This window comes from Falco cherrug, chromosome 6 (assembly GCF_023634085.1).
Source record: "Falco cherrug isolate bFalChe1 chromosome 6, bFalChe1.pri, whole genome shotgun sequence".
Classification (NCBI taxonomy): domain Eukaryota; kingdom Metazoa; phylum Chordata; class Aves; order Falconiformes; family Falconidae; genus Falco; species Falco cherrug.
This window is the reverse complement of record NC_073702.1, coordinates 58,227,789-58,345,748: the sequence shown is the minus strand read 5'-3', so window position 1 is coordinate 58,345,748 and position 117,960 is coordinate 58,227,789. Positions and strand designations below refer to the sequence as shown.

Genomic DNA, 117,960 nt, shown 5'->3' with positions numbered 1-117,960 from the left:
ACGACTAGAGCGCTGGCCAAAATGCTGTGGATTCATTAAGAAAGCAATTTCTCACTCCATGTTTGCGCTATATAAAAACTAGATGCACCAGTGATTAGAACTTTCTGTAGTATATTTATTTGATGACTAAGAAGTCGTAAGAACTGGAGGTAGGCAATACTCATATAATCGATGCTTGAATTTCAGTATTCGGTGTTTTGTATAATGAGGAATTTTAAACATGTAAGTGCCTTATTGCTTGTAACAAAGGAAAGTTGTTTGTTCCCCTCCATAGAGCAATATGGGAATTTCTGTTCCATGGACTCTACAGACAGGCATGTTAAGCCAAAGTAACCAACACTAGTTTGCTCATAAAGCTGAAAAATGTTATGTTAGTGAAGAAGTTATCTTTTTACAAATCCGGCATGCCTATTTTAACTCTGATCTCATTTCTGAGTTTTTTAACTTGCTGTTCACACACGCACACACACACCCCCCATCTCCCTTCACACTTCTGCAGAAATGCATCTTACGTTGTTGTCAGCATGAGTTTGGTTTTCCAGCAAAACCAGCCAGGAGTTTTCGACCATTTAAAGAAATGCAACTTCCTGAAGAAGACAATTCATCTGAAGTTAAGTTAGACAACCTGTGGTATTTGTACCTTCAAAGTCCAGGGCTCAAATGGGCCCTGTTTGTAGCAATTCATGAAGATGGAAGCACTGAGTGTGGTACACAGAGGTGCATGGTGGCTAGGTCGGGACTTAAAGCGTTTTGACAGCATTTAGTGGTATCCAACTTGAACTAACATATCCTGTTAATGTAAGTTGGTAATTCCTCTGAGGTGGGTATCTTGATGGACTAAACCATCAAACAAGCTTGGTGGAGCAGCTCTGGGACCTCTGTTCAGCCCTTCAGTGTGTGGTGGGAGGTATGATATTTAAAAGTATTATTCATTTTACCATCTTCGGATAGCTTCAAAATGGATACTCTAGGCTTTATGTCTTCTTCTGGGATTACTTCCTTTCACAGAAGATAGTGGAATTTTACCTTTCATGATCTAGGTTTTCTAAAGGACTTGGTTTTTCTTACTAACATTGCTCCCACTTTTGTCCATCTGTTGGAAGTCAGATGCCAAGAATAAGCTACTTTTCTAAATTTGTCTTGAATTATATGAACTTATGGTAAAAATTATCTTTTAAAAAATACTGAAGTTATAAAAAGGTATTTATCAGAAGGAAATAGAGTTGTTGGGGGGAGGGGGCAATAAGAAGAAAAAATAATGCTTAGAAGGTCTGTTGTAGATTCATGATGATAAAATGGTTTTACTATGTTCCATTTCCTCCACTAAGAAGTTGGGAAGGAAGGAAGAAGAGGGAGAAATGAAGATGAGAAGAGTATCTCTTTGAACCTCCTCTTCTCTTGAAATTTCAGAGTTTTATCAGAACTGTAGGACAGGCACTTTTTTCCCCCCAGAGTTTTTAATTGGTAATAGAGCTGTCACTTGCAGTGTTATTTCTTCATGAAGCATCACACCCAAGTGTTTAATCAGAATTGAGCTTGCTTATCTGAAGGTTTTGATTATAGAGAATTTGATTTAGAGCCATACTGCAATAAAATTAGTAGGTGAATTACCACGCTTACAGATATCCTAACTTTTCTTTCAGTATTATCTCCAATTTTTAGGCATTAATTAATTCTATAATCTGCTGAATAGGAGGCACCAGGTATCAAAATACTTCTTCGGTCTTACGAGTTACTGTTTATTTTTAAAAGTTATTTCCTTAAACGAAATTATTCACTTTTACAATCAGCAGGCACGCAACCAAAACGCTGATAAGGTTTTTCCATTATCTTGCATTTAGCTGATAACTATATTTTTTGTTGCATAGTATTGCAACAATGGTCTTCATGCTGTAATAACTTGACAATACTAGTCTGTAGTCTTGGGCAATGTTTTACAAATAATCCATCTTCAAGTTGGTATTTGAAATGTATACCAGTTATCACTGTTGAGTGTGCTACCTTTGTGGCTGCTTTAGTTTGTGTCAATGTTTTGTAAGGATTATTTCTTGCTACCCTCTTCAGAGTGCCTTTTAATTTAGGAGGTCTAGAAATGATTTACGGAAGTCTTCTGTTTAATCTACCATAGTAATGTCTGATTTTTAAACTTGTTCTGATGAATGTATAACTAAAATCCTGTTCTTATAAAAGCTTAGTAGACACAGGTTGTATATATGCACATGTACATGCATGGATACAAGGGAAGGTGTTCTGCCAATGTTGGTCCTGCTGGACAGGACCTTTTGAAAGTTAAGTGAATTTTTTAACAGTTTTATTTTCAAAATGTTACCTCACTAGTATTCAGTAGTAGATATGTCTCTGTACTGCTTCACTTTGCTAAATACAATCACGATCATGGTAGGCAATTTAATGTAAAAGACTCTGTGATGAATCAGGTGTCTGTATTGAGACTGAAGTTCGTAAGTCAAAATTTACAGTACTTCATTCCCTTTAAAGTCATTCCTTTCACTTATACTGATATCCCAAGTCCCTGTTAGCAACAAAATGAAAAAGTGCTTCCCCGTGATGAAATGGAAGAATGTAAAGTAGCATTTGAATGCACTCCACCTGTCTTAGAATCAATATTCAGAAATTGGGGGGTGGGGGTGACGGATTTAATGAATTGTGGGAAGATGTATATTGTAGAGTTCATTCACTTGCACACAAGGGATTTTGCAATGTCATCTAGTAACGTCTACCTAATAAAGTTTTGAAAAAGAAAACTTGTCTAACTCTTTTAATTATATGTTTGAATGATAGTTGACCAGCTCCAATGAGTCTTGCTTAAATCTGTATTTTTTATGATTCTTATATAATCCTAAAAAAATCCCACCAGATTATTTCAACTTCAGAATCTTTGTGTTCACAAACACTGTATTACAGTCACTTCAGTCTTTGAACTGCTTTAACGCTGAAAATGAAACCAGAGGTATAAAGGCAGTGTACTATTACTATGATGAATATTTGAATGTAAAATACTTCCTACTATGTGGTGTCATTTCTAGGCTACTGCTTACTTTTAAAAGCATCTTAATATGCAACACAATTTTACCTTCTCATGAAATGTTAAAATTTTAGCTTAAAATAACCCAATATAAAATGTATTGGAATCCAGTTTTTCCATTCCCTTGTTAGGACTACATCTTAAAGCTGCATAAGGTAGTTCTTGGAGAAGGCAGTCTGCAGCTGTAAACTTGAAATATGTAATCCATTAATTGAACTGGGTGCCCTTTCTCTGGAGAGGAGCTCTTTTCAGTTTCCACACTTCATGAACTGACAGTATTGGTGGAATGTTTTGTCTGATGTGTTGGGGGGGTTTAACACTGCCTAATTATGAAATTGTGTTTGCATGTTCATGCACTGGCAGAGAAGGTAGCACACTTGCCTCTAGTTTTTCTGTAGGAAATAAAGCCGAAAAACAATTCACTGCAGCAAAAATCTTGAGGCCTATGCTAGGTGCCTCTGGCCAAGGACAGGCCTTTCTGCCCTCTCCCCAGCACCCTCCAAAACAGTCAAGATGTGCAACCAAATGTCAAGGGCATCATACCAGAGGTTGCTTATCTGCAGGAATTCTAGCATACAGTCTGCAGCAATGGAAGGATGGTCAGGTCAAAGAAATCGATATGCCTAGAGCTGAAACTGAAGTTAAGGGCTAACTTCTCACTACAATCTCAAACTATTTGACAGAAAAGTTGACTTTGTTTATAAACATGGTATTTCCCTAAGTAAATAGGACTAATGTGCTCCACAGTGATTACACTTATGCAACTGTAATTTTTAGATGCTTCCCTTCAGATGACTGATGCAGTTTTGTGGGTACCTGAAGTAGTGATTAGAGGAAATATAGGTGTTTTCCCTAAATCATTAACAAACTTGTGCCTGCTTATAAGAAATTACATTTAACCATTAATAATTAAATTAACATTCAACAAAATTTGAATTAACATTTTAATTTCTCATGCATTTGCTTCGTAGTTTGGCTTCAGCAGGCAAATGAGGTACCAGTGTATTGGAATGTGGGATACCTGAAATACCAGCTAATGAGAACAGAACTAGAATTAGCAGCCATGTGGCTAAAATTGTCATACTGTGGAAAAGTCACATGGCTTTTATGAAGGAGTCATGCCTTGCCGATCACAAAGTTTATTTAGCAGGTCAGCAAGATCTAAAAAAGTTTGATGGAATTCCTTGCAATAGCATCAAGTGAAACCAAGTAGATATGGTCTAAGAAAGAGGGTCTCGCATGGACAATGTGGATATTGTATGGTCAGAAGATAGAAAACAGTTGGAGTAAATGGCTTTTTGTCATGAAGGGAGAATGCCAGTTGACCTCTGCAAAGGTCTGTGCTTGGACTTTGTTCTTGAACATATTTACAAATGATGTGAAGAAAATGTAAGTGATGGCACAACAAATGATGATGATGATGGAGGGTTACCCAGGACAGTAAAGTCAAGAGCTAGTAACAACGATTAATGTTTTTTGGACAACAAAATAGAGGCAGGCTCTTCAGCATGGGAATGACACAACTGATATGTAATAGTTACCACGTTTGTAACAAAGGTCTCAGTATTTGAGTGATGCAGGGAAGACAAAATAGTGACAGTGGGAGCTGTAACAAAATAGGGGAATCTTGAAGCAAACAGTAAAAGACTAGTGGACTCTCCTGGTGAAGGATATTGTAGAGGCCGAGGGTTGAAGTGGAAACTTGAAGCAGTCTATAGGAGAGAAATTTGTGGCAAGTTGCAAAGAGTATAGAATCTTTGTTTGCCTGAGGAAGTCCTTGTATCAAAGATGCCTGGAGACCTAGACGGTAGTAGATAGTAGTAGTTGTTTGCTGTATCTTGCATCTTCCCCAGACATCAGGTTTTGCTTACTGTCAGAGAGAAGATACTGGGCTCCCTGAAGCGTTCTTCTGTCCCAGTATTTCTAGGTCATCCTCTTTTAATTCTTATATTGAAGGTCCCTAGGTAGGGAGAATGTCATGGTAGATCCCAGCAGTGATCCACTGGGGGTGGTGGGGAGATGGGTTCTCCCATATTATTTGACTGGGAAAAACACTTCTCGGGTGGAGACGTTGATAGGTAAGATACTGATAGGCAAAGTTGAGAAGTGATGCAAATCCTGTTTGTTTTCTAGCGCATTATTCTTGCCATCACCTAATTTTGTGCCACCTCATCTGAGCAATGTTCTTGCCTCAACCTAATTTCCACCTAGTTTGTTCACTTACTCTCTTTCCAATGCACTCACAGTCACCTCGGCCTCTTCCAGGCTGTTTTCCCTCTTCCAGGCTGTTTTCCCTCTTCCAGGCTGTTTTCCCTCTTCCAGGCTGTTTTCCCTCTTCCAGGCTGTTTTCCCTCTTCCAGGCTGTTTTCCCTCTTCCAGGCTGTTTGTTTTTCCTCTTACTTAACACTTACCCTACTGGAATACTGAAATGAGCTGAAGCTAAGCTTTGTTTTCATGACCCTATAAGAGTGATGGATGCATCCAAGTCCATGTCCTGTGCTGAGCCAGACTTCTCCTTGATCAACTTGAACATAAATAAATAATACTGTTCTTCTAGAAACATTTCTAAGTCAGACAGCTCCATTTTTAGATGCCTGTTGCCCACTTCTGTCTGCCTTCCATCTCATCGATCCCATTTTATTTTGTAAATGATGGTTTATGTTTTGTTCTCTTTCATGCCAAAAGAAAAAGCTGGACAGTCTCCCAAATCTCCTAGCAGACAGGAGGAAAAGTGCAATAAATAAAAATAAAATTATAAAGCTGCAGTAAAACAAAATTATAAAGCTAGTTAAGCCTGAGAAACAGACTTGTGTGAGTAAATAGGACTGTTACAGATCCCCCTGTTGCTAATTGTGCACTCCTCATTTTGTGTTTTTTACTTGTATTTTTTTAGCATGTGTATGATGCATGTAAAGAATTACCTGCATGCTTGTTTTGGGTGGGGTTTTTTGCTTTGGGTTTGTTTTTTGTGGCTTGGGTTGGCGGTGGTGGTGGTGGTAGTAGTTGGTGGTTTAGGGGTGTTGTTTTTTTGAAGACTCCATATGAAGCTGTTGGTTAGTGAGGGGTGGCGTGGAGCGTGAAGCCCTGCTGTGGGTGGGCTTTAGCGATGGCAGTCGTGATGCGCAGCTTCCTGAGTTACGGTCCCAAAAGCTCAATCTAATGAAAAAAGAACCGTTTCAGCACCTACACCTGGCATCCAAGGCACCACGGCCTTTGCCTGCTGGGGCAGGAACGCGGCCCGTTCTAGCAGCAGCTGCAGAGGGCAGGATTGGCCCGGGACCTGCCAGCAGAGATGGCCACTGGGGCTGGCCAGTGGCACAGCGCAGTTCCCTGGGTCCCAGCCTGCCTGGCTCCCAGCAGGGGCCAAGCCCCACTTCTTCCTGGGGCAGGCATGGGGAGGCACTGCTGCCTGGCCCCCCCGCTTTGGCAGGGAGGGCAGGGGCCTGCTGCTGCCCACCTGTGTGCCAGGCTGCATACTGTGGCACCCAGTGGGCCGTACCATGAAATGGTCCCTCAGGGCGGTGGAGCCAGGTGGCCGCCTGCAGTGTTCCTGCTGCTGAGGGGGGCTTGGCCCGTCCTGCAGCTGAACAGCAGCACGTTGCCTCGGCATGATGGACACAGCATGGTCCCAGGCCAAGGCAGACCCCCACCTGCGCCTGGTGTTGCACAGTGGCCTTGGCCGCAGAGGAGCCAACCAGGCTGATGCCTTCTGTCCTGGGCTCCGCACATGATGGAGGTGATTGTCCTGGGCCACCCCGATGCAGGTTATCTTCTTTTAACTCAGATCTTGTCAAATAAAAGTAATGGTGGGGTCAAGTCTTTGGGGCATCTCACTAGAACACTTCGCGGAGCACACAGTGCTGAGCAGGGAGCGGGGACAGTGGGGTGGCCGTCCTGTGCTGGCAGTGTGGCAGCGCCCGCCCGCAGCGCCACGGGCTCCAGGTTCTCACAGGGGCTGTCCACAGGCCACCTTGATGGCAACCTTTCTGTTTTCAAATAATGCCTGTTTCAACCCTTGCTTTGACCATGTGTTTATTATGTATTAAAAATAACTTTCAAAAACATGGCTTAATTTTCATTTCATCTGACCTTTATGAAGCGATGGACAAGTCAAAGCTGATAGTAAAATGCTAGTGGCCAACCTTTGCCACATCAAACAAACATTAATTCAGCAGAGCTTTCCAATAACACCCTCAGTGTTTCAGACCTTCAGTGTCTGCTGTTGCCTATTTCTCAAATTCCTTTATGACAAGCACTCTATGTCATCGCTCTCCTTACAACGTTGTTTTTAAAAATCAAGTTACTTACGTTACAGGCAACATTCAGCCTCCATTTAACTATCATTCGTTCATGCATTCACTGTAATCTTAAGTTAGCTATTTTTCAGTTTTGGACCGAAGAAACAAACATAGTGAAGTTATCTTTCCTGTAGCAATAAAAGGAGACAAGCTAGAGAAAGGCTGGCTTTTCCTCTCCTACAAATGAGCATTCAAGGACTAAACACGATTGTCAGAATTGTACTTCAGAAAAAACCACCTTTGTGGGGACCCCTTGTCAGCCTGATTGGGGATAAAGGGAGCAGCTGTCCCTGCCAGAGCTGTTCATTCAGCTGGCAGCCTGGCAGATGGGGAGTGCTCCAAAAAAGGTAGCTGAGTGTGAGCTGCAGTAATTAATTGCTTTGGTTGTGGCAACCTGTCCTGAGCTGCCATTTTCCCCAGCTACCTGAGGGGTAAGTGTGGGGTATGTGCATGGGAACTCCAGCAGGTCCCAGCACCCTGGGCTCGCTGTGAGTAGGGTGCCTGCTTGCCCTGAGCGGTGGGTCCACTCAAGTCACCACAGAGCTTTGCGCGTCCCGGTCTTGCTGTTGGAAGAAGGTGTGGAACCCAGTCCTGTCAATGTGAGTAAAAAAGGTAACATTATTCAGTATCATATTTTGGACTGTTGTCTTCTCAGAGCACTATCTAGACAGGAAAAAAAGTGCATCCTTCAGCATAAAGTTTCTCCAGCTAACAAATATTTCCTAAGCTAAGACATATAGATTTTAGAAGAACGCGTTCATGTGATTCAGTTTATGGTGTATATGCAGTGTCATATTACTGTGGTGTGAAAACTTTTGCTCTCTCATGTTTTTTTAAAGATATGTGTGACAATATATGTCATAATGCAATAATATATATAATTATCTATGTATTCATATATAGATACATAACAACAGCAAACCAATAGCATTATTCATTTTTTGCTGGTTTGTCATGTTACAGAAAAAGAATTGCAGTGAAATAGTTTAACTCCTGCCTGTTTTCTTGTCCATCTACCCTTCTAGGGTTTTATTATTATTTAGCTCATTTGCTTATCTCGGTAGCATTCTTCGGCACTGAATTATCTACATTCCAATGTGGAAATGTATTTCTTTGCTTTGGTAATTGCCTTTTTATATAATTATTATCCACCGCCTTTAAGATAAGAACAAGGAACTGGAAGGTTGTTGTGAATGTGAATTTGTGTGTATTGAAAAGTGAAACAAGAAACAAGAAAAGGCTTTGACGTTGTAAAGATAATGTAACGTAGAATCACCAGGGAAGGAAAACGACTGTTGTGAAGGCATATAGGATGAGAATCGTACGTTGTTTAGGTTAGACACTGACCACATTAGACTGATGTACCTGAAAACTTTAATACAACTCACTGATGAAAAGCAGAGTCCAGTCATTGGGTTCCTGTGCTTGTTAGGCATACAATATGTAAAATTAGTTGTCCCATGAACACAAAAATTAACAAACTGTGGTTTCTTGTGGATTTATTTTCTGTGCCACTCCACCATAACCTGTCTGCACCTCATACACCCTATATGAACTCAATCCTCCCCATTAAATATTTCTAGTTCTGCCTTGTGTTCCCTAAATTCTCACCCGATGCCTTCTCCCCCTCTCTAGATGAGCAACAAGTAGAACATGTTCTACCTTTTTCTGAAGTATGTAGGTGTCAACTGAACATCTACTAGAGCTTTGGTGGTTGCCCGGCCAATTTTCAGGAGCTGGCAGGCAGGCTGGCTGGCCTTCCACCAGGGAACAGTGACCTGGTGCTTCACTCTTTTTCCCGAATGAAGCACTCCTACTTCAGTCACTCCTGCCCAGATACTGATTGTCAAAAATCATACAGGATTTTGACATCTCTGAGCTGACGCTTATTCTAGCCCACCACAGTGTGGTGTTCTAAGCTTCATTTCTTTAGAATCCCTGGATAAAGTGCAGATTTTCACATGTGCATATACAAGTTTCTCCTGTTAACTTCAGTTGAAATTTCATTTTTTGAACATTAGTGTTCAAGCACAGCAATGGTAATTAGACGATTGAAAGTGTGCCAGCTATATGCTGGATACCACTACTAGCAGAGTTATGAAAATGTATAAAGATGAGGGGAAGAGGTACATAGACAAACACAGAATAAATTCTGGAGCTAGGAATAGGAATTAGAAGGTACTGATAGTTTTGACCTGATCTTTGCTGGCTATGGAGAGTATTTCTTCAAGCATCGAGCCTGAATATATCAAGAATCTCCAGCAAAAATTTCCTGGAACTGGAATTTTTTAATCCCTTTGCAGTGCTGTGTGTGTCACCAGCCAAACAATTGCTACAGAAGGATAGAAAAGAAAAACGACTAGTACAAGTAAATTGGGTTGCTTTCCAATTTGTATTAAATGAACCTGATTTTCTTTAGCTTTAAAATTAAAAAAAAAATGTGACATTTATATAGCAAACAAGGAATTACTTAACAAACTTAACTTCCATTATCACTGTTGCACCGACTAAAAAACCATGGATCTTCAGCCATGGTTCATTGCTGAAACTGCACAAATGTTTCAAAATCTCCAGAAAACTTTTTCTCAGGCATTTGTATTTATTCCTTGAAAATAAATCTGTAGGTTAGGTTTATTCTGTAAATCTTCTAGCCTTATATAATTCAGAGTTGTGTTGGTTTTGTTTTTTTCTAGAAAACTGCTTTAAAAGGATGCTGTCAAATTCTAAGAACCTGTTAGAATAGTTTCAAGTTACGGCTTTTCTACTAAGCTTAATTGTGTGTTTTTATCATTCAGTTTATCATTTTATTTAGGTCAGAAGCAGGGATTTTTGGATTCATAAGGCTTTGGTCTGCAAAGATACCTAAGCAGCTGGGCTATCTGTGATGTTGTGCTGTGTAAACATCTGTGTACAGCTATTGTCTACATGTAATAAATATGCATGTAAAGACTATACAAAAAGTGATGTCAAATGCATTAAGGGGCCTGCCTTCACCATTTTTTCCACTGGAGTATTTCTGTGGTTGTAAACTTAAATGCTACAAATAATCTTATCAATATGTATTTTTCAATGTATGTTCTTAAAATTATTTTTCTACCATCATAACAGTTTCCCCTCCAAGATTTTCCTACACTGGGGAAAGAGACAGTTTTCAGCTATCTCACCTGACCATGTTCAGTTAAGGCCTTGCTCTAATTAAAAGAACTAGCCAGAGACAGTAACTAGGGACTTAAGATACTGAGAAAAAAGCAGTAGACCAGCACAGCAAAAATGGAAGTTATGCTGTGATAGCTATGCCAGTGTAAGTGCTTCTTACAACCATTCTGCTCTGGAGTAAAGTTGCTTTGCCTTGGAAAAACCCCTGTATTTGCTTTTTCGGAATACAAGTGTAGAAGCAAATGTTCACCCACACATTCTTTTCCTGCCTGGCAATAGTGGAATTACAGATTGACTATAACCTTGCCTGTCGTTTCGGCCTAGTAGAGAAGTATCCACAAAATTTTGGCTCAGCAGGGGCTACACAGTCCACCAGAGTCTGTCTCTTTACTCAGATGGAGGCTAAAACCAGTAAGCTAAAGAGTTCACTTTCAAAAGCCCTGGTATAGTGCAATGTAACTATGTGTGGGAAAAACTTTCTTATTCAGTCTGGTTATGTTGGCAAAGATGTGAAGCCTTAGGAGACAAAGCACTTCATTTTGTTAAATCTTGATGTCCATGCCCACTTATTTTGTTGACAGCCCACCATGCCAGAAAAAGGAAATGATCAAGTGGGTTAAGAGATGTGATATTAGATTTATTGTGTGTTAGTGGTTTACATCATGTTTAAGTAATATTGCACGACATGCTCTTCTGTAACCAGGCACTTAATGAATCTGTGCAGGAGTTAACAAAAGTTAAAAACAACCCAGTAGAAGAACAGCACATTGAGCATATTCATTATTATAAATCAAATTAAAGCATTTTTATGAGACATTCTGCATGCCATGAAAAGAAAAAAATGCAGCTATTTCACTGGATAAGAATACTGTACTCTTTGCTCATGAACAGAAAATTAAATTGGAGTAGACCTAACCAGTACTGTTCAGAAATGCATTGAAATGGGATAGGGTCACTATATGACCAACCTTAGTGGATCTGATGGATGCAAAGTATTTTTGAAGAGGTGCCATGTACTTGGGAGCCCACCGCAACATCATCTGTTGGAAGAATGCTGCCCAAATTCATATTAGAAAAGGGCAGGAACTGCTTGAAAAGTGGGTGGTAAAAGCATACATCTTTGAAAGATTTTTGCAAGATAATGGACTATAATTATGTTTTTGAAATAGATTTTAGCCTGATGCATACTCTGCATTTTATTGTGCATGAGTTCAAAGGCAGTTGAAGTTAGAATTACCTCCCTTTTTTGTGTGTAACTGCACAAGAAAGATTTATTCACCCACCACATGATCCTTCTGAGTTTTATCAGAGGCAACATACCGTGTCTCTCATGGTCCTTAATGCGTCACTGCCTCCATACACAGGTTCTGGGTCTCTGCAGACTTTACCTAGTGCATCACAAACAGAAATTTTTGCCTGCTTCACTTCTGGCCTCTGAACACATTTCTAAGCCAGAGACCCAGAGCATAAATACTGCATCTTGAGAAGCCTCGGGTATCCATTGATGTAGTTTGGTATGGTGTGTACGAACAAAAGCTACTCCACATGCAAGTTGTGATGAGCCACAGGCAGATGCGTTCAAGTGGTTTGAAATCTAAACAAGTCCCATTCCAACTCACCCTGAAGAATCAGGATCTTCCTAGAGCAACTCGTAGCAGCCAGGAAGGGCTCTTAGCTGTAAGCTGTGTAGCAGCAGCTGGGAATAAACGTGAGTTGAGGCCAGATGAAAATGGCCCAGCATTCTTTAAGTGTGAGGAAGAAAATGACTTATCACTCCATTATTTATTCTAGAAATTGCCTTGGTAGCCAGTATTTTTTAGACTGATGTGTTCAGATACTATGTCTAAAACTGTATTTTTAGATAACAGATACAACTCATAAATAGCAATCCTTGTGTGTCACTTAGAACTGCTTTAGTTGAAACATCACTGCAGGTAGTACAGAGGCTGAGAGCAATGTTATATATTCATAACTGAAAGTTTTAGCGTGTCTGAACATACAGCTTTCAGCAAGAAGGTGACAGCATCTTGATGTTGACTCTGGAATGCTGAGCATGCAAACTTCTATCTGAATGCATTTTTTTAATATGGTGTTGGTTTTTTTTTAAAGATTTATTCGTTTGACCTGAGAGGCAATAAGGCAGATGACTGACTGTAGAGAGCTTTATGGTGAGGGCTGGGGCTTTTAAAGGACCTTGAAGGCTGAAGAAGAAGAAAGTAAGATAAGGTTGGCTGAATGCCCAGAAGAGAAAAAGGAATTTTGGCTTAAAAACAGTATCTTGAGCAAAACGTTCAGTGTGTTTTTAGCTTAGCAATTCACCAATGACATGTAGCTAAGAAGCACATGAACAGTATTGATTAATCAATGGTATGTTAGTGTGGTGCGCGTGAACAGCGAATGAGGATACATAAGCGCAGGTTTTGGACTAATAAAGGGTCTTCTGATCAGCACTCAGGAGTCCGTGTCGTCAGTCTCCTCAACTGACTGCTTGCATGGAAACATCAGTTAAAGAGATGAATGAAACTTCCCCATAAAATAGCCTAAATATTTTTTTCTGGGCATTACAATCTATGGTTGGTGACCTTTTCTTGGCAGTGACGCAAAAAGGAAGTGGTTTAAATATACTGCAGAAAGAAAGAGTAGGAGTTATTAATCAGATTGTAAATTATAATTATTTTTTTTCAATCTCAGCAAATGCATTTTTACATTACCTGTCCCCTGTCCCCTGCCCCCCCCCCCCCTTCATTTGATGGACCACTTAAGATTTTTGTAAACTGATCTCTCCACTGATCATAAATAGCCTCTTCTTTGCTACCAGAAGGCAATGGATTTGCTTGCAGTCCTTGGTCACTCACTTGTCATTTTTCTAACAGATTTTCAGTCCCTTTCTAGCTCTCAATTGGAAGTGATCAATATTTTACACCAGACTCTGGACATTAGAACAGCACAGGCGGAACAGAGTCAGAATGGCCACTCTGAGGCAGATTTCTGATCCTCCAGGGGCTGTTGTGTTCAGCTGAGGAATAGCTTGCTTGCTCACTCACAACAGTCTTCCTGAATCAGTAACTTCTGTACTTGGGAGCTTGTATGAACAGCTGTGCTGGAATAGACAGTCTGGTAACATATGACTGGAGTAGTGTAAGAACTTGTTAAGCGCTCTTGGAGTCTCTGCAGGGTCTTCTGGAGGAGAAGTGGTATTTTCATATTTTGTTGGCCTTACAGGTATTTTAAAATGAAATTTCCCAACAATTTTGAACAATTTTCAAAATTTCAAAAGCAGATTTTCATTAATCACAAGATCCCAGATGCACAGCTTAGCACCACTAGAACCAGCGTGTCCTCATGATGGCTTGGAATTTTGAATTAACAGTAGATACCAATATGTGCTGTATGGGAACAGACAGTGAGCTGTCAGCCCCTGCTCACTGCCTCCATGTCACTCATGAGGCTTGTGTGTCCCTGCTGTCTATGTTGTATGTATATTCCCCCCATTCTCCCTTGCGCAGCATGTCTTTTCCAAACAGAGAAGCCCTAGCCTGCAAGGTGCTCACACAGCAGAAATTCTTCCAATACTTTGACCTTCCTTATTGCTATTCTCTGTTCCTTTTTTCAGTTCTGTCAGGTCTTTTTTGAGATGGGTGGTACAGTACAGAAGGTAGATGATACATGCACATGGTCCTGAATATATGGGAAAATATGGAATTGTATAATGGCTTTATGTATGATTGGCTTTTTTTTACTGCTAATGAGTAAGGAAGTGGAAGTTCTTTGACAACATCTGCTCTGACAACAGGGTCTCAGTCCTGAATCCTAGTTAGTCTGTACTAGATTGAGATCTGGGCAGGTTGCTTAACACAGGGAAGAGACACCAGTGATAGAAGGTTGTTTTAATTTCCTTCTCGATAAACTTTTTTCTTCCTTATGGAAAAAAGAAAATTTGTTCTGACACCATTTTTTTAGATTATTTGTCACTCCATGTTTCCTCAAATGTAGATTTTTTTTTTCACCTTATAAGCTTATATATATGTCCTGTCTCCTCAATATTATGACCTGAAGAATAGCACTAGTGGATTATAGCAGTTACTCTTTCTATGTCAGAATTCCATTTCCAGCAGTGAAGACCCTTCTTGATTTTTTCTTCCAAAACAACTGCAAGAAACTATGTACTGGGCAGATGCTAACTAATCTGGCAAGAGAAAAAAAATCTTCCTTCTAAATACCAATAAGTAAAATACTGATATATGCCCTGATGGGAAAGGGCCTGGGTCCTTCCCAGTCTGTTTTCATAGTTCTGGTATTCTTGTATAGTCAACCAGTTTTCAAAACCAACTTGTATCTTACTTACAGAGATAACCAATGTTTTGTTAAATGATTCAAAATGTTCCCCTTTCACCTATCCACCAACTTCTTATGCAGCCTGAGAACTAAAGGACAGATTTTTTTCCAGAAGGAAAATTCCCTGCTTGTAATTTTCTCCACCCACAGTAGGAAGTTAACTCATCGGAAAAACTTTCAGCCTGCTTATTGACATTGTGGACATAAATGTATAGCCAGACTCTTAGACTGAGTGATTTGTTTTGCTTTGATGGTTATGTAAAATAGTAGAATAATGAAATAGTCTATTCTTATATGCAGATTATTTTTCCAACTAGTTTATATATATATGCATTATTACATGTTGCAGTATCCATTATTATATTAAAGTATATGTTACGGTGTACATATTATACATGTACATGTAATTTGAATCCTGTTAAGCGCTGAACTTTTTTTTAGTCCTTTTCATCTGATTGCACTAGGTTCATACGTTAATTCTTGCAGTCCATTACATTAATTTTCACACACTTCTAAGCAGCAGCCCCGGCAGCAATGCTGTATTGAACTGTACGTGCAACTATGATGAGGCACGTATGCTAACAAATCCTTCTCATCATAGGTGACCTAAGATTAGGGCAGCTCTATTTATTAGCCGAGAACGGAAGAGCCCGCTGGAAGTGCTAGCCTGAAGCAAGGATCCCAACCCAGATAAGCAGGTGGGTGCTAAAAGGGAGAATTGGGTAGGAAAGCAGTAACTGCTGAGGTCTTCCACAGAACAAACAGCAAAGTTCTTTCAAAGGGCAGGGTAGCAAAGCCTCAGAAGTTGAGCTTTTCATTACTACGTGCTGTTTTCAGCACAGCAGATGAAAAATTGGAGCTAACTGAGCAGCTGGAAGCAAGAACTGTTCCAGGAAAAACCTGCCTTGAAAAGTGCTTTGTGTGCATGTTGGAACTGGGGAGGGAGCCGTGTGATTTTGAGGTTTGATTCTAATTGTGCTCTGACAGGCTTGTATCTTCAAGCCCTTGGGTAGGGGCAGTGGCTGAGGACAGGCACTGTTTAATATGAGTCAAGTAGACATCTGCGAAGCAGTTTAAAAATACAAAAGTAGCAGATAGACACTGTGCATAATAGTGGTGAGTTTATTGTGCCAACACAATACTTCGCAAATACTCCAAAAGTTATGTAAGTAATAGGCACTTTTTGAACATGGCTTCCGATCCAGACATTCCACCCTGATCAGAAATTAATCAGAACTAAAGATGATTGCAGACACATGGCTGAGATACTTCTACCGTAGCGCAGATGTCAGAAACCCTTTCCCAAATTGCAGGAAGTCACAAGGCATCATTCAGAGGACTGGTAGATAATTTCCCATGTGCACAGAATGGTGGATGCTCAACGCCTAGGCCTGCACCTCAGTGTAAGTCTTGCAGCTAGACAGCTTCCTAACATCTTCAAGGTATCCTCAAGCCAGGTGCCTTCTGCACCTTCCCTCCTTACATTGTTTTCCTTCTGCACTTAGCATAACTTTCACAGTTTCCCTTTACGAATCTACTTTGATGTGCATTTTTCTCCCTGCCTCCAAAGAGAAAGTACAGCCCATAAGGGCACATGTGCTGCTGTGCAAAGGACGAAATCGTTCTCCATTGGGTTGTTCCCTTGGTGCTGTGGCAGAAGGGTCATGACACTGCCTGATCCGAGAAGGCGTCAAGCTGCGTTCTCTTTTGCTTCTCCAGCTCTGGTGTTCCCATGCATCCTGTATGTCATCCCGCCTGGCTCTGTATTGGAGGCTGACAAAACAGTCATTCTGTGCATGCAGTTGCTCAACTTCTTTTGTTACAAATCAGGAGCGTGCAGGTCTCCTCCCTTGGCTGGAAACACCAAACACCAGCGATGCCTTGGGAGCCTCAGTGAAGGCTGGACACATGTTCCAGAGAGCAGGAATGGATTCCACTGGCAGGGCATGAACCCAGTGGTGTTTCTGAGGCGCAAGAGCCCCATGCATGCTGAAACAAAAAGATTAATGATAAAAATTCTTGCAGTTAGATTCACCAGGTCTGTGGGGAATTATTCCATGCTCTCAGAAGGTGTCTACAGACTTTGTTAAGTATATAGCCTACAGACTCTCTGTGGGCTTAAAAGAAGGTCTGCACAGGATGCCTACTGCAGCTGTCATAACAACTCTTAGGGAGATTGTGATGAGTATTCAGTAGGAGTTTGTAAAGGCACAGGATGTTGTTCATGTCCATCCCGAAGCAGAGCAAGCTGGTGGAGACCTTTTTTCTGAGGCCTAAAAAGCGCGATGTGCAAAGGGTTAGGAGTAGCAGCACCTGGGTGGGTCTCCTTCCTGTAACTTCTCCAGAGTAGCCACACTACAGCTTGCCTGCAGATTCTGCCTCCAGCCTCCTTAACACAAGTACGTACAAGCACCTTCTCTCACCTCCTCTTTGCTGTCTTTCACCACACCCAGGTGTCCTAAGAACCAAGCAGGGATCCCCACCCACATCCTTGCTAATTGCCAAGACTGTTCCTTTTCTAATGCTGAATCACCCCTAAGCCCCAGTATTGCTCACCGTCCGTATCGAATCGAACCTACCGATTGCACTGTGCTAACCTAAGCTAAGAGCCCCCTTGAAAAATCTTGCACTTGCTCTCACCCAGCTCTGCTCATGGTGATGCTCAGCCAAGGGCTAAGAGTCAGTCTTATTCCACTGCTGAGCCAACCTGATATGATCAGCTGATTTTATCCTGGGCTCAAATATAAATGAGTCTTGCAAATGGTGAGGCCATGACACTGATTTGGGGAAGGAGATGACTGTGGGGCACACATTCACACTGACAGGGATGTGCATGGGCAAAAGGAGCACATTTGAGACCTGTACATGCCTAGTTCTCCTTACCTACAGGGTGTAAACCCCAAGTGGGGGGGCATCTGAAAGGGGGAGGCCAGTTGAATCACTGGCAGATAAACATATTGAGAAGAGTTTTCAGTGCTGAAGTTACAGCACGTAACAGTAACGCCTAATCTTCAAATATCGATGATATCAAATAATAAATGCATGTTTCCTATGAAAATAAAGTAGGATTCAAGCTTCAACCTAAACCGTATTTCAAAAGGTGACCTAGTTTTAAAGTGGTTTTGGCTTTAGTTAAGTGTGTAAAACATTTGGCACCATCAAGCGGTAAAACGGTGTACTGCTTTTTCACAGCAGCCTCGATAAGAAGGGGACAATTCTATAATTGTACATTAGAAAGGAGCCTAAAGAAATTTTTGAACACATTTTACGGAGGTTATTTGAAAAAAGTCCCAAGATTTTCTCAGGAAAAGTACTGGATTTATACATTTGTCTTTCCAGAAAATCTAACTTAGATCAACAACTGTTTCAGCTTCAATATATCATAGTAATCAATGTTGGTATTCTACAGTCTAAAATAATGAGGTTGCATTTATTTACAGGTGATCAACATGGAAATAATATTCATTTTAGGATGAAAGCTGGTATCGAATTTTCTGTTACTGTCCTTTCTTTCTGATGCCTTAAAAATGTTAGTTCCATAGAATGGGAGCAGAACTAGTAACCTGCATTGTGTTACCAGGTTTGCTTAACTTTTCCTCGCTGGCCATTGAATGGGCTTGAATAGGCCCAGGCACTGGTAAAGGCAGTCTGTAAAGGAGACCACTGTAGGCAGACATAATGAGTAGAAATGAAATACAGAATTCAAAAGAGCACAATTAATTTGGCTCTAAAAGAATAATAACAACAAAGTCCTTCGCAGGCCAAACCCAATTCTGCAATCTGAAGAGATTTTAAATTATGCAGTAATCATGCGTCTTTGCAATTAGTATCAGCCTTGGTACAGATAACACAATATATGCATAACTTGATTAAAGAAATAATTGACCTACCTGTGGGGTAAAATGATCTGTAATTATAATTTAATAATGGTTGATTGTTACATAAATGTTTGTAACTTTGTCAGTGTATGCTTATCAAATAAGGATTAAAAAAAAGGCCTTTTTGTTCTACTAAAAAAAGAACCCCCCCCCCAACCCAACAAAACCTTGCTCCCATTAAAATAACCTTTTTTGTTATTTAAAAATTTATTTTAATGAGAAGCAGACTCTAGTGGATGAGATCATACAACTGAAGAGAAAGAAGAGAGACAGATGAGCTGATCTCTGAGGAGGAAATGGAGATAATTTGTGCCAAGCAGGAACTAAAAGAGCAGGAAACCAACCTGAATAACAGTGAACAGAAAATCGAAAATCTTTCTCTTACAGTCAAAGGTATTTTTCCTGATATCACTGAATAACTCAAAGCATTTATTTGGATTGACTCCTCATGTTCATCTGATGAGAAATGTCTGATGCAGAAAATATTTCTCCATTTTGCTGTGGATACAGAAGATAGAATTCAGCTTGTCAGAAAAGGAATTATTACTGTTACCATTTAAATGCTTTTCTTTGAATCTACTTTTCAGTCACATAAGCACAATATTTTAGTGACAGATGAAGACTTAATTCTCTACTGTTTGTTTGAAGTCAGTGTTAATTGAGTCTAGTATTCTGACAATGGGAAGTAGAGAGCATTTGCAGACTCTGGTAGGCTCCTTGAAAGTCGGGATGCTCAGCATCTTCCTGCATCCATAGCTTGTAACGTTTCATATATGTCCTGGACTTCCAGAAAGAGGCAGGGAAATTTGAAGGGCCTTTTGTGAGATCTCGACCAAATTTTAGGAAGTTACATGCAGAAAAAATCCTCCAAATTATCTTTTTAAGTACTGAATACACTTGACTGCAGTAGCTTGTCCAGCATCAGGGAAGGAGAATGCTCAGAGAGAAAAGGGCTGGTGATTCCAGCAACAGGCAGAAGTGCACAAAACCCCTCTCCCGGTTTGTCCTAGTGTTAGATGCTAGAATCCCAAATACAAATGCAAAGAAATGTGGTACTCAATAAAATGGCACTCCTTAACGATTAATCAACACCAAAATAGATATGGGTGCCTCTGTTAAAGCATCATAAAGAAAGAAAGACAGACACCTTTCAGAGAACATTGGGGGCAGAGACAAGGGAGCTGGGCTGAGTTTTATGAAGCCTACAATTCTTTTGTGTAATTCCCTTGTGTAGACCTCAGCCACTCATCACAAGAGCATGATTGATGGCAGCAGTCTGCTGTCATCCTCCGAAACGCAGCACTTAGCAGGGAAGAGGAGGGGTTGCTGCAGGCTTTGTTGTCAGCAGGGGAAGATGATCTGGGGAACGGCAGCACGGTGCTCTGCGGGCAGAGGTGTCGCAGCTCCACCCAAGGCCAGCTGTGAAATGGAAGCCATGTGTCCCCACGTTAACACAGCTCTGAATCCAAGCTAACACGCTTTGCCCTCAGCTCAGCCTTCTGGCTGGTGCTCTGTGTCCCTCTGCGCTGGAGCGCAGGCGGACTGCTCTGAAAGGCAAACTGCTTTTCATGTCTGCCCCTGAAAGCTTTTGTGGGCATGCTCTGAGTAATGGACGGTTTCATTTCACACCTCTGAAAGGAGTCTGCTCTATAGATCACACTCCTTCAGCTTGATCCTCATCTCATCTTGACTCTCCCTGAATTTAGAAACTGCCACACCAAAGGAGTGTGCAGGGATGTCACTTTATCACATAGATAAAACCATGGCTTAACAAGTGGAACTTGCTTTAAAAAAAAGCCACAAAAGTACACAGACAGGTCAGAAAGGAATATATAGCCTGTGATTTAATTGTATTTAGAAATCAGGTGAAAAATGAGGAACCATTAGAGACTTGCTCTCTTTCTAACTGCTTATTATTAAGCAAAGGATTAAATAGAACATGTGGCAGGGTTTCAATAAGCAAGCTACCTCTTATCCCGGAGTACTGACATCCCAAATTAGTGGTACATTTTACAGGTAAGCTGTCAGTTAACCAAAAATTGAATTATCATGGTGATGTTATTTTGCCTCCTTGTATGTGTACCTGTCATGGTTTAACCCCAGCTGGTAACTAAGTGCCACGCAGCCGCTCGCTCACTCACCCCTCCCCCAGAGGGATGAGGAGGAGAATCGGAAAGGAATGTAAAACTCAATGGCTGAGATAAGAGCAATTTAATAATTGGAATCAAATAAAAATGAAAGCACAATAATAATAATAATAATAACAACAATAACAGTTGTAATGAAAAGGAGGGAGGGGAGGGAGGAATGAAACCCACAGGGAAGGGAGGAAAGAAAACAAGTGTGGCACAATACAGTTGCTCACAACCACTGACTGATGCCCAGCCAGCTACGCTATGCTAAAGCAATGTACAGCACAACAAACACCCATAGAGCAGCCACTTTCTAGAAAGAGAAGAGAGGCTCTGAAATTGCAAATAGCTGTCTGTGCCTGACATGGAAGAGGAAATACTTTTTTAAAATAGTGGTAGTACAAGAGTAGATAACCTGCGGTATCAAGCGATTTGGTTTATAGTAGTTGGGATTTTGAGGGCATGGGATTTAATTCTAGACCCATTCTATTTTCAGTCATAGGTCATGTCCTTAGGGAGGCTGGTCACTCTAACTGGGCATCCAGTTCTCTGAATGCACTCTGCTCATTGTGATGGATTGCTGACAGTTCTTCCTTAATCACTTTTCTTTAAAGAGAAAAAATAATGAAACTTTATTCTGATGTTTGGTGATTCTACAGTTGATTCTACAGAGGCATCCTTTCTACTGTGAACCCCTTTAAAGAAATCTTAATTTTTCCATTTTTTAGAAGAATCAATCTCAAGTGTTTTGCATAAACTGGAAAATCTTAGAAAATCTAATCTTTCAGTGAAGTGTGATTTGTATCTCTGCATCATGATGCTAAATGAATGCACATGTAAGGACATAAAATAGTTTTTACATATATAAATCCATTTCTTGTTGGTCAAAGTTATTTTTTAAATAATTTCTTTTTTCTTTTGGCAATCTAGAAAAGAAATAGACAGGAATGTTAGGTTGTTTCAGTCACTCCAGCCACGTGGCAGGATGCACTTCTACTTCAGTCTGGATATGTAAGATTTGAGTCCCAGAAATGGGCATTACACCCAGCAGCACAGCAATAATTAAATGTGCCAGGCTTTACATCAGTGTCAAAAGCACTTCAAAGTAAAAACTCCTTTAAAGGCTGAATTAAATGCTCCTCAGTGATAGCCCGTGTACCACCTTCCCAGTGCAAACATACATAGATAAATGCTTTCTAATCCAATGAAGAGTCTAAACTAGTCCCAGTCAAGAATTCCACTTCTAATCTACATGTGAAATATAAATTCTATCCTTCCTTTTAGGATAGCTTCTTACGTTTTGGATATAAAGATATCCAAAATATATAGATATTTTGATATATAAAGATCTTTGGATATAAAGATATGAAGAAAACACTATGAGAAGACACAAGTAACTGCATCACTTCTGCTGAGTTAAAATTAAAGTGCATTGGATCTGTCATGATTATTTTACCAGATTTTACCATTATATTTATCAGAGGTTGTTTTGACCCATTAAAATTTTAATTGTCATAATACAGATTCACCAAGTTGGCTTTCTTAATAAGGCATCATTTTGCAGTATTTGTCAAAATGGGAAGTTTATTGCACAGCAGGATTGGCACATAACTAGATAAATGGACAAAGAGGTGGACTGAAAACTGGCTGAACTACTGGGCCCAAGGAGCTGTGATGAGCAGCCCGAAGCCCAGCTGGAGGCCAGTTACTCGCGGTGCACGGGGCTGCACAAAGCAGAGTGGTGCCAGCAGGTCAAGGCGGGTGATCGTTCCCCTCTGCTCAACACTGGTGAGGAGGCCACACGTGGAGCGCTGGGTCCAGTTCTGGGTGAACATGGACATCCTGGAGCAAGCCCAGCAATGGGCCATGAAGGTGACTGAGGAATTGTTATTTGAGGAAAGTCTGAGAAGTCTGGGACTATTCAGCCCAGAGGCTAGGAAGGCTTTATCACTGGGTATAAATACCTGATGCTTGCAGTATTAGCGGGGCAACCTCTGGGCTTTGCATGGTGCTGTGGGCCACAGGCAATGCTGTCTGCAATAATGGAAAACCTGAACAAAATGCCAATGAAGAACATGTGCATGGGGACAATACAGAGGAGCTCCAAAGGGGTTCCAAAAACAGACCACGTGAACCACAAGAACCAGCTGATGGGCCTGTGAATCAGAAAATACACTTTTCAATTTCACAGAGGGTAGCTGGTGGGGGGACCTCCCCCTGCCCTGCTACGGGGTGCAGGCTGGGGTGATACGTGTTTCCTTAGCCTTGAGCCAATGTCCTTGTACAAAGTTTTTGTCTGCCCAAATTAAATTGATTGGCCAGTGTTTCACTTCTTATGTGTGTAGCAGCAATGTGTCAGTAGACATGTCTATGCCACTGCTTCTGAGGAAAGCTATTTGCTGTGCTCTTGGGGAAGTGGAAAGTTTTGGGGGTATAATGCAACTTTTTGAAGCTACTAAAAGGTTAATTGCTGGTCTGAACAACAGCCTAATGGCAATCTGACTTACCAACCAGGACACTTACAGTTTACACAAGGTAGCAAGAATGCCCTTTAAAAGAAAGGAGGTGATTGTAGCAGAGATGGATGCACAATGGCATGCAGACTTGATAAACGTGCAACAGTTCTCCAAACACAACACAGCATTAAGTACATCTTAACAGTGACTCTATCTGCAGACATTTAGCTCACATCTAGCTACACAGAGCGGGATTCAGCTGTCTGAAAACAGACTCTATCATGTTAGTTCAGATATCACAAGGAGTCTTGGCCCAGAGCTGCTGCTCCAGAGCAGCACAGGCTTGACATCAGGGTGGTGCTACACCTCTCTGTTCTAGCAACATGTCTCAGACTCCACAGGAACTCCCAAATGACACTGGATATTTGTCTGTAGGTAACTGAATGTTCTCCATACAGAATAATTAAAGTGCTTAAAGTTAAATGTCTAGTAGTATTTTAGATATCCTATGGCATCCCGCCTGTCCCAACATGCCATTTCACAGATCTCCTACAGGCCCTGTATCATACTTGCCAGCTCATGTGGGTATCTCAGGTCTCCTGGAACACCTCAAATTGTTCTACATATGTATTTTTAGACATTTTAATTGCCTTCCTGTAGAGGAATGAAGGCAGTGGGTTGATTAGCATTGATAATATGCAGCTGTGGCCTTGCCTTGAAGGCAGTGCGTTGATTGACGTGGATGATGTGCAGCTGTAGCTCGTTCCTGCTAAGTAGTTAAATAGCCCCGAGTATTGGGGGAGAGGGAGTTGGATGGAGGAGGGGTAGTGTGGTGTGGCCTCTGGAGGAAGGAGGAACAGCATGGACAGTAGAATCTGACTGATGGTAAAAGCCTTGTTGCAGCCTACTAGTTTGTTTGTGCTGCAACAATTGGTGCCCCATGTGAGACTGAGTTGGACTCAGACTACAGCAACTGGTGCCCAACATAGCTGAGGCAAGCAGGAGAACCTGTGACCCATAACAGACACTGTGAGAGGTGAGCTGTTGAGGGCTAATTGATATGAGTGTATTGCAATATTTGTTGTTCATCTTAACTCAAATAGCAACTCCTTCCTACGTTTAGACAGCTAAGTTTAGTCGTATGCCATCTGGTGTTGAAAGATACCATGAGGGATTCAACTCTGAGCTCTTGCACTTGCAGGTCATCTGAACCACTCTAGAGCGCTGTGTGGGGATGGCATGAACCCATGCCTAGGAATGCTGGGTTTCTTTTGTACTTTAACATGAGAGATGACCCTTTATTTTGACAAATGGTATTTAATTGCATAAGTTATAATTATATAAATGAATGTTGAATTGCTTATTGTGGTATATATACTTTTAAGAAAGTCCTTAAAAGCATAATAACAGAATTGCCCTGTGGGAAATAGTCTCAATGCTGTAGCAACAACATAACAACACCTCACAGGAAGTAGACCAATTTCAGTCCATCGCACTCACACCATGATATCTCTAAACGCTGGGATGCGTGTAAGCAGTCTGCTGAGCATTTGGGTACTGAGGCATTATGTCCAGGCAGCCTGTCAGGATTGCTTGCAGTGGTATGGGGGATGAGGGGCAGCAGGCTTGGAGCCCCTCCCCACACTTCCTAGGTCCTTTGAGGAGCATGCCGATTTGGGGGGTGTCTTATCATACCCTTCAGGAAATGACTGTGACTTATCTGTCTATCTTGTCCAGCTTCTGTGAGTCCCCAGGATGTAGTCGTTTTTTCCATGTCAGATCTGACACCTGTATGTGTCAGCAACACATGCCATTTTAATAGCCCTTCTCCTGCTGGTATTTTGCTCTCATGCGTTCACATTTGCTCTCCATTCATATCAGTATAAACATTTTTAATACAATTTTCCACAGCCCTAGAAGATTCCTGAGCATCTATTTTCTAATGCATCGTAGGTACTTTGGTACTTGCTGCTGAAAATGACAGTTAGCTTTTGTAAGTCCTAGGTCATCTTCCAAGCTTCTGGTGTAGCCCCCCAGTATTTCAGCAATATATCATAATAAACGTTTCAGTTTCCTGGCCCAAAATGACAAATGAAGATCACTATTTATTTACTTCTATGAAATCGCTTAATCTGTAAATTCTAGTATGATCCAGCCTTCGTATGCTTTATTTTATCTGGTTCTGGTGAACTGTGTGATATGCCTTCCCACTTGCTGAGCCTCCGTTGTTCACCTTACATTATCCCTTTTTATCGCAGCTAAACTGGGAAGTTTGTGAGGGAGGGGAAGAGACGCTTTCCATTGATAGAACAGTCAGAAATCTGTTGATCAATGGGAAAAAGTATTTATTTCATGTCTCAATAATATTCTAAGTGCTGTCTGTGATTACAACATTGCGTTATGACAATACTGCACTGACTGTCACATTACATATTTATCAAAGGCTGCCACAGTGGCTAATGAGAATTGTATTGGTTATAACAGAGATGTGAGCTGGCACCAGACAAAGATCTTGATCTAGATTCCCTATGCAGCATTTACAGTTGTGAGCAGCTGCTAAATTTCTTTTGAGATTAGGAGCATAGCGATCAATGCGCTGGATAGCTGACATCAAGTTCAGTTCCATAGATCCCTATTACAAGAAAGTGAGGATGCTTGAAGGAAAACAGAGCTGTGGGAAAAATCAGGCAGACATTTTAAATTCATATTAATAAGAATAATTTAACGTACCTAATTCCATCACAAAGCATGTTTCATACAGTGCTAAGCATTGAAACATAACTTCAAAAACCACACAAGGTTTGTATCTCTGTTCTTACATTCTGTTACCACTGGAGAAAAAACGCTTCATGGGTGGAAAAAAAGAAACTAGTCAAATACATTATCATAGACCATTAAGATAATTTGGAAAGTAGTTTCAGAAGCATTAGAACAAACAAGAAAATGTGCTGATTGAAATGTTACATTTACATTTTTAAGTCAGATTAAATCACTGAAGAGCAACCTCTTCAGGCCTTTTTATTGGATAGAATTGTTGCCTTCTGCTGCAGGCCTGGCATGATATCTAGTTCCAGGTACTATGGCTTACATGAAGGTAAAATAAATACATACTTGGAATGCATTCCATATGATTTTGCATGTTCCCAGTACATCCTATGTATCCTCAGAGCCTATAAGAAACCTTAAGAACATCTGCTAGACCAGTAAGAAAATCCTGTTTTGCAAAATTTGGATCTTTTAATAGAATCTTATGAATTGGATACATGTGTAAAGGAAAATGTTGTCCCAAGATAGACACACCAGTGTGAGAAAATTGGTGTAATGCTTCCTATTTCTGCCACCTTCAGCCCAGCCCTGTCTTCTGGTACACAAGATTCCCCTCTTTGCTGAAGAAGGAACAGGAGAGAGGTTTCAGAATAGGTTTCCAGAGAGGTTTCATCTTGATATAAGAATATTTTTACAATGAGATCATCATGATAAATCACTGGAACAACCTCCCCAGGAATGCGGTAGAGTCCCCATAACCGAAGGTTTTCAAGACACAATTGGACAGGGTGCTAGATAATCTCATCTAGGCTCCCTTCCCCACAAAAGGTTGGATGAGATGATCTTTTGAAGTCCCTTCCAGCCTGGGCTGTTCTACGGTTCTATGAGTTAGTACTTAGTTACTATGCTGGGTTGGCACTGATGGAAACACCCCCACCACAAGCCAGAATATCAAGCTGTCAGAGGAGCCCATGGTGACTCTGTTCAATGGCATGTAAGTAAGGGTGGTAGTCATTAGGGGCAAGAGACTTGTGGAGGGGGCTTGTGGAAGGGAGCATTGCTAGAGCCACACTCTTGGAAGGAGATGCTCCATGCTGGAGGAGATAGGGCTCTAAGGGACTGCAGCCATGGGTGACCCATGCTGGGGCAGGGGTGCCCCTGAGGGACTGCAGCTGGTTTCATATTCTAGTACCTTTTGATCCATAGAACCAGAACCCCACTGTATGAAACAGCAGACTAAGCTGACGTCCTTGTCCATAAAACTTAAAATGCAAGTAACGTCTTCTCACTGTTGTATGCTGTAGTAACACTGACATTTCACACTTTGTAGCTTTAAATTGCAAGATTGCCTTAAACATTAAATACACATAGAATAAGAGATGAAAATCAAAAGAACTTATGAAAGGCTAAAGAAAACAACTCTGAAATGAGTGCATACTATTTTAATTTGCAATATTTCATTCAAAAATTGGAACCTGCAATATGCTGAGAATTGAACATTTAGCATAAAACTCAAGGACTTCTGAATGGAAGGAAATAAATTGGAATGTCTGGTCTGAACACATCAGTGTGGTTTTCCAACCTTTTAAAGAAACAAAAGAAACAGAGCATATCCTTAGCTTTTCCATCCATGGCGTATTACCAGAAAGCTTTAACCTGCCCATTGCTGGGGGATCTAACTTTTTATCGCAACTAGAATGCTGTGCTCACTAAGACCTGCTATTTTTCTTATGAAACCCATGTATGCACATGTTGCAGTTTATCTTTCTAAACAATCATTCAGCCTGAAGGACCAACAATTTCCACGGGTAATTCACAGTTCTGAGACTGTTTGCACTTACGTGAATTATTCAGCACACTTTTTCCTCATTTTCCATGGAAATTTAAGACTAGGATACTCAGCATCATGCAGAATCCTGCTTTAATCTCTGTCTACAGAATGCATGTAGTTACTCCGTACATGCACGGAGAGATCCACTGAAGTCTGATGCTAGATTGAATGGTGTCACTCTTGTGTTGGAGAACAAAAAAGTTGGTGTAATGCCATAAACATAATCTGATGCCTTTTACTGTTGTATTGTGAAAATTGTGTAATAGGAAGTCTACAGTAACACAAGTATTTTAAAAATAGAATAATTTGGGTTTTGTTTTAGTCTGACCTCTTAAAAAAAAAAAAAAAACAAACCAAAAACAACAAACCAAAAAAACCCAATGTCTTTAATCTCAGCATGATGGGAGAGATAATGACCTTTCTCAGGCAACAGCTAAGCTGCAACAACTTCATCGAGACCTTCCAAGACAGAAACCGAAGTCTGAGTAATGTCAGCCTCTTCAGATAGAAAAGTGGAACAAAATCCCTCACAAGGCAAATGAGATAAGAAATCTCACCAAATCAGTGATATATGTGGAGCAATATGAAAATGGATCCTGCTGTACTGTAGGTAGAAAATCAATTGTCTACTTTAGAAAATTAATATCCCACTGAAATGATGTCATTTAATTGTAATCAATCACCTTTAAAATGCTGATTTCCTAACTATGTTACAGGAGGATATTAACTTGTAAAGGACTGACTTCTTTTCCTGTATAACATGCCATGAGATGTGCATGTTACTATGAATCTCATAAAGATTATAGGTTTGTTTCCCTGAAGATATTTATGGGTCTTTTAAATGTAGAACTAGTTTTGTTGTTTGCTAATACTTGTTAGGTATAACACTGCTTGGACTTCCTTTACAGAAGAGTACATTTCTGCTGTGGAAAAATATGTAATATATAGGAATGTAAAGAATAAATCAAATCATAGAATCGGTTAGGTTGGAAAAGACCTTTAAGATCATCAAGTCCAATTGTTAACCCAGGACCGCCAAGTCCCCACTAAACCATGTCCCTAAGCACCACATCCTTGTGTTTCTTTAAATGTTTCCAGATATGTTGACTCCACCACCTCCATGGGCACCCTGTTCCAGTGCTTGACCACCCTTTCAGTGAAGAAATTTTTCCTAATATCTGATCTAAGCCTCCCCTGGTGTAACTTGAGGCCATTTCCTCTTCCCCTATTGCTTGTTACCTGGGAGATGAAACCTACTTCCACCTGTCTACAGCCTCCTTTCAGGTAGTTGTAGAGAGCAATAAGGTCCCACCTGAGCCTTCTTTTCTCCAGGCTAAACAACCCCAGTTCCCTCAGCTGCTCCTCATAAGACTTGTACTCCAGACCTTTCGCCAGCTTTGCTGCCCTTCTCTGGAGATGCTCCAGCACCTCAAAACAAAAAACACAGTATTTGAGAAGTGGCCTCAGCAGTGCTGAGTACAGGGCAATGATCACTGCCCTGGTCCTGCTGGCCACGCTGTTTTGGATACAAGCCAAAATGCTATTGGCCTTCTGGCTATGGGCACGCTGCTGGCTCACACTCAGCCAGATGTCAACCAGCATCCCCAGGTCCTTTTCCACAGGGCAGCTTTCTAGCCACTTTTCCCCAAGCCTGTAGCGTTACATGGGGTTGTTGTGATGCAAGTGCAGGACCTGCCAGTCAGCCTTGTTGAACCTTGTACAATTGGCCTTGGCCCAGCCTGTCCAGATCCCTCTGCAGAGTTTTCCTGCACTCAGACAGATCAGCACTGCCTGCCCCCACCCCCCAACTTGGTGTTATCTGCAAATTTACTGAGGGTGCACTTGATCAATCCTCTCATCCAGATTGCCAGTAAAGATATTAAACAGAGCTGGTCCAGATACTGAGCCCTGGGGAACACCTCTTGTGATCGGTCACCAGCTGGATGTAACTCCATTCACCACCACTCTTTGGGCTTGGCCAGCCAGGCAGCTTTATACCCAGCATAGAGTGCACCCATCCAAGCCATGAGCAACCAGTTTTTCTAGGAGAATGCTGTGGGAGACGGTATCGAAGGCTTTACTGAAGTCTAGGTGGACAACATCCACAGCCTCTCCTTCATTCACTAGGCAAGCCATCTTGTCAGAGAAGGAGGTCAGGTTAGCCAAGCAGGGCCTGCCTTTCATAACCCCACGCTGGCTGGGCCTGATCCGCCAGCTGTCCTGCATGTGCGTGATGGCACTCAGGATGATCTGCTCCGTGACCTTCCCTGGCGCTGAGGTCAGGATGACAGGCCTGTAACTCCTCAGAAATACAAATACAGCACCTAAAAATTTGGTAAAATTTTTATTGTTCAGTAATTTGAACAGCATATGCCTCTGTAAGATTTTTAATTATGCTTCTACATAAACAGTGTTGTTAATATTGTTATATCCCTGTAAGTAAATTGGATGCTCGGTCTTCATTAGGCTTCATAGAAACTGCTTAGGCTGCTTTAAAAACCTCTGCATACATTTGCAGGAAAGTACATGTTCCAACGACACTGATGTGAGAAATTTCTCAGCTGTTTCATGCATTTTTGGCTGGACTTGGATTTGGGGTTTTTTCCCTGTAGAAGTTGATAGAATTTCTGAGCTCAAATCTTGTCATGGTAGGATGTCTCTTTATTTGAAATGATATGAGTACAGGAATTCCTTATCCTGACAACCTCTCTTCTGCTTTTGTAAGTGGTAAATTCCAGCCCAAGGACATGTCAAATCACAATGAAGAGAGGCTTGCCTAGAAAAAATAATGATAATTCATGTTTTACAGTAATTCAAATTCAAAACCACCAGCATGTGCATATTAAAGCAAAATGTCATTAGATGTATACAAATCAAAGCTGCCTTGGCCTTAATTTTCTAATTTGTTAGAAAAATAAAGCTGAAAAATAAGTAAATTTGACACTTTTCTATGTCCTACAATATTTTAAGGAGAAGAATTTATTTTCTACCTATAACTGTTCTTTTTTTTCTTTAACCAAACTGCATAATCATTCTGTTTTGGATTTGGTTTTTTTCAGCTAAAGTATTACCTGTTTGTGTAACTTCACAAACAACACTGTCCAATACTTCCTTCACCTGCCTTTACTCTCTTGCTTTGTTATTTTTAATATTAACAGGCCTTGAGAACCTGCCCATCCTTACTGTGTCACAGAAGGCGTTCAGTAGTATATGCACAAATTAGGGTGTCTGACTGACAAATACATGGATAATCAGCCATGGTGAATGCAGCATTGCTAAAGCAAATGCTCTGGACCCTTCCACAAGTTGAGCTAACACAGACTGGTAATGAAGTGTAGAAGTTGCGTTGGCATGAGCAAAACCTAGAGTAAATCCGCACGGCACTGTGAACTACGTATTGTCACCCCAGCTTCCAGTGAACAGTAGGATACAGGCTAATGTACTGGGAAAAAAAATAATTTTTACCTAAACTGCTAAATATACATGACAGCGTAGGCTCTGTCAGTATTCCTTTGAATGCATTCCCATGATTCTGACATAGGAGGTAGTACTTGAAACCCTCAGGTACTCAAGTAAGTCAAATATTCAGATCAGGCACCCGAGTACTTCAGGGTGCTGCTGTGCCCCCCCGGTAAGCCAGGCCCTGAGCATCCATGCTTTCCCTGGGGAGAGGCCCCAGGCGCCCCCTCAGCGGGGACAAAGGGGAGCTGGTGAAGAACAACTGCGGCGAGGGAAAGCTGCGTGCTGGCCAGGGCAGCTTCGGAGCTGAGGGGTCGGCCCAGGCGCAGACACAAGGTTTGGTCCTTGGGACACCACAGGTTTCTGAAGGGAGGTGGTCTCTGGCCCTTGCTGCTTTTGATCCTTAAGCTGGCGGCTTTGCTTGTACGCTTGCCTCCGAGTCCCGTATTTAAGATCAGACTTTGATATTAAAAGAAGCAGGAAACCGTACGGTCAGCCAGCCGGCAGGGGAAGGGCGCTGAAGAGGGGCGCCCCTTGCCCGCACTCCCTGGGGGCACGTTCCTCCTGCTGCGTCGCTGAGGTGCGACCCCCACCCGGCGGGGCGCGCAGGCACCAAAGGGACCGCTCCCAGCCCGCCCGGGGGGACTGCCACCCCGAGGGTGGAAGCGCAGCAAGTCAGCCGGGGCTCTGCACCCCCAAGGGCTCTTCTCCGCGGTCACCCCCCGCCCCGCCCCGCCAGAGCTCGTTACCGCGGGGGTCGCACCGCCCGCTGCCCCTCAGCAGGGCCGGCTCCGCCGCTGAGGCAAGGGGCGGCCCTAGGTGAGCGGCGCTGCGCTGCCCGCGCCTGGCCGGCAGATGGCGCCGCCAGCTCCGCCCGGCCGCCGCGGGGGAGGGGAGCGGCAGCGGCCGCCTGGCGCCGGCTGTCAGCGCTGCAAGAGCCGTGGGTCCGGCCGCGCGGGGCGGCTTCGGCGGACGGCGGAGCCCCCTCGCCATGGAGCCGCAGGCGCAGGGTGAGTCGCGTCGGGGCAGAGCCCTCCGGGGCGGCGCGGTGCGGGGGTCCCGTCCCTTCCGCCGCCGGGGTTGCCGCTTGCCCCTGGGGGGGGGGCGAGCCCGCGGGGGACAGCGCGGGAGGCGCCCCGCGGCCGGGAGAGCCGGAGGGCGACCTCGGGGCAGGGGCCGGTGAGGGGAGCGGAGCGAGAGACCCGCGGGAGGCTCCCGGCACCCCGCTGGCGGTCGCGGCCCCGGGCTCCGCCGGGGAGCTCGGCATGGCCCGGCCCGCGCAGCGTCCTGGCCGTGCGCCCCGTCCTCCATCCCGGCCCGGGCTCCCTTCGGCGCCCCTCGCTCACCGCGCGGTGGGCATGGTGACGGCCCTTCGCTCCTGCTGCCGGTTCCAAACGTTTCAAGGCCGAGTAGCCGGGCTACGACTTCGCGTGAAGTTAAGCGCGGTGAGGGGCTGGGGGTTCCGCGGGCTGTGCGAGCAGCTCCGGGTGCCTGCGTGCCCTGCCCGGCTGCCCGAGGGCGGCGTGGCTGCCGGCCCCCCCGCCATCGCCCCGGTGCCGCCCGGGGAGCGCAGGGTGCGGGCACCGCCGGCATCGCAGCTCGAGCCCCGGGCGGCGGCCGGCCCGCGGGAACGGGGCCCTGCGGCTGCGCTTCCAGCGGAGCTCCGCACCGACACCAGCCTCAAACTGGACGTGCTAAAGCATTTCTACACTTTTGCAAACACGGCGTTCATTAAAGTGAGCATTTTCCTTTCCGATTGCAACCGTTATAATGAAGTTAGCCATTCATATCTTTCTCTGGGTTGAGTTAATTGGCCTTCAAAGAACAGAATAAACTTTTCATGCGAAGTTGAGGTGATGTCTGAGTCAACCTAAGGTATTTAGCATACACAGCTCTTGCTCACCTGTGTGGTCTTACTTCTGTTTTCTGAAGAACCTTACTACTTCACCACGCATGTCTGTAAGTCAGCAGTACTAAGCAGGTGATACAAATATTTCTGCAAAAGCAGAATGTTTTGAACCCATTTTATGTCATCTACAAAACAGGGAGATGAAATAAGGGGGAGACATGCTTATGGAAATTAACTGACAAAATAGCCTTCTGGAGTAGTTAAAAACCATCTTAAACAAATACATGTAAAAGAAGCAAATGTTCGTTGCATGTAAAGGAATACAATGGGAAATTTGAGGTCATGATACTTGCGAAGGAGAAAGCTTTTCGGGCAAAAGTGTAGTGTATGTGCTGTCCTAATGGATACATAGCTGAAATTGATTGGCAAAATAAATAGATCTGCGGTTCAGTTCCTGGAGTTTTCAAAAGTTAGTATTAAGATTATAGTATAAGACTTATTTAATTTTCTGAATACATCTGTACAGATACTACAGTGGGAGCTTGCATTCTTTAAACAGGAACTTCATATGGTAAAGTATTTGATAATTTCTTATTTTGTAGAACCAATGGAAAACAGTATCTGATTCCAGTTAGCCAGATATTAGTACATGTCCATGTGAATTTTTTAGCTTCCTTGACTAGTAAGATCAGTAAACATGTTCTTAGTGCATGCTAAAATTCAAGCCAATAAATGTTTTGCTAATGTATGTTTTTGTCAGCAACTCTGTTACTGCCATAGGTCTTTATTAAAGTTGTCTTTGGATGAATGTCTATTGGCTAGTGAGAGAATATAAAAGCATTTTGTATTGCTTAGTTTTATTTGGTAAGGAATTCTTAGCCCTTCAGTTTTCTGCATGCAGTGCAGGAGCTCAGCAGCTTTTTTTGGTAATCTTAGTTGACAGACAAATGTGAGACTTTTCAAGACTATACTCAGTTCTTAAGTCACTCTTCTATTTCTCACCTGTGTGTTTTATTTCTCCAGTTTTTCAGAACAGTCTTCCATTACCTAAAAACATCTTTCTTCGATATGCTAGCAGTACAAGCTAAGATTTTTGTGCATGCCAGCGAACCTTTGTTCCAAAATGTCCCTCTTTCCTTCTAGACTTAATTCAGTGCGTGCTACTGCAGTTATGGAGCGTGGCTGGCAGAAAGAATTTAACTTGTGTGTGTCTACTGCAGTTGAATTCAGTTAAGTACATCTAAGTACTGGCTAGAAATCTGAATTTTTTTATCCCACTATGCAATTTGCAGAGCATGGTTATAGGAGGTTACTAAGAAAACAGTAGCAATTTGCCTGGAAAAACCCCTCACTTCAAGTATCCACTTAAGCAGCAGGAGAAACGTGTATATGTTTTAATGAGCTTATGCATTGCTTCTAAGGACCTTTGGATGCCCATGGAGAAATGAATCCTGAATGTTTTGTTCCAGTGTGCTCTGCTGGGGGATTGCATTCTAATTGAAAATACAAAGTAAAAACTATAAATTTGAAAGCACCGTCAAATTTCTTATATTCAACACTTTAAAAATTTTCTTCAAAAAGACCACATAATTGTGTTCTTTGTGCTATTTTATGTTGTCCTGAAGGGAGGCTATGCCTTAGTAGATCAATTTCATGTTCAAGAAATACACACGCGCAAGTATAAAATGTAGATTTCTTCAGGGCAGGAAAATAATTTTTGTCAGCTTTTTTTCATGTAGCAGCGTGCATCAACCTTACAAATAAATGCAACTGTGGACTAAAAACAAGTATTGTTATGTGTAACTCCATAGAGGTCACAGCTAACATCAGGAATTTGTGTAGTTCAAGGCACAGTATATGCCCCTGCCGCAAAGACTCTGAAAGTTAAATGCTCTGATATTTATCTTAAAGCAGTAGAGGGAGTTCATGGACTGAAACAGAATTACTATTATGCTTAAGTATATTGAACATGTCTTGCAGCATTCATGCTAACTAGATGAGACAGTCTACCAGACAGAGTAATAGTAATTAATGTTAAAATTATTTTCTAAAGAAATAAGCAGATGTTCCATGTAAACAAATTTGTATGTGTAGTTAAAATCATAAATTGTACTTTACAGAAATTGTATCTTTAAACCTCTGGGTGCTTTTTTCTTTCATCACTTCTTCCTCTTAGTGGTCCCAGAGCTAGCTGATTCTGGGAACATACCAGCTGTACTTAGGACTTTTTAGCACCTAGCATAAAAGCATATTTGTTTTTCTTCCTGTGGCTCTCAGTTATTTTTAAAGTTAAAAGTTTGGAAGTCTGAAGAACAATATTTCTCTCTGGAAGATGGGAAGATCAGAACTGTGTATTTGCCTCTCATCATACTCATTCTATTCCAGGTCCAGATTAACTGACTATCCTGCATAGTCCTGCTTTCTAGTTTAAAACTGTGAATGTCTTCTAATAATGCCAGTTCCACGGATGTCTTCATCTGTCTCACCTGAGAAGCTCACTTTTAAGACTGGAGCTTGGCTCTTAATACATCTCTCCCCTTTTAATTCTCCCTTTTTCTTGTATCCAGCTGTAATTGTACATCCTCCTTTCTCTGTTGTATCCTCTCTTGATTCTTACCCTGGTAAAGCTTTGGTGTGCAGCTTTCTGCTCTTTGCCCTTTTACCTACCCAAGCAGCTCAACCAGCTTCTTGCACTTCTAGCCTCTGAAAGGGTTTTTGAGGCATCTCCCTGTACTAGCAATTCTTCTCAGAGCTGTTCCTGACAAATGTTCTGCATCCTTTTCTACTTGTGCATTTTAGCCATAATACCTTGCTGTGGCTATGCATGCACCTGTGAAGTATTGTGGTGGGAGCTGTGGTTAGCCCAGATGTTAGACGGTGGCTTCTGGAGGCCTGTGTCTCGCAGGCCTGCAGCACGGCGCTGCTTTCCTCTGCTGTGTGAGGCTGGCACATTCCATCTCTAATCCTCAGGCCAGTTGCATCTGGCATGTGAGGTTACAGAGCAGAGAGGCAACACCTGGGCATGTGCCATTTGGCTGGAGCCTTTGATCAGAAGAAAATTGTTAGAGGTCACAACATTAGCACAGTGGCCCTCTCCCTGCCGGAGTGGCACCTGTTACCTCGCAGTCAGATGGGCTGCGGTCTCCCATGGTGGGAGGCAGCAGGTCTTGTCTTGCCTGTGATACGGTGTACAAGACTGCCCAAAACATGGCATTGGCAGCTTGGTTGGCATTCTCTCTCCCTCTTTCTCCTCACTAGCAGCTCATGGGGTTACTCGTACCAGTATGAATCTGAATAAAGAGTCAGTCTCACAGTGGGAAGATGTGGATAAGGAACACACAGAGATGTTACTTTACTGCAAGCAGCAGTGCTGTGGTCATCATAGAGAGGGCAGCATCTCCGCTAGCCTCGTGCTTGAGGTTTGTGGCTTTACCCAGGAGCGCTGACTGTTTCACCTTTCCCCTAAGGGCAGAGTAAAGCTAGTGGCTTGGAGCTGATTTAGTGAAATTGTATGAGGAGAAAATGGCTGTGGTTGAGTAAGTCCATTAGCACACAGTTTTGGTTGGTGTTGATACACATGAGAAAATGGGAAGGATGAGGCAAGGGGAACCTTAGTTTTCTTGCCTAGCAGCAGCTGCTGGTTCCTTCCATTGTGAGAAGTGCATTTACACTCCCCACCAGTCTTTGCAAGGAAAGTGCCTGGCCATACCTGCTTCTGAGGATTCAAGATTCACTCAGGTTAACCAGGGGTTTGTGCTGTCTCCTTGGTACCCCTTGGAGCTCACTATTGCCCTGCTGTGGAAAGCAGGAGAGAGAACTTCACAAAGGGTCAGAGAGTATTGGGGTAATCAAAGCTGCCAGTGATAAACCTGCACATCTGGCTGTATGATGGAAGCCTCACCTGCCATGTTAATAAGATCACATGAAGATGAGGTCAAGTGAAAGTGGTAGGGTTGTAATTAATAATAGGATTCTTAAATATTTAACATGAGTGTGCAGAGCTTGACATAATTGCTCTTTCATCCCTTTTATACTAAAGGGAGGGAAAATACATGCATGGAATGAATTTGATATATCAGATTTTAAGCAAATAAATGTCTGAAATCAAATCCAGTGCTTCTGTTTTACCCTTTTGAGCCGGTACAGCTTTCAGCACAATTCAGTTTGCTGAGACTGAGAAAATTTGAGTGGTTTCATGTTATACATGAAAACTGAGAATAGAATACAGTGAGATTTGGAAAAGAGGTATAAAAGAAATACCACCTCTAAAATCTAGAGCCAGTCTTACAAGGTATTGTAACTTTGCCAGTTTTACAACTGTGAAGATATAAAATGCAGAACATGCAAAACCAAACACTTCGAATCCTAAAACATATTTTTAAATTCTTGCTCTATTTTTTCTCCTGTACTTTCTTATGTTCACAGGACTGCTAGTATGAGTCCTGCTGTGAGGCAGTGCAAGTACAGTCTGACCATGCTCTCTGTCAGTGTTCTCAAGTGCACTAGTGGAAAAATGAGTCGGCTGATGCTGATGGTGCCTTGCTGACTTGTGCAGTACAGTACAGAAATGTGTGGAACTTCTGAGCTGCTTTGCTTAGGGCATATGCTGCTTGAAGGTCCAGGATGTGGCACAAGCTTGGCAGAAGATTGCAGAGGGGTTAAAGGATGTTCTATGTGGCCATATTTAGAATTGTAGATATTGTTTATTAGCTAGTTTTAGCATAATCCTGGAGTTTGTCGTTTCAGAAAGTGTTTTAAGGGTAAAATCTTTCTTACTAGTCAGAAAGTACCTCTTGGGATAATATATAAATACAAGACCTGGACAGGCTGATGTTATCTGGTTTTATTTGTATCTCATAAAAATGCACAGTTGCAATGCCAAATTTTAGAAATGTAGTCTGCTGCTCTCTAAACTGGGCATTTTAACTGTTGCATTCTCTAAACCTGTCATGTGCGAGAAATTGTGAGAGGGGAATGACGAGTCTGGATTCCAGTATCAGATGTCACACTGATCTTCTCCAAAACCTTGGGCATACTAGCAGATTTTGTTTGATTCTGTAGGACAGATGTAATGCTGCTTAGCTGTCTTTGAGATCATGGATGAAAATCAAGTTATAATAGTTAGCTAGGCTATCCTCATTACGTTTCTACATCTGTGGCATTGGTAAGTGTTGCAGGTGAGTAACTGTAAAAGACAGTCATTTAGCAAGTGTTTGTATTGCACTTTAGCACTAAATCTCCTTTTCTTTCTCTTATGCTGTCTGGCATTCCCGCTCTTTTTCACTGTGTAAAAGGAAGTAGAATATCAGCAGTAAAGATCCTTCTGCAGATTTTCTTATCTGAAAGCGCAAAATCAGTGCAAGAATGCAACACGCATGGAATGATACTGCCTCAAGTACCATCTTACCATGATGATAAAGGTCTTAATGCAGAGTATTCCATTTTTTCTCTCCTGCTTAGCACATTTTACCTTTTCTGTGCTTGTAGAACTTACAAACTCTCTGAATAATAAAAAGGGCTTCTAAAAGGCTGTTTTTGTTAGTTACTTCTGTACAAGATTTCTTGAACTTTTTGATTCTTTTTCACTTATTCCAGTAAAAAGATATTGTGTTTATATTAATGACGGGGGTTAGTGGCATGGTTAAGTGAAGGATCCACTATTGGATCCCTTAGCAGACAAGAAAGTTCCCGCTGTGAGTAGTCACATAAAAATACTAGGAATCTCTGTATTCTCTCCACACTATCTGTCATGAAGTTTTCTTATATAAGGCTGATTGCTGAAAGGCATCTAATTTTAGTAGCTGGAAGCCAGGGCTTTTACAACAACCAGGTAAGGATAATACGGCAGTAAAATTTATAAAGACAGGTTTATGGAAATAAGGAAGAGTCATGGTTACATGTGTGTTTTTCATGTGGCCAGATGCATCAGCTTCTCTCACGTAGACTCTTGTCCAACTAACAGGCTTTCAGATGCTTAAGAACTATGTAGTCAGGGATCTAGTTCTTGGGCAGTTTTTACATCTTTGCATTTCTAGTCACTGAAGGGGAGTCCAGGGAGCTCAGAGAAACAACTAGTGGCTGTAAAGCTCAGAAGGTCTAACACTCTGTGTCACTTCCAGAAGAAGGAAGGTAACACTATGCCTTGTGCAGTCGGTTCCTTCTGAAGCAAGGGATCTGTCAGGAAAAATGCTTGCTTCTGGGTTCTTCTGTTGGTCTTCTGGGGTTTGGTTTTTGTAAAGATGTCATGCTATCACCACTAATTTACCTTAGCATGCAGTAATCCTTGCTGTTGACCAAGAACCTAGTCAGTGAAATGTTTTAAATGAAAGTACTTAAAATATGTAATGGAAAGCAGTCACTTTTCAGCTTTCCTGTTCTAAAGGCAAAGTTAGACTTGCAATGTTTTTGTAAGATAATAGAATTTAAAGTGCTTTTAACAACAACAGATTCCTCAAAATGCAGACTCAAGGTTAGCATTTAATAAAACACAGAAACTAGGGCTCTAGTGGTGCTTTTGGCAGTGTGAGAGACAAAATTACACTCTGAAAACATTTTTATATTCATGCAAGCATAAAGTGCCTATAGATGTGGTGTTGGTTTCCCCCGTAAAAAGTAATTGCATAAAATGTTTTTGTAGCAGGCAGTGCAATTTATTTTCATGTGCTTTCTTGCTGAAAGGGCTACCTTTGTTTGCTGATCAGTGAAGTTGCTAGGACCAGATCCTGCCCAAACTATTTCTTTGTCTTTTAAGAACCATTCTTTCTGGTTTTTTCTTTCCATTTATACAGTCTGATTTCTGTCTGAGTTGTGCTTTAATTTGTGAAACACCCTCTTTAGCTATCCAGATACTTAAGTTGTCTCTCTTTAGTACCTGTGCCACATTTTAAAGTTGTATTTAAAAATTGCCTAATAATTAAAGTTACTAATTTATAAATTTTAAGTAAAATATGGGAACCATAATTAAAAACTGTATGGTATGGATTTGAAAGGCTGTATGATTTATATTCTGTAAATATTTATAAATGGTGGCTGAAGGGAGGTGATGCTTTCCATGTTTGCTTCTTCAGTAAGGAGTAGATTTTTCTGTGTTCACCTGTTGGTTCGTGTGTTTTTCTTTCACCAGTTTCCTCACCAGGATATCGCCTTGCCACCTGGCTGGAACTAAGGTGGTGTAGGTTTGTGGTTACAAAACGTTTACTCATAAACTTAAAGTTTTAAAATACTTTTGCATAGTTTCCATGGATAATTGTTTTCATTGTGCTTTAGGTGGATTTAGTAATAACTTGTCATGCTGATGTTGGCTCAGGCATTTTACGTGCTTATCTAATGCCTCCTTCTAGGTTTCACACTTTAATTAAAATATTCTTAACTCCACTGAGTAGATCAAAAGTCACGCTACAAAATGCTGACGTATTTTTAGAGAATGATGTGGAGCGAATGTGTTTAGTTGGAATATCTTCTGAAGGCTTCAAGCTTTTTATTCTTTCTCTGCTGTGTTGTTGCGTGCTAAATTTTCATTAAAAAGTGATCAGAGATAGTTGTATTTAAACACAACCAGATTTTCCCTTAGACACAAGTAAAATGTACGTACATTACAGAGTCTGAGGGGCAATTATGCCAGGAACAGAAGATTATCTTCTGCTCAAAGTATTTTAATAGGCAGATGGCAGCTATTAACTTATTGTTGTGGGTGGAAGGAATTGAAGTCATAATCAGGGAGAATGATGTTTGCCTTGTAATTAATCTAACCAGTGCTGTACACTGTTATGTACATATGAGAATACTGAAGAACCAGTGAAGCCATGTGGTCTTGCAAGAGTAAATCCTTCAGTCATGTTGTGGGTCAGGTGGTGCAGAAGCTTTGATAGCAAAGAAAAGATGATGCTGAAGAAGGAATGATTACTTGAATAACCTGATGATTACAAAAAAAAGGGCTGTTGAATAATGCCATTCTTACAAACTGAATCACAATGCAATTCTGAAGATTTAAATAAGGTCTTTGCAGAGTTAAATAACAGATAATGTCAGGAAACTGGGTCAAATACTACAGGTGGAGGAAAAAATATGTCTTCCCTTGTGGTTTTAAATTGCTTCAAAAAATGGAGAAGCCTAGATAATAAGCAATATATATGAAGTCTGAATTAAGTACAAGGAATAAAGAAGAGTATGTAATGATAATAGTTCGTACCCATTTGAGAGAGGTTCAAAGATGGGAACTAGGTTTAGACCTAGCTCTGGAATTGGAAGGCTGATCAGTTGTGTCCAGGTCCGCACAGACCTATGGAGCATGAGGACATCCTGAAAGGGGAGCAGCAGTATTCTGGTCATGGTTACATGCAGCACACGGAAATCATAGTCTAACATAACAGGGGAAGGCTAAGAGAGAGTAAGATTTCAACAGTTACGCTGAGTAGGGATGAAGGTGTGAATGGAAGTTCTTGGCAGAGATGCAAGCATTGGCATACTGGTTTATTTTGGAAAAGTGCAGTGTGTCCATTCTGCAACAACATTCTCAGAAAAAACTTCGTACATACCATAGTAGAAGAGCAAAGAGAAGCCAAGGACTGTCTTGTGCTGTCTTGTAGACCCTCTTAAGGTACTGTAGTTACAGTAGGCGTGATAATGGGCTGAGTGATCTATATGGATTAGGGCAGAGGTTTGAGTGGTGTTCTTGCCACTGAGTGTGATCTGGTGCAACATCGAGGATGCACCAACTTGTGCCATGTGCTTAGCTAAACCCCTTCCTTCGCTTACCCATTTTCCTGCCATTATCCTGTGTCCAGAGCAGCTGTTAGAGAAGCTGACCCTCTTTGGTTCAGGGCTTATCCTCCCTGTTGATCATCAAGGAGGAAAAAACCACACTCTGTGACTGACTGCTGTTTTGGCTTGCAACTGAGGGACCTCAAAAGACTGAGACACTATAGTGTGGCTAAAGTGCCAGTCTCTGTCTCCTGGTCTGATAAATAGCCTCTCTTCCTGAAGTACGGTCATTTGTGTAACTCAGGCCAACTGCAGAGGCATGCCTCTTGTCTTCAGACCCTACCCAACAGTAGGAAAGGCCAAGAAACCTGTTTCTATGGGAACTTCACAGATACCCAGGGCCCTAAACCCCAGATGTCTCCACCCACAGCCTCACTAAGCAAGCACATTCCTTTGCAATGGCATGCTGCAAAACACTGAGTGGGCAAAGCCACAAAATTAATGATGCCAAAAACTCTGAAGGCCTTAACATGGAGTTTAACATTGACAGCAGAATAATAAATACCTAATTTCACAGTTCATGGTGCTGGCAAAGAAAACCTGGAGGAAAAACAAAGGCAACTTTTGAGCTGAGCGGGCCCAGCTAGATGGTGCTGTTCCGACTGAGCTGTACTTCATGTGGCCTGTGGCCAGGGAATTTGTGTCAGACCAACTCCACATTCCAGGTTTATCAGAGTAATCCAGCACCGCAGTGACTGCCTAGCCATGAGGTAGTGCATTTGCAAGAAGCAAGGTGGCACAGGTTAGAGCTGCTTTTCAATATATTTGGAGTATTTGTTTTAACAAATAATAATTTGTTTTGTCTTAAAGGGCTTGTGCAAGGGAGTACATGACCTTTGTCTCTGGTAAAAGGGGTTATTTTCAAATAATGTTCATATAAATGAGCTCTATTTTGTTGGTTTTAAATGAGAATGCAATTGTGTTGCAGGTAGATGCATCCAAGAGTAGGTCAGGTTTGTTTAGCGAGGCCTGGAGGAAGCCTACACTGTCAGAAGACACCCAGCTCCTGCTTAGGAGTGCGCTGATGAAAAGTAACTAGTTCTTCATTACGAAGGGGTTAAGGGGTATTGGAAACTGAAGCAGATGGTACTTAAAAAATGGGGGGGGGGGGGAGGATGTAAGACATGCCTGCTTTGAGGAGCATGTTGATTCACTGCCTCTTGCAGACCGTGAGCTCTTGCATGTTGATTCACTGCCTCTTGCAGACCGTGAGCTCTTACATAGTGTAACGTAATCTTAAGAAAAACTCTGGGGACAGGAACTGTGCCTGTATCTAAACTTACTGATTTATTGTTGTTAATTTATAATTATGATGCTGCCTATAAAACTTTGTGCCAAGCAGCATGCAAAAAGGTAGTCCTGGTCCTTAAAAACTGTCATCTTTACTGTCCCAATATCAGAGATTGAGCAGGTAAAGGGGGAGGATAGTATGTCCCTTCTCTGTCAGCATTACTAAGTGTGTATTTTAGTATATGTAACAATACCAAGACACTTAATTTGTATTAAAGGAATGGGAATAATGAATTTGAGCCTGAAGCGAATAAAGAATCTGTCATGTACCCAGTTATGATTGTTTCCCGTGTATTTTCCCTAGAAAATTTGCAGTATCTAAGCTGGATGGGGGTGTGGGGAAAGCAAGCAACCTGCTGGCTGCAGCAAGATTTTGCTTGTTTTTAAATTAGACTTATAAAGATATTGTTAATTATGTTTTTTGTGATCTAAAGGATGCAAATTATAGCTACTTGAAGAATTCATTTTTTAATTAAAAAATTATAATTTTATCATTTCTTGCAGCACAGATACTTTGTTGGAATTTAATTGAAGAGGCTTGTGAGTTTAATTATACTGCAGTTAGATTGCTATCTAGTGATATTCTTTTGCACCTGGCTTTAGAAAGGTACAATAAACCAATCCTTTCTTAGGAGAGAAAGATTATTAAATCCTGCCATTAAGTTTCTGTGATTTTGATTCAGTGAAGCAGATGTGTGAGCTTAATTACAATTGATGGAATCACAGTCACTTCTACCAGCTGAGGATGAGACCCAAGGTGCCTGTCTATTCTGAGATTAGAAAAATGTACCTTTGTGTATTTTTAGTATGAAAGGGTGGGTTTAAGAAATGTGACTGACAACTTCCACCTCTGACTTCCAGCATTTCCATATCATAGCTCATATCTACCCCTACATTGCTTTTCTCTGGTCTGATTTTATATGCTTTATTCCTTCATTGTTTTATGCGGTCTGCTGCAGTTTCTAGAGTACCTTATTTGTAGAGAACAAGTCTCTTTTGTGACTCAGTGTCATCCACTTTCTCATTCCCTATTATTTCATCGTGACTTCATCTTTTTTCTTTTTTTCTGTTCTGCCTAAAGAAAGAAAAAGAAATGATAACCCTTTCCCTTGTGGCATCTTTTTCTTGACCTCACAGAAAGTTGTGCAGAATGATCAATAGAAAGCACAGTAAGTGGTACAATACTGTCATTACTTTCAGTATTGACATAATAGAAAGAAGCATCTGCTGTCTTTAAACTGTTACATTTCACAACAATTGCTTTGTATTTCCATAGCTACAGCTTAGAAAGCAATGTCGCCCTTGTCTTCCCTAGGCAGGCGGGATTATTATTTTATACAACTAGAACTAGCTATTGGATAAAATGCAAAATGTCATTTCTGGACATTTCAGATAGTTATTTCATATGGAAGATCAGTTCTCAGTTTGCAGCTTGGTACCTGTTTTTAGTAAGTGATATTTTTTTTTTAAATTATTTTTTTTTACTATGATTCCCGTTCTCACTTTTATCCATTGCACTTCTCTCTGTGGGATGATTATCAAACTACTTACCAATGTGCATGGCTTCTCTGTGCAGTGGGTCAGGCTGTGGAGTCAGTTTTATGCTAGTTATTCGAATGTAAATTGTCTCTTCACTGGCAGATTGGCAGCTGTGTCAATGGCTTCTGGGGGAAAAATAACCTAAGAGAGATTCTCAATGTATGATTAATTTCTTTATATTTTGCTAGAACAGAGAAAAGAATTGGCATACTACAACTGGCTGTTTATCCAGGAGCTTCAAATTAAAGTGTTCATTTGTTTGGAAACCTGCCAATCTATCTCATAGCTATGCATAGATTTATTAATGCCTGATTTTGCAGGGGTTAAGAGATGAAATGGAAAGCTCTAGTAAAGTCTGTAATGAGCTGCTCCAGGATGGCTGGGGACACTTACTCTGAGATGGTAGGCTATGCCTAGAGCTCTTGAACACCCGAAAGCTGTACTCCCTCCCGCTCCTTGACGCCATGCCTGGCTCAAAGCCCAGTGGAGAGAGGAAATAAAGACACTTGCCCATCCATATCTCTCTTCCAAAGACTGTACTCAAAGAAGATTAAGCCCCCATGGCTGCAGGAAGTAGATTCTACGGTTTTGTTTAATGTTTACACTTTTGATCTACATGACCTGTGCATCTTAAGTTCTTCCTGCTCTGAACCAAGATGAACCCAGCCTCTGCCTTTATTTTTCCATCACAGCTTCAAAATCAACCTTCTTTCTGTTCTGAGTTCTAAGCCTTCTAGGAGAAAGGCAGGCTCTATGGTTATTGCTAGGTTCAAGCAGCTGAGTTGTCCAGTTAGAACCAAACACAGAAGGGAAGATCTTCCTTCAAGTAGTTTGTTTTCTAGGTGGATTAAATGAAAGCATACTTTCTTGTTTAGATCCTCCCATAACTTCGGAGCAGAAAAAATGGTACTGGAAATCCTTGCAATTTTTAATAGTTTTTTCTGATCCATTTAGTTATTTACTGTACATGCTTCTAGTCCTCTTTAATCTCTGTATCTGGCATCAGGACATTATAAAGAAGATCAAAGGCACTAATGCAGTGTCTGGACAGTTCCTTTGTTCTACTTACCATTTCATCCCTTTGAAGACTTAATTGCAATTTAAATTTGTAAACAAGTGTTATCCAGTTTTAAATAAGAAACAGTTCTACATACCTTGCTATGGCTGTTAGCTACACTGCAATTACATGGCAAAAGAAGCTGTAATATCATTTTGCTTACTGGAAGGGTTATATAATTAGGAGATGTTTTCTCACTATTTGATATGAATACTAGATAACAAGGTAGGTACGCTATTTTTAGTTGGTTGAAAAACAAAAAAATAGAGCAGTAAAAGAGCTTCAATTCTTCAGTGTTTTGTTAGAATAAAGGATCATCATATTTTCCTGAAATGAATGTCAGAAAATGTACATGAGCAGAAATTTTGTGTTCTTGCCTTTAATTTTGCTGTCATTGTGGTTAATTCAACAGATATCACTACCAATAGTGTGGGCTTTTTTTTTTGTTGGGTTTTTTGTTTTGTGTTTTTTTTTTCTTAACACGGTCAACATGGAAGAATTAACCTGATACAAGACTAGATCGTGGCTCTGAGATGAATATGGAGGAAATGCATAAAAAACATTAATTAGAACAACTTCATCCAGTTGATCTTCAGATACCTGAATGAGTCTGAAAATACAGCTTGAATTTTGTCATTGTATTGTTTGGTTAATTTAGATTTTGTGGAACAGTTACAGATTCTGTAGTTTCTAAGTGGCTTATTTTATTTGTTGTCGCTACAATTCCAGTAACAAACATATGCACAGGTACAGATCAATGCTGAAACAGTTTCTTGCTTTAAATTAGATTTAACAACAGAATGTAGAATTTGGGTTACTAGTCTTAGCCGCAGCCATGAACTTTGGGAAAAAAATCAAAAATGCCTGTGAAGTGTTTCAGCATACTGTAACTCTTTGTACAGTTGTTGTATTATCTTGTCATTTGACTGTTTCAGAAGATTGCGTTAAATGTGTTCCCCCAGCTATCCACCTCCTACTTTTTCTGTATAAGTATCCTAATACAAAGAATTGTCTGCTCAGTTGTTTTGCGTCAGATCCTTGTGTATGACTTGCAGTTCCAAATTACTGATAATCCCATACTTCTAAAGTTTCCTGCATATTTTATCTAATTATACTAAAACTTTCTTTAAAGTAAAAGCCAAACAGCTCTTTGCACTAATTTATACCTCCTATATGCTTTTCCATACTTTATGGGGGCTTTTGTTTTTTCTTTTGAAGTATGATGTGTCCAAACAATCACTATGCCTGTTTGTGGACGATAAATGAGTTACACATGAGTATATTCTTAGTGGAATACATTGTAGGAATATAAGGTTGTATAAAACCATACATGTTTCACGTTGAAATTTTATGCTCCCTATATTTTGTCAGAAGGAGCCTCAACTAAGAGTTAGTAAGTAATAAATATTTTCCCTAATTCTCTAAGTTAGGAGAAAGAATGGTTTAAATTAATTTTATAGCTTCCCTATATTTTCAGTGAGCTATTGGGAAAACAGAGCCTTGAAATGTTACTTGACCAGATTCGTGACTTCCCAACAAGCAGATTTTAATGAGCAGCTAATGGTTATTTGAATACTATTATTTAAGATAGCCTATATTTAAAGGAAAAGATGGGGTTTGCCTAGAGGTGAGCCAGTGGAAACTGAGGTGCACTGTAAAAGCTCTCATATTCCAATTGAAAGATTTGCCTTGGACATCTGATCAAAATGACATTTAGTTCCTGTCAGAAGTTACAGGTTATTTATATAATTATGGGTAGATTATGACCATGTGTAGATATATAGTTATCTATGTAGGTATATAGTATGTAGATACATTTCATTCCAGGTGAATGGGAAACCAGTTAAGTTCGTTCAGTCCTAAAGGAGAAAGTGTGCAACCAAGAGGAAGAGCTGTTGTTACATGCTCAGCTCCAGGAACTGCAGGTATAAACTGTGTGTCTGTACATGCACACAAATGAATGTCTGCATTGCTGAAGTCCAGGTTTCTTTTTTTCCTGGGTGAAGTACGTAGTTGTTGGAATTGAATGTACATGGTAAAGTATAAAAACGCAGTGTTACTGTAAAATTCTGCCTTTTAGGTGCCTGAATCTGGTGCTGTTCTGTGTAATATAGAGAAATACTTAGATTCTAGGTCTCGGGTCTAACCATTTAGCTGAGTCAACTTATCATTGTGTGTGTTTCCATGAATTATTACATTAAGTGTGTGTTGCCTTCACGGGCATGCTGTGACCTGGTTCAGGAACGGCACGGCGGCCGACCCCTGGCCGCACGGTCCATTAGCTCACAGACACCAATGTGGTGGATGGCAAATGGCGTTTATTGCTGAACGACGCGACACTATATAGCCTAGGTTTACAATGTCACTTCCGTCTGCTCACATCATAAACTAAAAGCTGTTGGCTACCTGGAGGGGGGCCCTGTGTTTCCGTACAGTGCGAGATCTTCCGGCCGCCAGGCCCTAGCTAGCAACAAGTGTGTTTAACAAAATGTGTAGCTAGATTAAACACAGTAAATAGGATCCTACCTTGTTCCTTGATTCTTAAAGAATTACTCATGTGGTTAATTCAAGACATACCAACAATCCCACTGAGCTCTTGTATGCTATTATGCTTCTGTACTTTGTGCATATATAACCAATGTCTGAAAGGTACATTTCCCAGGCTGCCTAGTTGAAAGGACCTTACAGGGAAGGTTGGGAGGAGGCAGTGCTTCCTGCATGGAGTAGAAGGTGGGAGAATATTTTGGGGTCAGCAATACTATCAACAGGAGATGTTTTGCTACCAAAATCGTTACCAATTCTTATGTATATTGGAGTGAATTTTGCTGCAGGTTCCTGTTCTCCTTGGAGACTGCAAAACTAACAAGTTGTCTTAGGAGTAGGAAAATGCTGATAGCCTAATTTCTTATGGTTTTGTGTCTTGTGGTTGGCTGACTTCCTTGAATCAAGTTAATATTACAGTTCCTCCTGAGGTTGTGCTGAACTCTTCCTGGGTAAGGTGCTGTGGGAACCTCCCAGAAGGTGTGCTTTGGTACAATGGATGCGCTGGTACCCAGAAGGACGAACTTGAACTTTTTTTGCCTGTTGTAGAACAGATTTTCTGAATTATTCTTCTTCCCTATTTGGTTTCTTTCATACCTTGTACAAGGATGAGCTAGCTCATCTAGCATTCTGTCTATGAAATCACTTTAAATCTTCTCTAACAACTGACTGTTTTCATTAAACTTGTTTTAAGAGACCTTTTACTCTGTTTGAAATCTAATAGAGAACTCTGGTGGTTTGAAGGGAAATGGGGACAGACACATTAAAAAAAAAAAAAAAGACTAAGAACAACAAAGTCTTGGGAACTTTGCCTGCATACTTTGCTGCACAGTTGCTTGAAATTGTGGATGGTAAATTATTTAGGGTATAGATCACAGGGACAGTTTTTTGTTTACATTTTCAATAGATGGAAAGAGTTGAGATCTCTTCTGCGTCAAAAAGCCTGTCTTCTTCCTAATGTATTCAGTTTTTTATTCCTCCCTTTTCTGAGCTGAAGACTAAAGCAAATTAGAGACGTGGTCTGTGAGGGTAGCCCCAGACACTGAGGGTAGCCCCAGACACTGGTTCAGGTCAGAATCAAGAAATTAGTTTCTGTTGTTTGCATGGGGAAGAGAGACTTGAGAAGTTCAGATGACTTAGCACTGGAACTGAAGCATCCTATCTATGCTGATCCAGGACTGAAGTGGTCAGTGGTGGTGAGAGGATACCGATGAAGCTATCTTCAACAGAGCAGAATGGCAGCAGAAGCTCAAGTCTAGGACAGAGAGCTACTAGGTGTGGCTGGAAAAAACAAGGGTTGTGGAAGAAAGACAGAGGCTGAGAACAGCAAGGGAAGCGTGAGAGAGGAGGTTGCTCGTGATAGGGCTCATGTGAGGAAGTTTCAGAACTGAGACTGACTGAAGGATGACTGCAGCCAGCAGTATGGTGGAGAGATGTTCAAACTGGAACTGTGACGTGACTGAAGTGAAGCCTTTGCAGAGGGACAGTGACCAGTGACTCTGGCTGTGCCTTGAGCAAGAAAGTGGAGACTGGAGGATCAGACTAGATTTTAGAGGACTTAGCCAAGAAGCAAAGATGAGAATTGGTACTGGCACTGACTGAGGTTGCAGAGGATCATGCAGAAGATTGGCATGCATGTGCTATTTTGGAATGGTTTGTAATTACAGTTCAGTCCTGAAGTTTGAACTTGACCATTGGGTCTTTTAAGTGTTACTCAGTTGTCTTTGGTGATTTGGGCCCATGTTGGCTTCCATTTTTATTTGACCATTGTCTAGCACTTCTGCCTAGCGAATAATCCTAAACTAATGTTTTGCCTTGAGCACAGGTCTGTCTTCTTTTTAGCTGAAGTACCAGTTGCTTCAAGATAGCCTTATCCCACATTACCCCAAGACTTTAAGACCTAACCCTGTTGCCCCTGAGATTCTTCGCAGTATTTCCATCTGCCTTGTACTTCTGCTCCTCCATCCATGAAAAAAGAAACTGTTTTCTAGACTGTGAGGACTAAGTTTAGCCTGATTCCCATAGCAACACTATTAATCCTCAAACAAATACCAGACAACAATTGTGTTTAGAGATGGAGGGGTGTTAATAAAGGTGATTTGGGAGTATTCCTACTGAATAAATGTGCTTTTCTTTTGTTGTGACTTCAGCAATCTAGGTTTTCCTGGCAAGCTGCTTCTTGGGTAATAGCTAAGGTATCAACTAATTCTGTAGGCTTTCAATTTTTATAAAAGGTTTTGTGCTTAAAGGTGGTGCTCTATTCTTGTGTGTGATGCCGGGCAGGGGTTCAGCACCTGTGCTGCTGCTCTTTATTTTCTCACTCAGGGAAGGTTGTAATTAACAAGGCTGAGTTCACCATGTTGTGCTCTGCAGTGAAGTTGATGGTATGAATCAAATCTGTTCTGGGAAATGGAGAAAATCCAGGTACACTGGGGGGGCTCTAGGTAGAAGAAATGACAGAAAGTTTTGCTTTCTGCATGAAAATATATTCAATTTCAAGTTGTTGAATACTCCAGACATGCTGCTTGTAACCTCTATTCCCTACTACCAAAACTTAAATTCTAATCTATTTGTAATAGAGAATACAGGCCTCTCTGGACCTGGGAAAGACATTGTTCTCTTCTGTATTAATCACTATGCAGATGTCAGGAGTCAGCTGAGATGGGTGGTTACCCTGCCTGAAATCCAGACAAAAGTGTTGTCCCAGATATAGCCTGGAGAAGTATTTTCTTCCCCAACAGAAACAGATTGAGAACTTTAAAACAAGTTCTAAAGGAGTGAGAATGTTTTCTGTTATTGATAGGATGTATTTTGTTGTCTCTGTATATATCATACCAGGAAGGCCCAGATCTCACAAACATTTGTGTATGTGCTTATCTTGGTTATAATGCATACCGATCCTGATCTTGGACAAGCAGAAGAAGAAAGTAACTGGAGGTCCGGTATAATTGTGCACCCTTCACAGGTTTAGATTAAGTGATGAAGGTATGCTGCTCTCTGGCATTTAGAAAATTCAAATGGTAGGTATGGCATTTGTTTCTGCAAACTATGTACATCTGTAAGGTTCTCAAGTTGCTGCAGAGGTACTTTTAGAGCAAAGGAGCAGGGACATGTTTTGTCAGGGACTAATGAGGTCCAGGGTGATTGCTTTCTGGGAATGAGTGGTGCTTTCGCATACGAAATTGCTTCTGTGAAGACTTTACCAACTGATACTTTTAATAGCTTTTCAGAAGCAAAAAGGAGCGGAATCCAAATCGTCTTTAGCAGGAAAAAGTTTTGTTTTACTTTGTTTTTTTCATGGTGTGTGAATATTATATCTTTCTTAATTTTCGGGGAGGTCAATATTATAGCTGAAATAATTGATAATGATTGTCTTGACCTTTTACCTCTTTACTTTAAGGCCTGTTGGAAACCCAGTCTTTGCATGAAGCAGATGAAGATGTAGTCACTGATGTTGATTTCACCAATATGATTTCTGAAGAAGAAAAAGAAGAATTAAAGATTGAGCTAGCCAAGGTAATGAATTTGAATTTCTGTGTTACTGTTTCTGCTTCCTTAAACCGGAAAACATTAATTGTAGGATGAAGTACTACACATTTTAGTGAAATTATTCAAGACTACAATAATGTGAAGCGGTTAATTTCCTTAGATATATTTTGAAGATTGTGTGTCTTCTACTTGACGATTGTAAAGAGGAAGTTAAATATACCTTACCATTTTAGTCAAGACATCTTTACTTATAAACCTTCCTTTATAAAGAATGAAAGGTGCTGTTCTTATGAGGTCTGTGGTGGTCTTGTTTCAGTGCTTGTGATGTGGAAAAGATTCTTTTTCTGGTGCTCAGGAAAAGCTGCTGCTGCTGGTTATAGAAGAGAGTGATGATGATGACCACAGTAATTTCACCAAATTTTTGTTTCCTTTGGCACTGATGTGTTTGGAAAGGGTTATATTTTTGGTTTACATTTATTTGCTTAATTAAAGAACTTCAGGAGATGTCATGATACTGTGAAGGTTTAAAAATACTACTTAATAACAAGGAGATGGGAGGAAAAAGGTGTGAACCATGCAATAGTTTTATTAAAAAGAATAAAGGCACTATCTAGATTGGTCTACAATGGGAGAGTGTATTCAGTTTTGATTACTGCTGCTGAATGCCACAGAAACAGAAGGGAAATTCCAAAATGGAAAATGAGAGAATGGGGAAAAGTGAGGATTTACCTATTTTAAATACAACACAGGTAACAGAAATCACAGCTGTATGAAGGTGGGGAATTGTTTTTGTCTTAATTGAAATAATGAATACAACAGAAATATTTAAATTAATATTAAGTTGTAATATTAAATACTGTAAGAAGTCACATTCTTAATGACAGTCAGGTCATTTGCCTTCCATGCCGATTTAGGATTTTCTAGTGAAACAAACCCCAAGATTATTTTTTTGCTTTAATGTTTTATCAAGCCTTGTGTTCCTGAGTTGCTAGTTAACTTTTACTACTTTGCTGATCCTGTCACATCTGTGAATAATAATAAGGAAGCTGAAACTTGACATGTTCCATTCATCACATAGCAATGAGGTAGGAGTTGGGATGTTCTTTACTGGATTTTTATCTGTACCAGAGACAGTGGGACACACACTGAAACACAGTAGGATCCTTCTGAACATTAGGACACACATTTTTACTGTGTGTGTGACTGATCACTGGTGCAGGTTGCCCAGAGAGGTTGTGGAGTGTCCATCCTTGGAAACAGTCAAAAGCTGTCTGGGCACAGTCCTCTGCAGCTGGCTCCACATGGCCCTGCTTGGGCAGGGTGGTTGAACCAGATGACCTCCAGAGGTCTGTTCCAACTTCAGCCATTCTGTGATTCTCTGCTGTTTTCTGGTGAAAGGGACTTGAGAGGTAGATGAAAACAAGGAAGGAAAAAAAGAATGTCCTGCAACGACCTGCTGATGATATGCCTTTGTCAAGAGAATTAATCTCAAGTGGTTCTGGGCATCCTTTCTGCTTGCTGATTCCTGTGGGAGCAGAGAGTTCTCTGGTTCATGGTAGAAACCCTTTAATTCATGTACCAACACACAAGTGAGAGATTGCCTCTCAAATATTATGAGCTTGGCTGACCTAGAAATTATTTTTTTAATTGCTTGCAGCAGTTTACTGGAACACAGTTTATGCTTAAAAACAAAATAAAACTGGTAATCATGCTAAGAACAGTTTGGTAACTTGAATTTAGAGTGAACAAAGTCTAAACTTAATTGAGGCTTGTAATTCTTGGAAAAGAGTGTGAAAAATATATAAGACCCTGACTCCTTCAGAAAGAAACCTCTGTGGGAATTGGCTAATGTTTCCTTTTGAAAAGCTATTAGTCTTTACTTTCAATCCCTCTCTGCTCCACCGGTGGTAGTTTAGTTTTCTTTCATGTCCTTATGTGTTGGGTAATATCTGTTTGAGCCTGTAGGAACAAACACCTGTCTTATTATTCTGAAAGGTTCAGATCTTCCTTAATGCTGCAATCACTTAATAGTTCATATAATGGGGAGGTGTTATGAGCACCTGTTGTGCATGTATTTAAACAGAAAAAATTAGCTGTTGTGCATGTATTTAAACAGAAAAAAAAATTATGTTCCATCTCTATTGTCTTCTTCCCCTTCCCTCCCTGACATTAGGAGGGGAACTAACATTGCTGTATTTCTGACACATTTTTTGTATCCTCTTTTCCTATTCTGCTGCTGGTAGTCTCGTACTGGAGACTTTTCAGAGCGTGGACTAAGTCTGTTCTTGTATTGGTAGTCTGGCTAACACGGCAGGGCTCTGACTAATCAGCCCTTGGAATTTCTACAGTGTGAGTAAAATGAGTAACCCTTACAAAAACTTCTAAGTCATTTGAATTAACAGAGGTCAGCCTGACATTTCAGAATAATAGCAGAAAATTGTAAAACTTTACGTGAGGCCAGAAACTTGTGAGCAGAACGGATTTTTATTTCCTGCTCCCCCCAGCGTGAGGAGCATGATACAATGACTCTTGAATCATGATGGGGGCTGAGGTTTTGAGCTATCTCACTCATTGCTTCAGTTGTCCTTCCATTGCACCCATCACAGTAGTCTTTTACTCCTTGCTGTCTTCCACCTCGCATACCTACACAGAAGCAGCTATCTGGTTTGATCTACAAGCTTTCTAGCTGATGCACAGGTTCTAAGTTCATCTGTGTATGTTACTGCATGTTTATTCTCAATTTGAGGAAAGATGCGAGTACCATTTTCTGCAAAATATGGCTAATTTTATTTGAATGTCCCTGATTCCTCTGGGTGCTGTTCGCCCAAGGAAAAACTTATAAATCAACGGGTACTCAGCCTGGAGGTGTAAAATTTGAGCTATGTGATTTGGTACAGAGATTAAGCGCCTGTTATGTTTTGTGCAACTCTGTTATTCTGTTTACGATTACAACTACTTTTTTTTGAAGTCTACCATAGTAAGGTGCTCACATTTCCTTACAAATACTTCAAACATTTGAGTATACATGTTATAATACACAGCAATTTGGAAAAGAGGTAACAATTCAATGATAATCACTAGGTTACTAAATACAATAGCTAATCAAAATTTAGGAGTCCCGTAGATTGGCTTCATTAAGAGACAGTTTTTCTGTGTGTTTGCTGTAACTGTGTCTTCTGACATAAAAAGGATTATGTGAAACAATAGTATAGAGGAGATGCAGTCTTGTGGTTTGGTTTTTTTTTTTGAAAGCCAGTGAAATGAAGGAAAACATTATTTTCTTCCTCACGAAGTGATCTTTCTGTTACCACTCACCCTCTCATAGTTGTTTTCCTACCACTGGTGTAGCTGGTGCTTCCTTATTACGTTTTTGGTCTGTCACTTGTTTTCCAGCTTTTCATACAGGATATAGCTGTGCAGAGAGTTGATGTTCGGTTCTAGCACACCCAGGCAGATGCATGCTGTACTCTGGCTGCCGCAGCAGTGCATGTGGTGGTGAGGTGTGTGAGCTTGCCCTGAGAATCCAGGGTGTCTCCAAGCCGCGGCTCCACGATGTGAGAGTTTTTATGGCAGTGCTCTTTCAGAATTTCTAACCCAGCTGTTTTCATCTGCGTGCCTCCTGGCTGGTTTTGGCAGCGTGGCTAGGAGGTGCTGCACTGTGAGCCAGTGAGTGACGTAGCCGTGCAGGCGTGAGTTGTGGTGGTGCATCCAAAGACGGGTGTGCCAGCTCGTGGGGGGCAGCGGGAGTTCCTTGGGAGAGCACTGGCTCCAAGACCTCCATGTCAGGGTACTGTGGCCTTGGTTTCTCTGCTGGCTTTGCTGTAGCTGCCAACTCCTTTTCAAGTTTTTGTCACCGTATTATCACACTGCTGGTTGCGTAACTCACTTTTTATTTCTTAAAACAGTACCTGACAAAGCCTGTCCCTCAGGTACATCTCACTCCTAAACAGTCACATTTGCCTTCCTTTCAGTAGTGATGTTATGTCTGTGGTACAATACAGGACCTCTATGGGTGTACTGCGTGTGCTGCTTTAATTGATCACTGCTGCCTTCTCCGTCTCCAGCCACTTGTTCTGCCCTCCATGCTGTACCCACACAGGTACTTGTGCATCTCTCTGCACTGGATCTAGGAACTGATCCAGCTTAAAAATAGCCCTTGATTTTTCTGTGATGGCCTTTACCTGTGTGAGGAGGGCTGTGCAAACAGCCAGGCTGGGACACTGCACTTTTGGGTGATGTAGTAGTAGGGAAACAGGATGCTTAATCTGACTTAGAAGTATACATTTAATTATGCTGGCTTCTGTTTTCTGTTGGGACACGTTAATATTTTAATCGTTTACTGCCTTGTCCTTAAAACTAGCATAATAAATGCTGAACCCACTGTTTAGCTTACCATTCAATCCATTCGTCGGTATCATTCAAACCAATAGCTGAATCTTTTCACCTTCACATTTTACACAGTACTATGTGTATCTCAGAATATAGGTAATATCAACTGACATAATTTTTTTTGTTAATAATAGTTTACGCAAAATACTCAGTTTCACTGAATAAGTACTTTCTGGTTTGTTTTTTTATGAGCTGTTGTATGAGTGTCTACTGGAAAAAGTGGGAAAGGTTATATTTTGGAAATTACCGGGGTGGTTTTTTTCAGGCATGCCAGCATCTTAAAAGGATGTTCAACACTGTAAAATGTAGAATTTGCTCTAAAATAATCAAAAAAGACAAAACAAGGGAAAATACTCTTTTGTGTTTGTGTTCTGGACTTCACTGTCCTTCTTCCATATTATTAGTCAGTCCCAGGTTTCAGGGAGATATTTCTGTAATTGTGGACTTTTTTTCCTGGGGTCTCACCTTTCTGTGATTTACATGTTATTCATGTCAGCTAATCATGGGAATCATAATGTCTTAGGTGGTCAGCTCCTCTCCTTGCTTTTACATGTCCCACACAATAATGGAGGAAAGAAAAACCAGCTATTAACTCAGGTTCTTAAGCCTACAAATATGGAGAAGGGAATGTTGTCCCTCTGTGAAGCATCTATATTCTTCTGACTTTGTTGCACTTAGAAGGGAAACGTGAGGACTAGACTAGAATTTCTGTTGACTTAACCCTAGCTTCATAATGGAGTCTGCATTTAGAAGAGTGGACTTTTCAAAAATGCCTGAGCAGGTGATGCCTGACTTCCATGGGAGTTAGGTATATAACCTCCTTAAATGCTTTTCAAGATCCTACTGTAAGTCCCTAATCCTTTCTACCTGCTTCAGTCTTCAATCTCTGATATCTGAGCTCTTGAAGGAGGCTTTGTGTCTGCCAATATATTAAAATGATGGAACTTGAGGAAGATTTTGTCAATTCAAAACTGATTTCTAAAGAAAAATAATTTATTATTTTTAATAGTGTCAGAAATGTTCGTACGCCATTGAGCATGTGGTTAATGCTTGCTTAGGGCTTTACAGCTTTAGGTGTGTATTCAACAGAACAGATGGAAAGTAATTTTAATAGAAGCCATTGAATGTTCACATATCCAGGTACCTAATGATCAGCCTAGTGCTAGTCCATATGGAAAGCATTAATTTTTAAGTACATGTAAGCATACTGGTATTGGTTTAAGTTAAGTTCTTTAGCAGTGTTACGCAGGCAGACTTGTGCACTCAGGGGTTTGCTGCGGGTGGGAAACAACTGCAGGGTTCTCTCAACTGCTGCCTGAGGAATGCTGACATTTGTGATTTCTACTTTCTCTAAGCATCTAACCAGTTATCCTCTCAGAAGAGAAACTTATGCTGCCTCTTGACAGCATTTCATTTGCAGGTTAGGAATGTAATGGAGCATAAAGGACACGGGAAGGAATAAAGTCACTTTGGATTGTTATGTATTTTACTGCTGAAGTGTTGGCATCACAGGTGTTGGTGAATACTGATATCTGCTCCACAGAGGTCATGATTTTGCTTTGTGTTCATAGTCTTGCTGCTTAATTCCTGAGCTGCTTGAATAATTCAGATAGCAGGTAGTGACAAAAGAGAAATTGGTAGCTGGGGGATTCAAGGGCGAGACTTTTCCAAGAACAGTGAGCTTGCAACCAGTTTTACGGGGAAGAAGAATGTACAAGTGTGTAAAATAAAAATAATGGTGGTATTGACAGCCTAAATATAGCTCTGGAGGTCAGCAACTGATTCAGCTGGTGCTTGCCTCATTCCCTGTAGCCCATGGAGTTAAATCATAGGGAGAATGTGGTTCCAGGGAACTTAACATATGGCAATCAGATACATTACCATATGTTATCCTATCAACATATGGAGGAAGGAACACAGTTAGTAAGGGAATTTCTAAACCTGAAGTGGAAGGCAGCTGCTCTGGTGTCACTTGCCGTTGTTAGCTTCAATACCTCTGAGTGCTGCCTGGGATGCTTTGGGATGAAGGCAGCAAACCCCTGCTCGTGCTCACAGGAGTGCAGCCCAAGGAGGAGGATTGTGCACCTGTGGTGGGCTCATTCAGCAGTCCCTCCTCTCAGTCAAGTGCTCTGGCCCATGCCTTGTTAGAACACTGGCTTGGTTTAAATGTTTCAAATAATGTGCACTGCCCAGAGAATTGTATCCCTCTGGGCTGAACGGCATCTTTACAACTTGAATTTGCAGTTTGGTTGATGACTAGGAGCTCTGAAAAGACTGATCAGCTGTGTCTTCTCAATGCTTCTTTGCTTTGGTTGGAACCTCTTCACTCATGTTAACAGTCCATCTGCTGCATATTTTTATGTTACTATTTTGAAATGTGTAGTTGCCTAAAATATATAGATAAAACTCGTGTGTCAAGGACATAGCTTTTATGATACTTTCAAGTCATATGTTAACATGTGATTATTTTTTTTATCTGCTCCTGAGAATTCACATCTTCTTTTTTTTTTTTTTAATGAGAGAAAGACAAAAAGCTGCAAATACCAAAGTTAAAAGCCTGTGCATTCAAAGAGAGATGTTTGCCTGAATTATCCACTTCTCTTGTTTTGCCCATTCCCATTTTACTAGTGAATGAAAAGCTGATGTTTGAGACTTCTCATGCCCTGAGGCAGATAGATCTTGATCAAGTCGTTCAGTAGTCTCCCCCTTACTGGAGAATTCTCTGTCATGTGTATGCACATAGGTGACACAGTTTGAGACATTAGTTTAGTGTAGTGTCAGTTCTGTTCTGAACATGTCTTTGCGATCTCGACAAGCACTTGAATCTGTCTCTCTAGTCACCTAAAAAAAATGCAAGTTTATGTGAAATTCATTTAATCTCTTAACATTGTATGTGTTTACCATTCTGTGAGAACAGGCTAACACTTTTCTCCTTTCTCCTCCCTCTTTGTTTCTCTTAGCTAGAGGATGAAATTTCAACTTTGCGGCAAGTGCTAGCAGCCAAAGAAAAGCACCTGGTTGAAATTAAACAAAAACTTGGCATAAGTCTGATGAATGAACTGAAGCAGAACTTTAGCAAAAGCTGGCATGATATGCAGACAACCTCTGCGTGAGTACAGACCTTGCACAAATTTATCCCTATATGTTGTGTAGCGTGTTGGAGGTACTGTCTTGATGAGTGCTGCTATGAAATTTAGCAATTGAAACAGCTGCCAGGAGCAGTAGATAGTAGGGACAAACATGTCAAGCTTCTCAGAGCAAGGAGACCTGAAAAAAATTCTACAGCAGCAACATGCTTTGCTACAGTCTCTCACCTCACTCTTGCAAAATCACAGCAGCTAAAACTTCTGTTGCCTGAGAAGGTTATCTTCCTGTCCCATGAGACATTTTTATAGAGTCCTTACTGAGGAAAGAACTTTTTTTAATCTCAATATATTGTATTTTTCAACTTCAAAGAGAGACAATGAAAAAAAATAAAATTACCAAAACATTAACAACTATTCAAAAAACTAGTACCATCATCTAAATTATAAAGAATACTGGCAGAATCAGTTGGTGTTTGACTCTGCTTAATTCCTGCTTTTGGTTGTCCAAAAGAAAAAAAAATTGGAGTAACTGCACCATCTTTGAGGTTATCATAAGTCCTACGTATGTTGGGTTTTTTGTTATTTTCCAGAAGTGTGTTCTTAGGCAAGTCCCTGAAGCCTCTCACAGCCTTGGTTTACCACTGTGCAGAATGTGTAACTGATTCACAAGAGTTCAGTGAAACTCACCTTGTGTAATATATAAGCAGCTTTGGGTTCCTAGTGTGAAAGGTAATGCATAAATATGAAGAAACATTACTGCACTACTGTTGTTGAAATGGCTTTAACTTGTTGGGTTGGTTTTTTTTTTGAACCAAACCGGTTGTACTGTGGAAGTCTGTAGTCTAAGTCGGTTACTGCCTTCTAGGAGAGTGCCAGGTGTCATCAGTTCTTGGATGAGAAAGGAGGAGAGGGACGTTTTTTGGGCTGCAGCTTGCTGCCAAGAACTACTGGTGTAAGTCTTTTGTCTCACATAAGGAAGGAGTTAAAAATACACATACAGACATAGTGATAAGACCTATCCTGATTCTGCCACAAAAAATGTTCAGACCCAGGATAGGCAGCGTTACTTGCAAGTTTCAAACACTTTTTGCTCTGTATCTTGATGGAGTGTCTCTGAGAGAGTTGGTGAATAATACTGAATTCCAAAGCTCCAGGAAAGCCATGATAATTACTGAGGGGCTGGTCTCAACTTCGTACTGGTCTTTATACTTACATACATTAACATGCCACACTCCTCTAAAACTTGTTGGGCTGAATTAATAGCAACACTGGTAGAAAGAACCACCCACCTTTCGTCAAGCGCTGTCTGAGAAGTTATTTTATTATTTATTTTTTTTCTTTTCAATTGACAACTGAATTTAACACTTAGGGAGAAGCAGGAGTGAGTTGCTCCACAACAGACCTGAGCTGGGAGTCAACAGCAAGGCAGGCAGGGCAGGGGCAGCACCCGTGAAGGAGCAGTCCCACAGTACCTGAACAGAGAGCAGAGCAGGTCCAGTGACACTAAACAGGGTCAAGCCAAGAGTTCAGATCTGAGTCTGCAGTGATGAGCCAGGCCCAAGGTCAAGCCAGGAAGTCAAATCTGTAGGTCAAGTTCAGTGAGGTACTGGGCCAGATACAGACACACCAGTAACGTAACTCAGGCAAGGACCAAGGGCTTCAATGTAGTCTAAGCTTTAGTGTAGCTCCCCATGAAGGGGAGATGCGCCTAACAAGGCTTCTCCCAACCTTCTTGCACAGCACTGTCACTACAGTCTTTCCCAAGGTTACACAGTTGTGCAGTGTCAGAGCTAGCATTGAGCTCAGGTGGTCAAACTCATAGGAGTGGTGGGGGAAGAGTTTGCAGTGCCTCTTGGTGTACCCAAGGCCGTGACAGAGATTTGGAAAAAATAGCTAAACATTTTTACATTAGAATAATCATTCTTTGTATTTTAATGAGAAGTCAAATAAGGCATAAACCCTTTAATAGGAAATGTAATTTGTATGTCTCCTATCTCTTTTGGACAGTTTCTCAGCTGGGTCTTATTTCATGTGACATGTCATTAACAGGGGCATCCATGCTAGCGCTGTGTGGGTGTTTGGCATGTGCTAGGAGAGGATAGTCTAGAGACACTGAGCTTTAGAAGAGGGGAGGGGCACAAGACACCTGAACTAGAGTTACTAGGAGACACTAGCAAAATTTTGAAACAAAAACTTGCATTTTTACTTGAAATTTGGTAGCAAATTCCAAGAGAGCTTTTCATTTTCACTTCACAATGTTGGTATTTTCCACAAGGATAGAAAAACTTAGGAGACTTCATCAGTATTGTAGGCTGCTACTTTTTAAGATGAGTTTCAGAAACAACAAGGCATTAGGTGATGAGTTTCCACAAGTAGTTATGTGGAACTGAGCAGCAGAAGTCCATTTATGCCCTTGAAAATCCCAATATCCGTGGCCCAACTACTGGATAGTTCTGGCTGACACTCGTGCCAGTACACTGATGGTAGTACAAATCACGGTAATCCAGCATCACCCAAATAGCAATGGGATAGCATTACTCACCAAGATTCTGCCATTTACTAAGGATGAAAAGCCTGGTTTAAAAAATAAAAGTTCAAAATATTTACATGTCTGTACTTCAGGCTTCTAAATCCACAATTAGTCATTTTAAATTTTAAAATCACCTGTTTTTAAGGAGGCAAATTTTGCTTTCACTCAGTTCTTACTGGGTTTTCACTTACTGTGCTTTTCTGGAAGTTAAAACCGCTTTTCTTTTAATGGGGAACTTTTCAAAGCCATGGAGAACAGCTAAGCGCCAAATTTTTGTCCTTTTGTTAGTAACTTTTTTAAAGCTTTCTGTTTAGGAATGCAGGGTTAAAATGGACTTAAGAGGCAGAGGGGTGGACTTGTCTCAGAAACGGTTCTGTAAAGTGTATCTGAACACTAGTTAAGACTAACTCACAGGATGGATGCCATCTGGAATGACTAAATTTAAGTTGAGATTCTGACTATTTTAAAGCATTTATATTTTAAATAGTTGACTATGGGTAACTTAGGAGTTAGCCTGAGCATGCTTGATGTGTACGTCAGAAATTGTCATTAAAGGATTGCTATGATTAAAAAGGAAAAAACCCCACACAAACCCAGTCATAGTTTTCATACTGAGGAAAGCTGGAGTTGGAGGTCAATGGGCTGGTGTCCTCTATAGATTGAAGATTATGTCAGGCTCAACATACAGATCTGTACAAAGTCTGTTTCCTTGTCATTAATTCAGGCTTTAAGGTATCAAAAGCAATTCTGACTGTCTCTAGTAAGAAGTGATATTTGCAACAGTAATATGCAGCCTTTTTTGTATCAAATCAGCTTTTTTTTAAAATCAGCTTTGTTTTTCTCCAAAGAAAACCTGTAATGTTGTTTGTATTTTTCAACCTTGTATGAAATAAATTTGGAAGTCATTCACTTATTATGATGACCAGAATTGTAATACATTTTTCAAGTTCCTTGTTCATTTCCCAGGCTGTTCTTCAGTGCAATGATTTTTAGTATTATCTATGTGTTAGGTAAGGCAGGGGGTTCTACTACAGGGGATATCAGTAAACTAGAGAGCAAATGATTGCCTCAAGTTTAATTTGCTTTCTCGGTTGCAAGGCATTCAACTGGAATGACTTTCCCCCACACCTTTTTAAAGATCAGGTTTCAAGTGAATAGAGGGTGGGTGGATATTCAGATAGCTTCTAGCAATGCAAGTTTTTTATTTGTAATTTAAACATAGATAATTCATTCTTATGTAGATGCTAGAAGCAGGGTAATGTTGGTGCCTTTTGAGGTTATTTAGTTTAGCTTTAAAAAATCATTAAAAATCTCTTTACGGGGATATTTACAAAGACCATAATTGAGCTTTTCTAATTAACATTTTGCTACAAAGGAAAGGGTTTACGTAACCTGAATCCAGTGTGTTTACATAGTTAAAGCTGTTTGGTTGTGTTTCAATAACATTCCCACAGCTCTCGCTAGCCTTCTGTACTTCAGATTTTCACTGCATAGTGCATTATGTCAATCTTTACTGAAGCTACCTTCTTACCATAGTTTTATACAAATTCACAGAATAGTTGAGGTTGATACCAATGTCAGGAGACTGTGTAGTCCAACTCCCCTGAGCAGAGTCAGCTAAAGCAAGGGTGCTCAGGACTATGTCCAGTCAGCTTTTAAATATCTCCAAGGATGGAGACTCTACAGCCTCTGTGGGCAGCCTGTTCCAATGTTTGATTACCCTTACTGTGAAAAAAAACTTTTGCTTTTGTTTAAATATTTCTTCCATTCAATTTGTGCTCATTACCTCTTGTACTTTCACTAGGTAGCACTGAGAACAGTTTGCCTCTATCTTCTCTACTACCTTTCATCAGGTTATTTATACACATTGATGAGATCCTCCCATGAGCCTTCTCTTCTCTAGGCTCACCAGTCCCAGCTTTCTCAGCCTTTCCTCATATGAGAAATGCTCCCAATCCCTTAGACATCTTTATGGCCCTTCACTGGACTTGCTCCAGCATTTCCATGTCTGCCTTGTACTGAGGAGTGCAGAACAGGACCCAGCACTCCATGTGTGGCTATAACCAGGGCTGAGTAGAAAGGAAGGGTCACCTCCCTCAAACTGAAATCACGCTTCCTAATGCAGTCCAGGACACTGTTAGCCACCTTTGCTGTGAGGGTACATTGTTGACTCATGTTCATCGTGTTGTGTACCAGGACCCCAGGTCTTTTTCTGCAAGACTGCTTTCCCTCTGGTTGATCCCCAGCCTCTACTGGTGCATGGGGTTATTAAACCCAAACTGCAGGGCTTTGCATTTCCCTTTGTTGAACTTCCCAAGAGTCCTGTTGCCTCATTATTTTCAGACAGTCAAAGTCCCAAGTAATAGTATTCTTCAGTGCAGTTACAGAATTGCATTGCATTGTATATGGAGAAGGTTACAAGGGTTAATTTATCCTTCTCACCAGTCCCTTACATGAAGCACTGACATAGATCCACAAAATACTTTGACCTTTGCTAAGCGTGTATGTTGGAACCGTGTTCAGCTTTGTCTTTTGGTGCTTTTACCTCAGCTTTTAATTTGGTGCTCTTCCAGCGAGCTTCAAGGGAGATGAAAATGATTGGTTTTGCCACTAACCCTCCCCCCCCACAAAAAACCATACCCAAACACATTACTCCAGACGTTCAGACCAGCTGTGCCATGGCAAATACATTATTAGAAAGGTTAAAAACTTAAAGAGAACCCATTTTCTCCCTGAGGGCTGTAGTAGTGAAATGAAGTTAAATGTTTCAAACCCCATATACTTAGTGATTCCAGCCAGGGGCTTGGGAAGCTTTTGACGTGATGGAAGGTGGACACGTGCAGGACTGCCGTCTAGGATAGGAGTCTCACAAAGCTGTGTTTCAAAATGACTTTTCATCTTTTCCCCTCACAGGCAAAAATTGTCAGTTGTTGTAGAAAGGGAAAATCCCGTGAACTAGAGGCCAGAATCAAGAGAACTGTAAGTGCTAGCTCCGAACAACATGTCTCTTAGGCAGTGCCTGGGGCTCTCTCAGGTGAATGGCTATCTTTTGAGGCCACCTTAGGAAGTTTTCAATATTGCTCTGCTTTTACATGTAATACTTGCCTGAGATGCAGGACAAGAACATTCAACTCCAGAGACAGAATAAAGTTGACTACTGGTTGAAAACTGTGTGAGCAAACTTAGTTCTGCTGATAGGGAACCTGAGGACAACTGTATGGGTTTCCAGAAACAGTGGGAACTTAATGTTTTGCAGTTCACATTTCTGCCAGGTGATGAGAAAATAGAAAGTAATAGTTGCACTGCATGTGTTTTAGACTTAAAATGTACAGTACCTGCAGTCTTCATTAGTATAACTTTAAATATATAGTAATGTGTTCTGGAGGTTCATAATTTTCTCAGGAAGTCAGATACAATTTGTGGACAACCACAGTCCTGCTGTGACTTTTAGGAACTCAGTGTACCATGTTCCCACACACATACTTATTATGAGTGGTAGTCGAAGAAATGTGGGTGTTTCTGTTCCTTGCAATGTGTAATCACCTTTTGACATTTTCTTCTCTGGATTTGCGAGTGTAGCAGCTAAGTAAAGAAATTGCAGTTTGGCTTTAGCAAGCACATTACCCATGTGTGAGCCTGTGCTATATGGGAGGAAAGGGAGCCTGTCACTTTCACTGACTTTGTAAGTCCTTTGGGTCAGATCAGGCAATGTTCATGCCTTCTTCAAAGATAATTTTTTTGCTGCTTTCCCACATGAATCTCTGGCCTTGAATTTGGAGTAATAAGGTTGGAGAAAGGACTTTGAGAAGTTGAGTCTATTCTGATTGTCCCTTTTCTAAAAGATGTATGTCCTCTTTTTTACACCAGAACCTTCAGCTAATTGGAATTCCCCAGCAAGGTCAGGTGATCTTCTCCAGATCAATGAATATAGTGTTAGTTTATCCAGGAGGAACCCACTGTAATTATCATTTGGTGCCAGAAAATATGTACACTTATATTCTAGTTACCTGTATGTATGTATATCTAACTCTAAGAAGCGGAGGGGAGGCCAGGTCTGAGTGTACATTGGAATCTCTGAAATGACCAGGATTAAAAATATCCAGGAAAGGGTCAGTGGAGAGGGAAGGAAAGGAAAGAAAGGAAAGGGAAAGAAAGGAAAGAGAAGGGAGAAATGTAAGGAGAAGGAAAACCAGAAATGAAGCAAAAGGAAAGAGAAGGAAAGGAGGAAGGGAGAGGAAGGAAATGGAGGAGGAAGAAAAAGGAAGGGGGAGAAAGGAAAAGGGAGACTGGGATATGTTTAATCTGCATAATTTTGTTGATCTAGTGTACGCTACAGAGCCCACAAACAGAGTCATAGGCGTAGTCTAAGGTCTGATGAACTGTGAAGTTTCACCCTGGAATCTCTTAAACTCATCTGTGCTTGAGCCAACATATTGTGCTTTTCTATCTGGAGATTAACTGTACCACAGCTGCTTGTTTTTCCCCAGTTCTGTGCTGCAATGCACAAATAGTGCCTTTTGCACAGTTGTATCCCTATGTTTTTGAAGATTACAGTGCAAGACAGCACAGAATATTTGTCACCTTTGTCTGGCACCTTTCCTGACCCATGACTCTCTCCAGCCTACTGAAGAGTCATCTTCTGTGTGCTGTGCACGGATTTCTGGCTGCAGGCAGGTCCCCTGCGACCAGCAGAGGTTCAGTTCCCTCGGCTCTGCCCTTCCTCTCTCTGCAGGAGAGGAACTACCTGGGGCATACTTCCTTTGACTGATTTAGGCATATGTACCCATCCCTGTGCCAGCACAGTTTCAATTAATTCTTAACATACCTGGCAAAGGGAAGAATATCTAAAAAAGTAAATCTGTCATTTGTTTTTGCAGTTGGAATAAATTTCAGATGAGCACTAAAAAAACCCAACCCAAACAGTGTAACACTTCAAAGTTCATTTGTGGGCAAAATGGCAATATGATTGCTCTTCGAGAGTGTTTTGTACATGTTTTCTGCCATTTATATATGCACTTATTTCATTTGAGCATTACTGTAATTTAATTAATGCTGAGCCCTATTTTTCCCAGAAAATCGACAGAAAAATAGTTTTCTAGCTAAGAGTTTCTCAGAGATCCAGATGCTTTACATTGATTCCAGAAATACCATTCTTAAGCTGACTAATGGTTTGAAAACTAAAAGCAAGCTCTATAGGGTATGGCTTGTGCTACCAGACTCTGCTCAGCTGTATGGTTTTGTTGTTAATTGTTTGCATTTTGTTGCATCTTATGTAAGCTTTATCACAGAAGAGGGTTTCTCAAATGGATTAATTTGCCAGCAAGCATTGATGAAGAGGCACAATGCTGAATGAAGATGTACTAATTAGTGGATGTACTAATTTTACAGACGCTGAATTTAAATTCTTTATAATTTACTGTAGTGAGTCAAATGTGCAGCTTGCCATGCAAAATATGGATATTAATTTTGTAGCCTACTTTTGTCAGCAACCCACGTATTGCACCTATAAAGGAAGGTTAGCTTCAGTTCTGCCATGTGAAGGGCAATTCTGTACTGAGTTGAGATGAGAGCAAATAGCATGCAGTATGATTATCCTGTCTTACCCTGCAGATGATGTTGGTCATTTAAATGTCTAGTTCTATGATCTCTCTACATGTCTGCTGCCTGGCTATACTCTATATGAAGCACTGTTTTCTTCACACACTGTGTTTTATGAAACAGTATTTTCTGTCATTTACTTTCACTGGCTGTAAAAGTCAGCTAGTGAGACCTGGTTGTCGTATGATAACACAACCTAAATGCAGTATATGAAACTGTCAGATGAAAACGTAGCCAAAATATGCTGCAAGTCTACTTTGCCTAATTAGTATGTTACAGTATTGGAGATGTGTTATCTTTAAAGATTCTTCTAAATGCATTGGGCATATTATCAGAATATAACTGCAATATCAGAATATTTTATGATAAACTTTAATAATCAGTTTTATAAGCAATTGCTTTTGTTAAAGAAATCCCTTATTTTAAAAACTAAATTATAATTGGAAGTTGGTGGATGAAATTCTTAGTATAATGTAATATGAAAAGGTAGTGTTCAAAATTACACAGGTAAGTGTTATTTACAAGTTTACAATTGTGACAGCAATTCCCATACCATATTTGTTTAATCCTTCTGTGAAATACATTATAAATATTTACTGTTAAATATAAAGCATGGAATACAATCCCTGTTGGCCACTACCAGCAATTCTGTGCTATAGAGGATGTTTAGATGCCACAAAAACAGAGAAGAGATTTCTACTCTAACTGCATCTGGCATAGTGCTGTTAAACTCAGGGGGGGTATGGTGACTTTGTATTAGTGTAAGAAAGACACAGAGCCTAATGGTGGATTTGTGTAAAAATACACACTGGGTTGGATGAAAGGTGGTATTTCTTGAATCTCTGTGTCCTAAATTCTCTGAGTTTGTTTCTGCTGGAGCATTTTGGCCTTAAGATTCAGGGTCACTGACCTTATTTCAGCCAATGACTGACTGACTGCTGAGATGCTGTCACCTGTCTTGATGAGCTGGGTTGTTCAGTACTTACCTAATGATTGCCAGTGATGGCTGCTCAGAGGATGAGTGCGTACAGATATTGTAGATGACTTAGCATGCCGGAGCAGGTGGTGTTAGGAGGAATTAAGCCCCATGTACAGCACTTTTTCCAATGAGTCGATATTAGTAGAGCTTACCTGGAATATCCAACTTTATTTCTGCTCTTAAAGGTTTCTGAAAATTATGTAAGCTGAGTGCATTAAAACAAAACTGCAACTGGTGTTTTTTACACAAGAATATGAAAACTGCTAGCTCAGATTATTAAAGCTATGTACAACTGAGAAGATTGCCAGAGGTCAGAGAGAATATGTCGAAGAGATCATTGTTACTAGAGTGTTTGGCAAGGTATTAAACGAATACTGTAAATATGACATAACTATGAGGATAAAAATGCCCGAGCTAAAATATGGTGCTGTATATCAATATAGAGTGTAACTAACTACAGTAAGGCAGTGTGTTCTGTGGAAAGATTATTTATGAAGGAGGCATAGTGATGTACGTAATGGTGGAGAGGCAGGGATGGAGGCAGCTTGATTTTTAAGTTAGCTGTCAGTGAGCTCTACTAAGATGGAAATTACTGCTGCTTGTCTCTGTTGGCAAGTATTGCATGTTGCACTGCATTTTTACCCTTGTTATTTTGTTGGTCCTTAAAGCTTCTCTTCGTCATTGCTGAAGGGAGAAGGGGTTCATGTCACAGGTAATTTTTTTGAAGTTGGTGATGAAAAAAGACTAGTTGTGTAACAGTCTTAGCTGGATTTACACTGTTATGTAATGCCAAAAGTATTAGGCGCATAAATGCAGTCTCCATGTCTTCCTTGTTAGTGGAAATACTGGGGAGGATGTTGGGTTTATGAGTTTTACAGAGAAAGCAGTTTTAGCTGAAATGCCAAAAATAGGTGTTATTTCAGCCAGTTCCCAGAAGGTATCTTCTAACCCATGTAATGTTCAGAAACATGTAGGGGAATCTAACATTTCTCAATTAAATTTGAGTCCGTCTGCTCTATGGGGTATTTGGGACTATTGTCCTAACAGTTTTACACAGTTGTGAAGAACCTGGAGCAGAAAGGTAAGTCATGGAGATGTTTTATCACAAAGCTAAATATGTCTCTGAATAAAATTAACTCCAAGGTGTCTTTTTCAAACCATCAGTTCAGAAGGATATCTGCAAAGTATATTTACATGTACGGTCAACCTATGTATAAATAGATTCTGCTACCAATGATTTTTTTAGGCCTCGAAGTCCAGTCTTAGCCTCCATTTTGTCATCAGCAAAATGCCACTTGTGCTGAATGGTTTAGGAAACTTCTCTTAAGAAAATGTCTGAAGGCTTGTATGCTGTAGGCTTTAGGATACTTGATTTTCATTTTTCTCATACGCAACGCTTATCAAAAAGCTACGTGCTTATAGCTTGACTGAAGCATCGTTAATGTCCATTTTAGGGTTTCATCCCATTCTAGTTTATATTGAGAGTATATCCGCTGACAGAAAGAGAACGACACAGCTATTGAACTAGTTAAGCTAGAGAGTGAAGCCTTGGTGATACAAGAGCATTTTTGGTCTTTTTGGTCTTCTCTGTATTCCACCAGAGTAAATAAAACAGGTATAACCAGTACTCTGCCTTTCTGTTTATAACTTTTCCTCCTTCTGCCACTGATGTAATGTTTTAGCCTTTGTTGTCATTAAACATTGTGCATGTCATTGATTCAGCTTAACTCTAGGTTTCTGGATATTTGGTACCTTAGTCTTAAGCTGCTTCCTCTACACTGCCTTGCTAGTTAGTCAGCGAAAACAGAGAGAAGCACCTTCATAGAAAGGGATATTTCACTTGGCAGTTTTAGAACTTTATGTTAGTAGTCTGTAAGATATTTTGTGGCTTAGGAACATAAAATCAAAATATCTGTGTTGGGGAAAAGTAATTGTTGATAGAATATTGTCTGAAAGAATAAAACATGTGGCATCTGTCTTGTAACTTGTGGTTTGTAAAACGGAGTCCTCAACAGAGGACTTTCAGCAGTAGATTTCCCCTCCTGCCCCCAAAAAATTATGTTGCTTTCATATACCTACAAGTAAGAAGGATATATTCTGTTTCAGGAATTAGGCGGTGGGATATTTTTATTAATCTCCAGCACATTTTGGTACACATTTGCAATTTTACAGATTTTGTTCAAAGGAGAAGTAGAATGAGTGGAATTGTATATCTGAATTTTGCATGATAGTTTCTTCAGTTCTCTTCTGACAGCGCACACCACAGGGTACAAGTTAGCACGTGTTCTCCTTTTGTTACTAGGTCAGTATTTCCAATTCTGAGCTTGTCTGCGTCACTGGGAATAACAGATAATTTACTTGCAACGAAGCCTCTGACATGCTCATAATTTAGTCAGCAGAAAAGCAACTGTGCAGAAAAGCTTATTGATTACTCTGAGAATGCAACTTAACTGTATTGAAGGGTCTGTGTGGGTCAGAGCATATATTCTGGATCAGTAAATTAAGATGATTGTGTTTGAATGTACGCTGTATGTGAAATGAATGACTTGTAAAAGGATTCAGCCCTATTAAGAATATGTATTCATTGTCTAGATTTTTTCATCTTTGTCTCTCCTAAAACATTCTTCCTTTAAAGAAATTTAAAAAGAAGTAAAATTGTAGAATATGGAAACAGATTTGATCTATTTTGTCTAATTTAAAATATCAACAAGTCATTTTGAAGTGTATCTGTTAAATGTACCTAATATGTGTACGCAGGTAAGAACAGAGTTGCATGTGTCCCATTTCTTTTTGGTGCTTTAGACAGCAGATTTTGCTACCAAGTCAGTGTCTGCTACAAGAATGCTTATTTCATGTAAATGTTATTTTCTGTAAACAGAAATTTTATCAAATAGGTATTCAACAAATCACTGCATTCCACTTTTAAACAGCTTGCACTGACCCACTCAGGGGATGTTATCTGCAAGGGAGAGAGACCTGATGAAGGATTGCTTTGGAGAGCATTTTGCTCACGTTAGGATTAAACTGCACCTAGGAAGCTTGTGCAGAAGTGGACAACTTTGTAATCTGTTTTGTGCTACAGTTACTATGATTCTTAACCTTCCAGTGGATGGGACTTGAAGATGTGGAAATAAAGGAAAAGGGAATTAATTGCAGGGGATTCTAGCTTCTCTTTTTTTAATACTTATCACTGTTTCTGTTCTATTTTTTTGTTTCCAGTTACAAGAAAACACACGAGACCCTGAGCCATGCAGGACAAAAAGCAACAGCAGCTATCAGCAATGTAGGAACTGCTATCAGCAAGAAGTTTGGAGATATGAGGTATAGGGATTTGCTGCTTGTGTGGTCTTATTTTGAGGACAAAAAGTCATCTTTCAGCTCTTATTTTCCTTCTACATTACTGTTTTAAAGGTTCAAGTAGTTTGTAGTCAGACTATTTTATAACATTCATGGTTTCAAACAAAAAGCAGGGATAATGATGAATGAAGATATGATTCTTACTTGAGTGCTGGCTTAACAGAAAACATGGCATTTGAAATCCAAGCTTAAGGAAATGTACGAGTAAAACAGAACAAAAAATTGCTGTTAGATCTTTATTCACCGAATTTTGTTCATACATGGATTCTGGAGACCAAGACCATCTGATGAAAACAAGCCTGCCTTGGAGCTGCTTATGGAAAAATAAATGAAAAAAATAATTCAGGCTGGTTTTTATCAGCTTTTTCAAGATCTACAAAGGCAAAGTTTTGTTCTGCAGTTGCATATATTAAAAAAAAAAAGAAAAGGATGTGATGAAAGTAACAAATTGAGATCAGGAAAAGAACTGTCACTTAAATGCAACTTAAATGTCAAGCTTTATATGTTTTATCTTTAGAAATGTTGATGTTAAATTCCCTCAGATTGGGAGCATAAATGAAGAAATTGTACACTGTAAACCAACACTTCAGTTTTCAGCATGGTAGCAGGATTACAGAACTTCCTAGGTGGTTTAGGGAGTTGATCTTTTTGTGATGAAATAAATGGACATCGGTAACTCTACAATATATTGTTTGAGCTGCAGAATTAAGAGTCATTTATTAGAGGTATTGGCATATACTGGCTTTCTTGGTCATTTTGTAATGCATGAGGTAACCATATCTAAGATCTCTGAATCTTTTTTGCAGTATTTCAAATATGTATGGGGTTTTTTTTTGCTGCAAATGGTGGAAGCACAGATCTTGGCAGCTAAAACTCATGTTTTCCACTTTTTTTATTTTTTAATCTGAATCTTAAGAAATCTTCAGAGTCCCTCCTTTATACCTACCTTTTACATACAGTTTAATAAACCCTCTACAGAAGTACTACTGTTTTTATAGGTGAAACTAAAAAAGGAAAATCTTCATCGCAAAAGGAAAATACATCGTAAAGTATGATCTGTTTTACAGTGTCTTCTTCCACATCACAGTTTATAATGGAAATCTAGTGAGTGACTTGCAACCAGGGTATGAACATAAACTAAGGCTTGTTTGACTTGATACAGTTAAACATCCATAGGTAGTATATGCCTTTAAAAGGATATAAGAATAAGGAGGCATGCAGTTACATTTTCCTAGTACATTTTTTTAGCATTCAGCAATCTTAGAGCTTAAAACTTTCTAAAACAGAGGTTTGAGTTTTCATTTAAAACCCTTTGAAGGGTTTTTCTTCATTAGTTTAGCTTGTTGTAAAAAAAATATTTTAACTTGTGTAAGCTTTCGACATTCATACACCTCATGTCTCCCCAGATGAACAGTTACGTAGTAAAGAAGTGTGTGGCTTATTTGTTTGTTCATTCATTCCCTGTTCTGAGTCTCCCTGGTCTTTCCTTTGATGCTTTCTGGCTCTTCTATTATGAGAAACAGTGAGTGTAGTCCTGCTGCTGCCCTTCATGTCACTCATCATTTTCTGTGATTTTTACCATATTTTACTTCCCTCTTCTCCAGGCTGAGGCTCCAGTTGCATGAGTTGCTTTCTCAAGCTTTTTTCCTACCTCTGTGTATTCTTACTGCCTTCCCTGCATTTGCAGTTGTATTCTGTGTTTCTGAGAAATGCATGTGCTGCATGGAACATATCCTCTGTTTAATTTTCTGTGCTTTGTTAACACTTCCTTCTGTAAAAAGACAAGCCCACTTCTCAGTGAATAGGTCCTGTTGCTGTTTCCATGCTTTAGATTACAGCAGTGACCAAAGAGTTGGTGCATGAATACCTTCAGCGCTGGCTCTTGATCATAGAGGGGAGGATGGTTTAACAATTCAGTACTTCTTGGGTCCTGTTGCTTGTGCTTTGCATAGGGTGTGAGATTAACTGCAAAGACAGAAATGTCTTCGCTGTAGTAGAGCATGTTTTTCCTCTAATATTTCCCTTAATTAATCATGGTTACCAAATTCCTTTGTCTTACCTGTCAGTATCAACCCCGACCCCCCATGGTGATCGTGCTTCTGACCAGCGCTTGGGAAGCAGATGGGGTGGTGTTTATCCCATTAGCCCTTTAGCCAAGGGCTCAAAGCAGAGGCTAAGCCCATAAGCATTTTGATTAATCAAGAAGCCTGTTTCTAGTAGGTTTCTCTCATTAAAACTATTATCTTGAACCTGGCTGGGAATTTTTCAGGAAAATGAAACTACCAGCACTGTCATTTTTTTGTGTACACTTACTGTTTTCAGTTAAGTTCTCAGTTAGGAGAGTTTTCTTGACACTTGATGATGAAGCAGCAAGAAGTAGAGCCAGTATGTTGAAGTTACATAAAACAGGGCATAACTTGGTCCTTTTGCATTAGCTGAACATCCTAAATCTAGAGAAATGGTCATTATGCTTCCCTCATCAGCAAAGCTGGCCTAAGATCTTGGCTCAGCTTAAGCATGTGCAGTTCAGAGTGGGGTCCCACTGTAAAACCTTGTCACTTAAATAACCCGCTTTTAAAAATCTTCCCCTCTCCCACTCCAACCCCAGCCATGTTTGGGGGAGTAAGCTGTAAGGAGGCCTGCATTTTTTGTTTCATCGTTTGCATGCTTTTTTGGTAATCCAAATCGTTTTATTTCAGTGATCTAGTATATGGATTATCACTGCCCCCTCCAATAATGCTGATTTAAACACACATCAGACTGGCTTAATTCTTTTGGTTAGGCATTAAGGCTGATAGTCACCAGTGGCATCCAGATGCAAATCCCTGTTCTGCTTTCATTCAGAGCAGACTCTTGAAACTGATTTCTAAAATCCAGATGATCATCATAATTCCCAGTATGTTCAGCAGTCTTAACCCCTGCCTGTGGTGATGGTGATTTTGAAAGGGTTTGTAGTCAGCCTGACTAAATATTGAAGCCTGCTGCCTTTGTGAAACAAAATTCTGTTTTCCAGGCTTCCTGCTATGTCAACTGTCCAGAGCACGACACAAAACACATATTCCTGTTCTGAAGACTCAGGGTCTAATTTTCACCTTCTTTTAGCTCTAAAATTATTACTAAAGTATCATATATCGGCAACAGGCCAGATAGACTCCCCCAAATGTGCTATTTTGCTGTGTAAGAATTCAAGAAGATGGAATCTACAAGAAAGAAAAAAGACAAAATTTGTGCCCCAAAGAACAGAGAAGCCACCCTTTGGGGACAAAGTGCTTTTCAGGCAAGCTGTTGTGCTTCTCTGTCATCCCCAGCCCAGCTTCCCAGTGTCACAACTTTCTGATTAATTCATGCATGAACTAGTGTTTTACATCTTCTAAATTTTGTATTAATTATTAGTGATGTAAGGTCTCTTCACAGTTGTAATGCATTTTATTTAATATTATCGTGTTACTAGAATAACCAGAAATGCATATAAAACCAGTATGCAGATACTTTTGCTTTAGGATACAAACTAGGCAACTAGTAATATAGTTAATAGATTCTCCGTTAATAGCTCTTGTGATTAATGATATGCCATCAGGGTGTTTTGTTGCCCCTTCACCCGCAGCTCATATTGTTTCCTTTAACATATTCTGACATGGAGAAGGAAGGCAAAAGGGATGAAGGGAGTCCTGGGTCACTCATAGAGCAGTAGTGTAGGCTCAGATCTCTCAGAACTAGAGGTTACCCTGACATTTCAACATGGCTCTTGCCGTGTAGAGCACAGATGTGATACAGAGTTCAGGGTCTTTAACCCCTTGCTGCTTTGTATACTGATAAAGTTTGGATTTTTTCATGTGGTACTACTGGACTACTCTGCAGCTGTCTATGTGGATCTGTTCCAGCCCTGTGGATGGCTGCCTTAGAAATAAGTTGTGATACCAAGTAGGAGACTTTCTGGTTTTTTGGTTTGCTTTAAAAATAAGAAAAGGGAAAACTACGTACACTACAGTACTACATGCACACTACCACATACATTACTACTACACAAGTAAATGTGTTTAAAGATCAAGCTAACAAAGACATACATGCAAATTAGGATGCCAGCAGTTATACTGCTTATACATCCTTCATTCAACTGTCTTGAATGTTTTCTTTAATTACACGATCACACAGACCCCTTTCAAATTCAGTGCCTGGTATGAGCCAGCTCTCGAGATCAATGAAGGTAATATAATGCCTCATTCCTGCCAGGAGTTGGAAGGCACATGTGGAAACAGACAGCAGACTGTAGGGAGGGAGAGCTTGGAGGCATGACTGTGGCAGCTGAATGTGCCCCTCAGATGACAGGAATCAGCACAGAAAGTATATGGGGTACCAGAGGGGTGGAGGAAGGCAAAGTTCATCTCTCTAGAAAGGGGCAAGGGAAATGCTGGGAAATACAAAACAGATACTGGGGAAATGCATTAACCTGTTGTTTTCTAAGTATCTAGAAGATAGCATGATGACAGAAACATAAAAGGGTTTGTCAAGAACAGTTATTTTGAGCTGACAGTACCTGTCAGAGGACAGAGGGGAGGCAGGAGATGTGATAGCGCTTGACTTTGATGAGGCTGTCCATACTGGTTTTGCAGAACTGGAGAACAGTTTAGGTGTCACTGCTTTAACAGGTAGAGGGCATAGGGAGCTGAAAATGATGTTCAAATAACAGGTTTTAGTATCTCGCCATAATGCAGGATTTCGCAGGCATCTGTCCTGAGTCTGTTGCTCTTCAGCATTTTCATTACTGGTTCAGATGATGGCATTATGTGTACACTTAATATCCCCAGATGACTGCAGTGGGAGGAAATGCAAGCACTTCAGACATCGGGATTAGACTTCAAAATTATTTTAAATGATAAAATTCAGTGTAGGAAAGTGTGAGGTGCTTTATTGACAGGTGGAAAAAAATCAAAAGCAGAGATGGGGACCGTCTTGCTTTGCAGCTGAGGGCCTTGAAAGTGCTAGGCTAGTGGTTCACAAATGTAGCTGAACAGGGGCACAAGTTACTTCTCCAGGCTGTGAAATGTCTCATTGGAAGTTTAAAGAAGCAGGTTAGGTCACTATCTGTTGGAGGTGGCTCAGGTTTAATTAATTCGCTTTAGTGCTGTGGGAGTTGATTTTTGCTGTGCCTTTGTTGTGCTTTTTTGGTTTTTTTGTTGTGGTGGTGGTGGCATTTTTGCACGTGCATGTCCAGGATTTCTGTGATCTAGGTTCTGAGTGCTTAAAACTGTTGCTGAACTCATTGGTAGCTGAATTCTTTGAAATACTGTAGCTGTCATACCCAAAACTACCGTTCTTAAACCTCTGTGTCTCTGATATCACTTTAAAGGAAATATTAATACTATCTTGCTTCAGAATGTAATTTCATAAGCATTTCTTTTGCTGATGGCTGAAGCAGTTTGCTCTCATTTCTGCTGATGCTCACCCCTTCATTTGTGCTGGTTTTTCGAGCTCTGCAGTAACACAGGTTTCCTTACATTACCGAGTGTCTGTGTTGGCACGGTGAAGAGAGTGGCCCTTACTGGGAGTCAGCAGGTAGTAAAAGGGGGGTACTTACAGCAACAGTATTACTTAAGCTGGTCTAAGAAATGTGTTGTGAAGATAAATCCATGGATGTTTGAGAAGCACCAATATGCATGATGATAAATCCTGTAAATAACCCTGAAGAAATCAATGCATTTCTTTGGAGCAAGGTATGAATATAGTACAGTAAATAATGCATAACACCACACATTGAAAAAGGATGTGAAAAATAAGTATTGAAGAGGTGTTCATTAAGTGTACACCATCTATCTGGCTTGCTGCATGAGGGCAGTGTTCCCTTGAAGTGGTCTGTAATTAAAGACTACATCAATAACACACAGATGAAGGACAGACTGTCTGCCTCATCATTTCTCGACTTCGGCAACCTTAATGACAGCCTTTGAATATTGTGTATCAGTGTGCTTCTCCCAGTTCTGCTGCCTTAATTAGTTTCTTGTAAGCTAGAAGACAGTGTCAAAGTGTTTCAAGTATTTTCAACAAGGAACAAGTATTTTAGAAATGTCATTTTAGGAATTAAAATCCCCCCTTTTCTTCCATACCCTTCTCAAAAGAGATGATTAAGAAATCCAGAAGGGAAAAAAAGCCACATGCTGCTGATGTACATGTACAATTCCAGTTCGCCTATACTTTCTTTTCAATGAGATTAAGGTAGGATTTTGGGAAGAAAACCAGTTAGCATTGTTTAAATCTGAGCTAATGAAGAGAATGTGAAGTGTAGCAGACAAAACTTCTGTACTTCATTGCACACAGAAGAAGTAGCAAAGGAATGTGTGAAAATTTTTGCTCTAAAGGAATCTCAACTGATCCATGTTCCAGTATGAATTCTAGCATCAAGATTCAAATGCAAATGATTTTATTTTTCTCCTCAGGCGGTTTGACATGCTACAGATATGTATGTATATTTTTTTTTTACATTTTCATAATATTTTCAACTTCTGCTTTTCTTTCCTTGTGCATCTGCCACAGATCGCATTCAATTGGGTAAGATGCATTACTCTCATTGAATACTGTCTCTGTATTTGACAGGATTTGTTTTATGGAATGTAGTGTAGTAACCTCTTTCCTTTCAGCATCATTATATAGGAATAAAACATATGCTACTAAAACTGCAATTCCTCATTTTTACACCATGGTGAGTATGATGAGGAAAGGACTGGACTAAGTGTTTGCCTTGCTCTTGAGTAGCTTAGCCTCAAATTCAAATAAGGAACACATTCAAAAGATGTTGCTCTTGGAAAGACCTATTTATATGTAATCCCATTCTCTCAACTATCTTTTTCTGTCAGAGGTTGGGTCATAGATGACAAATAACTCAGAAAAAATCTATTCAGCCAGCAGAGTTTTATGAAGATTGGGGGGCTGGAACTAGATGTTCTTTAAGGTCCCTTCCAACCCAAACCATTCTGTGATTCTAATTACCTCTTCTTCAATAAAGCAGAAACATATTCATCATGAAGTGTGCCCAGTGACTCTTTAAAATTCTTCAGTCCTGGGGAAATTTCAAATAGTAGGCTTAAGTTCTTAATATGATTAAAGGGATTCTTTATGTTTAGAGCTTGAATTTATTGATGCTGTAAAGCACTTCAGTATATGATGAATTATAAAACAATTTTATGTGTGTTCAAAGAGTCTGTAATTGGTCTGGCTTTACATCAGTTTACCCAGCAGGAGGGTTGAACAGCCCTGAATCCTCTGCAGTCCTGCTGGCCTTGTAGCATCGTCAGTGCACAAGACAGCTCAAGAACAATTTTTCTGTTCCGCTAAGTGATCCCAATATGTACTCTTCCTTCATGGAGAAAACGTCAAAATGGGGTGTAGATTGACCTTCCTATCTCACTCTGACATGAAACCAAAATGGAATATTTAGTGACCTTTGTTATGAAGGGTCACTGTTCTCTGCCTCTGCACTGATCACCATCACAGACCTTTATGTCTTTAAAAAAGCTTAATGTTTTAGGCTTCTAGTAAGCGATGTTGTCACCATTCTTATAACTTGCATCCTTACCTCTGTAGAGAAATTAAAAGAAGAACTCAAAATATGCACTTAGTATTCAGATGCTCTCTCTCAGCTGTGCAAATTTAATATGGCACAATGTAGTCTTACCTAAACCTTTGTGTTTGGAATGTTTTGCTATTAGGAGTGGCCTATGCTGAAATACTTTCAAACTCTTATTTTTGCCTATTTGTCATGCTTTACAAGACTAAAATGGCAAGCGTGCTTGTTTAATGTTATTAGGATTGTTGAAGATTTGCTGCACTTGTGAAATGTTTGGGCTAATCTTTTGTATGTCTTCAAAATGATGTGAAAAACTGAACGTGAAATATTTGCATTGTCTGGTGTCAGTTCTTGTCTATCTGAGCATAGCAGAAGCCTTAAAATATACACAACAGCAAACAGTTTGTGTAAGATCTGTATGTCCCACCTGCTTGCCAAATAGCTCCTTTCTCCGTCTCTGCCCCCATTTCTGAATCTTTAATCTGGAAAAAAAAATTATTGTGTTTATACAGAGACAGTGCTGCTCTGAATTTGTAGAGTTTAGAACAAACACGTGCTGTTTATATGAGAGCTTTCATTTTTTTAATGCTATAATCATGCTTTGCTTGATTGCAGCCAAATGTTGGTGTCCCTTAAAGTAAAGCTCTTGCTGTTCTCAATCAGACCAGGCTGCAGCTGTCAGTCAACACTGAAAGTAGCCATGCATGAATTTTTGAAACACTATGTACTCTTGCAGTGCACAATTTACTTAGAATGTTCAGATCTAAATGTACTTATGGACAGTTCCTACACTTCAGTTAAAGATTCATATTCAGAACAGGCTTGGTGCTTCCCGGCCACAGGGAGCAGGTGATGCTATGATGGCAGAATTGGCTTTCAGGTGGGAGAATGTGGCTGGTCGAAGTCAGGTGGTGAGAGAGGGCAATCATCGGCAGGGCTGAAGGTGTGCAAGACGCTTTGGGGATCTTTGACTGATGCAGAGGCTCCATCCCCCACTTGCCAGCCTTCCAATATCTTGGAAGTCTGAGGAGGGAAGTGTTGCAAGGAGAGCTGGACGAGAGCTGTGGAAAACAGCTTTCTACCCTTGGTGGTGTTGAGGTGTGAAGGAGGAGAACGTCCTAGAAAGATGGGGCCAGCAGCTGCTCTCTGGTTGAAGAAACCTCTTGTTTAGATAGCCTGTTGTGCAGGAGCCTGTTCAGACTGGGGGTGGGCACTGGCTATTTGGATTGTATATGCTGTACATGCAACAAAGGCAATTGCCTGCTGCCTTGAACCAGCTGTTCATGTTCAAAACCCGAAGCATACTGCACTCGCCCAACACAGAGCTTATCGGCTGGCACTGCGGCATATGGAGGGGTAGCTCTCTGTTCCTCTGTCACATGTTGTGTGTGTCTGGAGTTAGCAGGAGTCTGTGTCATTTAAATGGATATTGCCAGGAACTGTTTTGCATCGCTTTTTTGAGCCCTATTAAATTGCTGATCAGTTGACATGAGAATGTGGTGGTAAGGTCTTCAGTGCTGAAAGTGAGCTGCAACTCACAGGTGAGTCTGACAAGCTGTTGCCATCAGGTGAGGAAGAGTACTAGCACTCTAGAAAATATGTGTGTATATTTTTAAAGTTCAGTTAAAAGAATTAAAATTATATGTTATAATCATGTGGCAAACTTGATTTTACACCTTTTTCCCCTTGTCTTTTGTTTTCATCCCACAGTTACTCTATTCGCCATTCCATAAGCATGCCTGCAATGAGGTAATATGCTACCATATTCTATTTGCTATGGTAATGTTCAACAGTGTAATGAGGGGTGATTTGTATACTTTGATCCTGATCCTGCAGTTTTTAGTTTGATGAATAGTCCCACTTTAATCAATTAAGGTTACTTATGTAGATAAGCGCTGCAGGATGGCCCATCTGTTTTTTTTTTTTATTTCTTCTTTTAACTGTTTAATCTCTTGTACAAGCCTTTGGGTGAACAAAGCAGTTCTGAGATGTATTTAGGTAGCTGATATCAGGTTTGTATTACTGAATCTGAAATTCAGTTGTTTTGCTGTCTCTGGAACATCATCCAAAGCCCATTAACGTCAGAGATGCTTTCCACTCCAGCAGGCTTTGGATCACGCTCCTATGGAGGGATTTTATATGAGTGCTTTCATATTTTAATGGCTATAATCATGCTTTACTTGACTGCAGCCAAATATTGATGTCTGTTCAAGTAAAGCTCCAACTGTTTTCAATGAAATTGGGATCCAGCTTTCTTTTTACCCCTGTGTTCTCTAAATACATGAATATCACCACTCCCTGCCAAGCATGTGGAGAAAACAAATCTCCCAACTGTATGATGGATGCTAATTCATTCAGCTTCAGCAAGAGGCTAGTTTAAGGCAAGCATTCACCAGTGTGTCACCTGTGGGTTAAATGTAAGTCATAAAACTCAATTTCTCTCTCCTTTTGACCCTTCTTGCCCTATGTAAAGTTTGTCACCTATTTAATAGAAACCAAAAGTAATTCTGCATTATTTTTCCAATTGGCTTCTGTTTGCCCTTTCCTTAAATTAGGATCAGTTTAACTTAGCCTGATGAGGGATATGATATAAATGTGCTTGCGGAAATAGAGTCCATCATCATCTCCTGGTAAGTTCCCAGAATATGTAAAGAGGATGAACTAGAACGAACACTAAAGTTTTAGCAGCCATTGACTTTATCACTTTGCACAATGAAGCGCAGGCTCCTGCATGTGTTTGCCTTTCCCTGTGGGTGACACAGAGGTATGGACACCTGCCAGAGTAAAGTGGTTCTGCCTCATTTGTTCCACTGTGAGGGTACCTTCCGTTATGGTTAGTCATCACTGTCGTTTTATTTCATGTAGGAACAAATGGATGTAGTGGGTTTAGTTCATCCTGTTGGCCATGTTGTTAGGAGTTACCACTGCACTTTCAGTGGTAGTAGTTTTTATAGTCTCTTTCTGGATATACCACAATAGGTGAAAAAAAAGCTGAAGAACTAAACACTCGATTAAGTAACTGCTTTATTTAACTGCACTGGGCTTACAGGGTTCCTGTCACCGCTTTGCTTCTTATGGTGAAGAAAGTACAAGAGGAACCCTGCTCCACAAGTTTCTGAGCTGCAGAGTCTTTGCTAGTAATGAAGTGGAAAGTATGCTAAAATTGATCTCTCAGTTGTCAAGCAAGGAACAGAAAACGGTCTCCTTTACCCACTGCAGATTTGCCCAAGTCCTTCACACCGGCTGAACTGTTGCAGGAGGAGACAAGCTTTTGTACGCACTCCAGCTTGCCTATTTCTAGCATGTCTTCCTACGTGGAACAGGGATTATCAGTAATGGGGAAGCTGCTGTGAAAATGGGAGAAGAGCCTTCCATCTAAGCAACTGAGGGGCAACTTGGGTACAGATCTCTGTGGGGAGCCATACTCTTTAAAAAACAGCATATGCGTTATATTCATAATACTACATGGCAGGTATTAGTTGTGGTCAGTATGTTCTGTTTGCAAGATGAAATGTAAAAAAAATGCAGTTAAAATTAGAGAGAAGCTATGTTTCAAATTTTGTAGAAAGAAAGAACGAACAAGGTTGTTAGGCAAGTCAGCAAACCAAGTATGTGATTTGCTTTAAGAAGGAAAAATCACAGCTCTTGCCTTTTTTTTTTTAATTCTTTCAAGATGTGTTTGCCTCACAGTTTTCTCAAAAACAGTGTTGTGTTCTGCTCTACAGGGAGTGCAAGGCAGAGAAAAGCTTAGCTTTGTCAGAGGGGCACCCTAGGAACACGGTCTCTCCAATGCCTTTGGTTTTGAAAGCAGCAGGATACACCTGCAGTCACAAAATCATGGAGGGGGGGGGTGTCAGGATTCCTCAAAGACATTGGAACCCACTTTCTATGTAGTTCTAATCTCCTTCATCCTAGCTCAGAACATTAAAAGGTTATCTTTTTACTTAGGTAGATCATTAATTTGCTCATCAGTTGAAAAAAATTTCTTTACAGCAACAACAAAAATTGATAGGACCATAGAAATGCAGCACTACAGCCAGCATTCTGAGAGGACGGTAAATGTATCGGAGGGTAGGCAGGCCAGTCACTGTGTGGTTTGAGTTACTAGGCAGACAGGTTCTGCTTTTGCAAATTTGTAGCTAAAAAATACTCATCCTGTTACCCTAACTGCATTTCACTGGCAGAGCACAAGTCTAGCAGCCTATAGCCCTGTACTGCCAGCCAGCCTTCGTTCTGTCCTAGCACTGTTGTCTGGTAAGGTGATGGAATTGTGGAGTTACCCCATTATGTTTGCAACTGACTCTTCTTCCTTCCTTCAACTTTCTTTTTCTCCTAGGAATTCTCCAACTTTCAAATCGTTTGAGGAGAAGGTTGAGACCACTGTCACAACCCTTAAGGTAAAGTTTAGAGGCAGAGTTACGTGGCTGGGCGTGTTGAAATGTGAGTTTAGTTGCCCCTATCATTTGTACAGAAGACCAATTGAATTTTCTGTTCCATTGAAAATTTCAAGGAACTGCAAGAGCACTAATGGAAAATGAAGGCAATGTGCAATGAAATAGTCTTTCCGTACTTTGTTACTAAGAAATTATTTCTGTTGCCTGCCAAAGTAAAAGTGGTCTCAGAAATGCCAAAAATATGGCCATACTAAAACGGAAAGCAGAGACATCTCCTAAGGTGTGACCACGGTTGATCAAGCTGTGCAAGGCAGAGCCACGTGCAGATGCAAGGTTAGATTTTGAAAGCAGTGTGGCCTCAGGAGCTTTGTGCTGCGCCCTGCCAGGCAGGTGGAGCCGTGGGGCTGCAGAGTGACGTTTCCTCCCTGAGCTATGCTCCTTTCAACACTAGAGATGTACTTACCAAGTGCCCCTTGTTCAGCTGGTGGCAGCTGTCACGTAACTGGTGTGATTCACACTACCTGTGTGGTGCCTAGTGCTGAACTTAACTTTCTTTAGTGCAGGGGTGTTTCCTCTCAAATTTCAGTGTTTTGCCTGGATTTAAAATGTCAAAAAACTGTATTGACATTTTGCTGTGGGACCGGAATATCCAATGGCAGTTACCAGTTACCACTGATAGCCCTTCTTAAGGCTCTTATTTAGCAGGACAGAGCATGGCAAATTCACAGCGAGCTTTGCTGCGTGGTGAGGCACATTCAAGGGGGCAACAAGAGGGTTTGTCTCCTACTGGTTTTTATTCATCAGATAGTCAAGTGTGCTCATAAAATGGTATTTTACTTTGCTGCAATAGAAAGATTCCAACATATTCCAAGTGCAGTCTGTCAGTAGATGAGGGCCAAACTGATCACCCCTCATTTTAGGGGGAACTGAAAACACTAGATTAATGTCAAAGGGCATTTCAACTTGTAAACCATTAAAAAGGCAAGAAAATGGCCTTCCCCCTGGGACAGAAGGACATTCCTTGTTACGGAAAATACAAATTACAGCTAGAACTGAAGCAGCAGGTGCACAGGGAATGTCTGTCTTTTCCACTGTGAAATTTTACAGCATGTAAGATTTTCCAGTCGGTCTGACAAAAGCAGCAGAGCCTGATGTATTTTTATGTTTCTAAATAAGCATGTCCATTAAAGAATGCAGAGTTACTCTCATTTTCCAATTTTTGAGTATCCACATTTATTTAGTGATAGGCTGTTCTGACAACTTTGTCATGAATAGTGTAGGCTAATGTCAGCTCCATTACACTGTGTCAGGGAAGGAAACATCATCTCAGTTTCACAGGTGGGAGGCAGCATTCCAGGGAAGACTAGGAGCCTCTCAAGGAGCTAGAACAGAACACGGACCTCCAGAGCCCCAGCTCCGTGCCCGTATACACTTTCCTATTCGTTCTTTTCCCCTTAGCCACAAATGCTTTTTATATTCAACCTCACCGTAGGAGAAATTGTTCATGCAATGAGGTGCATCAGCTTGGAAGGTCTGAATTCTTGTCTGCTGCATTCAGGTTTATCACTTGCTTATCTACCCACCTGGTTAAGGAATGCAGCTCATTGGAATACCCGAGGTCTGAAACTGATTTCCCCGCACACACACACACATGCACACACCCCACCTTCACCAGCTGGAGAAGTCCAGTGCTTTTTGTACCCATTTAGTCACTAAGCCTACTCTCAGGACTTTCAGTAGTACTTCTAGCTCCCAAGTTTGCTTCTAGACAACTCTAGACTCTGCAAATCCATTCCTCTTGCACTTAGGCCAACCTGAGAGGGACAGCTTAAAGCCTTTTGCCTTGTTTTGAGGGGTAAAGGACAATTGCGAGTGATGTCCTTTATGCATCAAGGGAGGGGTGTCTGTTTCCAGTCGCCTCAGTGTGTCATTCAGAAACTGGAAAAGTCAATTTAAACTGCAGAGCTCTGAAGACCGTTTCTTCTCACAGTGAGCTGCTTGAGGAGCCTGATCTTATTTTGGTGATTAAGCAGAGGTGTTCTTTTAGAGGAGACTATTTGTCATGCCAGCTCTTAGCCTATTTTATTCAGAATGCTCTTAGATCATCCTTTAAGGAGTCTTTAAGAAAGCAGGACAAGACAAAGTCTTAAGTCTAAAGTGGTCTTCCACACCCCGTGAAACGTTCATTGTTGATTTTTATTGGCAAACCCACTGACATTTTCTGAAATATTTTCTTTCTGTATTCTCTTTCTTGATTTCATTTCTTTGTGCAAATGGAGAAAGGAAGCTGGAGTCGTAGACCTAGGGTGTCAGCAGTGTAGGCTGTCGACAACTGGGAGTGTCTCAGCACTGTTCTCCCTTTTCCCTGCCTCTGTTCCAAGGTTTGCAAGATTAGGAAGACCAGGGGTGAGGGGAGAAATCATAGGTTGTCCCTTCAATTCTAGGATCCTGTTCTGGTCTGAAAAAATGGAGAACTTCCCAGAGGGCCTTCTGAAAAAGAACAGCAGTAGCCTTACCTCTTCCTCGTGCGCCTCTTACTAGCTACAGATCTTCAGTGGTCCCGCAATGCTCTGCAGTCAGCCAAAACTGATGTTCAGACTTCATGCATCTAGAAGTCAAATTTCAAGTTAGATTTTATTTGCCCTTGATGTTTGGACTTTTGGTTGCAGCTTTCTTAGGAGTATGTATTAGTTTAGCTTTCCCTGGAAATTGACAGGACCTGGGTGCCTCATTCTCTTCAACTTTTTTGAAAATTAGAAGTCTGATGAATCAAATGTTTGTGTAAGCACTGAGGTATTGGCCAGAGGCATTCAATAAAGTGACTTACATCATTCTTGTTTTCGGATGGAAAAGTAGGCAGAAAAGCAGATAGAAAATGAAACTGCATTAATGTTTCTGATGTTGAGGTGTCCATATTCAGATGTACCTTAAGCGAGTCATTTGAAAGGGTGCAGAAATATTCTACTTTCACAATCACTCTGATCAGTCTGAATCAATGTTCTTTTGAGAATTGTAATTGGCAAATAAAAGTAGAATTCTGCCCTGAAAACTTAATAGTAGCTTTACTAGGCAGTGCCTGCCTTTTCACTGCAGGTCTGGGCCTACCAGCATTTAAGTGTCTTTTTGTATCCATTTTGTATTGCTGTGTGCAAAACTCAGCGATGGACCCATACTTTCTGAAAGTCAGCAAAGCCCACCAGATTGAATACAGCTTTTTACCTCTTGTGATGGGAACTTTTAATAACAGTGACCCAAACTGTCAAAGCATGTATAAAGCCTAGTACTACCTTATTCTAATAAGAACTTTCACGCTAGGCAAGCTCCTGTGCTAGCTGATGAAACAAAAGCTTACATAGGATTAACCCTTTGGAAACTTGGAACACAAAGCACATTTAATTAAAATAATCCTCCTAAGCATTCAGTGGCTGACAGGCTGGAAAAGCACCAGCTTGTCTTTAAGTCCTGCTGCAGTTCTAGGATGGAGTAAAAAATTTAGCCCTATTTTCAGGCTTAAATCAACTTTGAGTGGGTGTATCAGCAAGCCAAACTACAAAAGAACATTTTCTTACCAAGATGACCCAGTCTAAACAGCTTTGTCTGTTTGTTACTTAGTCTTGACCATTTCCAAATCTTTCGATAAAGCTCTGTCTTTGTTAGGGGAACTCTGTTTCAGAGACTTAGTCATATTGGGGTTTATTTTTAATACTTAGATTTACAAATTCACAAACTGAACCATTTTGAAAGTAGATGACCCGTCAGCATGTGTGTCTTATGTTTCATTTATGTAATTTGGTATCTCTTCCTCCCCCCTCCCCACATTAAAATGCTGTGGGCAGTTCTATGTACCAGTACCTGGGTAGCTACAAGTACCTAAAGGGAGACAAGCTGCTGGGTTTGTTCTTCGGTTTCTATACTCCTCCTACTGTCCAAACTCCCAGCCTGGTTTATGTATTTTGACAGCAGCTGTGTTACCATTGCTAGTGGGTGGGCCACTTTGCTTAGCAAATGAGCCAGTTTATTCCAATACCCATCTCCTATCCAGCCTGTGTAGAACTGGAAAAAAAATGGTGGAACCAGTGTGAGCTACTCGTGTAAAGAACCACACTAAGTTTTCTGTTAGGATCTAGGATCCTGCCTGGAATCTGCTTAGGACTTGGTTCCTATAAGTGTATGATAAATGTCTCTGGCAGCCTGGAAGTTTAGAAACTGGGGGAGGAAAGGGGTTGCTTTATTTGAGTGATTTTATACTTTTGTTCTAAGAAAATCCCAGCCTCGTGTTCTCTGCCTGCTATGAGCAGTTCCCAGCCCTCCACAGCCACGGGGTGGAATGCAAATGGGACTTGCTACAGTGTGAGCAGAGGAACTTGCTGTTCTCTTTGTTTGCCATGTTTCAGACCAAGGTTGGTGGGACAAGCCACACAGGGGGCAGTTTTGAAGAAGTCCTCAGCTCTACAGCCCATGCCAGTGCTCAGAGCTCTCTTGCTGGTACCCGACTCCCTGAGAGCGAAGAAGAGCTTCAGTGTTAAACCGCAGGCCCTCCTGAGCCTCGCATGCCTCTCTTCAGAGACTTGCCTAGCCCGTGAGTTTTAGGCCTCCCTTGCCACCCAACTTGTGCAACAAGGTTTTGTCAGCTTTGGAAAATTGCCTCCCTGGCCTTGTGCTGGAGAAATGTTTCCTCTCTCTATTTGTATTTTCAATGGGCCATTTTATCATCAGGTACTTTGTACACCATAGAAACCAGACATAAGTCATTGACTTATCATTGTTAGGTGACCAAAATAGCTTTCATTTTCACGTAACTTTCCTCCAACAATCTCCCAGTCTCTGTTTCTTATTTCTTTTAGTTTACGGTTTTCCATCTGTTGGTTTCTAACTCCCCTTTCAGTGCCACATCAGACAGATGGACCTAGAGCTGGGCAAAGATTTCTACTGCCAGCACTAGTCCCATATACCAGCTGCCTGCCAGCCATACCAGGTGTCCTTTGCTCAGGAGTCTCTGTACACGATCCGCTTTCTAAAGGAAATAAAATCACTGTCACAGAAAGTTTTTTCTTCTTCACTGGTACAGTCTGGTATTGCCCTCCACCCATGGGTCAGCAGAGTAAAGGACAGGAAGAGACAGCCAGTGATTCATATAGAAACTGAACTGATTACAGCTGCCGTTTTAAGATGATCATTGTAGCTGGAAAAGCTTCAGTTTAAAATATGTTCCATTGCTCGGTCTCTGTGGTTTGGTAAGACTTGACAGTGTAAGTAAGTTAATTACAGAAGAAGCGGAGGGAACCTCTAATATTTTTGCCTCCGCTATCTTTCCCTCAAAAATAAGGCAAGGTATATTTATGAGCATAAGTTCAGTTACAGCCTTAAGTGAAAGAACACAAAACCAACAGCTGGCTTAAGATGTGCCATAGGTGAGCAAGCCCATGCCTTCAGTCTGCATTTCAGAGCTGCTAGCACAAACCCTGTTATCTCACATGCAGGATGAGTAGGTGCTTCACTTTGTCAGATTTTGTCATGCTTCGCTCCAGGACCTAACTCCACCAACTGCATTATATCTGCTTAATCACTACGAGCCAGTCATCTCTCAGCTTTGATTCAGCATGTTTTCTTGCATCCTTTCAACATTTTTAAATGAGAAAAAGAAAAGAGCAGCACACGTGTGACACTGCCTTCTTGTCTAGTGAGCCGGTGTCAGTCTGCATGTTGCACTACTTGGTTAACCAGACTGACATGAGCACAGCTTTATCAATAAACAAGATGGAAAAGAATCTGGCTACTTTCAAAAAGGATGCATTTTTTGAGCATAAGCCAAAGCTTCAAATCAGTGTTAAGTGAGTTTGACATTACAGATTGCTTAAAATCTTGTGAGAAAACATGGCTTTCAGTGATTTTTTTCCTGTGTGGCTTTTGTTAGTTTTTACAAAGTTGGAAGTCCTTTTGTCATAGTCTACTGGACATGAATTAACTTTGGACATTTATATCAAATGCCTCTTTAGTGTGATTTTTAGCATGGAAGCAAATTAACTAGTTTGTTGGGGTTTTTAATACAGTTTTCTTGTGACAGTTGCTAGCTTATTTTACGTGGGTTTGTGCATAAATGTGAATTTATTTAAATAAAGAAAAGATTAATGGTCAACTTAGTTTGTGTAAATGAAGTTATTGATATTAAAAATAAATCTCTCTTACTCTTTTACACTTTGTGATTTTTTTTAATTCTGCGCATTTACTAGAATTACTGTGCATCTCTAAGCCTTGCTATATCACAGCAGAGTATCAAAGTAAATTGCAAGAACAGTCAGCCATTCCTAGTGTCTTTAAAATCTGTTCAGCTTCTTCTGAACCTGAAATTCCCCACAGAAATCTGCAACCCGAATTTTGAACATTTTGAGGTTCAAAGGAGAGAAATAATTGAACCAAGTTCAGTAGAAGTGAAATGCGTGGCAGAAAACATTTTCTAGGTCTAAACCATTGATCTCTTTTGAGCCAAACCAAGGTTAAAACATGGAGTTCAAGCACTGGCACCTGCTGCAGGACACAGATTTAGACCTCAATTTATTTATATATTTATGTATGTATATATGTACACAGAGAAAAATGCTTCTGGGAAAGCAGGCAATTGCTTTTAACAACATCATAAAAGAGTGCAATTTAAAGAGCTCGTGTATGACTGTTAGCAGAGGTAGGCTGGCCAGATAAGCTGCTCTTCCATATAAATCCTTACATGTTATTTTCATTACAGCAGCTGCCACTATGCACAGGGTCAAGGCTGGTTTGACTGTATTGGGAGAAAGACAAGGGAGGAGGCGGTTTCCTCCCATAGGGTGCGTGTCCTGGGCCTAGCACGCTTTTCCTACACATGAAGAGCGCACTTCAATACTGCATGAGGAAGCCTGAAGCCCCACAGACTGTTCGCTAACCTTTCTAGGAACCTGTCATCATGCCTCACGCTTTCTGATCACGCTGCTCCAGTCTCTTTCCAACCACCCCCCATTTCCATTCAAACGCAGTTCCCAAAACGGCCATTAGCCTGCAGTTGCCCCGAGTGGACAGGAACGTGATTTTAACAAAGTACTTGCTGGATGTCAAAACAAAACCAAACCCCGCACAATGCACACGCAAACCACGTCTCCATTTCCCAGGTCAGTTTTTACATTTCTTGCACCAGCGTGCTGCTGACCAGGGTTCGGTGCTCCGTCCCCTGGATCCCCCGCAGAACTGAGTGTCACCAGCCAGTAAAGCCGGCTGCTGCGCTGGAGAAACCGGTTGTTCCTGCTGGGGCAGCACTTGTGCTTTGTGTATTTCTATCAAAGGGCTCTTTAAGGCCACTTTTCTTGTTTGTCAAGACAGAACTGAGAACTTTCTTTTAATGCATCCGTAGCTCCCCCATGCTTGGCATGGTATTCAATGCAAACCAATACAGACTACGATTTGCGCGCATCTCTGTGGAATAAAAACGCTGAAGCTCAGCAGGTCCCAGTCCATCACCCTTGCGCCACAACAATCAGCTGCCAGTAACCACTACCAGAGTCCCCCATTGCTCAGTAAAACACAGCTTACCTTCCAGGGTTTCCACAGGGCACAACTGCTTGTTGTGCCTTGTGGGGTACCCCGAGCAGAGCAAGCAGCCGAAATCTCACCCAGACCAATCTCTGCAGATTTTGTGCACTGTGCCAGCCACCAAGGCACGAGCTCCCAGCAGCTCCAACAGCACTCCGAGCCTCTGCCAAAGGGACTGGCCACAGGACGCAGCGCAAGCTTCTGTCAGGCCCACGAAGTTTCCATAAAGGAGCCTTTTCCTGAGTCACGGTGCCGGAGGATGTGTGCTCAGCTAAACTACCTACCTTTAAAGTGGGCGACAACTGAACCTGGTTTTATGCTGCCTCATGAGGCTGAAGGCAGAGGAGCTAGCTCTCCCTCTACCACGTAATTTTTCCAGTGCAAACTCTCTTTATCTGGTAATTGTGACATCACCCGAGTCTGCAGCTGCACACATGACGCAACAGTTAGTAGCGCAGACACTGGCCCTGGTATGGCTTCTGCAACCACTACAGTTTACTCGACAACCATACTGTAATTTTACATGAGCATTATTACTTCCACTAAAAACTGTCTACGGCAGAAACAGTGCCAGAGTGTTACAGCCAGAACAAAGGACAGACAGCTTGTACTTGTACATGGGCATACAGGCTTTTGTGTTAGACTGTGCAAGCTCCAAACACCCCTCAGCTATTCTGTGATTATCAATTACCTGTGCAAGACTCTGTAAAATTGCCAGTCTGCGTGAGGGGGAGTCTGGAGTACTGGCCTTACAGAAATGTCAACATCATTCCCTGGTACAACGCATGAACAATGGAAAAAAAATGTATGAAACAATAAACTGAGAAACTGTAATTGATGAGATTGCCATTTTTATCCACCGTCACTTCTTAAGGCTCATGCACTCCAAAGAAATTTCATCTCTAAGTCTGGCTCTGTCAGGAGAGAAATGTGCTCATTGATCTCACTTATGTGTAGCACAGTGAACAGACATTAACCCATTTGATATAGAAGGTATTTAAATCATACTTGGAAGTCACAGAACAAGACTGCCTGTCCCAGTCAGAGCATCACATGAACAGATCAGCTGACTGCAATCAGCTAATTTTTAAACTTACCTGAATTTCCCCAGTGGAGAATCTATTTGTAACTGAGGCTGCATCAACCAGAGGGTGATTAAAAAAAAGAAAAATCCCAAACAAGCTGATTCTAAATATTTGCTCCTTGACACAACCTCTGATCTGGGAGGTAACTATCCTACCTGCTCCTACCTAAGTGGTCCTGGGATTCTCACCAGTGAATGCACAGAAAAAAAAATCTGCTGGCAGAATTAGTGATGTTATATGATAAAGAACGTACAGAATATAAAACAAAGTATTTATTATGGCAACAGCATTTAGGAACACCTCAAGAATGCGGATGAGATGTAGCAGCTATTTTTTTATTCCTTTCTGTGTTAATCAGAGATACAAGCTGGAGTATTCCTGGGTGAACAAACTTTCCTGCAAAACAGAAGAAAGGGAAAGTTAATTAAAAATGCTCTCGTTTTCCTATGTGTGAAAGGTTGGCAGTGAAACATTAGCAGTGATGTCACTTCAGGTTCAGAATAAATGCCAAATTATTCTTTTAAGAAAAATAGTACTCCCAGTTTAATCCAACTATGAAATAACTTACTATAAGAGTAGTTACAGCCATCCTTCCCAAAAAAACTTACGAAAATATTTTGAGTTCTATTAAGACACTTAAGAGCTGAAAAAGGGATGGACCCTGACCAAGATGTATGTATCCTGCTACAGGAAACCACACCAATTACAGGTACACTTAGGGTATATGCTGTAGGCTCCACTGAGACACCAGCTCAGTTTAATTTACTGAATTCTGGTAGGAGGGCAAAGATGTCAACTGGAAAATGAAGTATGCCAGCTTTGTTGAATTTTGTCTTTTTTGTCTTCTTTCTTCCCTAATCAAATTATTGCATTTTTCAGAGTGCTTACTATTTCCCTGAGGAGTCACCAAAATATAAACAGGACCTGTCAGGGACTGTGCCTGGTCACTGCTGGTCCATTCCCCAAGTTTATCTGTCCCTAGTTTTTTCCCAGGACAGGATGACATTAAGTCACAGTCCTCTTCTGGTGTTCAGCTCCCCTGCTAAAGTAGTAATTTTACCCATTTTTCCTTTCAACTATCAGTTTATTTCGGAAAGGATGAAAAGCAGTGGATAGAATAAAAAGTAATACAATCACACCTGAAACATTTCACTGAGCTGGCTCTCACGTGTACCTGGGGCAGGTCCCACAAGACCACAGCTCACACAGGGATAACAAATTCTACTTCACTGGTTCACGAAACACAAAGTAGAAACAAGCTGCTGTCAAGAGCGTCAGTGAAGACTGAAGCCTCCTTTATACCCCCCTAATGTTACAGGGAGCTCCTTATACACATCCAAGTGTAATGAAAGCTGAGTCTAGGTAAAAAGTCATGTAAAAGGAACACGCATAAATGCAATTCAGGTTCAATACCTACAGATAAATGTAAGGTATTTTCACACTGCATTGAGTTTTCCTCAAAATATTTAGGGTACTTGAGCAATGAGTGAAATAACTAGTTCTCACTTGCTCTGAATGTCTTATCAGAAAACAGGCAATTTGTGTATTTCATTGAATTTACAAAAGACAAAAAACAAGAAGGAAAATAAAAAAAAGCCCAACTGTCATACCAGCAGTTGAATCGTAAAAATCCTGCAGTCTGCCAGGTGTGTTTTCCATCTCTTCATACTCAAATGCTTGCAGTATCATCTCACAGTGATCCAACTGTTTTACAAACTTGGCTTCTGCAGTACACTGGTTTTCATATTCCTGAACAGATTTGCAGTTATAAGAAATTTTTTTTTTGTTCTGAAACAGCATATTAGAAGCTATTCATACATCTAGAATTTTCTTTATTAGTACAAGCCACTCCATAAATATTCACAACAGTTGTCTTTCACTCTCTTTTTAAGACTGCTATTCAACAAAATGCTTGCAATAAGTACGTGCAAAATTTCTGTTAAATGTAATAGGACTTCAGAACATAATTCTTTTGCATGCTTTATCTCTAAATATACCAAGTGTTTTGGCTGAATCAAGGACGATATCGAGAAAACCCAATATACAAGTTAAATAATTGGTTCCATTTAACACCACTCAGCCCTGGCTAAGGCTGTGAATTACCACAGTGTGTGCCCATGGATTACCACTACCTATTTTTAAGGCCTATTGTGCACTCTTCTCCACCACTTGCTGCTTTTATAAGGAATTGTTCTTTACTTTTCTCCTGTCACTCCCTCTTAATCTCTTTGGTCTAATCTGTCTGAGCCGCTTATGTCCTTATGTCTCTCCTAAGAAATTGGGAAGGGAGTTGTTAAGGGGTTTCCTCCCCTCCCCTTCAGACTTTAAGTCCTTTAATCTCTCTATCTTTTCCCTCTCTGCAGTCATCACCAGTATATATTTGCAAGTCGTTCATATTTCTAGTCAAATTGAACAATTTTACTGTCATTTGCTTCCAGTGATGGCTGCAAACAGGTTTGCCACTTCATTTTCTCTTTTCTAAATCTACTGCATTGTATTTGACATCTCATCAGCTGGTCTTCTCCCTACTTCCAAAACCAACGACAGAAGGCGGCTTCTTTCGGGACAGGTTACCATCACCTTGATACCCTCTGCAGGCCTGACCGCATTCATCATCACTACCACTAATAATCAGACCAGAGGCTTCAGTGCACACCGGGCCCACCTCTGCTTTCAGATCCACACAGCCTGTGACACACAGCAGTTCTGCAGATGTGAGCAGCACAAGTGCAGGAAGAGTTTTTCCTACTGACTGAAGAACACGGCAACTCTTTCTGCACCTTATGACAGACAACTGTGGGTGTGGGTTTCGTTCACAATGGCAAGATCCTGGCTTGTAATTCCAGAACAGTGATGCTCAGATAAGTGTGATGGTCATTTCCTTGTCTGACACACTATTAGGAGCCTGTTTGTTCTCATGCTTACTGCTTTACCTTTCAAAGTCAGAAATCCAGGTTTTGATAGTCATGATTGATTCATATACTAATCTATTTGCATTTGAACGATGCTTTGAATTTTCAATTACACTTTGATCATTATTTTAGAAATCAATTTCATTTCAGTATTTTTACCTTATTTTCCTCCTTTCAGTCTGAGCTTTGCCTTATCTTTATACTGTAAATACTATTTCTTATTTTCTTAAATCTCTTTCTACTCCCTTTGGGGTTTTTTTTGCCACCAAAGAGAACAAACTCTTGGCAGCATTACAAAGGAGAACTTCAGGAGAAAGAGAACTATGGCTGTTTGCTTGTAAAGGTCTGTCCCACCTCCAGCAATTAATTGGGAGTATCAATCTGTTAGCAACCTCTTTATGCCATACAACCCACATCATCTTATTCATACCTCAGCTCACATTAACCTCAAGAAACATCAGCTATTATGTGTGCAACTGTGCACAGTGCTAAAATAAAAACAGTTTCCTCCCTGCAGGTGTTTAAGAGTGCAAAATAACTGTATACTTTGGAAAAACAGTAACTGGTCTCTCAAAAAACGTCTGTCTTTTAAATTACTCCTGTGCTTTTGCTATTGCAAATAAAAAAGCAGGACAGAGCTGAAGGGTGCTGACTCATTCACTCCAATGTTTTTTCAAATGTATTCTCAATTAAGTTATAAAGTGAAAATACACTGGAGGTATCTTTCTGCTACCTTTCTCCCCTACGCTACACTTGCAGAGCGCCCACCAATACAGTCCAAAGCAACAGTCCTTGGAAGGCTGACAAAGAGGCAGAGACAAGGGTTTTTTTCCTCAGATCTGGTTATGCTGGTTTACCCCCTTTACCTTGAATTATAGCCCTGAAACCCCACCGCCATTGCCAGTTTCACCACAAAACTACAGAAACCCACACACACACACACAAAAACCCAAGCCAAACAAACAAGCTGGTGTAATAAAAGGCAGAAATTGGCTGCAAATATCTGGACTTTAAATAAAGCCCAAGTGGAAAAGTAAGAGTATCAGCATAAAATACAGTTTCAGGTCACACAGTCCAAGAAACATCTAACACTTTCTTTGCAACAACATGGGAACAAGAGCTGTAAACACACTTGTCCTCAAGCAGCTGTATGCTAGAAGATAAAGCACAGTAATTATAAAGTCAAATTGTTTGGAAGAAATGTAATCATCCCTAGTTTGCAAGTATATAGGATCTTTTATCAATTAACAGCATGAGTTCACATCAAAACATTAAATCAAATACAGAAGACACTTTCCAATACAAACATTTAAGGCACACAAGACCAGCCAGCAATCTGTGTTGTTTGTAGAAAAGCGCTGTTCTGAGTCAGTACACCACATTTAAGTTTAAACCAGAAGTTACTACTAAATATTTTACCCTAACTGGCTGTATAAGAAAGAAATGGAAGCCACATATATTAATACTTGCAAAAAAACCCAGAAAATACTCCATGGCATCATCAGCTCCCGTTATTTTTTCCTGTATTAAAAGATAACGAGCTGCAAATGGCCAGATGTGAACAACAGAGAAAATGTATTAAAAAAACAGACAAATATCCAAGAGGGCTGGATGCAGACGACAAACTCTTCCTTCGGTTGTACAACCCAAGCCCTGGACAGGTTCATATGGAACTCTGAGAGTTCAGAGGCAGAAGCTTGTTATTTTACCAAAGTTTGAAGTTTCTGTATGGAAAGGATTCCAAAGTGACCTTGACCATCCCACTAGCTTTACCTCCCAAGCAAATGAATCTACCTTGCTTGAGGTCAAAATAAGGGATGACATAGTTTCATAGGTAAACAGGAAGAAGACAATGGGTTACCCTGAATTTTAGCAAAGGATTAAAAGAATTCAAGCTTACTTCCCAGAGTTCATAGATTTCTTTTCTGAGGTCCTCTGACAGAAGCTGGGTCAGCTGTTGCATAGCTGCCTGAAAAAAAGAAGCCATTTCTATTCATCCAGTTTTTGGGCAAGCACATTTTTATCACTTTTTTTGAAGAACTGACTACTTGGTAACAAGTACACAAAAAACATACACCACACAGTATAATAGTATATTGGGTATGTGTGGCAAGGTTTTGGTAGCAGGGGGGCTACAGGGGTGGCTTCTGTGAGAAGCTGCTAGAAGCTCCTCCTGTGTCCAACAGAGCCAATGCCACCCGGCTCCAAGACAGACCCACCACTGGCCAAGCCTGAGCCCATCAGCAATAGTGGTAGTGCCTCTAGGATAATGTATTTAAGAAGGGTTGGTTGGGGTGGTGGAACCCGAAAAAACACAGAGCAACAGCAGCAGGAGAGAGGAGTGAGAATACGTGAGAGCAACAGCTCTGCAGACACCCAGGGCAGTGACAAAGGAGAGGGGATGAGGTGCTCCAGGCGCCAGAGCAGAGATGCCCCTGCAGCCCCTGGTGAAGCCCATGGTGAGGCAGGCTGTGCCCCTCAGCCCATGGAGGGTAACGCTGGAGCAGGTACCTGCCTGCAGCCTGTGGAGCACCTCACGCCGGTACATGCAGATGCCCTAAGGAGGCTGTGATCCCATAGGAAGACTGCGCTGGAGCAGGCTCCTGGCAGGATCTGTGGACCCATGAAGAGATGAGCCCACAATGGAGCAGGCTTGCTGCAGGACTTGTGATCCTGCAGGGGACCCATGCTGGCCCGAAGGGCTGCACCCTGTGGAAGGGACCCACTGGAGCAGTTCATAAAAAAAACGTAGCCCATGGTTAGGACACTGGAGAAGCTCATGAAGAACTGCCTCCAGTGGGAGGGAATCTATGCTGGAGCAGAGGAAGACTGAGGAGTCCTCCCCCTGCAGAGGAAGGAGAGGCAGAAACAACGTGTGATGAACTGACTGCAACCCCCATTCCCCGTCCCTCTGCGCTGGTGGGGCGGAAGAGGAAGAGAAAACCAGGAGTAAGGTTAAGCCCAGGAAGAATGGAGGGGGGCAAGGGAAGGTGTTTTTAAGATTAGGTTTTATTTCTCATTATCATACTTTGATTTGATTAGTAATTACTTTTTTTTCCCCTAAGTCAAGTCTGTTTTGCCCACGACAGTAATTGGTGAGTGATCTCTCCCTGTCCTTATCTCGACCCAGGAGCCTTTTGTTATACCTTCTCTTCTTCCCTGTCCAGTTAGGGAGGGGAATGAGAGAGCGGCTTGGCTGGGCACCTGGCATTCAGCCAGAGTCAACCCACCACAATTATTCTGAAATGCACGTGCACGTAAATCTGCCAGAGAAACAGTAGGACCACTCAGTGAAGAAACTTTGCTGGAAGCTGCTTAAGTAAATTGTTAGAAAACTAGTCTAAAACACAACAACCTGGAAGTGCATCAAATACCTTCAAGAGTCCAAAACAAAGCCCAGAACAAAACATGCAAGTCAAAAGCCAGGTAACTGCTGTCAATTACCAGCTCTGCCTTCCAGGTTTAACTAGTGGAGGCACCATTTGAACTTAGCAGGTTACAGGTTCAATGTTGACAAGCAACTGCCCCCTCTGAAACACTCAACTAGCACATTTCCACTAGCAGGGCTCAGAACAGCTACTGACTGTCAGGCAGGCAACACAACATAAACCTTTAAAAATCTCCTATTTTGAAAAACAGAGAAAAAAATCCATTTAATACCCTGCACCAATAAAACAGTGCTCCCAGACCGAGGCACTATTTCTTCAACAACAAATCTTGGTACAAGGTTTAACACAGTACCAAACTAACGGTATCAACTCTCCCAGCTGATCAGTCTCATTTCTGTGTTATTTCTACTGTTTTCCTAGTAATACTAAGGGCTGTTCCCAAAAAAAACATCACAGGCCAGACAAACGTTTAGTGCCACAGTTGTTTCTCCACTTCAAATACAGGGTACAGTTTCACAATATGGCTAAACTGAATCAGCTGCTCCCCAGCACTGAGGCATCAAGGTCTCATTCCATCTCCGGAGCACATCAGATTTCAAGGTTAGCAGGCCAAAATTACTTACCTGGCAAAAAAACCCCAAGCAAAACAACCCCAAAGAAAAAACCCAAACTTTTATTTATCAAGGTAAATTTCTGCTGCCTTAGCCTTGGTGGGAATATCTGGTTAAACTTTCTGCACAAGCAGCAAACTTCAGAACCAGCTCAATTTTGGCTGTAGATCAAAGGGGCAAAACAAGAAGTCTGCAGCAGAAGCAGCATATTGATCAGCTCAAGCCACATCATGAAGCCAGCACCCTTGATGTATTTTTACAACAAAGTATTTCAGAATCAGCCTAAATGTATAATGCTTGAACCTCCATCCCATGAAGTCAACAGCAAAATCCTCAGAGTGAAATGGGAGCAGAAGGAGCTGCGAATACTTAAGAAAACTTCTGAAACATACTTAAGCATCAAAATATCTTTTCCATCGCCTAAATACAAATGAGAGTTCCCTCTAGGCAAAGTTGAAGCCTGACCCTTGGTGACAAAACTTCCAGGAAAGAGGGGTTTTTTTGTTTTGTCTAAGAACACACTAGGAAGTACACCAAAAAAACACACATACCAAAATTACAATCAGTAAAGATAGTAGTTCAAGAATGCTGAATACCCCTTTGATCTTTAATTTCCACTTTCTTAGCGAAGAGCTTACTTCTGGAGTTATTCATAGCCCCCCTAACCCCAAGTTTTAAAAAGATAAGCATAAAAGGCAGGGGCAGGGTGGGGGAAGACGACAACCAATCACTACAACGGTTTTTTACACTCCTTGAAGAACTAACTCTAGCCTCTACAGAGTTTCCGAGGCATCACGTTGCCCTCTAGCCGTGGCTGGAGGAGATGTTTACATTTTCTTCAACTGCATAAAACCCAGAAATGACAAACCGACAGTTTGGATATGTACAAGGCAAAAAAATAAAACAACCTGGGCATGACACACTCAAAGACTCATGACAAAAATAATAAAAAAAAAAAAATCAACCCCCCAAAAACCCACCTATGTCAGGAGTCCTGTGCAAATGGTTTAAATAAAGTCTCTGTCATAACCACACGATCTGGCACCACAAAACTGATCTGCCACAAACTGTCACCCACCCTTCTCAGTGCACCTACTCCCTTCTCCCCACCTCTTTCTAAGACTGGTCAACATGACTAATTCAGGCTGCCAAAAATCCAGTCAGTGGAGGAAATGGCCAACATGAAGATTACTTCAAAGGTTCTTCCATAACTTTGTACTTGGTGAAATTACATCTACAAAAATCACGAGTTGAAAACTTTGGTTGTTTGTGGCATACCTGTCTAATGCCAAATGCCAATGACAGTATTACGTTGCTTAGAGGGCCCCTTCACTACCACCAAACATTAAAAACATGCAGAACGCTTTGCAAATGTGGCTTCACACCTTATGCCCATACCTCTTCTCTCCTGTGTTTCTCCTCTTTTGATACATTATCTGCAGGAGCGATATCTCCAACAATGCATTCAGCCATATCGTGAACCAAAGCTAATCGTATACATCTGACAAGAAGCAAAGACAGAATAATTAGGTTTTAAGTTACATCTTGTTATTCATAAAGCTAAAAGACTGCATAAATTTATCCCCTTCATATAGTTTACAGGTTGGTTGGTTGTTTTTTTTTTAAAAACGTCACATAATATTTTTCACTTCTTTGCTAAAGGAAGTAGTTTTCACCTAGACATGATTTTAATTCCTACTGCTGCTTGTAAATGTAAATTCAAATACACTTTGAACAAGAGCGTTGCATTCAAAAGTAATGTACTTCGCTTTTGTGCACTGGGCTTTCAGAGATGCTGTGATAACTCACTACATTACACACTTCACGTTATTCCTGCAACAGGTAGAAGGTAATCTGATTGGAGCCATCGCAAATTCAGGATATAATCTGACACTCACAGTTCTGTAGCTATGCCAGTCTGCAGAATACTTAAAAAAGCCTTCAAATCAGCTCTTGAAGGGACAAAGCAAACATAATCCATTACTAGACTCAACAACTTGTTCAGCAGTGATGCTTTCCACACTATGCTAGCTGATTTCTGAGGCTCCATATTGCTGCTCAGTGCTAACTCAATCTGGCCAAATCCACAGGGGCTGTGTCTCTCCTGTTTGTTGCTTCAAACTGTGCTTTAACTGAGTGTCTTCAGCTTGCTTACGGCTTGAGAGAATACCAGCTCAGAGCCTCTGCATTGAAGAGTTGCCTCAGCACTCACAGTTCAGCAGTAAGTTTTTAGCCCCTTTCAGCTCTCCAGGTAAACACCACCCTGTCCAAAGGACAGAGGGAAAAGCGGAGAAAGGACTTCAAACTCTTTCAGTGCGTTTTAAAAGCTCTTCCTCAGGATGACTATTGCAGCTATTTTCAGCATTTTGATTGCAGCTCTCCCACATCATTAACATACACGATAACCAGAGAGAGTCTCACCTGTCCTTATTAAGGCTTTTATCTTCGGTCACCAAAGCCATCATCGCCATCCTGTACATATGATCGGATACGCTTTCTGGCTTCGCCACGTTCCTGTACACCCATCCTGTCCGTGGTACTCTCTGCGTGAGGAGTGTCACAGCAACGTAAACAAATCCGCAGGTTTTGCAGGACCTCGCTTCGGCGACCCAGCAGAAATGCTGGCCCACCGTGACCTCCACGCTCCGCTGCGCTTCGATGCGCCCGGGAAACACCTGCCCCAGCGCCCGGGCTCCCCCGGGCTGAGACGGGCCGCCTTTACGCTGCTGTTCACAGGCAAGGAGGCCTCTCGCCAGCACTACCAGAGCGGCAGGCGCCCTCCTCAGCCTCACGGTGCTCACGTCGAAGCGCCCGGCCACCCCTGCGCTGCCCCGGCCGGCGCCCTCATCCCCCCGCGGCAGCCCCAGCACGGGGCCGCCGCTCTCCGCCCCGCTGGCGCCGCCAGTCACAGCCCGGAGGCCCCGGCTCGCCGCCGGCCGCGCCGCCGGGCCAGGCCCCGCTCCCACCCCGGTGACTGCCGGGGAAACCCGTCTGAGGGCCCGGGCCCCGGCCTCGGCCCGCCCCGCGGAAGGGCCGCGGGCAGACAGCCCGACAGCCGCCCGCCCCCACAGCGGACCCGCCGCCGCGCCGAGGCCTTTCCCCGCTCCCGCCTCCCCGCGCTCACCTTGAGCTGCCCCAGCAGGCGCAAGAAGGGCAGCAGCCCGCCGCCGCTCGCCCCCGCCGCCATTCACCGTCCGTCCGGCAGCCGCCGCCGCCACCGCTCCGCCTCCTGCCGGCCCGTGCGGCGGCTCTGGGCGGTGCCGGGGGCGGGGAAGGGAGCGGCCGGGCGCGGCGCGGCGCCAGCGGGGCTCCAGGTGCGGGCGGGAGCGAGGCCCGGCGGCTCGGGGGCGGGCAGGGCGCGGGCCGCAGGCAAAGCCCACCGTGTCGTTGCCTTCAGGATACTTAGAGTAAAAACGGTGAACGCTGCAAACTCACGTTAATTATTCAGAGAGGAGAGTTGCTGCACTCAGAGTTTTAAATCATTTCGGGCGCTCCTGGAGTATGGCTGCAGGCACTTCCGTTGCTTTCACCGGCTGAATAAGTAACACGCTGAATTACTTTACAGTCGGTGAATTTTCAAAATACGTTGTGCTTCTTTGCTGTTGTTGTATTGCCGACAGCAATAGCAGGGAACGGGTTAAATGAGACAGTGAAAGACTCTGCTTTCAGGAAGGAACATCTACAGTTTGCCAGCTGTCAACAGATGGCACAGTATTTTTATTTGTGCTCATTGTATACTGAAACACACTCCTGAATTAATAGTAAAGCCCAGACAATATTTTGGTGACCATTTTAAAGCCATCTTCCCACAACAAACAAGAATCGTCGACCAGGAAAGCCACCAGCTCTATGTTTGTGCACAATCATAAACGGGCTGGTTGGAAAGGTCCTCTGGGTGTCACCTAGCCCAGCCTCCCCACCAAGAAGTAAATCGCATCTGCTGCAGTTTTGTCTTGACAGCTCCTGAAACCATCCAAAATAAAAATTTCTTAGTTTGTCTAGGTTAGCCGTCTTCCAAGTAAATAATTTGTTTCATAATGCCCTCTTCGGACTTCCCAGGCCGCTGCTGCCCATGGTTTCATTGCATTGCCTGCTGCTACCAAGGAGAGTTCAGCTCTGTCATATTTGTAAACCCCCTTCAGGTAGCTGTGGGCTGCTGTTATATGACCCCTTGCGCTCTTCAACAGGCAAGCCAAGCCCAGGATCCCTCAGCCTCTCCTTCAAGGCGATGTGATTTAGATCCCGATCATTGTGGTGGCCTTCACTGAAGGTAGGGCCCCCTCTTGCTCTGGAGAAGCACCAAACTGAGCCCTGCATCCATCCAGGGCCTCGCCAACGCCCAGCGGAGTGGGACAGAATGTCCTCAGGCTATGGGCCATGCTCAGATTTCTAATGTAGGCTGCTGTGGATTTACCCTCTTTGGGATGAGAGCACACTGTCTGCTCATATTGGACATGGCCCTCAGAACTGAAGTTCCACAGTTGAGTGTGCCAGCCAGCCCCATTAGCACATTACGTCTTAAAATGTGGGTTGCACAGGGTGCAACCTGTCCCGTGGTTTTTGATGAAGATAATGAACTACAAGGGCCCTACTATCAACCCCTAGAGTACTCAGCTTGCTGTGGGCCTCCAGGCAGATTGCCAAGCCACCAGCTGCCTCCCACTGAGCCCGTCAGCCTAGGCAGTTTTCAATGCATCCAACAGCCAGCTTATTCATGCTGTATTTCCTCAGTTTGTGAGTGAAAGCGCTGTGGGAAATTATTTCAAAAGCTGTACTGAAGTCAAGATCTATTGCGTCCACTGCTCTCTCCTTGCCTGTGTAGCCAGTCATTTCATCACAGGATGCAATCAGGTTGGCCAAGGATGATTTGTCCTTCATAAATCCATGCCAGTTGTTCTTGATTGCCTCATTGTCCTTTACAGGTCTCTTTCTAAGAAGAACTTCATCAACTTACTTTCTGTATCTTGCTGTCTCTGTGGCTGCAAACTGAGTCTTTCTCGTTTTCTGAACAGTTGTCAAATACCTTCTGAGCTCAAACAATCATAAAAATAACACAGAGGAATTTAACAATTGGCATTTTAAATAAGGAGCTGTAGCTAGTCCAGGACTATCTGATAACAGGCGCTTTGTCTTTTAACCTTTCCTGACTCTGTTCAATGTACATGTTTAGTATTCATGGCCCTTTAAGTTCAGTAATCCATTTGCTTTTGCAGATTCTTAAATAATTCTTTAATATGGATGAGTCTTGTACAGCACACATGAGGAGGCATGAGTTTCAATTTATTTGTGTGACAACTTCTTTGTCACTAGTGTCCTTAAGATATGTTTCTAGAACGAACTCTCCTATGACATCAAGGAGGCTGGGCTTGCGGGCCCTGACCTCGGCTGCCCGTTTAGTTTAGAGAACGCTATCAAAAGCAGCATACCCGCATTCACAGACTGGCTTTCTAATGCACTTAATACCTCCGCTCCATGCGAACCCTTTGGAGCTGTGAATGCTCTGGAGACCTGAGGTTTCCTGTGGTGTTGGGAAGAACAGAAAAATGCTGGATAACAGGATAGCAACATCATCATTTAACATCACGGTGGAGAAAAAATATCTCAGGCATCAGCTCACAATCATGTCTTGGGTTATTTTTTAAAAAATATACACTAATATGGAGCATATGTGTGCAATAAAATACACTTCTACTTAACACAACCGTTGTAATTCTTTTGTATTTGTGTTTATGTAATTTATGTAAATCTCATAATATTTGTGTTTATGTACTTAAATGTATTTATGTAATATTTGTGTAGTGTGATTTTTGTAATATTTGTAAATTTCGTAATATTTGAATGTATATAATTCCTCTGATGCACTTTGTATGCTTTTTTGGCATATTGCTTATTTACACTAGTTTTCTACCCAGTCATTCTGGGACTGGGTATCTAGTTAGAGGTACCATTTGTGAGCTTTTCCAAGTACTTATCAAACGTGTTATTAGATGCATAGACTCTCTGTAGGCTGGAAGACCATAATATAGTACGAATTCTAACTCTTATTAAAATCTGATGTGCATTTATTCTATGTTAAGTACCCTGAATACAGAAACAAATTTGGGATGCTCAGCTCCTTGCAATTTTAAGCAGCTTTTTTATTCAATTCAGAAACTTTATCAAGGATTTTCAGAATCTCCCTACAGGATATTAAGATAGTGTTAAGGCTTAAATCTCAATCTTTCATCACTCTCAGGTCGCTTTTTTTCTCTGTCTTTTGCCCGAACAGATGGCAATTCCAAAGGAGAAATACCAAATTTGTTGGTTACCGCAGAGTAATTACCAGTCGGTAGCTGAAGATGGCGCTCTCTGCTCACAGATTTCTGCTTCGACCACATTTGCTGCTGCCCGATGCCAGGCTGAAATCATGCTTTACTTTCTTGTAAGAAATAGCACTGGGGAAAAGGGGATGCTTTACACGCTTGGCACGGTAATATGAAAATCATCTCCACAAATGCCAGATGACTGGGGACAAACCCATTAACTACTCATGAGGTGGATCTTAATCAGCGTGTGATTTACGTAACGTAACGCCAGCAGTAACGTGTGGGATTTCAAAAACTCGTGTGTTCTGCCAGCATGGACACTGCAAAACTTGTGTTGGCAAAATATCTTCAGAAAAAGTAATTAATTGATTGGATTAATTTGTTACCATTTGGCAAGGGAAAAAAAAGGAAAAAAAGAAAGTCATGTAGTTCACTGGATGTAGCAAAATGACTGCATATCACAGAGCCAACAGGCAGGAATGACTGCCCTGATGTTCTCCTTAAGAGCAAATTACTGAAAAACACCTGCCAGACACTGTAAATGATCATTTTTTTAGTTCTCCAGAGTGTATTTCTTTACCTGAGGCAACCCTACTAAGGATTTAGAAGTAGCTATTGAAAATCTGTTGCAAGAATCCTCAGAAATGGTACAGAAAAAGAGACAACCACTGGAGTGAGGTGTTATGTGTGTGCCATGGGGCTCTCTCCTCTCTGCCCCACACCTCGCAGATGCCGGGCTGTGTGTCCTTGTGCCCAAGGAGTCCTGCGCTGCCCTACGCAGGCTGTCAAAGCAGGCGAGAGGCACCACGCAGTGATGTCTGTGCCAAGGGCTGGACATCTGCTGAGACTTCCTCTGCAGCTCAAGCAGGAAAGGTCATAGGAAGTAGGTTAACATTGATAGTGTTAACTATGGGCTGGTTATTATGTGTATTTGTATATTGGCCAAATCCAGCCCAGAGATAAGTGAATGATACTGAACATGAATTCATGCTGGCCGTTAACACTCATTTGACCACAGAGCCTAGTGTTTCAGGAGGGTCTGGCCTTTGGGTCTGTGCAGGAACACAGGCACCTGTGTGTTGCCTGTTGCCTGTAGGAGTGACAGCCGTCTCCAGGCTTTGTAGGGTTTTGGTTCCAAATGTGTGCATGGGAAATGATTAATGCAGTTAAGTGCACATGGTCTATGAACTGGCTAGGCTTCCTTCCTATGGCCTTCGTTAGGGAATGCTGCTGTGAAGGCTGGTAGGCACAACCAGTGCTGATGGTCTATCTGTTGGTACTTGTAGAATACCAGCTCTTCTGCTGTGATAGCATCAGAAAAACTGCCAAGACCAACAGGCTGTGTTTGGGGGGCGACCCAGCTGTCCCCGTGCACAGCGGGGGGCAATCTCTGTGCGTAAGCTATCAGTCATTTGTGGAGCATCCCAGCGGGCTGTTTTCTCTCCTGTGATCCTGCAGGTCAGGTGTGGCTGCAACCTGCCATCCACCCATCCACCCACGCACAGAGGGAGGGGAGAGGTGGCAAAGGAGCTCTGCTCCAGCTGCCCTTTACCGGCGATGGTGCACCAGCCCCATCACAAGGGCTAGTGCACCAGAGCCACCACATCAGGAAGAGTGAGGGAACAAAAAGGAAATGAGGACATTGTTTCAGTCTTTGGTGAAATGCGTATGAGCATCAGTGGAAGGTATATCAGAAGGCTGAGGAGAAAGTACGCTTAGGTAGCCTTCCTATAGTTGGCAATAGCTCACCTTAGTAGCCCCATTCAGTGTAGGTAACCTGTGGGATCACTACCAAAAAAAAAAAAAAAGAAAGTTCTTCCGTCTGCTGTTGCATAACATCTTTGGCTTTCTGTGATTAACAAGAGATTTTCTATCAGAACCCTTAGGATTAGACTATCTAAACCTACAAAATGAAGAAAAGGTGATTTTCCCTTATTTGTGTAACACATCTGCGGAGCCAGGAGTAGAGCTTTAGCATAGCACATTTAACAAAACAAAAAAAAGGAAAAAAAAAAAGTCAATTTAAGAGCAAATCGATCTTACATGAGCAGAACATTTCTAATGTAAAAAGGCAGCTGAATTAGAGGATTAGGTCACACTGCCCGATTAACATCATTTGATCTTCTGCTATTGAAGAGCCACTGGGCTTCTCAGAGAATGAAAGCATTCAAACTTTAAATGAAACCACAAGCCAGGCTTAGAAAAAAACTGCTAAACTGAAAACAACTTGCCTTGCTTCAGTAATTGTTGGTTTCTCTCTGCTGCTGGGAGGTGCATCCAAATCAGGATTTAGAAATCCATCACATTTTGATACAACAAAGAAGGGCTGCGAAACTGAATGAGGGCACCTCAGGCACTACCTGGGAGAGGCGTGCAGTGTGTGAAGCTTGCCTTGCTTTGCCATATTGTATTTATTTCTTGTTTAAAGCTGGAAGAAAGATACTCAAAGAACTGTTTGATGTTTTCTTTATAACACTTTCACTGTCAGTTTTGCTATTTTAACTTTCGTGGGGGGAGGAGGCGACAAAAAAAAATGAAGCTCACCCTGGACTGCAAGGCCCACACAGGATCTGAGAGGTACTCACTGATGACATTTGATAAGAAAGCAGGAGAGGAAGGGAGTTCTAGTTACAGTTGTTATTTTTTTAGATGATATTTGTTTTAACTTGAATGACTAATGAACATTTTTAATGAAGGAAACTTTTGTTAAAGTTTTAACTCTTGCTTGGGACCCTCCAAGCAAAATCATAACAAATCAGCCTTGACCTTCTGGAATTTTCTAAGGTAAAGCAAGAAGGAAGGAACCTTTCTACGATACAATTAAGCCCTTTGTCATTGCAAACAACAAGAGCAACAGTAAACTGCATATAAAAAAAATCCTCTGGCTACCTCTCATATCTTTTCTGTTCACGAGTTTATACTGTTTTCACTTACTGTACTTCAATGAGTTTTGAAGGGATTTTAACAGTCCCCTGCCACTGTCAACACTTAGTAAAGTAAATAGCAAGCAGACAGAAATTAAAGAATTTATTTCCTATCTCTAATGACCTGATGATCAGTTTGCTCAAAGGGTTTTTCTGTGCTCTTTGGAAAGTACTAGCCAGTATTCACAAGCAATGTCCTTTTTTAATTATTATTATTTTTTAAATGTTTATTTAAGATTCATGATTTTATTTTCAGTTATGGGGTAATTTCAGTTGCTATATATGGAGAAAAACAATATTTTAAAATTTGGAAAAGCTGTGAATATTCTTGTCATTCTCCCTTCCATCATTGTTTTAGGCACTGCACATTCATATAGTCAGCACACAGATCCTGCTCAGTCTACTGCACTTTCAGCAGCCTCCCAAATGCCAGCCAAGTCAGACCCTGCTCAGCTTCCAAAATCAGATGTGATTGGGCATGTAACAATGTAAAGAAAAATAAACCCTGAAAGGCACTCTGAATTATAATGTAGATTTTTTTTCTGACATGCAAGAAAGAACAAAATGGAAGTTTTATCACAGCTCTGCTTCCTTTCGAGTGTCCCCACCCACCCTTATTACTCTAAGCAACGTTTTCTCAAAATAAAGGCACACTGATCTGTTTGTTATTTTAGGCTCTGAGAAGAAGGTCAGACTGAAACGCTGTCCAAATACATGCCTCTGGTCCCGTTAAGGACCTATAAGTGTACTTATCTCCATCCATTGCAAACCAGTTCATTGCCTTCCAGAGAGAGCTCATGATACTAAACAACTCTGTGTATCACTTCACAGCCGTACGTGCTCGTGCATCTTTGCAGGATCTGAAGCTGCTTCATTCCTGTCGGTTCTCACACAGGGAGAGATGCACGTAATTAGCTGCATTAGCCCCATGCTCCCCCACTGCTCGGCTATTATTTTGCTGGCTGGTGACACAGCCCCGAAGCCTCCCTTCCCCTCTGTCACCCTGCATGGCAGCTGCAGCTGGGCGGCTGGATTTGTGCTCTGCCAGCCCTGGGGGGCAGCGGGGGCTGCAAGGAGGCTGCCAACAGCAGGACCCATAGCCACAGCTGGGGGCTGTGCTCCCTCCTCCCTCATGTGACCGATGCAGCTCCTGCGCTAACAAAAAAAAATTGTGCTTGCTATTTTTGTCCAAATATTTGAGCTCCTCAGACATCGCTGGACAAAACACACCAGCTATTGGCACGCTCTTGCTAATCCAAGGGAACCTTTTGCACAGGCTGCTGCCTTCTAACCTGAGAATCACTTTAATTATCCATTATTTTGTCTTCCTCCCTGTGAGCCTCTTGCTGAATGCATTGTGCCACCCAGCATATTAGTCAATCATCACAGCTTAGGGAGCGCTATACTTTACATCTTGGCTTCAGTGTCATTCATGTGCAGCCAGCGGAGACAGCAAGCAGTTTTAAGACGCTGGGTAGATTTAAGCATGCTAGGGCCTGTCTGTCCCTATAGTAAATAGCTTCCCTGACATTTAAGCTGCACATGGCTTGATGTTAGGTCAAACAAAAATGTCACACTATAATCACTTTTTAAATAGCTGTTTCCGGCTCAGTTAGTACTGTATAGTTCCAGAAGAGAAAGCACTTACAAGCTGACAGACAGACAGAGGAACTGTCTGTATAGGATGTTTGCCTAATCCCATCCCTGCCCTTGCCTGTCAGGCTTGGAGGCTTTGTTTGTTTTAAAAAAAAAAAAAAATTGCGTATACAATTTGATGCCACTGTACTTTTCAGCTGGGCAGACTCTAAAGAAAACTCATGAATAAGTTCTGGGGAGAGTCCTTTGATGTAGCTGTGAGGGGTTTGGGTGGCCCGGGGGGGTACCCTGCCCTCAGCAGCATTTGGGGCTAACACTGTGTCTTGGGGCACTGCACTGCTGAGATGCCGTTGCTGGGAGGAGACATGTAGGTAAAATACTAATGAGCTTTGACAGCTGAAAATGTGTTTCCACATTCCCTGATACCACTCCTCAAATTAGTCTCCACCTCTGAACCAGCCTGTGGAGGACATGGACCCCACAGGGGAAGCCATGCAAGACCAGCCTCTTCTCTCAGCCACCTCAGTTCAGTGTGTGGCTGTCTCCATCCAGTGTCACTGAGGCTCTGGCATCCTGCCCTGCCCTGAGCGGGCACTAGCATGCCCACGGGGCACAGCCTTGGCTTGCCACAGGGCACAGCAGTACTCCCTGAGGGCCTGGTCCCCCAGCCACAGGGACAGGGCAGTGGGTCTGACCACCCTGTGGTGAGGCTGAGGTGTGCATGTGGCTTTCCACAGCCCAAAGATGGCTGGAGGGAATACCTGCACGCCAGCACCTGGAGGCATGTCCATGGTGGCTCCTTCTTACCATTCCCACTTTCCCAAAATTGGCTATGTGTGAAATGCTACCCACCTGCAGCTTTTATCTTTTGCCCACAAGCCCTCCTGCGGGTGATGAACTATTGGTTTTGTGGCAGTGGATGGCAGTAATCAGAAGGTGACAGGGGAATTTTTCCATTGTGGAGCAGTTGCAGAAGGCAAAGCATGAGAGATCTACAAAGACGAGTGACAGCGAGCAATCTTTTGTCCAGGAAGAACAGTGTTGGAGGAGCCATGGAAACCCGTGAGGGTCTAAAACAGTCTTGTCATCCGTGCTCTAGCAGAAGGGAGGAAACCAGCCTTTCTTGACTTCCACTGTAACCTTTTTCTTCTTAATTGGTGTCTGGCCCTATTGTTTCTAACAAGCTGGGAGGCTGGGAAGGTGCTGTAGGCATGACTGAATGCCACCATGAGAGTCGAGCCCCAGCCTCGAACACCCCCGGCTGCTGCCTCGCAGAGGCTGCTGACCCTGGCTTGTAAGTATGACTTGTAAGTCATTTCCTTTCCTGATTAGGTCAGAACGGTGGCACCAACTGGAGCGTGTCAACATGGGGGTTTCCTACTATGTTGATTTTCCTCAGTATTCTGAAACAAGGCACATGCTATTCTTTTTAAGTTGAAAAGCAAGTTTATTCCTGTAGGGATATGTTTCCAAGCTGCATTTAGACAGTAAGCAGTAAATCTCCACACATTCCTTGTTTCGCATTATACTTACAGTGGGTGGTGGCTACTGTCTAATCACATAATAATGGGCATGATAGATAAGCAAAACTCTTCTACATTCGGACTGTGGAAGATAAGCTTTTGCCAAATGCAGTTACAAACTATGGGGCACTATGAAGGGGGAGCTGGGAAAAATATTAGAGCCTCCAGGAGGTAGGGCAAGATAATCTTTGCTTTACAACTAACCAACATGTCTTAACCCAGAAGTAACTTTAATTACACCTCGAATTTGTATCAGCAAATCGTTCTCATTTTAGGCACCATTTAACCACTGGGAATGACTGCAGTCCTCCTCAGCCACTGATGTGAAGACAAGTGGTTGCAGTTGCATGCAAGTTGGTGGGAGCCACTTTGGGGCTGGTGGCGAGTTCATCCTGGCTAGGTAAGGAAGAAAGAGAGGGATGGAGTATATACTGTGCACAGTGAATTTATGAAAAATGACCATGCTTGCAAAGTCCAACCACTCCTCCCTATGTTAGGCCATCCACCAGTATGAAGAATGAAATGGGACTAGAGGAGCCAACTGCGGGCTTTCCTGAGAAAGCAGAAAAAATGGCATGCACTGAAAAACAAATGCTATGATTTGTGATCTTAGACAGATACACTGGCCAAGAGGACTCAGGCTGGGGAGAAGTACAGGCCCCACTGATGGTTCCCAAAGATGCTTTCTAAATATGAGTTTACACTTTGTGTTGTGGAGTTCTGTCTTCTAAGAAACAGTGCACAGCAGGAATGGACAATGGCAGTTTTGTTACATGTTGCATGTAAAATCTTATGAAATCATCATATATGTCATGATGAACCATCAACGAAATGTAACGTTTAGAACTGTAAGCTATCCCCCTTTGTTTTGACTGCGATCATCAAACAAAGACTTAAGAGAAGTCAGGCAAGGGAAAATATTCTTCAGTCTTACAGCATTTATGCATTAAAACATTCAGCTGAAAGGTACTTCCTAGGAAATCAGAATTTAATAATTGAATATTAGTTAAACTATGACAGTTACCTGTGTTTTTCATGTTGAAAACACTTCATTTCTGTTGTACATACAGCACATACACACTATTCAGTAGTATGTGATTAGTAGACATGTTCTTGCAACATCACACATCATTCTTGTTAATGAAGATCATGGAAACACAGAATGGCTGAGGTCGGAAGCAACCTGTGGATCTCATCTGGTCCAACCTCCCTGCTCAAATCAGGGTCAGCTAGGGCAGGTTGCCCAGGACCATGTCCATAGAGCTTTTGACTGTCTCCAAGGATGAAGACTCTGCAACCTCTATTTGTCATCTTCGGTGACAAAATATCATCCCTTTGTGCGAACTTATAAAGAGAGGAACCTCCTATATGCAGCTGTTTAAGAGAAAAGCCAAAAAGACACACTAGAATGAGAATTAAAAAGATGTTAACATTTCCACTTTTTGCTTTGCTGACTCCACATTCTTTTAGTTATATGTAAAAATTTATGCAAGGATTTTATGAACTGCTTCTTTATACCCACAATTTTACTGTTTCTTTGCAAGTGGATCGTAAATCCTCAAAATTTTTTAAAGCTAAGACCTGCAGCCATGTACCATTGAAATTCCTAGGGCTTTTTCAGTATTATGAATTGTCTTCTGAGGCACCACTGTTTTTCATATCCTGTATTTTTCATATGGGAAATCTAATACGGTAGTATCAACCTGGATTTCTACTGTGCAGAAAAATACTGATTTTAACTTACCTGCCTTTTAAAGTAAGGTTCTTTAGTTGAAGCAAATATGCAGTTACTCCCTGCTCTGCACCCCCCTCCCCCCCCAAAAAAAAACAACCACTCCACCTTAATTTGGACACTTGGTCTTGAAAATATTTTATATTTTAATGCAAATTTATAATGAATTTACAGATTGTATGGACATTTCTAAATAGAAGACATGCTTTTTTGTGAACTGTGTATTTCAGTTAGGCTTTTCGACCAAGTACATTGGCAGGTGTTGTATATGCCTTGCTAGGTGCAGTTGTGTTTCTGCTCTGTGAGAATATGTATTTTGGTTTTTATTGCTTTGGTAAGAGGAAAATCAGTGAACGTTTTCTTAAGCAGAGGATCAAGATCCCTGTCAGAGAGCTCTCTGAGTGTGAAAGTGCCATAGCATGCATGAAGAGACTCAAGAAAGCATTTCAAGACTTCTGGTAGTTGCAATATCCCAGTGCAAGGCACCCTGATAAACTGCTGTGCAAAAGTGTTCCTTTGTAGGGCTCTGACAGGTCGGTGCGGTGACATTAGGAAGATGACAGCAACGCTTGAGCAATGATTCAACATGAAAAATATTCACTGCTTTTTGGCCATTTGGAGAGTCATTCCAAATAATGCTACAAGAGAGGCACATTATAAAGTCGTTGGGGTGAGATTTGTAACTGTCTTGGATAACATAGTTGGCTGACCTTTGTAAACTAGTTACTGCGCAATTCACAGTTCACAATAAAACCTACCCCAATAAAATGTTTGTATATTGGCTTCTTTGTCTAACTGCTTTTCTTTGGTTAATAGGTTTGATTTTTACAAAGCTTGTCAGTAAGATTCTTGCTGTCTCAAAGTTCTGGATTTTTTTTTTTTATATATATATATATGAACATTTCAGTCAAACCAAATATGACAACTTAAAGAGGTGCAGATGGCTGTTGAGCTGGAGAGGACTGGCTGTCTAAATTAACTGGTAAAAAGGGGAGTCTTCTACTTGGCAGACTGAAGTTCAGCTCTGTGGATTTCATAATTACTTTTTCCTCGGCCTTGGTTCAAGGCTTCAAGTTTTGTATCTTCCCTGGTGTGGATTGTGACTCTACTAATGGTAAGCATTTTATTTTTTAAAAAAAATATTCTAAGAGGCAACTGCAAATCCCCTCCCTCCAAATCCCTGATTTCACAAGTATATTGGATATTATTATTTTTTGTACACTGGGGTGTCAGTTATTCATTGCTTTTATTTGCCTTTCTCTTGTGAATATTTTGGCATAAAATGAAAAAAAATAATAAGCATGTGCAGAAAAGTGAAAGATAAATCTTTATTTTCTCATGAAGCTTATTTTCCGTGATCTAAGATGTATTTTTTTTCAATTTCTTTTTCTCTTCCCCTCCCCCCAAATTTTTTTCCCCAATTTTTTTTCAGTTTCCTGTTTTCTCATAGCTTAGCTGTGTTGTAAGGTGAGTGTTTTAAGTAGATGCTATTCTGAGAGGAAAAACTGTTCTGCTCAAGAAAAACTGCAAAATCTAGTTTGTTGTCAGAGGAAAAAGTAGTGGTGTCACCCTTGTCTTTTCTTATATCAGAAATGTTTTAATGTCCTAACTAGAAGGCTAAAGTACTATAAAGCAATAATATTTCAGGTAATTGTATTTGGGTTTTTTATTTTTTTTGTGGTCATTGACTAGTAATTAAGTAATTAAGGGCTGGTCTTGGATTTTAACTTTTCATGTTTGAAATATGAAACTGTTTCTTCTACAGATTAATCAGACATTTCTTTTATCGTGGCTGATGGCCAAGACAGTTGAATTCCACATTTAGATATAAAGTAACAGCTCCATTTCATGCAACTTTTTGCTTTGAATTTATGACTTGCCACATATAAAAAGGGAAAGCCTTCTACAGTAAGCGGCTGCCATACGATCCCGTATTTCATTGCCATGAAGTGCTTGCACGGCGCTGTGCGTCCGCCCTGCTGGAAGCCCACTCCTGTTCAGGGAGTCCTTAGACCCAGGGAAACATTTTCGGCACCTCTGAATGCAGCTGTGAGAAACAGACAGTACAGTACCAAACGCAGTTTGTTGGCATCGGTTTGAACTTTATTCTGCTCATTTTTTTCTGTTTTCTAGATGGAAACATTTCAGCAAACCTTTCTGTTGGCTTTTTGCATGCAATATTCCTGAAAAAAAGCAGATCTTTCGTGACTTGCAAAATGTGGAAATAGGAATTTCAATGAACGGTTGGAAGCAGCACCTCCAAAACCTTGTTTGCAGGGGTTTTCAGCCATCCAGCAAAGCACAGAAAATGCCACAGTCACTGCCTGTGATGGACACAGCTCAGATTTAGGCTGGGCAATACTCACAGCTTGTCTTAAACAATCTCCTGGCCAAAAAATATTCTGGAAAAGAGGTTATAATTGATTTCTAATAATAAATATTTTTTTTTAACTCAATACCTCATAATGAGGAAAGACAAATGTGTCATTTTCTATCAATCAACCTTGTGAAAAGTAGCCTATCAAAATAATTATGAAGAGCACTTTTATTTTGGGAATGGTATTCACTGCTCCAGTTTCAGATCTTTTCAAAAAGATGTTGTAAAGAAGGATCCCAAGCCAAAATCTTCAGGATGCTTCCACTCCCACTGGAGTTGTGCAAGTTTAGTTCAATGCCATTCTAGTATTATACCTGATGTATTTTTTTCACAAATTAAATAAAATATTTAAATGCTTTATCCAAAACATTGCCATGTATTTTTTCTTTGTGATAGGATGCCTCTATTCAAATTTATCCCTCATTCAGTGCTTAAAATCTTTTTATGTTCTGGGGAGGATGGACACTAGGAGCATGTGCTGAATTGCTGCTAAAACTGGGTGTGAGAACTGGAAAAATATTTCTCTTCAAATCAACAGAGTACTCTGGACAAATCAGGGATTTGTTTTCATTTTTTAATTAAAATGGGAATATTAGATCATGAGCTATTATTCCAAAATTTAAAAAAATCTTTCTGAAAATACCTTTTTCTCCATTTTATCTCTATTTTTTCATCCAAAACTATTTGCCAAATTTGACATAAATTCTTGCATAGTTTCAACGTGTGTCTGCTTCTACTGACAGATAAACTGCATAGGTAAAAAAATACTCTTTCTAAAATGATCGTTTGCATATTAGAAATGTATCTGTTGCTTAAACAGCAACAAGTTAAAATTACAGTCGATTTATCACCTAGTTCTATGACACAGAACCATGTTATCTTTTTAAAGAATATATATGTATATGTTCTGCTGCTTGCTCTTGAATCACCCATCGCTGCTGCTTGATCACAAATTTTAATTACAGAGATAGTCTCCCAGACCCTGCTAGTAATTAATTGCTGTAACTTGTGTGTGCTTTTGTGAAGCCTGCAGTGTGCCTGCAGATAAACAACTAATTAACACTTCTATACAAGTGAAATGGAGTTCCAATTATTCCTATCTCCCCCCTGCCCCCTATTCTTCACATGCATTTTGCTTAGGCATTAGGGATGCCTCATGGCTTACCAAACGAGATAGCCTTGTCTTTCTCTCTCCACCATTCAGAAGGGGTTTAATCCAAGTCAGGCTGCTGAGCTGCTGCACCTGCCCTCATGCTGCAGTGCTGGTGGGAAAAGCCTTTTGAAGGACAGAATCAGCTTTTTCTATAAAACAAGGGAGTCATAAAGAGCATTTGGGCAAGAACAGCAGCAGTAGTAGTTCATAATCAGATGTAACGCTGCCAGAGTCTGTACTGATGTTAAGACTCTGTAGAAGTATCCCAGGTCACTAGATTAGCTCAGAGGACTAAAGCAGAAAAATGTGACCAGCAGTATCCAGTGTATATGGGCACAAACTAGGAAATCCAGAGGAATCTGTAACACAGTGTATTACAAGCAGCATAGAGGTGCAAACTAGTCCTGTGACCTGCTTATCTGCAGAAAGCTGGGACTGGGTCCAGCCACTTTGATCCTCCAAGAAAGGAGGGAATGCAGCATCATGTACAGCTAATTTGGTAGAGTTCACCTAGAGTACAGCTCCAGCCCTAATGTGTGGGCCGGCTGGCGTGACCCTGCTGCTGTGCGGGGAGAGCCGCCTGCCTGCCCGAAGCACGGCACTTCTCTTTGGCAGCTGAGTGCCTTCCACAGGGTGGGAATTTTGTCTTCAGAGTTGCTTTAAGAAAAAGATAAATGCCTTGCACTTCTTTTACTCCAAAGAGGGACCCACCTCTTGAGCACAGTAGTCCTCTGTTTCCACCAATGCGTTTGGAAATCTTTACAGCATTCCACCAGAGCTAGTGCAGCTTCGATGCTTTATTTCTCAGAGGCACAGCATGTATGGAACATATTACCTTTCTGGGAAAATCCTGACTTGAATTATTGCTTTGGCACTTTCCGAGTGGTCTTCTCACACTGTATCCCAAAGTGCCTCACAGGGTAATAAATTACATTACCCACAACCAGTATGACCTCAGTAAGATCCACCTATGCCAAGAACAGCTCCATGTTACTGTCAGTTAATTAGTGGTGGTATTGGTTAACT

General features: G+C 41.3%; 2 protein-coding genes across 4 annotated transcripts; one reads left to right on the top strand and one right to left on the bottom strand.

Moving 5' to 3' along the window:
* Positions 1-32,241: 32,241 nt before the first annotated feature.
* TPD52L1 (TPD52 like 1) lies at positions 32,242-92,519 on the top strand. 2 transcript variants are annotated; one of them, XM_055714108.1, is made up of 8 exons: positions 32,242-32,364; positions 51,791-51,906; positions 59,229-59,377; positions 71,681-71,782; positions 78,347-78,361; positions 81,087-81,125; positions 83,713-83,773; positions 88,165-92,519. In XM_055714108.1, exons 1-8 carry the CDS (start codon positions 32,346-32,348, stop codon positions 88,294-88,296), a joined length of 633 nt encoding a protein of 210 aa, XP_055570083.1. In that variant the 5' UTR covers positions 32,242-32,345; the 3' UTR covers positions 88,297-92,519. The 2 variants fall into 2 exon arrangements, with proteins under 2 accessions (XP_055570083.1, XP_055570084.1); XM_055714109.1 differs by lacking the exon at positions 78,347-78,361.
* Positions 92,520-92,669: 150 nt separating this feature from the next.
* Positions 92,670-102,609, bottom strand: HDDC2 (HD domain containing 2). Of its 2 annotated transcripts, XM_055714110.1 has the most exons (6): positions 102,449-102,609; positions 101,746-101,867; positions 100,723-100,825; positions 97,225-97,293; positions 94,023-94,161; positions 92,670-92,808 (listed from the first exon to the last, which is right to left on the bottom strand). In XM_055714110.1, exons 1-6 carry the CDS (start codon positions 102,509-102,511, stop codon positions 92,714-92,716), a joined length of 591 nt encoding a protein of 196 aa, XP_055570085.1. In that variant the 5' UTR covers positions 102,512-102,609; the 3' UTR covers positions 92,670-92,713. The 2 variants fall into 2 exon arrangements, with proteins under 2 accessions (XP_055570085.1, XP_055570086.1); XM_055714111.1 differs by lacking the exon at positions 97,225-97,293.
* Positions 102,610-117,960: the final 15,351 nt, after the last annotated feature.

Bases quoted from the DNA above. Each gene is read 5' to 3' on its own strand.
- TPD52L1 (XM_055714108.1), top strand. The intron at 51,907-59,228 runs GTAATGAATTTG...TGTTTCTCTTAG, and splicing joins TAAAGATTGAGCTAGCCAAG to CTAGAGGATGAAATTTCAAC. The intron at 59,378-71,680 runs GTGAGTACAGAC...TTTTGTTTCCAG, and splicing joins GATATGCAGACAACCTCTGC to TTACAAGAAAACACACGAGA.
- HDDC2 (XM_055714110.1), bottom strand. From the start codon at position 102,511: ATGGCGGCGGGGGCGAGCGGCGGCGGGCTGCTGCCCTTCTTGCGCCTG. The intron at 101,868-102,448 runs GTGAGCGCGGGG...CTCCTCACGCAG, and splicing joins GCCTGCTGGGGCAGCTCAAG to AGAGTACCACGGACAGGATG. The intron at 92,809-94,022 runs GTATGACAGTTG...TCTGTTTTGCAG, and splicing joins TTTTTACGATTCAACTGCTG to GAAAGTTTGTTCACCCAGGA.